The sequence below is a fragment of the Podarcis liolepis genome (assembly GCF_965112155.1).
Source record: "Podarcis liolepis genome assembly, chromosome: 1".
NCBI classification, from domain to species: domain Eukaryota; kingdom Metazoa; phylum Chordata; class Lepidosauria; order Squamata; family Lacertidae; genus Podarcis; species Podarcis liolepis.
In genome coordinates, this window is record NC_139554.1 from 13,407,668 (window position 1) to 13,550,001 (window position 142,334).

The 142,334-nt window shown below is 48.1% G+C and overlaps 2 protein-coding genes and 1 long non-coding RNA gene across 10 annotated transcripts; 2 read left to right on the top strand and 1 right to left on the bottom strand.

The window, feature by feature from the left end:
* The first annotated feature begins 11,315 nt into the window (after positions 1-11,315).
* Positions 11,316-26,605, top strand: LOC310685760 (uncharacterized protein). 5 transcript variants are annotated; one of them, XM_083458638.1, is made up of 5 exons: positions 11,316-11,616; positions 18,446-18,519; positions 22,600-22,673; positions 23,494-23,531; positions 26,279-26,605. In XM_083458638.1, the coding sequence occupies exons 1-5, from the start codon at positions 11,584-11,586 to the stop codon at positions 26,378-26,380; spliced, it is 321 nt and encodes a 106-aa protein (XP_083314764.1). In that variant the 5' UTR covers positions 11,316-11,583; the 3' UTR covers positions 26,381-26,605. The 5 variants fall into 5 exon arrangements, 1 of the variants encoding a protein (XP_083314764.1); XR_014515535.1 differs by lacking the exons at positions 11,316-11,616; positions 23,494-23,531; positions 26,279-26,605 and adding exons at positions 12,826-13,275; positions 13,521-13,594 and having other exon boundaries at positions 22,600-23,365; XR_014515536.1 differs by lacking the exons at positions 11,316-11,616; positions 18,446-18,519; positions 23,494-23,531; positions 26,279-26,605 and adding exons at positions 12,828-13,275; positions 13,521-13,594 and having other exon boundaries at positions 22,600-23,365.
* Positions 26,606-47,348: 20,743 nt separating this feature from the next.
* On the top strand, positions 47,349-104,721 carry LOC310685746 (uncharacterized protein). 4 transcript variants are annotated; one of them, XM_083458598.1, is made up of 4 exons: positions 47,349-48,221; positions 49,289-49,368; positions 49,957-50,030; positions 103,579-104,721. In XM_083458598.1, the coding sequence occupies exons 1-4, from the start codon at positions 48,012-48,014 to the stop codon at positions 103,584-103,586; spliced, it is 372 nt and encodes a 123-aa protein (XP_083314724.1). In that variant the 5' UTR covers positions 47,349-48,011; the 3' UTR covers positions 103,587-104,721. The 4 variants fall into 4 exon arrangements, 1 of the variants encoding a protein (XP_083314724.1); XR_014515527.1 differs by lacking the exon at positions 103,579-104,721 and having other exon boundaries at positions 49,961-50,150; XR_014515529.1 differs by lacking the exons at positions 47,349-48,221; positions 49,289-49,368; positions 49,957-50,030 and adding exons at positions 98,244-98,648; positions 98,700-101,703.
* Positions 57,058-68,230, bottom strand: LOC310685994. Its single transcript, XR_014515624.1, has 3 exons — positions 67,349-68,230; positions 60,456-60,585; positions 57,058-57,150 (listed from the first exon to the last, which is right to left on the bottom strand). It is a non-coding gene; the product is annotated as an uncharacterized lncRNA (long non-coding RNA).
* Positions 104,722-142,334: the final 37,613 nt, after the last annotated feature.

The following is a 142,334-nucleotide window of genomic DNA, read 5'->3' on the forward strand; positions in this document are numbered from 1 at the left end:
GTGTGATTGTTTGCTTGTGATTGGCTGTGGTGATCTTTGTTTTCGTGTGTGGGTGAGGTGGGTGGGTGTTTTGGATCAGGTTGATTTGTATGCTGTTGGTGGATTATTGTCATTGTCCTGTTGGGCTGTGTATGTGATAAAGGGGAGCCATACCGGGGTGAAGGCGTCTTCTTCTGTTTGTCCCCGTGTCAGTTTCAGTTTATTAGTTAATTTTTCTAGTAGGGCTGTTTCCCATACTATTTGGTACCATTGGTCCATGCTTACTCCTGACAGGTCTCTCCAGTGTCTGGTTATGGTGTTTCTGGCTGCTGAAAGTAGGTGGGTTATGAGTTCTTTGATCACCCAAAGAGTCTGTAGAAACTGGCAAGTCTTTCAGCGCCCCTGACTATTTGGCTGGACTGTTTGTGTTTCTGCGGCGGTACTGTTGTCTAGAGCCAGCCATCTTTTGTTAATAATGGCTATAATTCTCTCAACGCAGCGGGTACTTCTTTTTGGGGTTGTTTCATGTACCAGCCATTTAGTTAATGAAAAGAGATGGTTCTTTCCCTTCGAGCGTGTTAGGATCTGCGAGAGCAAATGTTAGATTATCAGTCTTCTGACCTGTGAATATATTACTCGGTTGCACCAGTGTCCCCTTACGTGCCTATAAATCACCAGCCAACTGAACTATAATCGGAGAGTACACCGCGGGTGTCCTTGATATTAATGCATCTGCTCTTCAGTAGCAGTAATTTATTCAAAGGACTTTCAAGTTTTTTAATGAGTATTTGTATGCGCAGGCTCCAGGTTGGGCATCAGATTGCCTTCTCTTTATTGGGAAGACTTGTCCAGTTTCGGAACGAAGGTCATTAAACATTCCAAGCACATCGGCCAAAGGATGCTTCTTATTTTTTTAAAGAAGGGATTTATGAGCCCTAATAGTGGAGGAACGTATGTGGAAAGAGCGACACACCTTGTGGTCTCCTTTGTATTGTCCCCCAGTGAGCCGTTGCAGCCGGAAAGCCTGCTGGCCTCAACAGCTGGTGAAGGGAGGGGCATGAAGGAACATATATCCTCACGTTTTCTTCTCCCCTCGTTGGTTAATAAAAGAACAACTTTGTTTTTCAGAACTCCTCTCTGGGCTGGTAGCAAACATCACTTGGAACACAGCCCCCCACGGGTTGTAAGAACACAGGAAGCTGCCTCATAAAAAGCCAGACCATTCTCCCTCTAGCTTGCTATTGTCTAAACCAGCCTTTCTCAACCTGTGAGTCCCCAGATGTTGTTGAACTACAACTCCCATCACCCCTAGCTAGCAAGGCCAGAGCTCAGGGATGATGGAAGTTGTAGTCCAACAACATCTGGGGAACCAAACCACTACTGGTCTACACCATTGTTTCCCAAACTTGGGCCTATAGCTGTTGTTGGACTACAACTCCCATCATCCCTAGCTAGCAGGGCCAGTGGTCAAGGATGGTGGGAACTGTAGTCCAAAAAATGTTTGGAGACCCATGTTTGGGAAGCACTGGTCTACACTGACTGGCAGTGACTCTCCAGGGTTTCCAGCAGAAGACATTCCCAACCCTTTCTGGAGATCTTGATGATTGAACCTGGAAATCACGGGAGTGGGGAGTGTCCTTGTGCTCAGGTTTTGCTTGCACAGACATCTGATTGGTCACTGCGAGAACAGGATGCAAAACTAGATGGGCTGATCCAGGAGGCACTTCTTATGCTCTTTCATTCACCTCTCCCCTCCCTGCTCCTTCTGGAGCTTAAATCTTAGGCTGTGTGTGTCATGGAATGACATGGCTATACTGCGTTTCAGGTGTCACTCCAATTTTGCCATGAAGGTCTTGAATCTAAATCTCCAAGACCGGTTTACAAACTACTACACATGTATCAGTCACCTTTTCAGAAAAAAGGTGTTTTCTTGCTTTGTAGCTTTTGCAGTCAGCATTCACCCATCTAGGGACCACAGACCAACAATAGCCAGGAGTGCTACTTATTTGTATGGTGGTCATGGGTGCTGTGTAGACTAGGCCTGGGCAATATATCAAGCTCTCAAGCTAGGGCAGTTTCACCCGGTGTCTCGCAGACAGAGGCCAATGTATCTTGTTTTTTCAACATCACAGTATATCACCAAACCGCAATGTTTGGCTGGTGATACACCACGATGTTGAAAAGCTGATATCACCCAGCCCTAGCATAGACTTGGTGATACACTCGTACCTTGGAAGTCGAACAGAATCCATTCTGGAAGTCCGTTCGACTTCCAAAATGTTCGGAAACCAAAGCGTGGCTTCTGCTTGGCTGCAGGAAGCTCCTGCAGCCAATTGGAAGCCACGGAAGCCCCGCCGGACATTCGGCTTCCAAAAATAGTTCACAAACCGGAACAGTCACTTCCAGGTTTGCAGCGTTCGGGAGCCAAAACGTTCGAGAACTAAGCAGTTTGACAACCAAGGTACAACTGTACTTCACAATGGGAAAGGCTTAACTGCTCCAAATTGCAAAGGTGGAAACCTTTCAGAACACTCAGAAGTCACAATCCCATTAATGAATCTTGGGAAACCCAAAATTGAGCTTCCAAACAACAAGCAATGATTGCTTGGGGATTAGTCAGATTGTTTGGGGCAGGTTATTAAAACTTGTTTCTTATTCTCCGAGATTACTCCATGAAACTATTAGGAACAGAGGCGTACAAGAGATCACATCTGCTCTTACCCTGAGTAGCTGGAATTATTGGCTTTTTTCTTCCCCCCTCTCTTTTCCAACACAAAAGTGGAAAAGAAACAGAACGAGTATTCCTTCATGTAATTTGCTAGCCAGTCACCATCTGCTCCCTTTGGCACCGGCTCCACGCTTGAAATCCCCTTTATAAATGTGCCCTCAACCAGGAAACTGATTCAGATGAGAACCAATTAGCATCCCCACCTCCAAAAGCGCATGCCAACGTATACACAAGTCCACATCCTCCATTTGCTTCTGTTTCAAAAATTTCTTGCGTTTTGGGAAATGCATGTGTGCTAGGGAACTAGTTTGAAACTTGTCACATCGTGGTCCCAAACTATGAGATGCCAAGGCCTCTGACTGGAATGAGAATTGTGGCCGGAATCCATGCAGGCACCCGTGGATGTTGCCCTCTGATCTCTTTCTACACACCCTTGACCCCTGTAATCGAGGACATCAAGGCGTTGGCTTCTTCGGTTCTTTGTCAACCACAGAACTGTTAACTACTCAACCAATTAAGTTTAAAGCTGTTTTGATAATTTCATTTCCCTTTTTTCGCCTGCCTGCAAAACATGGTGAGGCAGGAGAATTTTGTTGAAAATTTTGGGATAGGACATCTGTGCTTACCTTATTATTTTCATCATCATCATCATCATCACCACCACCTATACAACTCACCTTTACTCCAAGGAGTTCACAGTGGCATACGTGGTTCTCCCCTTCTTCATTTTATCTTCAACAACTACCCTGTAAGGTAGGTCAGACTGAGAGATAGTGGCTGGCACAAAGTCACCCATGGCAGAATGTGGATTAGAACCCTGGCCTACCAGGTCCTAGCCTAACAATCTTAACCATTACACCACCACTGGCTCTGTTAAGAGGCAGTTGTTTTTGCCTGGCTGGAAGATGCCCTTGAACTCTGATAGTGCATTTTGCTTTCCCGGAGAGAGGGGGTGCGGTGAGCACAGGTAAAAACTTTTTGTTGTTTAGTCGTTTCGTTCTGTCCAACTCTTCGTGACCCCATGGACCAGAGCACACCAGGCACGCCTGTCTTCCACTGCCTCCCACAGTTTGGTCAAACTCATGCTGGTAGCTTCGAGAACACTGTCCAACCATCTCATCTTCTGTCATCCCCTTCTCCTTGTGCCTCAATCTTTCCCAACATCAGGGTCTTTTCTCTTTTCATGAGGTGGCCAAAGTATTGGAGCCTCAGCTTCAGGATCTGTCCTCCCAGTGAGCACTCAGGGCTGATTTCCTTAAGAATGGATAGGTTTGATCTTCTTGCAGTCCATGGGACTCTCAAGAGTCTCCTCCAGCACCATAATTCAAAAGCATCAATTCTTTGGCAATCAGCCTTCTTTATGGTCCAGCTCTCACTTCCATACATCACTACTGGGAAAACCATAGCTTTAATCATATGGTAAAAACTAGCCTACTGTTAAACAAACAAACAAAAATGGGCATGGCTGGGCACATTACATCTTGCTGAGGTCAATAAATAAAGGGGGGGATGTGTCATGTGACAAAGACACATGAGAGCAGAAGCAGCAAAGCAGGCTGAGAAGTGCTGGGACTGCACAATCATTTGGGCCTACCTAAAGTTATTCAGGCCTAACTGCTAACTGTTGAGTCATTCTGACATGTGACGTAGTGGCCAGTTTCTCTTTTGTGCTCTCTGTAAGATTTCAGCAGAGTCTGTCTGTTTCAGCTATGAACAGAGTCAGTATGTAATCTCAGTCAAACTGTTTGGAACCATGTTGTTTATGAAGAAGTTTATTTTAACTCAGTAAAGCTTTTATTCTTTAAAACTCTGCATTATTAATTTACGCTGCGCGTCAGAGGGGTCTCAGTTTGAGCTTCGCTTCGGAACACAGAGAACCATTCAGATCCAAAGCAGGCAGGGAGTGATCATGCTCTACAAGCGCTTTGAAAGCTCACCAAACGTTGCGCATGCAGAGGCAAAGTCCGAGCATCATAAGATCAGGGAGTTGGAGGTCACCTCATCCAACCTTCTGCTCATGCTACTAATGTCACAGACCCCATAAATGCCTGGGGTGTCAACATACTGCCACATTCTGCACGTTATCATTGCAGTGAAGCCCTGGCTGAAATCTGAAACCACATTTCCCCCTCCAATGAAAAAGTATTGCAGGTGGAGCACTGGTTGCTGGGAGGTGTCTGTGCCTTGATTAACAACGTCTGGATGTCTCCCAATACCCAAATAAAAACTCAGGTAGATTGAAAACCCTTGTCCTGAATGCTTTGGATTACACTGCTTTGATCTGAAAGTGGGGTTTTTTTTGGTGTGTGGGGGGGATAGATTATGATGATATGATGACTCTGGGAGGAAAAGGACACAGGAAAGTCACATTTCTCTCATGTGCCACCTTGAGCGATTTCTGTTTGAAAGGCAGCTTATAAATACCACCCATGAATAAATGAATCAAGAATTCCCACTATTTTTCTCCTTCCTTCCTGGGCTCTTGGTGGGCTGAGCCCTTTGGAATTAATGGGGCTCACAGTTTATCTGACCTCATTATCCTTCTATTCTTTCCCCGACTCGCTTGGTCATTCTTTGATTTTGTCTGGGTAACATCTACTCTAGTAAATGAGATCTGCTGAATAGCCCATCCATTTGGGTTCTCTTGCGGGGTGGGGGGCTGGGGCGGCTCTCCCCATACGCAAATGTTTTCTCTGTTGCATTTGGCAGGGGAGAACAGTAACAGGCCCTTGATTTTGTTTATTTGTTTTTTTGTTCCAAGAGAGCCTTTTGTCATTCAGATTTATTAGCGTTTGCATGCAAGGAAGTAATGCACTTTGTCACATTCATTTATCTGACTAGGGCATCAGCTCTATCGCTGCTATTTGTTTGTGCAGGAAGGATTCTCCTGCTAGTGTCTGCTCCAATATCAAGTGGAGGTGGTCTCTAATAGACCTGTATTCATTCTTCTAGCACTCTGTTGCCTGGGGAGGCCCCGGACTCCCCAGCTCCCCAAAATAAATACACAAACACAAGAATATTAGGTTAATGGGATGAATAAAGTCACAACTTTATAGGTTGCAGATGTGAGCAGTTTGGCTTAGGCAATTGGGTGAACTGGAAGAAAAGGAGGCTGCCTCCCTGGCCATGCCACAATTTAAACCATGGATAGCCATGCCTCCAGACAGCCCAATTGGCTGGCCATGGGCATGACATGGCAAGGGATGCCTCTGACGTGGGTGGCTTTCCTCTGCCCACATCCAGGTCACTGTGGGGCCCCAGATTCCCTCCCGCAAAGCAGCCCTCCAAAAAGGGAGAGTTGACTTATCTCAAGGTGGTGAGAACATAAGAGGAGACCTGCTGGGTAAAACCAAAGACACATTTAGTCCAGCAATCTGTTCTCACTATGGCCAGTCAGATGCCTACAACCAGGACCTGAGTGCAATAGTGCTCTTCCTGCTTCTCTTTCCTTTAGCATCTGCTATCAAGAAGCATTCCAGTTCCAATAGTGGACAGCGAACGTAGCCATCATAAGCTTGTCTTGTATGAGAGCCAGTGTGGTGTAGTGGTTAAGAGCGGTAGTCACGTAATCTGGGAAACCGGGTTCGTGTCTCCGCTCCTCCACATGCAGCTGCTGGGTGACCTTGGGCCAGTCACACTTCTCTGAAGTCTCTCAGCCCCACTCACCTCACAGAGTGTTTGTTGTGGGGGAGGAAGGGAGGAAGGGAAAGGAGAATGTTAGCCGCTTTGAGACTCCTGAAGGGGAGTGAAAGGCGGGATATCAAATCCAAACTCTTCTTCTTCTTCTTCTTCTTCTTCTTCTTCTTCTTCTTCTTCTTCTTCTTCTTCTTCTTCTTGTATGAATTTCCCTAATCCTCTTTTAAAGCCATCCAAGGGCTGATCCACACTTCCTCTTGTCAATGGCAATTAGGGTTTTCTCCAGATTGACATTTGTTCCGATTTAGCACTAAAGAGCAGGTTTTCCCTGGGAATGGAGCAAGACAAGGGGAAAACCACTCAGCAGATAATCACTTGGAGTCATGCTTTCTAGGCACGGGACAAGTGTGGATGAGGCCCAGGTTTGTGGCCTCCACTACTTTGCATTAATTCTACAGTTAAACTATGTTCTATGTAAAGAAGTAGACTGGATGATCTGCCCTGAATCCTGTAAGTCTCTAATGCCACCTTGATAGGGACTAAAGGGCTTGGGGTTGGCGCTACTTGATGCTCATGAAAACAAACAATAATGAAACAGGGTAAGTAGACTCAGTTCAGCCCTAATCAAAGCACAATGAATCAAGTAAACACCAGTACCGGATATTATTCGGCTTTTTCAGGTAGATTATTTGGCAGAATATGTGATATTGTGCAGGTGCAGGATAGAGGAACATGGAAGGAGGCCAACTTGTGGCTGGTGGCACATCATTGGTGGAGAGCAGGAAAAGAGGTATGCTGGGAGTAGGCACAGCCTAAATTCCATGTCCCAGGCCCACCCCAGAACTGCTTCCATTCCATGCCACAATTGCTATGTTCTCTCTCCACTGCTGGCGGCAGTAGGACTTGATTCTCAGTTCCTGGGAATCAGAAGTGGGGAGATGTGGTTGCACTTGGGCCCTGCTTGTGGGCTTCCCGTGGGCATCTGGCTGGCCTCTGTGAGCACAGGATGCTGGACTAGACAGACCTATGGCCTGATCCTGCCAGGCTCTTCTTAGGTGCATAGCAGAGGGCCTTCTCGGTAGTGGCGCCCGCCCTGTGGAACGCCCTTCCAGCAGATGTCAAAGCGATAAACAACTACCTGACATTCAGAAGACATCTTAAGGCAGCCCTGTTCAGGGAAGTTTTTAACGTGTGATATTTTACTGTATTTTTGGTTTTTATGGAAGCCGTCCAGAGTGGCTGGGGAGGCCCAGCCAGATGGGCGGGGTATAAATAATAAATTATTATTATTATTATTATTATTATTATTATTATTATTAAGCAAGTGATTTGATACTGTGAGAGTAACAGAAGATGAGGTGCAGCGTTGCTGATTTCAGTAGCAAGCATTCACCTCCCAATGCCATCGAATTCCAGCCCATGTCTGAAGTCCTGGACACACCATTTGTTGGACATTAATACCACTGGAATCTAAAGAAACAGGGTTAGGATCAGGCTGGGAGTCATATCAAGCACTAGGATCTGTGCTAATTCTCCCTGAAGATGCATGAGCTTGTCAACACTCTTCCATTATGTAAAGTGTGATTATCCGGGCTGTATCTTTTGCTTTTACTTAGATGATTGCTTACAATATTCCAATTACCGCCAACTATGCAAGCCTATCACTCCATTCCCACAGTTGCATTAATGAATAATTTAAGCCACTCTTGCTTCATTTGCTTCAGAATTATTTTATGATGCAATTGAATGTTTTAATGATATTATGAAGGCTTTGTGATAATCCAAGTGGCCAGGCTCAGAAAGGGATAAGTAGGACTATTTTCGAGATTATAAAAAAGAAAAGAAAAGAAAAATTTAAAGGTCTCTCTTACAAACATAATGACACAGATGCTGTGTTGATGTGATTCAGCACATCTTGGCTAATTTATGCTGTCTGACATATCAGTGCCAACATCTCACGGCAAACCGTATCAATCAAAGTATGAAGAGGAGGCTGATTGGTACTTAGGAGGCCTGCCCTCGTTGCTGTTCACACTTTGTGAGGAGATGCAACAGGAGGAGGAGCAAACCTAACTACAAAAATGCTGCAATAGATGTAACGTCTGGAGAGCAGCCAGCTGATAAAGGCTACAGCAGTGACCAGTTCAAACCAGGGCTTGCCTCCTACTCCCCTAAAAAGCTCAGCTACTCATTCCACACCCTTACTGAGCATCCCCTAAGGAGGACGAGCAGATTTTATTTTATTTTATTTATTGTAAAGGGGCATTTAAACGTTGCTCTCCTTGCTGCTGTCTCTGCAGCCTTCCACTGTCAGCCTGCTCCTCCCACTGTTGGTTTTGGAGCCTGGGGAACTCCCTCTGCCTCTGCCTCCCTCCATTTAAACCATGCTCTCCTGGCTGCATGTTCCCCTGCCCCAACTTTCATGCACCCTCCTGAACACCAGTTGCTACTGGGAATCACAAACAGGTAAAACTCTGCTGAGGCTATTGTTCTCTGAGGTTCCCAGAAGAGGTATCTGGGTGGCTACTGTGAGGTTACAAAGATGGGCTTAGCAGCGGCCTGAAGATGCCATGGGGTGAGACAGAGCAGTCCTGGAGTCCAGAGTCCATAGGCCAGTCCTTGCCCAGGCTCTGGCTTCACAGAGGGATGTGGAATCCTGTGGAATTCTCTTGTTTCCCTGGCAACCAGATGCCTGCTTTGAACTGATTCTGAGATCAGTTGGCTCCTTCAGTTAACTGTCTTTGGTTCACCTGAAAGCCAGCAGGGCTGACTTCTGCCTCCCCTCAGAGGCGGACGTTGGTCTTTCCCATTTCAGCGGCACCCTGTGCAAGGCCAACATTCAACAGTGTCCCCCCCATCTCTCACCCTCCATTGTGCTCAATTGACTACGATGGCATTCCCCTCCTTTCTGCCCTCTTTGTGCAGAACTGCCTCTCACCTGCGGTTCCTGGGCATCCTGACTGTTCTCTTCCACCAGTGCATGTTCAAGAAGAAACACAGTAAGTCCACTTCCTTTGCTCAACCAGACCCAGACTAGAGTCCACCCATTGACTTTGATGCCCTGTGGCATCCCCTAGGCTCAGCACCCAGTGTGGAGGAACTGGGCACACTGCCCAAAATCTGCCTCAGCTCCGCAGTTGCACAATGTGGGGCTGTTTCAGTGGATTCCACAGAAGGTAAAGTCAGGTAAAGTCAGTTTATCAGTATCCTTCTTAAATTGTGGTACCAAGAATTGAACTGCCCTCCCAGGTAGACCTGGGAAGGTAGAACCGAATACTTAAAACACACAAACATGCACAAACAAAAACAACACACACACACACACACACACGTTAGCTCATTTTCCAGACCATGCTGAGATTGGCACTTTTGCCCTTTTCCTGACATTTCCCTCCTTTGTACCCTCTTTGTGCAGAACTGCCTCTCACCTGTGGTTCCTGGGCATCCTGACTGTTCTCTTCCACCAGTGCATGTTCAAGAAGAAACACAGTAAGTCCACTTCCTTTGCTCAACCAGAGTCCACCCAGACTAGAGTCCACCCATTGACTATGATGCCCTGTGGCATCCCCTAGGCTCAGCACCCAGTGTGGAGGAACTGGGCACACTGCCCAAAATCTGCCTCAGCTCCCCAGTTGCACAATGTGGGGCTGTTTCGGTCGAGCACTTCCACTTCCTTTGCTCAACCAGAGTCCACCCAGACCAGATCCCTCTTCTGTAGCCGGAACAGGCTGCTGCTTCCACATGGGTGGGTTGGGAGCAGGAGGCGGAATTCCCTCCCAAACCCCCCAGAGGGACCATTGGAGCAGAGCACCACAATAACCCTTGGCAGTTGGGTCAAGCCATAGGTGCCTCAGCTAGATCTGTGGCCTGCTGTCCCAGGAGCTCACAAGCAGCATGACAGGAGCCTCAGTACAGCTCTTCCCAGGTACAGGTCTGGTCCAGAGACATCTGCTGCCTTTGGTGTGTTTGTGTGAGGGAGAATGGAGGAGCTTGGACTGAAGCACAAGGAGGGTTCTTAAAGGACAACCCACAGAAAGGGATTCCCTCCTCTGTGGATAGCCTGCTTGCTCCTAAGGTCATCAGCTGCAGCAGAAACATCCTTTGGCTCCTGCCAGCACTAACTGCCTCCCATGCCACTTTTACATACCGTATTTTTCGCACCATAGGACACACTTTTTCCCTCCTAAAAAAGCAAGGGAAAAGGTGTGTGCGTCCTATGGAGCGAATGCAGGGGGGAGGCAGGCGGGAAAAGCCCCCAAGAGCTGCACACAACCTCTGTGCGCTCTTGCGGGCTTTTCCACAGGAGGGAGAAGGGACTGACTGGCCGCATCAGCCCCTTCTCCCACCTACCCGAAAAGCCAGGAGAAGCCGCGATCTCTTTAAAGGGGTTGCGCGGCATCCGTGAGATTTTGCGAGAGGTGAGGGAATCCCCCCACTCCCCAGGAAAGCCAGAAGAAGCCGTGCAGCCCTTTTAAAGTGCGCGCGGCTTCTGCCGGTTTTGCGGGAGGTGGGGGAATTCCCCCACTTCCCAGAAAAGCCAGGAGAAGCCGCGATCTCTTTAAAGCGGTTGTGCGGCTTCTGCGGGCTTTTGGGAGAGGTGAGGGAATCCCCCCACCTCCCAGTAAAGCCAGGAAAGCCCTGCGCAGCGTCTCCCGGAAGCGGGAGGCTGCACGGGGCTAAAGGGGAAGCCAAAACAGCGAGCGGGATCCATCCCGCCCCCTGCCTTGGCTTCTTCCATACCTGCGCGCAACCCCTCCGGCAAGGAGAGGCTGCACGGGGCTGGCTATGGATTCTTCAGCCCTGCGCAGCGTCTCCTGGCAAGGAGAGGCTGCACCCCCCTTAAAACTGGGTGTGCCCTATGGTCCAGTGCGCCCTATGGTGCGAAAAATACGGTACTTCAGAGTCTAGGGTGTGGAAACCAATTGGGAAATGACTCGAATTCATCTGGGAGAAATATCCAGCTCAATGTATTATTTTCCTGGGATGGTTCCGGATTTACAGAAGCCATCCCAGTTTCTCATTTGATACCAGAATGTCCTGCTTCTTCAGAGAAATTTGGGAGGGAATGTTGATACGTCCCTATTATTATCGGAGAAATGTTGGAGGAAGTGGAGGGAGGCTTCTCCTGGGATTTTCTTCTGGCCGGACCTCACCGGAACTCAGTTCGGGACCCTCTCAGAGAACGAGGGAGGTGTTCATGGCGAGTTCCGGCATCTTTTGTCCTAGAAGAATAGCACTGGATGTCTCTGTTTTCATCAGAGAAAAGTTGGAGGGTAAGTGAATGCAACCAAACACTGGTGAGGGCTCATCATTGAGCTTACCTGGTGGTAGTGAAAGCTGCATTGAAGGCATGCTTTGCTGCCGCCATTGCATCCCCATTGATTTTCTACTTCCATTTCAATCAGCGTTTAGGCCCAGTGTTGGCAAAGAAATTGCTTTCATCACCTTTCCTAACAACTCCCTGCATTCTTAAGAAACCACCATTCCCAGTATTCTTTCGGGGAAGCCATGACAGTTGAAAGCAGTCTGAGCAATGACCTTGATCCTTGATACTGGCCATTTTCATTTTGTGTTTGTGTGTGTTTGGATCCAGGTAGCTGGGATTAAAGTAATGTGGTCTTCTTCAACCTGGTGCCCTCCAGATGTTGTCAGACAACAAATCCCAGCAGCCAATATGCCCAAAGCTCTGGGGTAATAATGGCAGCCCACTGAATCAGGCCAGTGGCCCATCTATTCCAACTTCCTGTTTTTACAGTGGCCAAGCACATGCCCTAATGGGAAGCCCACAAGGAGGATCCCAGCACAATAGCTCTCCCCCCTCCTATGGTCTTCAGAAGCACTGTGGCCTCCAACTATGGAGGAACAACATAGTCATTGTGGGTAGTAGCCCTCCATAGCCTCCTCCTCCATGACGTTTTCTGATCCCTTTTCAAAGCCATCCAAGTTGTTGGCCATCACTGCCTCCTGAGGGAGAGAGTTTCACTGTTTACCATTGCACTGCCCAAAGAAGAACGTTCTTTTCTCTCTCTCGTGTATCTTCCAAAATTCAGCTTTAGGTGTCACGAAAATGGGAGAAAGACTTTTCTCTGTGCACTTTCTCCATGCTGTGCATCATTTTGCAAAGGTCTGTCATGTTGCCTCTTCCTCGCTTTTTCTTGCAACTAAAACGCTGCAACCTTCCCATCCCTTTGTTCATTCTGCTTGGCTTAACATCTGGAGAGCAGCAGGATGAAGAAGTTGACAGCAGGGATCTGTTAAGACAAGGGCTTGTCCCCCACTCCCCTAAAAAGCTCTGTTCCTCATTCCTCACCATTACTGAGCATCCTTGTAGTGGACGGGCAGGAGGTTTTATTTATTGTAAAAGGGCATTTAAACCACAATCTCCTTGCTGCTTGTTCCCTCCCTTTCATACACCCCTGCCCCAATTGTTGGTTTCCGAGCCTGTGGCTCAGTCTCCCTTCAAGGGGTGACAAGGGCCTGGGAGACAGAGCAGTCCTGGAGCCCAAAGTCCATAGGCCAGTCCTTGGCCAGACTCTGGCTTCACAGAGGGATGTGGAATCCTGTGGAATTCTCTTGTTTCCCTGGCAACCAGATGCCTGCTTTGAACTGATTCTGAGATCAGTTGGCAGCACAGACTCCTTCAGGGTACTGTCTTTGGTTCACCTGAAAGCCAGCAGGGAGGATTTCTGCCTCCCCTCAGAGGCGGACCTTGGTCTTTCCTGTTTCAGCGGCACCCTGTGCAAGGCCAACATTCAACAGTGTCCCTCCATCTCTCACCCTCCATTGTGCTCAATTGCCTACGATGCCCTGTGGCATCCCCTAGGCTCAGCATTTGGTGTGGAGGAACTGGGCACACTGCCCAAAATCTGCCTCAGCTCCCCAGTTGCTCAATGTGGGGCTGTTTCAGTGGATTCCACAGAAGGTAAAGTCAGGTAAAGTCAGTTTAGCAGTATCCTTCTTAAATTGTGGTACCAAGAATTGAACTGCCCTCCCAGGTAGACCTGGGAAGGTAGAACCGAATACTTAAAACACACAAGCATGCAGAAACAAAAACAACACACACACACACACACACACACACACACACACACACGTTAGCTCATTTTCCAGACCCTGCTGAGATTGGCACTTTTGCCCTTTTCCTGACATTCCCCTCCTTTGTACCCTCTTTGTGCAGAACTGCCTCTCACCTGTGGTTCCTGGGCATCCTGACTGTTCTCTTCCACCAGTGCATGTTCAAGAAGAAACACAGTAAGTCCACTTCCTTTGCTCAACCATAGTCCACCCAGACTAGAGTCCACCCATTGACTATAATGCCCTGTGGCATCCCCGAGGCTCAGCACCCAGTGTGGAGGAACTGGGCACACTGCCCAAAATCTGCCTCAGCTCCCCAGTTGCACAATGTGGGGCTGTTTCGGTTGAGCACTTCCACTTCCTTTGCTCAACCAGAGACCACCCAGACTAGATCCCTGTTCTGTAGCTGGAACAGGCTGCTGCTTCCACATGGGTGGGTTGGGAGCAGGAGGCGGAATTCCCTCCCAAACCCCCAGAGGGACAATTGGAGCAGAGCACCACAATAACCCTTGGCAGTTGGGTCAAGCCATAGGTGGCTCAGCTAGACCTGTGGCCTGCTGTCCCAAGAGTGCACAAGCAGCATGACAGGAGCCTCAGTACAGCTCTTCCCAGGTACAGGCCTGGTCCAGAGACATCTGCTGCCTTTGGTGTGTTTATGTGAGGGAGAATGGAAGAGCTTGGACTGAAGCACAAGGAGGGTTCTTAAAGGACAACCCACAGAAAGGGATTCCCTCCTCTGTGGATAGCCTGCTTGCTCCTAAGGTCATCAGCTGCAGCAGAAACATCCTTTGGCTCCTGCCAGCACTAACTGCCTCCCATGCCACTTTTACATACCGTATTTTTCGCACCATAGGACGCACTTTTTCCCTCCTAAAAAGCAAGGGAAAAGGTGTGTGAGTCCTATGGAGCGAATGCAGGGGGGAGGCAGGCGGGAAAGCCCCCAAGAGCCGCACACAAGCTCTGTGCGCTCTTGCGGGCTTTTCCACAGGAGGGAGAAGGGACTGACTGGCCGCATCAGTCCCTTCTCCCACCTACCAGAAAAGCCAGGAGAAGCCGCGATCTCTTTAAAGGGGTTGCGCGGCTTCTGCGGGCTTTTGGGAGAGGTGAGGGAATCCCCCCACCTCCCAGGAAAGCCAGGAAAGCCCTGCGCAGCGTCTCCCGGAAGCGGGAGGCTGCACGGGGCTAAAGGGGAAGCCAAAACAGCGAGCGGGATCCATCCCGCCCCCTGCCTTGGCTTGATCCATAGCTGTGCACAACCCCTCCGGCAAGGAGAGGCTGCACGGGGCTATGGATTCTTTAGCCCTGCGCAGCATCTCCTGGCAAGGAGAGGCTGCACGGGGCTAAAAGGGAAGCCAAAACAGCGAGCGGGATCCATCCCGCCCCCTGCCGTGGCTTGCTCCATAGCTGCGTGCAACCCCTCCAGCAGGGAGAGGTTGTACGCAGCCTGTACCCTGCTCTTTGGGGCTGGGGGGGAGATTTTTTTCCCTGATTTCCCCCCCTAAAAACTGGGTGCGCCCTATGGTTCAGTGCGCCCTATGGTGCGAAAAATACGGTACTTCAGAGTCTAGGGTGTGGAAACCAATTGGGAAATGACTTGAATTCATCTGGGAGAAATATCCAGCTCAATGTATTATTTTCCTGGGATGGTTCCGGATGGTTTACAGAAGCCATCCCAGTTTCTCATTTGATACCAGAATGTCCTGCTTCTTCATAGAAATTTGGGAGGGAATGTTGATACGTCCCTATTATTATCGGAGAAATGTTGGAGGGAGTGGAGGTAGGCTTCTCCTGGGATTTTCTTCTGGCCGGACCTCACCGGAACTCAGTTCGGGACCCTCTCAGAGAACGAGGGAGGTGTTCATGGTGAGTTCCGGAATCTTTTTCCTAGAAGAATAGCACTGGATGTCTCTGTTTTCATCAGAAAAAAGTTGGAGGGTAAGTGAATGCAACCAAACACTGGTGAGGGCTCATCATTGAGCTTACCTGGTGGTAGTGAAAGCTGCATTGAAGGCATGCTTTGCTGCCGCCATTGCATCCCCATTGATTTTCTAGTTCCATTTCAATCAGCGTTTGGGCCCATTGTTGGCAAAGAAACTGCTTTCATCACCTTTCCTAACAACTCCCTGCATTCTTAAGAAACCACCATTCCCAGTATTCTTTGGGGGAAGCCATGACAGTTGAAAGCAGTCTGAGCAATGACCTTGATCCTTGATACTGGCCATTTTCATTTTGTGTTTGTGTTTGTTTGGATCCAGGTAGCTGGGATTAAAGTAATGTGGTCTTCTTCAAACTGGTGCCCTCCAGATGTTGTCAGACAACAAATCCCAGCAGCCAGTATGCCCAAAGCTCTGGGGCAATAATGGCAGCCCACTGAATCAGGCCAGTGGACCATCCAATCCAACTTCCTGTTTTTACAATGGCCAAGCACATGCCCTAATGGGAAGGCCACAAGCAGGATCCCAGCACAATAGCTCTCCCCCCTCCTATGGTCTTCAAAAGCATTGTGGCCTCCAACTATGGAGGAACAACAAGTCCACTTCCTTTGCTGAACCAGAGTCCACCCAGACCAGACCCCGGTTCTGTAGCCGGAACAGGCTGCTGCTTCCACATGGGTGGGTTGGGAGCAGGAGGCGGGATTCCCTCCCAACCCCCCCAGAGGGACAATTGGAGCAGAGCACCACAATAACCCTTGGCAGTTGGGTCAAGCCATAGGTGGCTCAGCTAGACCTGTGGCCTGTTGTCCCAGGAGCTCACAAGCAGCATGACAGGAGCCTCAGTACAGCTCTTCCCAGGTACAGGCCTGGTCCAGAGACATCTGCTGCCTTTGGTGTGTTTGTGTGAGGGAGAATGGAGGAGCTTGGACTGAAGCACAAGGAGGGGTCTTAAAGGAGGGTTCTCTGTGGATGACCTGCTTCCTCCTAAGGTCATCAGCTGCAGCAGAAACATCCTTTGGCTCCTGCCAGCACTAACTGCCTCCCATGCCACATTTACATACTTCAGAGTATAGGGTGCGGAAACCAATTGAGAAATGACTTGAATGCCTCTGGGAGAAATATCCACCTCAAGGCATACGCTATTTTCCTGGGATGGTTACGGATTTACAGAAGCTGTATCGGTTTCTCATTTGATACCAGAATGTCCTGCTTATTCAGAGAAATTTGGGAGGGAATATTGATAGGGCCCTATTATCATCGGAGAAATGATGGAGGGAGGGGAGGGAGGCTTCTCCTGGGACTTTTATCTGGCCGGACCTCACCGGAACTCAGTTCCAGACCCTCTCAGAGGATGGGGGAGGTGTTCATGGTGAGTTCTGGCATCTTTTTTCCTACAGGAATAGCACTGGATGTCTCTGTTTAACAACAGGGTTTAACAACTCCCTGCATTCTAAACAAACCACCATTCCCAGTATTCTTTGGGGGAAGCCATGACAGTTGAAAGCAGTCTGAGCAATGACCTTGATCCTTGATACAGGCCATTTTCATTTTGTGTTTGCGTGTGTTTGGATCCATATAGGTGGGATTAAAGTAATCCTGTCTTCTTCAACCTGGTGCCCTCCAGATGTTGTCAGACAACAAATCCCAGCAGCCAGTATGCCCAAATCTCTGGGGTAATAATGGCAGCCCACTGAATCAGGCCAGTGGCCCATCTAATCCAACTTCCAGTTTTTACAGTGGCCAAGCACATGCCCTAATGGGAAGCCCACAAGGAGGATCCCAGCACAATAGCTCTCCCCCCTCCCATGGTCTTCAGAAGCATTGTGGCCTCCAACTATGGAGGAACAACATAGTCATTGTGGTTAGTAGCCCTCCATAGCCTCCTCCTCCATGAAGTTTTCTGATCCCTTTTCAAAGCCATCCAAGTTGTTGGCCATCACTGCCTCCTGAGGGAGAGAGTTTCACTGTTTACCATTGCACTGCCCAAAGAAGAACGTTCTTTTCTCTCTCGTGTATCTCCCAAAATTCAGTTTTGGTGTCACGAAAATGGGAGAAAGACTTTTCTCTGTGCACTTTCTCCATGTTGTGCATCATTTTGCAAAGGTCTGTCATGTTGCCTCTTCCTCGCTTTTTCTTGCAACTAAAGCGCTGCAACCTTCCCATCCCTTTGTTCATCCTGCTTGGCTAAACATCTGGAGAGCAGCAGGATGAAGAAGTTGACAGCAGGGATCTGTTAAGACAAGGGCTTGTCCCCCACTCCCCTAAAAAGCTCAGTTCCTCATTCCTCACCATTACTGAGCATCCTTGTAGTGGACGGGCAGGAGGTTTTATTTATTGTAAAAGGGCATTTAAACCACGATCTCCTTGCTGCTTGTTCCCATGTCCCTCCCTTTCATACTCCCCTGCCCCAATTGTTGGTTTCCGAGCCTGTGGCTCAGTCTCCCTTCAAGGGGTGACAAGGGCCTGGGAGACAGAGCAGTCCTGGAGCCCAGAGTCCATAGGCTAGTTCTTGGCCAGGCTCTGGCTCCACAGCGGGATGTGGAATCCTGTGGAATTCTGTTTCCCTGGCAACCAGATGCCTGCTTTGAACTGATTCTGAGATCAGTTGGCTCCTTCAGTTAACTGTCTTTGGTTCACCTGAAAGCCAGCAGGGAGGACTTCTGCCTCGCCTCACAGGCAGACCTTGGTCTTTCCCATTTCAGCGGCACCCTGTGCAAGGCCAACATTCAATAGTGTCCCCCATCTCTCGCCCTCCATTGTGCTCAATTCACTACGACGCCCTGCAGCATCCCCTAGGCTCAGCGCTCGGTGTGGAGGAACTGGGCACACTGCCCAAAATCCACCTCGGCTACCCAGTTGTAAAATGTGGGGCTGTTTTGGTGGGTTCTACAGATGGTAAAACCAGGTAAATTCAGTTCATCAGTATCCTTAAATTGTGGTACCAAGAATTGAACTGCCCTCCCAGGTAGACCTGAGAAGGCAGAACCCAATACTTAAAACACACACGCGCGTTAGCTCATTTTCCAGACTCTGCTGGGATTGGCACTTTTGCCCTTTTCCTGACATTCCCCTCCTTTCTCCCCTATTTGTGCAGAACTGCCTCTCACCTGCTGTTCCTGGGCGTCCTGACTGTTCTCTTCTATCAGTGCATTTTCATGAAGAATCACAGTAAGTCCACTTCCTTTGCTCAACCAGAGTCCACACAGACCAGGTCCCTGTTTTGTAGCTGGAACAGGCTGCTGCTTCCACATGGGTGTGTTGGAAGCAGGAGGCGAGATTCCCTCCCAAGCCCCCCAGAGGGACAATTGGAGCAGAACACCACAAGAGCCCTTGGCAGTTGGGTCAAGCCCAAGGTGGCTCAGTTAGACCTGTGGTCTGTTCTCCCAGGAGCTCACAAGCAGCATGACAGAAGTCCCAGTACAGCGCCGCCCAGGAAGAGGTCTTTTTCAAAGGCATTTGCTGCCTTTCGTTTGTGTGGGTGGGGGTAGGATGAAGGCACTTGGACTGAAGCACAAGGAGGGTTCTTAAAGGACAGCCCACAGAAAGGGATTCCCTCCTCTGTGGATGACCTGCTTGCTCCTGGGGTCATCAGCTGCAGCAGAAACATCCTTTGGCTCCTGCCAGCACTAACTGCCTCCCATGCTCAGGCATCTCACACAAATATGCCACCTTTACATACTTCAGAGTCTAGGGTGCAGAAACCAATTGGGAGGTGACTTAAATGCATACACTATTTTCCTGGGATGGTTCCAGATTTACAAAAGCTGTTCCGGTTTCTCATTTGATACTGGAATATCCTGCTTCTTCAGAGAAATTCTGGAGGGAATATTGATAGGTCCCTATTATAATTGGAGAGATGTTGGAGGGAATGGAGTGAGGCTTCCCCTGGGGCTTTTTTTCTGGCCGGAACTCACCGGAACTCATTTCTGGACCCTTTGCGAGAATGAGGGAGGTTTCATGCTGCATCCCAGCACCTCTTTTTTCTAGAAGAATACCACTGGATGTCTCTTTTTTCATCAGAGAAGGTAAGTGGAAGGTAAGTGAATGCAACCAAACACTGGTGAGGGCTCATCATTGAGCTGACCTGGTGGTAGTGAAGGCTGCATTGAAGGCATGCTTTGCTGCCTCCATTGAGTCCCCACAGCTGTCTTACAATAGCCCAAACCCCGTGTTTAAGCAAAATTGACCGGAATCATAAGACCTGGTATGACCCATCATAGGGCTTAATTGGTAGAACTTTCCAGATAATGAGCACTTGCCTCTCCCATCACCCGACTTTCATTAGTCTTAACCTTGAAGGCCTAAGAAGGGACACCTGTGCTCAGCTTCAGTATTCAAGAATCCCAGCAGTTTCTTATACAGGCTTAACAAATCAGGCCCCAAAGATCTATTTCCCCACACTGTGGGAGGCCAAACTTTGGCGTCTCCAAATGGATCTTCTCAGTTACGCACCTTCTCAATTTTGCGCCCCCTCAACTTGGCACCCTGTGCAGGGGATCTGCCCAACACCACCCTAAATCTGGTGCTGAGAAGGGGTGCACTTTGCTGTCCCCCCACCAGTAAGCCAAACATCTTAGGTCAAAGTGTTTAGTACGCCAACTCCTTTCATTGGTTTTGTGCTGGTCCCGTGGGTTACCCGAGAGGCAAGGTCCAAGTCTGGTCCATGGTCAAAGGTGCAACAAGGAGGCAGTCCGTAGAAGGTGAAGCTGGGTGCAGGGCAGGGAGTCAGGTGAAGTCAGGGACAGGCATGCAAGCAGGGAGCCAGGGCGGGTCAGGAGCTCAGGCAGGAAAGCAGGGCAGGGTTCAGGCAGGAACTAGCAACCAACAATGTTGCTTATGCAACTTAGGACTGGGGCTGGCCAGCTTTTATCTGCCCCGAGCCATAGGGTGGCCCCGATCCTCTGGTGACTCGCCTCTCCTGGCCTGGAGGCAAGCACTCCTCCTGCGGGAACTTAGTTCCCTCTGCCTCTCTGCCCTGAGCCTCTGCAGCTCATGAGAGGCTGGAGGGTTACTGGACCCAGAGGCAACCTCCTCTTCCCCTGACGGGGCTGGGAGAGGAGCACCTGCAGGCAATGGGTCCTCCATCACCTCAGGAGCCAGAGCAGACTCAGCTGGTGCCTGCACCTGAGGATCCAGCACAGGTGAGGACCCTTCAGGCTCATGCCCCAGCCTCATGCTTCTGGAGGCAGGGAATCCTGTGCAGGCTGGGATTCCACAGGTTCAGCATCCGAGTCTGAATCCCAGGCCATCACAGTTTTTCAGGGCAAGGAACAGAAAGGGGAGTGAGCGTGTTCTGGCTGTTCTCAAAGCGAGGGAATACCACTGCCTCTCTGTGGTGTGTAGCCAGGGTAGCTGACCTAACGCATTCAGATGCCCATTTCCCAATGTGGGAAAGCCTGTGAGGAGTTTCCTCTGCTGTCTAAGGAGACGCTTCTGCCCTGAGGAAGAATTTCCGCCATCTGAGAGATTAGTATTATGGAGAGGAAGTGGCGTGGGCAGTCAGGTGGGCTGGGCAGCGTCAGGGGCCAAGGCTGGTGGAATTTCCTGGTCCCTCCCCCAAGCAAGGTTTGGGTGAAAACAACAACAGGGTTTAACAACTCCCTGCATTCTAAACAAACCACCATTCCCAGTATTCTTTGGGGGAAGCCATGACAGTTGAAAGCAGTCTGAGCAATGACCTTGATCCTTGATACTGGCCATTTTCATTTTGTGTTTGTGTGTGTTTGGATCCAGGTAGCTGGGATTAAAGTAATCTGGTCTTCTTCAACCTGGTGCCCTCCAGATGTTGTCAGACAACAAATCCCAGCAGCCAGTATGCCCAAAGCTCTGGGGTAATAATGGCAGCCCACTGAATCAGGCCAGTGGCCCATCTAATCCAACTTCCAGTTTTTACAGTGGACAAGCACATGCCCTAATGGGAAGGCCACAAGCAGGATCCCAGCACAATAGCTCTCCCCCCTCCTATGGTCTTCAGAAGCATTGTGGTCTCCAACTATGGAGGAACAACATAGTCATTGTGGGTAGTAGCCCTCCATAGCCTCCTCCTCCATGAACCTTTCGGATCCCTTTTCAAAGCTATCCAAGTTGTTGGCCATCACTGCCTCCTGAGGGAGAGAGTTTCACTGTTTACCATTGCACTGCCCAAAGAAGAACGTTCTTTTCTCTCTCGTGTATCTTCCAAAATTTAGTTTTGGTGTCACGAAAATGGGAGAAAGACTTTTCTCTGTGCACTTTCTCCATGCTGTGCATCATTTTGCAAAGGTCTGTCATGTTGCCTCTTCCTCGCTTTTTCTTGCAACTAAAACGCTGCAACCTTCCCTTCCCTTTGTTCATCCTGCTTGGTGTAACATCTGGAGAGCAGCAGGATGAAGAAGTTGACAGCAGGGATCTGTTAAGACAAGGGCTTGTCCCCCACTCCCCTAAAAAGCTCAGTTCCTCATTCCTCACCATTACTGAGCATCCTTGTAGTGGACAGGCAGGAGGTTTTATTTATTGTAAAAGGGCATTTAAACCACGATCTCCTTGCTGCTTGTTCCCATGTCCCTTTCATACTCCCCTGCCCCAATTGTTGGTTTCCGAGCCTGTGGCTCAGTCTCCCTTCAAGGGGTGACAAGGGCCTGGGAGACAGAGCAGTCCTGGAGCCCAGAGTCCATTGGCCAGTCCTTGGCCAGGCTCTGGCTCCACAGCGGGATGTGGAATCCTGTGGAATTCTGTTTCCCTGGCAACCAGATGCCTGCTTTCAACTGATTCTGAGATCAGTTGGCTCCTTCAGTTAACTGTCTTTGGTTCACCTGAAAGCCAGCAGGGAGGACTTCTGCCTCCCCTCACAGGCAGACCTTGGTCTTTCCCATTTCAGCGGCACCCTGTGCAAGGCCAACATTCAATAGTGTCCCCCATCTCTCGCCCTCCATTGTGCTCAATTGACTACGACGGCCTGCAGCATCCCCTAGGCTCAGCGCTCGGTGTGGAGGAACTGGGCACACTGCCCAAAATCCACCTCGGCTACCCGGTTGTAGAATGTGGGGCTGTTTTCGTGGGTTCTACAGATGGTAAAACCAGGTAAATTCATTTCGTCAGTATCCTTAAATTGTGGTACCAAGAATTGAACTGCCCTCCCAGGTAGACCTGAGAAGGCAGAACCCAGTACTTAAAACACATGCGCGCATTAGCACATTTTCCAGACCCTGCTGAGATTGGCACTTTTGCCCTTTTCCTGACATTCCCCTCCTTTCTGCCCTCTTTGTGCAGAACTGCCTCTCACCTGCCGTTCCTGGGCGTCCTGACTGTTCTCTTCTATCAGTGCATTTTCAAGAAGAATCACAGTAAGTCCACTTCCTTTGCTCAACCAGAGTCCACACAGACCAGGTCCCTGTTTTGTAGCTGGAACAGGCTGCTGCTTCCACATGGGTGGGTTGGAAGCAGGAGGCGAGATTCCCTCCCAAGCCCCCCAGAGGGACAATTGGAGCAGAACACCACAAGAGCCCTTGGCAGTTGGGTCAAGCCCAAGGTGGCTCAGTTAGACCTGTGGTCTGTTCTCCCAGGAGCTCACAAGCAGCATGACAGAAGTCCCAGTACAGCGCCCCCGAGGAAGAGGTCTTTTTCAAAGGCATTTGCTGCCTTTGGTTTGTGTGGGTGGGGGGGAGGATGAAAGGACTTGGACTGAAGCACAAGGAGGGTTCTTAAAGGACAGCCCACAGAAAGGGATTCCCTCCTCTGTGGATGACCTGCTTGCTCCTGGGGTCATCAGCTGCAGCAGAAACATCCTTTGGCTCCTGCCAGCACTAACTGCCTCCCATGCTCAGGCATCTCACACAAATATGCCACCTTTACATACTTCAGAGTCTAGGGTGCAGAAACCAATTGGGAGGTGACTTAAATGCATACACTATTTTCCTGGGATGGTTCCAGATTTATAAAAGCTGTTCCGGTTTCTCATTTGATACTGGAATATCCTGCTTCTTCAGAGAAATTCTGGAGGGAATGTTGATAGGTCCCTATTATCATTGGAGAGATGTTGGAGGGAATGGAGGGAGGCTTCCCCTGGGGCTTTTTTTCTGGCCGGAACTCACTGGAACTCATTTCCGGACCCTTTCCGAGAATGAGGGAGGTTTCATGCTGCATCCCAGCACCTCTTTTTTCTAGAAGAATACCACTGGATGTCTCTTTTTTCATCAGAGAAGGTAAGTGGAAGGTAAGTGAATGCAACCAAACACTGGTGAGGGCTCATCATTGAGCTGACCTGGTGGTAGTGAAGGCTGCATTGAAGGCATGCTTTGCTGCCTCCATTAAGTCCCCACAGCTGTCTTACAATAGCCCAAACCCCGAGTTTAAGCAAAATTGACTGGAATCATAAGACCTGGTATGACCCATCATAGGGCTTAATTGGTAGAACTTTCCAGATAATGAGCACTTGCCTCTCCCATCACCCGACTTTCATTAGTCTTAACCTTGAAGGCCTAAGAAGGGACACCTGTGCTCAGCTTCAGTATTCAAGAATCCCAGCAGTTTCTTATACAGGCTTAACAAATCAGGCCCCAAAGATCTATTTCCCCACACTGTGGGAGGCCAAACTTTGGCGTCTCCAAATGGATCTTCTCAGTTACGCACCTTCTCAATTTTGCGCCCCCTCAACTTGGCACCCTGTGCAGGGGATCTGCCCAACACCACCCTAAATCTGGTGCTGAGAAGGGGTGCACTTTGCTGTCCCCCCACCAGTAAGCCAAACATCTTAGGTCAAAGTGTTTAGTACGCCAACTCCTTTCATTGGTTTTGTGCTGGTCCCGTGGGTTACCCGAGAGGCAAGGTCCAAGTCTGGTCCATGGTCAAAGGTGCAACAAGGAGGCAGTCTGTAGAAGGTGAAGCTGGGTGCAGGGCAGGGAGTCAGGTGAAGTCAGGGACAGGCATGCAAGCAGGGAGCCAGGGTGGGTCAGGAGCTCAGGCAGGAAAGCAGGACAGGGATCAGGCAGGAACTAGCAACCAACAATGTTGCTTATGCAACTTAGGACTGGGGCTGGCCAGCTTTTATCTGCCCCGAGCCATAGGGTGGCCCTGATCCTCTGGTGACTCGCCTCTCCTGGCCTGGAGGCAAGCACTCCTCCTGCGGGGAACTTAGTTCTCTCCGCCTCTCTGCCCTGAGCCTCTGCAGCTAATGAGAGGCTGGAGGGTTACCGGACCCAGAGGCAACCTCCTCTTCCCCTGACGGGGCTGAGAGTGGAGCACCTGCAGGCAATGGGTCCTCCATCACCTCAGGAGCCAGAGCAGACTCAGCTGGTGCGTGCACCTGAGGATCCAGCACAGGTGAGGACCCTTCAGGCTCATGCCCCAGCCTCATGCTTCTGGAGGCAGGGAATCCTGTGCAGGCTGGGATTCCACAGGTTCAGCATCCGAGTCTGAATCCCAGGCCATCACAGTTTTTCAGGGCAAGGAACAGAAAGGGGAGTGAGCGTGTTCTGGCTGTTCTCAAAGCGAGGGAATACCACTGCCTCTCTGTGGTGTGTAGCCAGGGTAGCTGACCTAACGCATTCAGATGGCCATTTCCCAATGTGGGAAAGCCTGTGAGGAGTTTCCTCTGCTGTCTAAGGAGACGCTTCTGCCCTGAGGAAGAATTTCCGCCATCTGAGAGATTAGTATTCCGGAGAGGAAGTGGCGTGGGCAGTCAGGTGGGCTGGGCAGCGTCAGGGGCCAAGGCTGGTGGAATTTCCTGGTCCCTCCCCCAAGCAAGGTTTGGGTGAGGCAGAGCCACTGTCTCATGGCAAAATGGGATGGGGCCTGGGACACACGCAGACTCCCCTGCTAGGCTGCCCACTGCCTGCCCAGCGGCGCTGCCTGGCTGCCAGGAGGGCCAAGGGGCGGGAGTACAGCTGGGAGCAGCTGCCACCCAGTGCACCCTCTTTCCTGCCCTGCCTGGGCTACAGTCAGGGAGCGCTGGCTGGACAGGGCACCCGTCGGAGGGTATCGGCAGCTGATTTTGCACCCCCCCACACACACCTGTGCCCCTGTGCGCACCACCCCCTAGCTACTGCCCTGCTCCCCATATGAACAGACCTGGACCCAGCAATCATCAACTGAGGCATGAGCCTCTTCCACAAAAGGACTGGAGGGTAGCAACATGTCCGTGGGCCTTTTTTATGGTAGCTGCACAATTGTGGGTGCTCTCCCCATGGCTCCAATGGGAGCTTACAGAAGAGACAGAGACAATGACGACTTCAAAAAAGACTGGGAATCTTTTATGCTATACTATATGTGAAGGAAGGACGCGGGTGGCACTGTGGGTTAAACCACAGAGCCTAGGACTTGCTGATCAGAAGGTCGGCGGTTCGAATCCCCGTGACGGGGTGAGCTCCCGTTGCTTGGTCCCTGCTCCTGCCAACCTAGCAGTTCAAAAGCACGTCAAAGTGCAAGTAGATAAATAGGTACCGCTCCGGCGGGAAGGTAAATGGCATTTCTGTGTGCTGCTCTGGTTTGCCAGAAGCGGCTTAGTCATGCTGGCCACATGACCCAGAAGCTGTATGCCAGCTCCCTCGGCCAATAAAGTGAGATGAGTGCCGCAACCCCAGTTGGCCATGACTGGACCTAATGGTCAGGGGTCCCCTTACCTTTATATGTGAAGAAATATTGTAAAGAAACAGACTCACTAGCAGGATTTGAGCAATCACAACTTAAAAAAATAAAGAAGATAAAGAATAAGGTTTTAAAATATTTAATAAGGACAAGGACTTTTAATGCAATGACATAAAATGTTAAAAAGAAGGTGATTAGATTAAAGACTATAGAGTTAGGATAAAGATTGTAAGCAGCAGTATTGTATTTATCAAAAACCAGAAAGGGGATGTTGAGGGAAGTCGGGGTGGGGGTGGATGGGGGAATGGGGATCTCAGAATTTGTTTGTGTATGATTTATGTTGAATACAAAATTTATAAATCCACAGGAATCAGATGTGGTACTACAGAAACCTGTTAAAAGGACAAGAAACTACAAGAAGGAAACACCTGTCGAGAAAGACTTGTGGTTTCAGTTGTCTCTCTACTAATGTACAGAGAACAGGAAACAAGTGAAGCAAATCCTACTCTAAATACAGGATGGCAAATATGATCTAACAGACATTACTGAAACCTGGTGGAATGAGACTCATGACTGGAATGTAGAAATTGAGGGGTAAGACCTGTACAGAAGCAATAGACCAAGCAGGAAGAGAGGAGGAGTTGCACTATATGTAAAGGATGTGTATACTTGTGAAGAAATCCATGACCTGAAGCCTGGAAGGTGTATTGAGAGTATATGGATGAAAACTGGAGGAGAGAAAACAGTGACTTTCCTGTGGATGTCTGCAAGAGACCACCAAGCCAAACTGGAGGCGTGGGTGATGCCTTCCTACAGCAGATCACCAAAGATTCTAAAAGGAGATACAGTGGTACCTTGGGTTACAGATGCTTCAGGCTACAGACACTTCAGGTTACAGACTCCACTAACCCAGAAATAGTACCTCGGGTTTAGAACTTTACTTCAGGATGAGAACAGAAATCGTGCGGCGGTGGTGCGGCGGCAGCGGGAGGCCCCATTAGCTGAAGAATGGTTTCAGGTTAAGAATGAACCTCTGGAACGAATTAAGTTCTTACCCCGAGGTACCACTGTATACAGTATAGTAGCCATGGGAGACTTCAACTAGAGCCTCACTGACAATTTCATTTCCCAGAAGCTGAAAGCAGCAGCAGCAAGGGAATCGTCTCTCTTGGACCTGGTCCTCACCAACACAGAGGAACTGATTGATGAGTTGGAAGCACCAAGAGACCTGGGAGGAAGCGATTGTGTGCTCCTGGGTTTCAAGGGAAAGCAGAGTGTAGTTGGGCATGCCCTCTAGACTTCAAGAAGGCTGATTTCAAAAAGTTTAAGGAACTACAGGGTGAGATTACGCAGTCAGAAATATTCAAAAAAGGGGAGTTTAAGATGGATGGGCATTCTCTAATGGCACAAATTTTGCTGGCACAAAGGCAGACTTTTCCAACAGGAAAGAAAGGTGGGAGGCTATAAAAAAAAATCAACAATAACCCAGGTGTGACTGCATAAGGAACTAACAGAAGAACTGAGATGTTAGAAGGGCACGTCTGAGAAATGGAAAAAAGAGGAAAGCCATCAGTTTCAGAGAGATTTGCAGACGGGCCAAAGCTCTGAATGAGGTCTGGCAAGCAAGACAGGCTAAAAAAAAAAAGAGTGGGTTTATTGTTCCATATTTGAAGCAAGAGGAAGAACAAGCAAGCAGTAGGTCTCCCATCTGGAGAAGATGGAGAAATGCTATTGGGGGACAGAGAAAAGGCAGAACTGCTCAAACCTACTTTGACTTCAACCAAAAAGAAAGCAGAAAGCAGAAAGCAGAGTGTCATCAGATATACACTGGACTTTAAGAAGGCTGATTTCAAAAAGCTGAAGGAACTATTGGATGAGATTTAATGGTCAGAAATACTCGAAGAGAAGGGTGTCCAAGGTGGATGGAAGTCTCTTAAAGGTAAAATGTTGAAGGCACAAATGCAGGCAATTGCAGGCAGAATGAAAAGTGGAAGGCCTCCAGAGAAACCCATGTGGCTGCATAGGGAAGGAGAAGAAGAAGTTTGGATTTGATATCCCACTTTATCACTGCCCTAAGGAGTCTCAAAGCGGCTAACATTCTCATTTCCCTTCCCCACAACAAACACTCTGTGAGGTGAGTGGGGCTGAGAGACTTCAGAGAAGTGTGACTAGCCCAAGGTCACCCAGCAGCTGCATGTGGAGGAGCGGAGACGCGAACCCGGTTCACCAGATTACGAGTCCACTGCTCTTAACCACTACACCACTAAACCACACTGTAAGAAGGTTACAGATGAGCTGAGATGTAAGAAGGGCATAAATGAGAAATGGAAGAAAGGGGAAATCGTGAAGGAAGAGGATACACAAGTAGCAACAGTTGCAGGGTGAAGGTCAGGCGTTCCAAAGCTCAGAGAGAGTTCATACTTGCAAGAAATGAAAAAAATAAAGCTTTCTTTGCCTATGTTCAAAGTAAGAGGAAGAACAAACAAGTAGAAGCTCATCTGCATGGAGAAGATGGAAAAAGCTGTTGGGTGACAGAAAGAAGACAGAACTATTCAACACCTACTTTGCCTCTGTCTTCACCCAAAAGGGAAGCAGTGCCCAACCCAGGAATAACAGATTAACTATGTAAATGCCATTTGCGAGGGCATTTTGAGGAGACCAAGACATATGAACAGCAAGGCAGCTCCTGCAATGCCCTGCAATGCCTGTGCCATAATGGTCTTCTTTCACACTACACTGCAGTAAGTGCAAGCTGGTTGCCTTGCTGGAAGAGAAGGTCCAGCAAGTTGAAGCCCGACTACTGAACAAGACGAGGAATATCTCGTTAGAAAAGAGTGAAGCCTCCTGCAACAGCAACTGAAGTGGAGTGCCCCAAGGGAGAAAGAAGATTACCCATTGCAGGAAACGAACCGCTGGAAGGAGGAGACGCACAAAAGGACAGTTTGGAGCTGTGGTGTGTCACTGAGCTGGCAGAGTTTGCAGAAGAATTGCTGGCACTGGCCAGAAGAGGAGGAGACGTTTGGTGGTAATAGGTGACTCCCTACTGAGAGGGACAGAGGCAGCAGTTGGTGAAGGTAACAGGGTGTCCCAGGGGGTATGCTGTCTTCCAGCTGCAAGGATACACAATGTGACAGAGAAGTGGCCAAGTATTATAGAGACCACTGACCACAATCCCTTCTATCTGAATCATCAGGGCACAAACAATACTGCCAGGCATGGCTTCCAACATACAGCAAGGGACTATCAGACACTGCACAGGAAGCTGAAGGGTCTTGGAGAACAGACAATTTGTTTCATCACTTTCCTGTTGAAGGGTTGTGGCCCAGGAAGAGAGTGGGAAATACTGGAAATAAAGCACTGGCTGCACAGGTGGAGATGTCTGAAGAGGTTTTGCTTCCTGGACCATAGTCTCTGCTTCCTTGAGGAAGAGATGGATTGCACCTCACAGCCATTGACAAAAAGGTCTTAGCAAAGAGGCTCAGTAACCTGATCAGCAGAGCTTTAAACTAAATCCTGAGGATGAGGGATACAACACTACAGACAAGGGGGCACCTGGTACTGGGGATAAGAGCTTCACTCATGCACAGGAATCAGATGTGGTACTACAGAAACGTGTTAAAAGGACAAGAAATTTCAAGAAGCAAACACCTGGAGAGAATGACATGTGGTTTCAGTTGTCTCTCTACTAATGTGCAGAGAAAAGGAAACAAGTGAAGCAAATACTACTCTAAATAGAGGATAGCAAATATGATCTAACAGACATTACTGAAACCTGGTGGAATGAGACTCATGACTGGAATGTAGAAATGGAGGGGTAAAACCTGTACAGAAGCAATAGACCAAGCAGGAAGAGAGGAGGAGTAGCACTATATGTGAAGAAATCCATGACCTGAAGCCTGGAAGGCGTATTGAGAGTATTTGGATGAAAACTGGAGGAGAGAGGGGAAAAACTGACTTTCCTGTGGGTGTCTGCTAAGGACCACCAAGCCAAACTTAACACCTGGGTGATGCCTTCCTACAGCCGATTACCAAAGATTATAAAAGGAGATATAGAGTAGCCATGGGTGACTTCAACTACCCCTATATCTGTTGGAATTCAAACTCTTCCAAGAATGTAAATTCCAATAGTGAGTGATGGTGGGCTGTTATTCCCCTGAGGTGCTTGCACCAGGAGAAAAGGAATAGCTCTTCCCATGAGAGGAGGAGGTTGCTCCCCCTATTAAGGAAGGGTGCTCTTCCCTCCATGAGAGGAGAAAAGGCTGCTCTTCCCGTGAGAGGATGAGGCTGCTCGACTCGGTTGAGAAGGAGGCAGCTCTCCCCGTGAGTGAAGGTGGGCTGTTATTCCCCTGAGGTGCTTGCACCAGGAGAAAAGGAATAGCTCTTCCCATGAGAGGAGGAAGTTGCTCCCCCTATTAAGGAAGGGGGCTCTTCCCTCCATGAGAGGAGAAAAGGCTGTCCTTCCCGTGAGTGGATGAGGCTGCTCTCATTCCCATGAGTTGATAGCACCAGAAGAAATGGAATACCGTATTTTTCGCTCCATAAGACGCAGCAGACCATAAGGCGCACCTAGTTTGGGGAGGAGGAAAACAAGAAAAAATTATTCTGAATCCCAGAAGCCAGAACTGCAAGAGGGATCTGGCTTCTGGGATACCGTGTGGCTTTTCTGGCTTCTCTGAAGCCCCTTCAGGGCAGCGAGATGAAGGCTCCCCCTGCCTGAAGAGGCTGCGCACGGCTAAGGCAGAAGCCAGGACAGGCACATCACTGAAGGGGCACTGCACACTTCCCCCTTGGGAAACTGTGCAGCTCCTCTTCAGCAAAGCTGCAGAGTCCCTTCTGTTCCTCCTCCGGCATCGCATGACAGGTGCGTCGCTGAAGGGGCACCGCGCAGTTCTTTCTCTCTGGGCAGGGCCTCTCCTTCACAGGAGAGACGCTGCGCAGAGAGGGAGAATGACGCAGCGCCCCTTCAGCGAAGCTGGAGAAGGAATACAAGGAGACCCTTCTATTCCTCCTCCGGCTTCCAGGACAGGTGCGTCGCCGCTAAGCCAGAGGAGGAACAGAAGGAGTCCCTTCTGTTCCTAATCTGGCTTTGCAGAACAGGCGCTGCACAGAGAGGTGGGAGCTGTGCAGCACCCCTTCAGCGAAGCAGGAGGAGGGACAGAAGGGGTTCCTCCTCCTGCTTCGCTGAAGGGGCACTGCGCAGCTCTACCTCTCTGCTCAGCACTATTCGTTCCGTAAGACGCACTCACATTTCCCCTTATTTTTTAGGAGGAAAAAAGTGCCTCTTATGGAGCGGAAAATACGGTAGCTCTTCCCATGAGAGGAGGAGGTTGCTCCCCCTATTAAGGAAGGGAGCTCTTGCCTCCATGAGAGGAGAAAAGGCTGCTCTTCCCGTTAGAGAATAAGGCTGCTCAACTCAGAAGAGAAAGAGGCAGCTCTCCCCGTGAGTGAAGGTGGGCTGTTATTCCCCTGAGGTGCTTGCACCAGGAGAAAAGGAATAGCTCTTCCCATGAGAGGAGGAGGTTGCTCCCCCTATTACGGAAGGGTGCTCCTCCCTCCATGAGAGGAGAAAAGGCTGCTCTTCCCGTGAGAGGATGAGGCTGCTCGTCTCGGAAGAGAAAGAGGCAGCTCTCCCCGTGAGTGAAGGTGGGCTGTTATTCCCCTGAGTTGCTTGCACCAGGAGAAAAGGAATAGCTCTTCCCATGAGAGGAGGAGGTTGCTCCCCCTATTAAGGAAGGGTGCTCTTCCCTCCATGAGAGGAGAAAAGGCTGCTCTTCCCGTGAGAGGATGAGGCTGCTCGACTCGGTTGAGAAGGAGACAGCTCTCCCCGTGAGTGAAGGTGGGCTGTTATTCCCCTGAGTTGCTAGCACCAGGAGAAAAGGAATAGCTCTTCCCATGAGAGGAGGAGGTTGCTCCCCCTATTAAGGAAGGGTGCTCCTCCCTCCATGAGAGGAGAAAAGGCTGCTCTTCCCATGAGAGGATGAGGCTGCTCGTCTCGGAAGAGAAGGAGGCAGCTCTCCCCGTGAGTGAAGGTGGGCTGTTATTCCCCTGAGGTGCTTGCACCAGGAGAAAAGGAATAGCTCTTCCCATGAGAGGAGGAAGTTGCTCCCCCTATTAAGGAAGGGGGCTCTTCCCTCCATGAGAGGAGAAAAGGCTGCTCTTCCCGTGAGAGGATGAGGCTGCTCGACTCGGTTGAGAAGGAGGCAGCTCTCCCCGTGAGTGAAGGTGGGCTGTTATTCCCCTGAGTTGCTTGCACCAGGAGAAAAGGAATAGCTCTTCCCATGAGAGGAGGAGGTTGCTCCCCCTATTAAGGAAGGGTGCTCTTCCCTCCATGAGAGGAGAAAAGGCTGCTCTTCCCATGAGAGGATGAGGCTGCTCGACTCGGTTGAGAAGGAGGCAGCTCTCCCCGTGAGTGAAGGTGGGCTGTTATTCCCCTGAGGTGCTTGCACCAGGAGAAAAGGAATAGCTCTTCCCATGAGAGGAGGAGGTTGCTCCCCCTATTAAGGAAGGGTGCTCTTCCCTCCATGAGAGGAGAAAAGGCTGCTCTTCCCGTGAGAGGATGAGGCTGCTCGACTCGGTTGAGAAGGAGGCAGCTCTCCCCGTGAGTGAAGGTGGGCTGTTATTCCCCTGAGGTGCTTGCACCAGGAGAAAAGGAATAGCTCTTCCCATGAGAGGAGGAAGTTGCTCCCCCTATTAAGGAAGGGGGCTCTTCCCTCCATGAGAGGAGAAAAGGCTGCCCTTCCCGTGAGTGGATGAGGCTGCTCTCATTCCCATGAGTTGATTGCACCAGAAGAAATGGAATACCGTATTTTTCGCTCCATAAGACGCAGTAGACCATAAGGCGCACCTAGTTTGGGGAGGAGGAAAACAAGAAAAAATTATTCTGAATCCCAAAAGCCAGAACTGCAAGAGGGATCTGGCTTCTGGGATACTGTGTGGCTTTTCTGGCTTCTCTGATAACCGCACCAAGCCCCTTCAGGGCAGCGAGATGAAGGCTCCCCCTGCCTGAAGAGGCTGCGCACGGCTAAGGCAGAAGCCAGGACAGGCACGTCGCTGAAGGGGCACTGCGCACTTCCCCCTTGGGAATTGTGCAGCTCCTCTTCAGCAAAGCTGGAGAAGTAACAGGAGTCCCTTCTGTTCCTCTTCCGGCTTTGCATGCCCGGTGCGTCATTGAAGGGGAGCTGCGCAGTTCTTTCTCTCTGTGCAGCGCCTCTCCTTCATAGGAGAGGCGCTGCGCAGAGAGGGAAAACTGTGCAGTGCCCCTTTAGTAAAGCTGGAGAAGGAACAGAAGGAGACCCTTCTGTTCCTCCTCCAGCTTCCAGAACCTGCGAAGCCGGAGGAGAAACAGGAGGAGTCTCTTCTGTTCCGCCTCCGGCTTCGCATGATAGGCGCATCGCTGAAGGGGTGCTGCGCATTTCTCTCTTTCTGCGCAGCGCCCCTACAGCGAAGCTGGAGAAGGAACAGAATGAGACCCTTCTGTTCCTCCTCCGGCATCGCATGACAGGTGCGTCACTGAAGGGGCACCGCGCAGTTCTTTCTCTCTGGGCAGGGCCTCTCCTTCACAGGAGAGACGCTGCGCAGAGAGGGAGAACGACGCAGCGCCCCTTCAGCGAAGCTGGAGAAGGAATACAAGGAGACCCTTCTGTTCCTCCTCTGGCTTCCAGGACAGGTGCGTCGCCGCTAAGCCAGAGGAGGAACAGAAGGAGTCCCTTCTGTTCCTAATCTGGCTTTGCAGAACAGGCGCTGCACAGAGAGGTGGGAGCTGTGCAGCACCCCTTCAGCGAAGCAGGAGGAGGGACAGAAGGGGTTCCTCCTCCTGCTTCGCTGAAGGGGCACTGCGCAGCTCTACCTCTCTGCTCAGCACCATTCATTCCGTAAGACGCACTCACATTTCCCCTTATTTTTTAGGAGGAAAAAAGTGCCTCTTATGGAGCGGAAAATACGGTAGCTCTTCCCATGAGAGGAGGAGGTTGCTCCCCCTATTAAGGAAGGGAGCTCTTGCCTCCATGAGAGGAGAAAAGGCTGCTCTTCCTGTTAGAGAATAAGGCTGCTCAACTCAGAAGAGAAAGAGGCAGCTCTCCCCGTGAGTGAAGGTGGGCTGTTATTCCCCTGAGGTGCTTGCACCAGGAGAAAAGGAATAGCTCTTCCCATGAGAGGAGGAGGTTGCTCCCCCTATTAAGGAAGGGTGCTCTTCCCTCCATGAGAGGAGAAAAGGCTGCTCTTCCCGTGAGAGGATGAGGCTGCTCGACTCGGTTGAGAAGGAGGCAGCTCTCCCCGTGAGTGAAGGTGGGCTGTTATTCCCCTGAGTTGCTTGCACCAGGAGAAAAGGAATAGCTCTTCCCATGAGAGGAGGAGGTTGCTCCCCCTATTAAGGAAGGGTGCTCTTCCCTCCATGAGAGGAGAAAAGGCTGCTCTTCCCGTGAGAGGATGAGGCTGCTCGACTCGGTTGAGAAGGAAGCAGCTCTCCCCGTGAGTGAAGGTGGGCTGTTATTCCCCTGAGTTGCTTGCACCAGGAGAAAAGGAATAGCTCTTCCCATGAGAGGAGGAGGTTGCTCCCCCTATTAAGGAAGGGTGCTCTTCCCTCCATGAGAGGAGAAAAGGCTGCTCTTCCCGTGAGTGGATGAGGCTGCTCGACTCGGTTGAGAAGGAGGCAGCTCTCCCCGTGAGAGAAGGTGGGCTGTTATTCCTCTGAGTTGCTAGCACCAGGAGAAAAGGAATAGCTCTTCCCATGAGAGGAGGAGGTTGCTCCCCCTATTAAGGAAGGGGGCTCTTCCCTCCATGAGAGGAGAAAAAGCTGCTCTTCCCGTGAGTGGATGAGGCTGCTCGACTCGGTTGAGAAGGAGGCAGCTCTCCCCGTGAGTGAAGGTGGGCTGTTATTCCCCTGAGTTGCTTGCACCAGGAGAAAAGGAATAGCTCTTCCCATGAGAGGAGGAGGTTGCTCCCCCTATTAAGGAAGGGTGCTCTTCCCTCCATGAGAGGAGAAAAGGCTGCTCTTCCCGTGAGAGGATGAGGCTGCTCTCATTCCCATGAGTTGATTGCACCAGAAGAAATGGAATACCGTATTTTTCGCTCCATAAGACGCAGCAGACCATAAGGCGCACCTAGTTTGGGGAGGAGGAAAACAAGAAAAAATTATTCTGAATCCCAAAAACCAGAACTGCAAGAGGGATCTGGCTTCTGGGATACCGTGTGGCTTTTCTGGCTTCTCTGATAACCGCACCAAGCCCCTTCAGGGCAGCGAGATGAAGGCTCCCCCTGCCTGAAGAGGCTGCGCACGGCTAAGGCAGAAGCCAGGACAGGCACGTCGCTGAAGGGGCACTGCGCACTTCCCCCTTGGGAATTGTGCAGCTCCTCTTCAGCAAAGCTGGAGAAGTAACAGGAGTCCCTTCTGTTCCTCTTCCGGCTTCGCATGACCGGTGCGTCATTGAAGGGGAGCTGCGCAGTTCTCTCTCTGTGCAGCGCCTCTCCTTCATAGGAGAGGCGCTGCGCAGAGAGGGAAAACTGTGCAGTGCCCCTTTAGTAAAGCTGGAGAAGGAACAGAAGGAGACCCTTCTGTTCCTCCTCCAGCTTCCAGAACCTGCGAAGCCGGAGGAGAAACAGGAGGAGTCTCTTCTGTTCCTCCTCCGGCTTCGCATGATAGGCGCATCGCTGAAGGGGTGCTGCGCATTTCTCTCTCTCTGCGCAGCGCCCCTACAGCGAAGCTGGAGAAGGAACAGAATGAGACCCTTCTGTTCCTCCTCCGGCATCGCATGACAGGTGCGTCGCTGAAGGGGCACCGCGCAGTTCTTTCTCTCTGGGCAGGGCCTCTCCTTCACAGGAGAGACGCTGCGCAGAGAGGGAGAACGACGCAGCGCCCCTTCAGCGAAGCTGGAGAAGGAATACAAGGAGACCCTTCTGTTCCTCCTCTGGCTTCCAGGACAGGTGCGTCGCCGCTAAGCAAGAGGAGGAACAGAAGGAGTCCCTTCTGTTCCTAATCTGGCTTTGCAGAAAAGGCGCTGCACAGAGAGGTGGGAGCTGTGCAGCACCCCTTCAGCGAAGCAGGAGGAGGGACAGAAGGGGTTCCTCCGCCTGCTTCGCTGAAGGGGCGCTGCGCAGCTCTACCTCTCTGCTCAGCACCATTTGTTCCGTAAGACGCACTCACATTTCCCATTATTTTTTAGGAGGAAAAAAGTGCCTCTTATGGAGCGGAAAATACGGTAGCTCTTCCCATGAGAGGAGGAGGTTGCTGTCCCTATTAAGGAAGGGAGCTCTTGCCTCCATGAGAGGAGAAAAGGCTGCTCTTCCTGTTAGAGGATGAGGCTGCTCAACTCAGAAGAGAAAGAGGCAGCTCTCCCCGTGAGTGAAGGTGGGCTGTTATTTCCCTGAGGTGCTTGCACCAGGAGAAAAGGAATAGCTCTTCCCATGAGAGGAGGAGGTTGCTCCCCCTATTAAGGAAGGGGGCTCCTCCCTCCATGAGAGGAGAAAAGGCTGCTCTTCCCGTGAGAGGATGAGGCTGCTCGACTCGGTTGAGAAGGAGGCAGCTCTCCCCGTGAGTGAAGGTGGGCTGTTATTCCCATGAGTTGCTTGTACCAGGAGAAAAGGAATGCCGTATTTTTCACTTCAAAGGACACACCAGACCATAAGGCGCACGTAGTTTTGGGAGGAGGAAAACAAGAAAAAATTATTCTGAATCCCAGAAGCCAGAAGAGCAAGAGGGATCTGGCTTCAGGGATACCGTGTGGCTGTTCTGGCTTCTGGGATGACCGCACCAAGCCTCTTCAGGGCAGCGGGATTAAGGTTCCCTCTGCCCGAAGAGGCTGCACACAGTTAAGGCAGAAGCCAGGACAGGCACATTGCTGAAGGGGCGCTGTGCAGTTCTCCCTCGGAAAACTGTGCAGCTACTCTTCAGCGAAGCTGGAGAAGGAACAGAAGGAGTCCCTGCTGTTCCTCTTCCGGCTTTGCATGACAGGTGTGTCGCTGAAGTGGCGATGCACAGTTTTCTCTCTGTGCAACGCCTCTCCTTCACAGAAGAGGTGCTGCACAGAGAGGGAGAGCTGTGCAGCGCCCCTTCAGCGAAGCTGGAAAAGGAACAGAAGGAGAACCTTCTTTTCCTCCTTCAGCTTCCAGGACGCCGCGAAGCCAGAGGAGGAACAGAAGTAGTCCCTTCTCTTCCTCCTCCGGCTTCACATGACAGGCACGTCCCTGAAGGGGTGCGGCGCAGTTCTCTCTCTCTGGGCAGCACCTCTCCTTCACAGGAGAGGCGCTGCGCAGAGAGGGAGTACTGCGCAGCAATCCTTCAGCGAAGCTGGATAAGGAACAGAAGGAAACCCTTCTCTTCCGCCTCCGGCTTCCAGGACAGGGGCGCCGCCGCGAAACCAGATGAGGAACAGAAGGAGTCCCTTCTGTTCCTCCTCCGGCTTCGCAGGACAGGCGCTGAACAGAGAGGGAGAGCTGCGCAGCGCCCCTTCAGCGAAGCTGGAAAAGGAACAGAAGGAGAACCTTCTTTTCCTCCTTCAGCTTCCAGGACGCCGCGAAGCCAGAGGAGGAACAGAAGTAGTCCCTTCTCTTCCTCCTCCGGCTTCACATGACAGGCACGTCCCTGAAGGGGTGCGGCGCAGTTCTCTCTCTCTGGGCAGCACCTCTCCTTCACAGGAGAGGCGCTGCGCAGAGAGGGAGTACTGCGCAGCAATCCTTCAGCGAAGCTGGATAAGGAACAGAAGGAAACCCTTCTCTTCCACCTCCGGCTTCCAGGACAGGGGCGCCGCCGCGAAACCAGATGAGGAACAGAAGGAGTCCCTTCTGTTCCTCCTCCGGCTTCGCAGGACAGGCGCTGAACAGAGAGGGAGAGCTGCGCAGCGCCCCTTCAGTGAAGCGGGAGGGGGAACAGAAGGGGCTCTGTTCCTCCTCCCGCTTCGCTGAAGGAGCACTGCGCAGCTCTACCTCTCTGCGCAGCGCCATTCGTTCCATAAGACACACTCACATTTCCCCTTATTTTTAAGGAGGAAAAAAGTGTGTCTTATGGAGCGAAAAATACGGCAGCTCTCCCCGTGAGTGAAGGTGGGATGTTATTCCCTTGAGTTGCTTTCCCCAGAAGAAAAGGAATAGCTCTTCCCATGAGAGGAGGAGGTTGCTCCCCCTATTAAGGAAGGGGGCTCTTCCCTCCATGAGAGGAGAAAAGGCTGCCCTTCCCGTGAGTGGATGAGGCTGCTCGTCTCGGAAGAGAAGGAGGCAGCTCTCCCCGTGAGTGAAGGTGGGCTGTTATTCCCATGAGTTGCTTGCAACAGGAGATAAGGAATAGCTCTTCCCATGAGAGGAGGAGGTTGCTCCCCCTATTAAGGAAGGGGGCTCTTCCCTCCATGAGAGGAGTAAAGGCTGCTCTTCCCGTGAGAGGATGAGGCTGCTCGACTCGGTTGAGAAGGAGGCAGCTCTCCCCATGAGAGAAGGTGGGCTGTTATTCCCATGAGTTGCTTGCAACAGGAGAAAGGGAATACCGTATTTTTCGCTCCATAAGACGCAGCAGACCATAAGGCGCACCTAGTTTTGGGAGGAGGAAAACAAGAAAAATTTATTCTGAATCCCAGAAGCCAGAAGAGCAAGAGGGATCTGGCTTCTGGGATACCGTGCGGCTGTTCTGGCTTCTGGGATAACCATGCCAAGCCCCTTCAGGGCAGCAAGATGAAGGCTCCCCCTGCCTGAAGAGGCTGTGCATGGCTAAGGCAGAACCCAGTACAGGCGCCTCGCTGAAGGGGCACTGCACACTTCTCTCTCTCCGCGCAGCGCTTCTCCTTCACAAGGGAGGCGCTGCGCAGAGACGGAGAACTGCGCAGCTCCCCTTCAGCGAAGCTGGAGAAGGAACAGAAGGAGTCACTTCTGTTCCTCCTCCAGCTTCGCATAACAGGTGCATCGCTGAAGGGACGCTGTGCAGTTCTCTCTCTCCGCACAGCAGCTCTCCTTCATGGGGGAGGCGCTGCGCAGAGAGGGAGAACTGTGCAGTGCCCCGTCAGTGAAGCCGGAGAAGGAACAGAAGGATACCCTTCTGTTTCTCCTCCGGCTTCTGGTACAGGTGCGTCACTGCAAAGCCAGATGAGGAACAGAAGGAGTCCCTTCTGTTCCTCCTCCAGCTTTGCAGGACAGGCGCTGCGCAGAGAAGGAGAGCTGCGCATCGCCCCTTCCGCGAAGCGGAAGGAGGAAGAAAAGGAGCTCCGTTCCTCCTCCCACTTCACTTAAGAGTGCTGCACAGCTCTACCTGTCTGCGCAGCGCCATTTGCTCCATAAGATGCCCTCACATTTCCCCTTATTTTTAGGAGGAAAAAAGTGCCTCTTATGGAGCGAAAAATACGGTGCCTCTTCCCATGAGAGGAGGAGGTTGCTCCCCCTATTAGGGAAGAGTGCTCTTGCCTTCATGGGAGGAGTAAAGGCTGCTCTTCCCATGAGAGGATGAGGCTGCTCATCTCGGAAGAGAAGGAGGCAGCTCTCCCCATGAGTGAAGGTGGGCTGTTATTCCCATGAGTTGCCAGCACCAGGAGAAAAGGAATAGCTCTTCCCATGAGAGGAGGAGGTTGCTCCCCCTATAAAGGAAGGGTGCTCTTCCCTCCATGAGAGGAGAAAAGGCTGCTCTTCCCGTGAGAGGATGAGGCTGCTCGACTCGGTTGAGAAGGAGGCAGCTCTCCCCGTGAGTGAAGGTGGGCTGTTATTCCCCTGAGTTGCTAGCACCAGGAGAAAAGGAATAGCTCTTCCCATGAGAGGAGGAGGTTGCTCCCCCTATTAAGGAAGGGTGCTCCTCCCTCCATGAGAGGAGAAAAGGCTGCTCTTCCCATGAGAGGATGAGGCTGCTCGTCTCGGAAGAGAAGGAGGCAGCCCTCCCCGTGAGTGAAGGTGGGCTGTTATTCCCATGAGTTGCTTGCACCAGGAGAAAAGGAATAGCTCTTCCCATGAGATTAGGAGGTTGCTCCCCCTATTAAGGAAGGGGGCTCTTCCCTCCATGAGAGGAGAAAAGGCTGCTCTTCCCATGAGAGGATGAGGCTGCTCGTCTCGGAAGAGAAGGAGGCAGCCCTCCCCGTGAGTGAAGGTGGGCTGTTATTCCCATGAGTTGCTTGCACCAGGAGAAAAGGAATAGCTCTTCCCATGAGATTAGGAGGTTGCTCCCCCTATTAAGGAAGGGGGCTCTTCCCTCCATGAGAGGAGAAAAGGCTGCTCTTCCCATGAGAGGATGAGGCTGCTCGTCTCGGAAGAGAAGGAGGCAGCCCTCCCCGTGAGTGAAGGTGGGCTGTTATTCCCCTGAGTTGCTTGCACCAGGAGAAAATGAATAGCTCTTCCCATGAGAGGAGGAGGTTGCTCCCCCTATTAAGGAAGGGGGCTCTACCGTCCATAAGAGGAGAAAAGGCTGCTCTCCCCGTGAGAGGAAGCTGACCGCCACACAAAGCACCGCCACCTGCCGCACCCCTGCCTCACACCATGTATCTAGGCCTCAGCTCTGGGCCCCAAGGAACCCAGAATGGCAATGATCAGCAGCTTTTCACCATTCAACCCAGCATCACGAGACTGGGAAACGTACGTCTCCAGTTTCACCTTCCTCCTAGAAGCCAAAAGGGGTCACCAACGACGCCAAGAAGAGGGTGATATTCTTCAGCGTCTGCGGAGACGAGACGTTCGAAATCGCACGGGCTCTCCTTGCACTTGAAGACTTCACTACTGTTTCTTACAAAACAATAATGGAACGGCTGAAGGGGCACTTCTCGCTGCAGCCCTCAGTGGTGGCTTGTCAAAATGCCCCTGGGGAAATCATAACTGGGTATGTGACCTACCTCCGCCAAGCCGCCCGGTTCTGCAACTTCTCAGAATTGGAGAACATGCTTCGTGACCGCCTCATTGTTGGTCTGAAAGATGAGAAGCTGCAACGATGCCTCTACACCAAGAAGGACCGAACGTTCCAGGTCGCTCTGGAGAAGGACTTGGCAACTGAAGCTGCCAAGAGGTTGACACAAAAGGCATGGGCGAACCTGCCGTCCCAACTGAGGGTCCACCACAAAGACCTCACCAACAACTCAGGATCCGACAAGGAGGTGCACTCATGCAGCGCACAGATCACAGCTGCCTCGACGAGAAGGAGGGAAGTGCGCAAGCTGCGGGGAGAGTCACGAGAGGAGAACCTGCCATTTCCGCAATGCAGAGTGTTGGCAGTGTGGAAAATCCGAACACATTGCCCGGGTGTGTCAGGCTTGGCCCACCCGATGCCAGACATCAGATGACCGATCCAAGAGCCCCAGGTCCTGGGGCTCAACGCACCAAGGCAACTCGATGGAGATCACAGACTGCCAGGTATATCAGTTGCCCCGCCCCAACATAGAAAAAAATTATGTAGTGGTACAGATAGAGGGGGCCCCATGCCGCATGGAGCTTGGCACGGGTTCAACTCTATCCATAATCTCAGCAAGGGCCTTAAGGAAACTGTGCCCTAGTAGGGGTCCCAAACTCAGGCTGGCCCCATTCATTCTCTGGGACTTCCAGAAATGTAAGGTCCCCACAATAGGGGTGGGGACCTTCAGGGTGCAATATCAAGGGTGGACGCTGCAACTGGACTTGCTTGTGATCAAGGGCCCCTACGTTAGCTTACTGGGATTGGCATGGTTTGGACCACTGGGGCTAGCCATCACGGGGGTGAACCGCACTAGCTTACAAGTGGATGTGGATGTCATATGCAAGGCATTTTTGGGGATTTTCGATGACCTGTCAGACTCAAGGCCCGCCGGATCCTGTTCGCCCTGAAACCCCGTATATATGAGGAATTGGACCGGCTCGTGGAGCAAGGAGTGCTGGATCCTGTGCCTAATGCCCCCTGGGAAACCCCGATCGTCACACCCGTCAAGCCTAATGGTTCGGTCCGCATCTGCGCAGACTACAAATGTACCATAAACAAGGCCCTCGCGGCCCACACATACCCAGTGCCTGTGGTCAGCCATGTCCTTGCCACCTGGCTGGGTCAAATTTTTTTGGCAAGCTGGACTTTGCCCAAGCCTATCAACAGTTGCCAGTGGATGAGGCCACAGCAGAGGTACAAACGATTGTGATGCATAGAGGAGCGTTCAAGGTAAAGCGGCTGCAATTCGGTGTCAGCATGGCACCAGGCATATTCCAGAGTCTAATGGACTCTCTCCTGGCACCCCCTTCTTCCATGATGTATTGATTGCCGGGCCTATGCCAGAGGAGTTTGAGGACTGCCTCTGCACCGTTCTGCACCGTTTCCAGATGGCGGGTCTCAAGGTGAAGCGGGAAAAGTGTCTACTGGGTGTGCCTCAGGTGGACTTTCTGAGATTTATGGTGGACGCAGAAGGGGTCAACATGACTGGGGTCAAGGTACACGGGCCATTTGTGATGCCCCAGAGCCCAAGGGCAAGACTCAACTTCAGGCCTTCTTGGGACTATTGAACTTCTACCATGCCTTCCTTCCCCATAAGGCGGCGGTAGCGGAGCCCCTACACAGACTCCTGGACAAGTGGGCTCCTTGGGCACTGCCAGGAGGCCGCAGTCCAGGCAGTCAAGGACTTGCTCGTCTCAAACTCAGTCTTGGCACACTTTGACAAGAGGCTGCCGGTGGTGCTAGCATGTGACGCCTCGCCCTACGGCATCGGCGCTGTCCTGGGACACCAACTCCCAGATGCAAGAGAGGTGCCGGTGGCATACTTTTCCCAGACACTCGCCGCAGCCGAGCGGAACTACTCGCAAATCAACAAGGAGGGCCTGGCAATCGTGAAGGGAGTAAAAAAATTCCATGATTTCTTGTACGGGTGGCCCTTTACCGTGATGACTGACCACAAGCCGTTGCTTGGTTTGTTTGCCGCTGAAAAGCAGACCCCCCCAAGTGCTGTCTCCTCGCATCCTCAGGTGGTCAATTTTCCTTGCCGGCTACCAGTATGCACTGATTCACTGCCCTGGGAAGGAGATGGGCCATGCAGACACCCTCAGCAGGCTATTACTACTTGCACTCGCGCAAGAGGTTATGATCCTGGAGCTGCTCCCCGACCGCCCCATTCAGGCACAAGAAGTTGCACACCATTCCAAGAAAGATAGGGTCATCTCTCTGGTCCTGGACTGGGTGTGGTGAGGATGGCCCAACAGCAGCCCTGGGCCAGAATTCGCAGGCTACACAACCCGTAAACATGAACTGTCGGGCCACAAAGGGTACCTGTTATGGGGAAGTCATTCCCCAGCCCCTCCGCAAAAGGGTCCTCACAGCCCTATATGAGACACATCCGGGGTAGTGAGAATGAAGGCCCTCGCCAGGCATTATGTGTGGTGGCTGGGGATTGACAGAGAGATACAGGCCTGGGTCAAACACTGCCAGGCCTGCCAAGAATCCCGCCCAGATCCCCCAAGGGCCCCATTCCAATCCTGGGAGCCCGCCCGAGCACCATGGTCATGCCTGCACGTGGACTTTGTTGGCCCCTTTCAGGGGAAAACATTCTTCATAGTGGTGGACTCCTACACCAAATTGCTGGAAGTCACACTAGTACCGTCCGCTTCTACGTCCGCAGCCATCCAGGTACTACGCAAGCTGTTTGCAACCCACAGACTCTGTGACACTCATCTCAGACAACGGAACCACATTTATGTCAGGAGAATTCCAGACCTTCACAGCGCAGAACACCATCCACCACGTCTGCTCTGCACCATTCCACCCTGCCACCAATGGCCAAGCAGAGTGCATGGTGTGAACCACCAAGGACACCCTCCGCTACATGACGCAAGGGGATTGGGCGTACTTGCCTTGCCACATTCCTTCTAGCACAGCACAGCACCCCCAGCTCAACGACTGGCCGGAACCCCGCTGAACTACTAATGGGCCGGCACCTCACAATCAGACTGGACCACCTTCACCCCGACAGAGCTCAGGATGAGGCAGTGGTGGGGGAAGGCAGAAACCCCCAGACCTTCATGGCCCAGCACCCAGTGTACGCAAAGAATTTTGGGGCAGGCCCTGCATGGGTACCCGCCACAGTCACCAGGGTCACGGGCCCCGTGTCGTACAAGGTGCTAATGGATGGGGGGCAATGCTGGCGCTGCCACTGCAACCAGCTATGGCAATGATTCCCGGGGGAAAACAAGGAGGAGGAGAGGTCAGAGGAGTCCCAGCGGAACAGTAGGGCAGTGAGGCCCGTAGAGCAGGAGGGGCCAGCAGGGGAGGCAGAATCAGTAAATACAGAGACGACCCGTGAGGCCAAAATGACGCCGAAACCAGAGCCACGGCTGAGTGAGCTGGTTGCGCCAGACCAAACGGCCCCATCACAGCCAGCATCCTCAGAACGAGCGAGAACCCAAACCCCTGACCAGAGAACACCTCAGGCCTCAACGCATACGTAGGCGGCCGGCGTACCTTGAGGACTATGAATGCAACCTCCCGGGCAGGACTGGAACTTAAAGGTGTTATGTACTGAGTTGAATAGGATTGAATTATGTTGAATAGTTGAATTATGTACTGATTTGAATAGGATCCAAAATACAGCAGTCTGGTTGGTCCTAGAACAATAGCATTCAGAATGCAGCAGTCTGATTGGTCTGCAGGAGCCACCCAATCCAGCTTCAGGTGGAAGTGAATCTGCAACCTGATTGGCCTACAGGAGAATCCCAGAATTAGCCAGTCACATGGGGCCCATTGTGTAAATAATGTATATAAAGCAAATGTTTTGGGGAAACTTTCTCGCTACTAGGAGCTGAATAAAGAGCATGAAATCCACACTTGACTCTATTTCAGGAGAAAAGGCTGCTCTTCCCATGAGAGGATGAGGCTGCTCAACTCAGAAGAGAAGGAGGCAGCTCTCCCCATGAGAGAAGGGTGGGCTGTTATTCCCATGAGTTGCTTGCACCAGGAGAAAAGGAATAGCTCTTCCCATGAGAGGAGGAGGTTGCTCCCCCTATTAAGGAAGGGGGCTCTTCCCTCCATGAGAGGAGAAAAGGCTGCTTTTAGTCAAAGTGTTGTTCGATATCTATTTCGCTTTTTGCTTTGAATATATAACTCCTATTCCTCTCAAAAGAGTCCCCCCCTACTCCCATCATTTTCAAATTTTCTTTCAAAAGCTTTTTCCGCGTCAATTCCTGGTCTCATTCCTGGTCTCCAAATATTCAATTATGTCCACTATATTCCTAACATTATCTTTAAATTGTCAACCAGGAATAAAACCTGCTTGATCTTTATGGATTAGCTCATTTAAGATACTTTTAAATCTATTGGTCAAAATATCAGCAAACAACTTGTAATTATTCTTCAGTGATGAAATCGGTCTATAATTCTTTACATTCAAGGAATCAGTATCCTTCTTGGGGATCAAAGTAATATATGCTTCTTTCCAGGTATTTGGAATTTTCCTTTATTCAGGATATTATTCATAACTTCCCACAATACTAGTGTCAGTTGTCCACTAAGAATCTTACAATATTTTGCCGAAATAACATCTGGTCCTGGGGCTTTCCCCAACTTCATACATTTTATTGCCATCTATATTTCCTCCACCGTTATTTTTTGATTCAACTGTTCACTTTTTCTCGTGGGATTTGCTATTATTTATATCTTTGTAAACATCTCTCTATTTTCTTTGTATCCTCCTTTTCCCCACACAAGTCTTTAAAATTTCTGAAAGATCTTTCTGATTTCTTTTGGAACCTCAATTACCATATCTGCTTCTCTTATTTTATTGATTGTATTTTGACTTTGATGTGGCTTTAATTGCCATGCTAATAATTTGCCAGTTTTATTTGCCGATTCAAAATTCTTTAGTCTCATTAATTTTATCTTCCACTCCACTTCTTGGTTCACCATCATGGAAAACTGAGTTTCCAACATCTTAATATTTTGTTTTATTGGTTCATCTTTAGGCTTTATTGTTAACAATCTCTCATTCTCCATGAGGTGGGTCAGAATTTTCTCTTTCTTTTTTCCTCTTTCTCTTTTTTGAGAACTATTCTTTTGTATCAGAAAGCCTCTCATTACTGCTTTACTTGCATCCAATACAATGTCAATGCCAGTTCGTTTATTTCAGTTCCACTTGAAATAATCTTCTATTGTCTCTTTTGCTTTTTCCACTATTTTTTAATCATCAAACAGACTTTCATTCTCCATCTAAAGGATGATTGTTCTTTTCCTTTTAACTCCATATATAACAAATTATGATCTGCTAATGGCCTTGGGAGAATCTCAGTTTTGGATACTCTTGGAATTTACTCCCTGGAAGTCCATATATAATCTGTTCTTCCCAAACTTTGATTTGGTTCAGCAAAGAATGTAAACTGTTTTGTTGTAGGGGTTTTAAGTCTCCAAACGTCAGTTAATCCAAGATTATCCACTAAATCAAAAAATGATTTTGGTAACTTGACTCGAACCAACGTAGATAAATATTAGTTCTTGGTAACCACGTGGTGATGCCATTTTAATTGTAAAGGGATTAACTCCTCCCTTTCTGTTGCAACATAGTAATTTGGCACAGAGTGTTTTTTTTAGTCCCCCTTTTTTTCTTTTAGAAGCTATATTTTGGCATTTTAATTTTTTGCTTTTGTGAATTTTGGATTTTTGGCACTTTTCCTGATTTTTATTTTCCAATCTCTCTCTCTCTCTCTTTCTCTCTGTGTGTGTGTGTGTGTGTGTGTGTGTGTGGAGAATCTCTCTCTTTCTGTGTGTGTGTGTGTGTGAGAGAGAGAGAGAGAGAGAGAGAGAGAGAGTGTGTGTGTGTGTGTGTGTGTGTGTGTGTGTGTGTGTAGAATCCAACTGAGGAAGAAAGCTTCAAATCACTTAAGCTAACTCAGAACAATTTTATGCATAGGAGGAGATGCCTACAGGCTGGATTTGATAAACTAGGCATTTTAGAATGTGTTAAGAAAGAAAAACTCAGTGATAATGATGCCTCAAAGATATGGGGAAAGCAAAATAAATCAGCAGTCTCTGTTATCTTCGATAATATCAGAGGTGCCCAGATGATTCAAACCAAACAAGGTGGACCAGCTACTCCAAAGCTTCAAAATTTGGAAAGCGCATTTGGATTTGCAAGAAAGCATCTCATCCCACATTTGTGAAATATTTATTTAGTTCGCGGCTTGAATCCAAGATTGTAACAGCCAGATGACAATGTTCCTAACCTTGGACAGAAAAGGTTTCCATGTATTGTTTGAGAACGGAAAGTGCCAGGTGACCAGAGATGGGGAACTGTATACAGAAGCAAGTCTACTTAATAGTGTATATGAGACTAATCTTTCATAACTCCAGTCTGCAGTGCTTTATCAGCCAGAATGATGAAGCAGACTTAGAACTTTGGCACAGAAAGTTTAACCACAGAGACATTAAAGGCATTTAAGAGTTGCAATGCAAGAAGTTCGCAAGAGGGATGAAGGTAACCCTTGGTGCATCAAGCTGAGAAGTGTTGAACTCCTTTTCCCCTCCGTGTACTCAGAAGAGAAGCACCTGAGTGCTTGATTCACTAAGGAAAAATAAGTACATTTTAATATCCTTGGTGATTTTCCAAGATACTGCATTGTGCATTTTCTCAAGGAGAAAAACAGAACCTTTGAGATGTTCAGAAAATACCTTGCCATGGCTCCACAGGAAACCCACAGCACTTATGGATGACAACAGTCATGAGTTTAGTTCATAAAATATGAGAACCCTCTTGGAAGAGGGAGGAATTGCACACATGAGGAGTGTTTGTCCCGCTCTACAAGAAGAACTCAGTTGCAGAGAGAAAGTTTAGGTCTCTTATGACGATGACCCAGTGCATGCTGAGTCGTACAGGCTTTCCCAAGCACAGGTGGGAAGATGCAGTAGCCAGCTACATTGAACTTTGGAACAGAAGAGAACCTAACTTGTCACACATACCTGTATTAGACAGCATCACTTATGTCTGTGTACCCAAGTAGGCCCAAGCTTGACTCCAGAGCAGAAAAAGAAATTATGGTAGAACTTTCTTCTGGGTTGCAGAGTTATGGACTTGAAAACAGGAAAAGTCAAGGTTTGATGAAGACAGTAAATCTGACAAGAGAGGAAACTTCTCAGCCGTCAGAGGGAGAAATATAAGACTTCGTGTACTTTCCTGAAGTAATACGTAGCGGTTCGGATCTGCCTTCTACTGTTCTGCCACCTACAAGAGATGATGAACAAGAAGAAAGAGATAACCAGTCTCCAAGTAGCAGTGCCATCCGACAAGATGGGATGGAGAATGATGATGAGAGGCTGCCACTTGAGGGTGATGAGAAAGCTGGTGCAGTTCCAGAACCAGATGCCAGATGCTTATGAAGACGCGGCAGAAGTGTTCCACTTCCACAACATTAAGGGTACATTAAGGACTACAAATCAACAGGTAGGTATGTCTTTATGTGTGTAAATAGTCCCATTTTTTCAGAGAAGCTGTAAACTACCGTATTTTTCTGTCTATAAGACGCCCCCATGTATAAGATGCCCCCCTATTTTGGGGGACTAAAAATTAAGAAAATGGGGGGAGATTGCCCTGTCTTTGGGAGGCAGTTAGCAAAAATCACTCACCCTCTGAAGCGCCACTTTCAATCGCACATGTCGCTAAAGCAGCCTATTGCCTGCCCGATCAGCAAAAGCAGCCGCAAGTCACTCCCAATTGACAGCAGCGCTAGCCAGTAAACAGCGGACATTGCCGCAGTCACCAATCACCCATTCAATCACCACTCACGCTCTCCTGCTTGCTGCAACAATCATCCCCCAAAAAGGCACTACCCATGTATAAGACGACCCCCCCCCCATTTTATAATTAAATTTTGGGTAAAAAAAGGTCGTCTTATACACAGAAAAGTACGGCAACTTGTGTAGTTTTATCTTCCACAGATTCTGACAATATAGCTGAGATTGAGGTCTTGTCAGGATGCTATTAGTGGCTCCTGGTAGGTTGCCCAGGAAAGTATAAAGACAAGGGAAAGTTTCTTAAATTCTTTTTTTATTTCATTTTTTTTAAAAAGATATTTTTTTTAATTTTTCATCCATTTTTATTAGGTTTTATATTTTAATACATCAATTTATCACATCATATAAAGAAGAAGAAGAAAATACAATTTCCCAAAAAAACCCTCCCCTCTATGACTTCCCTCAACTTCCTTTTCTCATTTGTTTTTACATAATGTCGTCTTCTGCATTTTTTACTATGCCTTACATTTTTAGTGTATTAGATTTATAATGTTGTTAAACTTTCCATGCTTTATACACCATCCTTATATATGCTATATTTATTCTATTAATTGTAAGTGTTTAATCGAAACCTGCTATTTAAAACCAAGGAACAGTTAAGTTACTGAAGCTGGGGAGGATTTTTGTGGGATTTTTTTTTTTGGGGGGGGGGTTAAGTAGATAAACAGTCATACAAAAGTGTTTCCCCACTTTTTTGTTGCTCCTGTTTTATTTCAGGAAGGTAATGGGCTACAAGTTAAAGCTGCCTGCTCCCCAAATGTTCCCTGGAGGGAGAGAGAGAGAGAGAATGCTGAAAGGTATGGGCTGCGAGTTAATGAAAGGACAGTCACTGGGGTTCCCCTTGAACATCACTCAAGTCACCCCAAGGTGCCACGGCACACTAGTTGAAAACCAATGTCTTATTTTATAAGTTGAGTTAGCTAATTCTATATATCATAGCTGTCAACGTTTCCTTTTTTTAAAGGGAAATTCCCTTATTCTGAATAGGATTCCTCGCAAGAAAAGGGAGAAGTTGACAGCTGTGCTATATATTCCACCAATCTCATCTGCCATTCCTCCTTAGTTGGTATTGTTCCCTCTTTCCATTTCTGAGCATATATCATTCAATCTGCAATACTTGTGTAGATAAATAAATTTCCCCGTTCTGGGTTTTGTTTTTTAAATTCTGCCTGATAGAGCACACACACATCCAGACATGCACATCATCAAGCTACTTTACTGTTTTCTTGCATTTTTCAAGCCCTCTGTTTAAAACCAAGGAACTGTTAAGTTAATGAAGCTGGGGAGGATTTTTGTGGGATTTTATCAGGGGAGGGGATTTTAAGTAGATAAAAACTCATACAAAAGTGTTTCCCCACTTTTTTGTTGCTCCTGTTTTATTTCAGGAAGATAATGGGCTACAAGTTAAAGCTGCCTGCTCCCCAAATGTTCCCCGGAGAGAGAGAGAGAATGCTGAAAGGTATGGGCTGCAAGTTAATGAAAGGACAGTCACTGGGGCTCCCCTGAACGTCCATCAAGTCAGCCCAGGGTGCCACAGTATACTGGTTGAAAACCAATGGCCTACTGGAAAATAAACAGATTTACCATTATGTGTGTAAAATAATTCAGGATGCACTTGTTGAGATGACTGCTACAGCAGAGATCAAACCTCCACTGAGAGACAGTTCGGAGAACCTTCAAGTTAATATGGGACAATGTTTTAAAAAAAGAAACAGATTTAATGGGATTTGCAGACCAGAAAAAGATTCTGATGGGCGATTTAACAGATGAAATGATGGAGTTTTAAAAAGTGCAAGAAGAAACATTAGATCAAATAGCTATACTTGAGATGTACCACAGAGAACTTATTCTGCGCATCAGAGGCATACCAGAAAAGCAAAACGAAGACGTAGAAGCCAAATTAATAAAAGAACTTGCATGTTGACGGGCTCCCCACAATACATTACAAGAAATTGGAAGAAGTCTTAGCACCAACCCTCCAAAAACTCATGAATGATAGAATACAAAAAGGGAAAATTCCACATACATGGGAAGAAGCAAACATTGTTTTAATCCACAAACAGGGGTCATCCAGAGAAATGGTCAGCAACTACTGACCAATTTCACTTCTAAATAACTATTACAAGATTTATACAGGTATTTAATGAATAGATTAAAACTGGTCTTAAAAGTAATAATTAACAAAGACCAGGCGGGGTTTCTCCTGGATCACCATATGAAAAACAATATGAGGGCAATAAGACCAGTGGTAACAGTTTGCCCTGGAGAAAATTAACCAATCTCAATTTTACCCGTAGACTGCCATCTGTCCAGATTTTCATTTGTTCTGAACTAATTTTAAGATGTATTTTAATTAATTGATTGCCTGTTTTTATGTTCTTTGTATACTGTGTTAGTTTTATGATGTTAGCCACCCTGAGCCCAGCTCCGGGGTACAAATAAATTTTATTATTACTACTACTACTACTATTATAGACCTGGTAGAATATCTAGACTGGAGACCTAACAAAAAAGCTGCCTTCATGTTGGTTGATGCTGAGAAGGCCTTCAATAATCTTCCTTGGAAATTCTTAAGAAAGGTGATAGACCTATCAGAAATGGGAGAATGCTTCACCCATGGAATAAAAGCCATCTATGAGAAGCAAAAAGCAAATTTAATAATCAATAATGAAAAGACAGAACACGTTTTGATTGAAAAAGGAACAAGAGAGGGCTGCCCCTTATCCCCTTTATTATGTATATTAACACTGGAAATACTAAATTCGGTAATCAGGAAAGAGGAAGAAATCAAAGGAATAACACTAGGAAGTCGGTATTTTAAGCTAAAAGCTTTTGCTGATGATTTGATACTAACATTAGAAGACCCATTAAAGAGCATTCCCAAAGCTTTAGAAAAAATAACAGAATTTAGTGAAGTTTCAGAGTTCAAACTCAATAAAGTAAAAACAAAATTAATGGTTAAGAATATGCAGAACCAAGAGAAAACAGAATTAGAGGGGGGAAAACAGGTTTAGAGATAGTTAAAGCAAAATATATGGGTATTGAAATTATGATGAAAATGTCAATTAATATGAAGACAATTATAGAAAGATTTAGAAAGAAATTAAAAAAGACCTTGAAATCTGGTCAAGATTGAAATTATCACTATGGGGAAGAATCTCTGTTAAAAATGAATATGCTTCCAAAGTTTCTCTTCCTATTTCAAATGATTCCAATAATAACAAAATATGATTGCTTCAAGGAATGGAGGAAATTTTTGACAGAATTTATCTGGCAAGGAAAAAAGCCCCACATCAAATATAAACTAATGACAGATAGGACAAAGAGAGGAGATTTCGCCCTTCCAAATCTAAAAATTTATTATGTAGCAGAGTGTATAATTTGGATTAAAGATAGGATTATGTTAAAATAAATTAGATATTTTGGATATAGAAAGTTTTGACAATAGATATGGATCTATCTCTGCCCCGAAGGAGACCAACCGCTCAGCCAGCCTGATGAATGGGCAGCATTGAGCCGGGCCCACGCGCAGGGGGATACTATCTGGCCGACAATAAAGTCCATAAAGGTTTTACAAATCATATACAGTGGTACCTCTGGTTACGAATTTGTTCCCTAAGTCCGTTCTTAACCGGAAACTGTTCTTAACCTGAGGTACCACTGTTGGCTAATGGGGCCTCCTGATGCCGCCACACAATTTCTGTTCTCATCCTGAGGTAAAGTTCTTAACCCGAGGTACTACTTCCGGGTTAACGGAGTCTGTAACCTGAGGTGTTTGTAACCCGAGGTACCACCGTAATCAGAGGTGTGCTGTATAAGGTTTAGACTGCTTATCAATCATTGTTACAACTGTACACACCACAATGGCTATCACCACTAGAGGCCTTTTCAGCTAAAAAAACTAAATATGACTGGAAATTTGGGAACATACAGTCAATTATTAAGGGAGGACTGGGGACAACCAAAGTTGAAAACATTTGTAGAAATAAGGCATTATATCACAGACTGGCTCCAATATCACCAATTAAGCAACATCTAACTTTGATAAAAAACGAGGATTTGGAAAAGAAGATTTGTTATTACAAAAAGTTTTATTAGGAAGTAATCAAAAATTATTATCAAGAGTATTATTATTGGAATGGAGTTTAGAGGATGAACAAGTAAAAGAAGTACAGATTAAATGGGCACAGGACATCGGGTATGTCATACAATTGGAGCAGTAGGAAAGGCTGTTAAAGAATGGAATGATATAAAATTTACTGCATGCTATACTATAGAAGAAAATATAATGAAAATGTTTTACAGATGGCATATGACCCCAGTAAAACTTTCCAAAATACAGAAATCAAACTCCAATTTATGCTGGAAATGCAAGGAGGCAGAGGGCACACTGATACATTTATGGTGTGGCTGCGGAAAAGTTTTTAAAAAGGGGGTTATAATTAATGAGGAAATAGAAAAGATGCTCAGAGTTATTTTAGAGGAAAAAAACAGAGGTATATCTACTGAGTATAATAAGTAAGGGACACAGGTGGCACTGTAGGTTAAACCACAGAGCCTAGGACTTGCCAATTCAGAAGGTCGGCGGTTCGAATCCCTGTGACAGGGTGAGTTCCCATTGCTCGGTCCCTGCTCCTGCCCACCTAGCAGTTCAAAAGCACGTCAAAGTGCAAGTAGAGAAATAGGTACTGCTCCAGCGGGAAGGTGCCGTATTTTTCGCACCATAGGACGCACTTTTTCCCGCCTAAAAAGCAAGGGAAAAGTTGTGTGCGTCCTATGGAGCAAATGCAGGGGGGAGGCAGGCGGGAAAAGCCCCCAAGAGCCGCACACAAGCTCCGTGCGCTCTTGCGGGCTTTTCCACAGGAGGGAGAAGGGACTGACTGGCCGCATCAGTCCCTTCTCCCACCTACCAGAAAAGCAAGGAGAAGCCGCGATCTCTTTAAAGGGGTTGCGCGGCTTCTGCAGGCTTTTGGGAGATGTGAGGGAATCCCCCCACCTCCCAGTAAAGCCAGGAAAGCCCTGCGCAGCGTCTCCTGGCAAGGAAAGGCTGCACGGGGCTAAAAGGGAAGCCAAAACAGCGAGCTGCATCCATCCCGCCCCCTGCCTTGGCTTGCTCCATAGCTGCGTGCAACCCCTCCAGCAGGGAGAGGTTGTGCGCAGCCTGTACGCTGCTCTTTGGGGCTGGGGGGGGGAAGATTTTTTTCCCTGATTCCCCCCCCTAAAAACTGGGTGTGCCCTATGGTCCAGTGCGCCCTATGGTACGAAAAATACGGTACTTCAGAGTCTAGGGTGTGGAAACCAATTGGGAATGGCTCGAATTCATCTGGGAGAAATATCCAGCTCAATGTATTATTTTCCTGGGATGGTTCCGGATTTACAGAAGCCATCCCAGTTTCTCATTTGATACCAGAATGTCCTGCTTCTTCAGAGAAATTTGGGAGGGAATGTTGATACGTCCCTATTATTATAGGAGAAATGTTGGAGGGAGTGGAGGGAGGCTTCTCCTGGGATTTTCTTCTTGCCGGACCTCAGTTCGGGACCCTCTCAGAGAACGAGGGAGGTGTTCATGGTGAGTTCCGGAATCTTTTTCCTAGAAAAATAGCACTGGATGTCTCTGTTTTCATCAGAGAAAAGTTGGAGGGTAAGTGAATGCAACCAAAGACTGGTGAGGGCTCATCATTGAGCTTACCTGGTGGTAGTGAAAGCTGCATTGAAGGCATGCTTTGCTGCCTCCATTGCATCCCCATTGATTTTCTAGTTCCATTTCAATCAGCGTTTAGGCCCAGTGTTGGCAAAGAAACTGCTTTCATCACCTTTCCTAACAACTCCCTGCATTCTTAACAAACCACCATTCCCAGTATTCTTTGGGGTAAGCCATGAGAGTTGAAAGCAGTCTGAGCAATGACCTTGATCCTTGATACTGGCCATTTTCATTTTGTGTTTGTGTTTGTTTGGATCCAGGTAGCTGGGATTAAAGTAACCTGGTCTTCTTCAACCTGGTGCCCTCCAGATGTTGTCAGACAACAAATCCCAGCAGCCAGAATGCCCAAAGCTCTGGGGTAATAATGGCAGCCCCCTGAATCAGGCCAGTGGCCCATCTAATCCAACTTCCAGTTTTTACAGTGGTCAAGCACATGCCCTAATGCGAAGTCCACAAGCAGGATCCCAGCACAATAGCTCTCCCCCCTCCTATGGTCCTCAAAAGCATTGTGGCCACCAACTATGGAGGAACAACAAGTCCACTTCCTTTGCTCAACCAGAGTCCACCCAGACTAGAGTCCACCCATTGACTTTGATGCCCTGTGGCATCCCCTAAGCTCAGCACCCAGTGTGGAGGAACTGGGCACACTGCCCAAAATCTGCCTCAGCTCCCCTGTTGCACAATGTGGGGCTGTTTCGGTTGAGCACTTCCACTTCCTTTGCTCAACCAGAGACCACCCAGACTAGATCCCTGTTCTGTAGCCGGAACAGGCTGCTGCTTCCACATGGGTGGGTTGGGAGCAGGAGGCGGGATTCCCTCCCAAACCCCCCAGAGGGACAATTGGAGCAGAGCACCACAATAACCCTTGGCAGTTGGGTCAAGCCATAGGTGGCTCAGCTAGACCTGTGGCCTGTTGTCCCAGGAGCTCACAAGCAGCATGACAAGAGTCTCAGTACAGCTCTTCACAGGTACAGGTCTGGTCCAGAGACATCTGCTGCCTTTGGTGTGTTTGTGTGAGGGAGAATGGAGGAGCTTGGACTGAAGCACAAGGAGGGTTCTTGAAGGACAACCCACAGAAAGGGATTCCCTCCTCTGTGGATAGCCTGCTTACTCCTAAGGTCATCAGCTGCAGCAGAAACATCCTTTGGCTCCTGCCAGCACTAACTGCCTCCAATGCCACCTTTACATACTTCAGAGTATAGGGTGCGGAAACCAATTGAGAAATGACTTGAATGCATCTGGGAGAAATATCCACCTCAAGGCATACACTATTTTCCTGGGATGGTTCCGGATTTACAGAAGCTGTATCGGTTTCTCATTTGATACCAGAATGTCCTGCTTATTCAGAGAAATTTGGGAGGGAATGTTGATAGGGCCCTATTATCATCGGAGAAATGTTGGAGGGAGTGGAGGGAGGCTTCTCCTGGGATTTTCTTCTGGTCGGACCTCACCGGAACTCAGTTCGGGACCCTCTCAGAGAAGGAGGGAGGTGTTCGTGGTGAGTTCCGGAATCTTTTTCCTAGAAGAATAGCACTGGATGTCTCTGTTTAACAACAGGGTTTAACAACTCCCTGCATTCTTAAGAAACCACCATTCCCAGTATACTTTGGGGGAAGCCATGACAGTTGAAAGCAGTCTGAGCAATGACATTGATACTTGATACAGGCCATTTTCATTTTGTGTTTGCGTGTGTTTGGATCCATCTAGGTGGGATTAAAGTAATCCTGTCTTCTTCAACCTGGTGCCCTCCAGATGTTGTCAGACAACAAATCCCAGCAGCCAGTATGCCCAAAGCTCTGGGGTAATAATGGCAGCCCACTGAATCAGGCCAGTGGCCCATCTAATCCAACTTCCAGTTTTTACAGTGGCCAAGCACATGCCCTAATGGGAAGGCCACAAGCAGGATCCCAGCACAATAGCTCTCCCCCCTCCCATGGTCTTCAGAAGCATTGTGGCCTCCAACTATGGAGGAACAACATAGTCATTGTGGTTAGTAGCCCTCCATAGCCTCCTCCTCCATGAAGTTTTCTGATCCCTTTTCAAAGCCATCCGAGTTGTTGGCCATCACTGCCTCCTGAGGGAGAGAGTTTCACTGTTTACCATTGCACTGCCCAAAGAAGAACGTTCTTTTCTCTCTCGTGTATCTCCCAAAATTCAGTTTTGGTGTCACGAAAATGGGAGAAAACTTTTCTCTGTGCACTTTCTCCATGTTGTGCATCATTTTGCAAAGGTCTGTCATGTTGCCTCTTCCTCGCTTTTTCTTGCAACTAAAGCGCTGCAACCTTCCCATCCCTTTGTTCATCCTGCTTGGCTAAACATCTGGAGAGCAGCAGGATGAAGAAGTTGACAGCAGGGATCTGTTAAGACAAGGGCTTGTCCCCCACTCCCCTAAAAAGCTCAGTTCCTCATTCCTCACCATTACTGAGCATCCTTGTAGTGGACGGGCAGGAGGTTTTATTTATTGTAAAAGGGCATTTAAACCACGATTTCCTTGCTGCTTGTTCCCATGTCCCTCCCTTTCATACTCCCCTGCCCCAATTGTTGGTTTCCGAGCCTGTGGCTCAGTCTCCCTTCAAGGGGTGACAAGGGCCTGGGAGACAGAGCAGTCCTGGAGCCCAGAGTCCATTGGCCAGTCCTTGGCCAGGCTCTAGCTCCACAGCGGGATGTGGAATCCTGTGGAATTCTGTTTCCCTGGCAACCAGATGCCTGCTTTGAACTGATTCTGAGATCAGTTGGCTCCTTCAGTTAACTGTCTTTGGTTCACCTGAAAGCCAGCAGGGAGGACTTCTGCCTCGCCTCACAGCCAGACCTTGGTCTTTCCCATTTCAGCGGCACCCTGTGCAAGGCCAACATTCAATAGTGTCCCCCATCTCTCGCCCTCCATTGTGCTCAATTCACTACGACGCCCTGCAGCATCCCCTAGGCTCAGCGCTCGGTGTGGAGGAACTGGGCACACTGCCCAAAATCCACCTCGGCTACCCAGTTGTAAAATGTGGGGCTGTTTTGGTGGGTTCTACAGATGGTAAAACCAGGTAAATTCAGTTCATCAGTATCCTTAAATTGTGGTACCAAGAATTGAACTGCCCTCCCAGGTAGACCTGAGAAGGCAGAACCCAATACTTAAAACACAAACGCGCGTTAGCTCATTTTCCAGACTCTGCTGGGATTGGCACTTTTGCCCTTTTCCTGACATTCCCCTCCTTTCTCCCCTCTTTGTGCAGAACTGCCTCTCACCTGCTGTTCCTGGGCGTCCTGACTGTTCTCTTCTATCAGTGCATTTTCATGAAGAATCACAGTAAGTCCACTTCCTTTGCTCAACCAGAGTCCACACAGACCAGGTCCCTGTTTTGTAGCTGGAACAGGCTGCTGCTTCCACATGGGTGGGTTGGAAGCAGGAGGCGAGATTCCCTCCCAAGCCCCCCAGAGGGACAATTGGAGCAGAACACCACAAGAGCCCTTGGCAGTTGGGTCAAGCCCAAGGTGGCTCAGTTAGACCTGTGGTCTGTTCTCCCGGGAGCTCACAAGCAGCATGACAGAAGTCCCAGTACTGCGCCCCCGAGGAAGAGGTCTTTTTCAAAGGCATTTGCTGCCTTTGGTTTGTGTGGGTGGGGGGGAGGATGAAAGGACTTGGACTGAAGCACAAGGAGGGTTCTTAAAGGACAGCCCACAGAAAGGGATTCCCTCCTCTGTGGATGACCTGCTTGCTCCTGGGGTCATCAGCTGCAGCAGAAACATCCTTTGGCTCCTGCCAGCACTAACTGCCTCCCATGCTCAGGCATCTCACACAAATATGCCACCTTTACATACTTCAGAGTCTAGGGTGCAGAAACCAATTGGGAGGTGACTTAAATGCATACACTATTTTCCTGGGATGGTTCCAGATTTACAAAAGCCGTTCCGGTTTCTCATTTGATACCGGAATGTCCTGCTTCTTCAGAGAAATTCTGGAGGGAATGTTGATAGGTCCCTATTATCATTGGAGAGATGTTGGAGGGAATGGAGGGAGGCTTCCCCTGGGCCTTTTTTCTGGCCGGAACCCACCGGAACTCATTTCCGGACACTTTCAGAGAACGAGGGAGGTTTCATGCTGCATCCCAGCACCTCTTTTTTCTAGAAGAATACCACTGGATGTCTCTTTTTTCATCAGAGAAGGTAAGTGGAAGGTAAGTGAATGCAACCAAACACTGGTGAGGGCTCATCATTGAGCTGACCTGGTGGTAGTGAAGGCTGCATTGAAGGCATGCTTTGCTGCCTCCATTGAGTCCCCACAGCTGTCTTACAATAGCCCAAACCCCGAGTTTAAGCAAAATTGACCGGAATCATAAGACCTGGTATGACCCGTCATAGGGCTTAATTGGTAGAACTTTCCAGATAATGAGCACTTGCCTCTCCCATCACCCGACTTTCATTAGTCTTAACCTTGAAGGCCTAAGAAGGGACACCTGTGCTCAGCTTCAGTATTCAAGAATCCCAGCAGTTTCTTATACAGGCTTAACAAATCAGGCCCCAAAGATCTATTTCCCCACACTGTGGGAGGCCAAACTTTGGCGTCCCCAAATGGATCTTCTCAGTTACGCACCTTCTCAATTTTGCACCCCCTCAACTTGGCACCCTGTGCAGGGGATCTGCCCAACACCACCCTAAATCTGGTGCTGAGAAGGGGTGCACTTTGCTGTCCCCCCACCAGTAAGCCAAACATCTTAGGTCAAAGTGTTCAGTACGCCAACTCCTTTCATTGGTTTTGTGCTGGTCCCGTGGGTTACCCGAGAGGCAAGGTCCAAGTCTGGTCCATGGTCAAAGGTGCAACAAGGAGGCAGTCTGTAGAAGGTGAAGCTGGGTGCAGGGCAGGGAGTCAGGTGAAGTCAGGGACAGGCATGCAAGCAGGGAGCCAGGGCGGGTCAGGAGCTCAGGCAGGAAAGCAGGACAGGGTTCAGGCAGGAACTAGCAACCAACAATGTTGCTTAGGCAACTTAGGACTGGGGCTGGCCAGCTTTTATCTGCCCCGAGCCATAGGGTGGCCCCGATCCTCTGGTGACTCGCCTCTCCTGGCCTGGAGGCGAGCACTCCTCCTGCGGGGAACTTAGTTCTCTCCGCCTCTCTGCCCTGAGCCTCTGCAGCTAATGAGAGGCTGGAGGGTTACCGGACCCAGAGGCAACCTCAGCTTCCCCTGACGGGGCTGGGAGAGGAGCACCTGCAGGCAATGGGTCCTCCATCACCTCAGGAGCCAGAGGAGACGTAGCTGGTGCCTGCACCTGAGGATCCAGCACAGGTGAGGACCCTTCAGGCTCATGCCCCAGCCTCATGCTTCTGGAGGCAGGGAATCCTGTGCAGGCTGGGATCCCACAGGTTCAGCATCCGAGTCTGAATCCCAGGCCATCACAGTTTTTCAGGGCAAGGAACAGAAAGGGGAGTGAGCGTGTTCTGGCTGTTCTCAAAGCGAGGGAATACCACTGCCTCTCTGTGGTGTGTAGCCAGGGTAGCTGACCTAACACATTCAGATGGCCATTTCCCAACGTGGGAAAGCCTGTGAGGAGTTTCCTCTGCTGTCTAAGGAGACGCTTCTGCCCTGAGGAAGAATTTCCGCCATCTGAGAGATTAGTATTACGGAGAGGAAGTGGCGTGGGCAGTCAGGTGGGCTGGGCAGCGTCAGGGGCCAAGGCTGGTGGAATTTCCTGGTCCCTCCCCCAAGCAAGGTTTGGGTGAAAACAACAACAGGGTTTAACAACTCCCTGCATTCTAAACAAACCACCATTCCCAGTATTCTTTGGGGGAAGCCATGACAGTTGAAAGCAGTCTGAGCAATGACCTTGATCCTTGATACTGGCCATTTTCATTTTGTGTTTGTGTGTGTTTGGATCCAGGTAGCTGGGATTAAAGTAATCTGGTCTTCTTCAACCTGGTGCCCTCCAGATGTTGTCAGACAACAAATCCCAGCAGCCAGTATGCCCAAAGTTCTGGGGTAATAATGGCAGCCCACTGAATCAGGCCAGTGGCCCATCCAATCCAACTTCCAGTTTTTACAGTGGCCAAGCACATGCCCTAATGGGAAGCCCACAAGCAGGATCCCAGCACAATAGCTCTCCCCCCTCCTGTGGTCTTCAAAAGCATTGTGGCCTCCAACTATGGAGGAACAACAAGTCCACTTCCTTTGCTCAACCAGAGTCCACCCAGACTAGAGTCCACCCATTGACTTTGATGCCCTGTGGCATCCCCTAGGCTCAGCACCCAGTGTGGAGGAACTGGGCACACTGCCCAAAATCTGCCTCAGCTCCCCAGTTGCACAATGTAGGACTGTTTCGGTTGAGCACTTCCACTTCCTTTGCTCAACCAGAGACCACCCAGACCAGATCCCTATTCTGTAGCCGGAACAGGCTGCTGCTTCCACATGGGTGGGTTGGGAGCAGGAGGCGGGATTCCCTCCCAAACCCCCCAGAGGGACAATTGGAGCAGAGCACCACAATAACCCTTGGCAGTTGGGTCAAGCCATAGGTGGCTCAGCTAGACCTGTGGCCTGTTGTCCCAGGAGCTCACAAGCAGCATGACAGGAGCCTCAGTACAGCTCTTCCCAGGTACAGGTCTGGTCCAGAGACATCTGCTGCCTTTGGTGTGTTTGTGTGAGGGAGAATGGAGGAGTTTGGACTGAAGCACAAGGAGGGTTCTTAAAGGACAACCCACAGAAAGGGATTCCCTCCTCTGTGGATAGCCTGCTTGCTCCTAAGGTCATCAGCTGCAGCAGAAACATCCTTTGGCTCCTGCCAGCACTAACTGCCTCCCATGCCACTTTTACATACTTCAGAGTATAGAGTGCGGAAACCAATTGAGAAATGACTTGAATGCCTCTGGGAGAAATATCCACCTCAAGGCATACGCTATTTTCCTGGGATGGTTCTGGATTTACAGAAGCTGTATCGGTTTCTCATTTGATACCAGAATATCCTGCTTATTCAGAGAAATTTGGGAGGGAATGTTAATAGGGCCCTATTATCATTGGAGAAATGATGGAGGGAGGGGAGGGAGGCTTCTCCTGGGACTTTTATCTGGCCGGACCTCACCGGAACTCAGTTCCAGACCCTCTCAGAGAACGGGGGAGGTGTTCATGGTGACTTCCGGCATCTTTTTTCCTAGAAGAATAGCACTGGATGTCTCTGTTTAACAACAGGGTTTAACAACTCCCTGCATTCTTAACAAACCACCATTCCCAGTATTCTTTGGGGGAAGCCATGACAGTTGAAAGCAGTCTGAGCAATGACATTGATCCTTGATACTGGCCATTTTCATTTTGTGTTTGTGTGTGTTTGGATCCAGGTAGCTGGGATTAAAGTAATCCGGTCTTCTTCAACCTGGTGCCCTCCAGATGTTGTCAGACAACAAATCCCAGCAGCCAGTATGCCCAAAGTTCTGGGGTAATAATGGCAGCCCACTGAATCAGGCCAGTGGCCCATCTAATCCAACTTCCAGTTTTTACAGTGGCCAAGCACATGCCCTAATGGGAAGCCCACAAGCAGGATCCCAGCACAATAGCTCTCCCCCCTCCAAGGGTCTTCAGAAGCATTGTGGCCTCCAACTATGGAGGAACAACATAGTCATTGTGGGTAGTAGCCCCCCATAGCCTCCTCCTCCATGAAGTTTTCTGATCCCTTTTCAAAGCCATCCAAGTTGTTGGCCATCACTGCCTCCCGAGGGAGAGAGTTTCACTGTTTACCATTGCACTGCCCAAAGAAGAACATTATTTTCTCTCTCGTGTATCTTCCAAAATTCAGTTTTAGGTGTCACGAAAATGGGAGAAAGACTTTTCTCTGTGCACCTTCTCCATGCTGTGCATCATTTTGCAAAGGTCTGTCATGTTGCCTCTTCCTCGCTTTTTCTTGCAACTAAAACGCTGCAACCTTCCCATCCCTTTGTTCATTCTGCTTGGCGTAACATCTGGAGAGCAGCAGGATGAAGAAGTTGACAGCAGGGATCCGTTAAGACAAGGGCTTGTCCCCCACTCCCCTAAAAAGCCCAGTTCCTCATTCCTCACCATTACTGAGCATCCTTGTAGTGGATGGGCAGGAGGTTTTATTTATTGTAAAAGGGCATTTAAACCACAATCTCCTTGCTGCTTGTTCCCATGTCCCTCCCTTTCATACTCCCCTGCCCCAATTGTTGGTTTCCAAGCCTGTGGCTCAGTCTCCCTTCAAGGGGTGACAAGGGCCTGGGAGACAGAGCAGTCCTGGAGCCCAGAGTCCATTGGCCAGTTTGTGGCCAGGCTCTGGCACCACAGCGGGATGTGGAATCCTGTGGAATTTTGTTTCCCTGGCAACCAGATGCCTGCTTTGAACTGATTCTGAGGTCAGTTGGCTCCTTCAGTTAACTGTCTTTGGTTCACCTGAAAGCCAGCAGGGAGGACTTCTGCCTCGCCTCACAGCCAGACCTTGGTCTTTCCCATTTCAGCGGCACCCTGTGCAAGGCCAACATTCAATAGTGTCCCCCATCTCTCGCCCTCCATTGTGCTCAATTCACTACAACGCCCTGCAGCATCCCCTAGGCTCAGCGCTCGGTGTGGAGGAACTGGGCACACTGCCCAAAATCCACCTCGGCTGCCCGGTTGTACAATGTGGGGCTGTTTTGGTGGGTTCTACAGATGGTAAAACCAGGTAAATTCAGTTTATCAGTATCCTTAAATTGTAGTACCAAGAATTGAACTGCCCTCCCAGGTAGACCTGAGAAGGCAGAACCCAATACTTAAAACACACATGTGCGTTAGCTCATTTTCCAGACTCTGCTGGGATTGGCACTTTTGCCCTTTTCCTGACATTCCCCTCCTTTCTCCCCTCTTTGTGCAGAACTGCCTCTCACCTGCCGTTCCTGGGCGTCCTGACTGTTCTCTTCTATCAGTGCATTTTCATGAAGAATCACAGTAAGTCCACTTCCTTTGCACAACCAGAGTCCACACAGACCAGGTCCCTGTTTTGTAGCTGGAACAGGCTGCTGCTTCCACATGGGTGGGTTGGAAGCAGGAGGCGAGATTCCCTCCCAAGCCCCCCAGAGGGACAATTGGAGCAGAACACCACAAGAGCCCTTGGCAGTTGGGTCAAGCCCAAGGTGGCTCAGTTAGACCTGTGGTCTGTTCTCCCAGGAACTCACAAGCAGCATGACAGAAGTCCCAGTACAGCGCCCCCCTAGGAAGAGGCCTTTTTCAAAGGCATTTGCTGCCTTTGGTTTGTGTGGGTGGGGGTGAGGATGAAAGGACTTGGACTGAAGCACAAGGAGGGTTCTTAAAGGACAGCCCACAGAAAGGGATTCCCTCCTCTGTGGATGACCTGCTAGCTCCTGGGGTCATCAGCTGCAGCAGAAACATCCTTTGGCTCCTGCCAGCACTAACTGCCTCCCATGCTCAGGCATCTCACACAAATATGCCACCTTTACATACTTCAGAGTCTAGGGTGCAGAAACCAATTGGGAGGTGACTTAAATGCATACACTATTTTCCTGGGATGGTTCCAGATTTACAAAAGCCGTTCCGGTTTCTCATTTGATACTGGAATATCCTGCTTCTTCAGAGAAATTCTGGAGGGAATGTTGATAGGTCCCTATTACCATTGGAGAGATGTTGGAGGGAATGGAGGGAGGCTTCCCCTGGGCCTTTTTTCTGGCCGGAACTCACCGGAACTCATTTCCGGACCCTTTCCGAGAACGAGGGAGGTTTCATGCTGCATCCCAGCACCTCTTTTTTCTAGAAGAATACCACTGGATGTCTCTTTTTTCATCAGAGAAGGTAAGTGGAAGGTAAGTGAATGCAACCAAACACTGGTGAGGGCTCATCATTGAGCTGACCTGGTGGTAGTGAAGGCTGCATTGAAGGCATGCTTTGCTGCCTCCATTGAGTCCCCACAGCTGTCTTACAATAGCCCAAACCCCGAGTTTAAGCAAAATTGACCGGAATCATAAGACCTGGTATGACCAATCATAGGGCTTAATTGGTAGAACTTTCCAGATAATGAGCACTTGCCTCTCCCATCACCCGACTTTCATTAGTCTTAACCTTGAAGGCCTAAGAAGGGACACCTGTGCTCAGCTTCAGTATTCAAGAATCCCAGCAGTTTCTTATACAGGCTTAACAAATCAGGCCCCAAAGATCTATTTCCCCACACTGTGGGAGGCCAAACTTTGGCGTCTCCAAATGGATCTTCTCAGTTACGCACCTTCTCAATTTTGCGCCCCCTCAACTTGGCACCCTGTGCAGGGGATCTGCCCAACACCACCCTAAATCTGGTGCTGAGAAGGGGTGCACTTTGCTGTCCCCCCACCAGTAAGCCAAACATCTTAGGTCAAAGTGTTTAGTACGCCAACTCCTTTCATTGGTTTTGTGCTGGTCCCGTGGGTTACCCGAGAGGCAAGGTCCAAGTCTGGTCCATGGTCAAAGGTGCAACAAGGAGGCAGTCCGTAGAAGGTGAAGCTGGGTGCAGGGCAGGGAGTCAGGTGAAGTCAGGGACAGGCATGCAAGCAGGGAGCCAGGGCGGGTCAGGAGCTCAGGCAGGAAAGCAGGACAGGGTTCAGGCAGGAACTAGCAACCAACAATGTTGCTTAGGCAACTTAGGACTGGGGCTGGCCAGCTTTTATCTGCCCCGAGCCATAGGGTGGCCCCGATCCTCTGGTGACTCGCCTCTCCTGGCCTGGAGGCGAGCACTCCTCCTGCGGGAACTTAGTTCCCTCTGCCTCTCTGCCCTGAGCCTCTGCAGCTCATGAGAGGCTGGAGGGGGTTACTGGACCCAGAGGCAACCTCCTCTTCCCCTGACGGGGCTGGGAGAGGAGCACCTGCAGGCAATGGGTCCTCCATCACCTCAGGAGCCAGAGCAGACTCAGCTGGTGCCTGCACCTGAGGATCCAGCACAGGTGAGGACCCTTCAGGCTCATGCCCCAGCCTCATGCTTCTGGAGGCAGGGAATCCTGTGCAGGCTGGGATCCCACAGGTTCAGCATCCGAGTCTGAATCCCAGGCCATCACAGTTTTTCAGGGCAAGGAACAGAAAGGGGAGTGAGCGTGTTCTGGCTGTTCTCAAAGCGAGGGAATACCACTGCCTCTCTGTGGTGTGTAGCCAGGGTAGCTGACCTAACGCATTCAGATGCCCATTTCCCAATGTGGGAAAGCCTGTGAGGAGTTTCCTCTGCTGTCTAAGGAGACGCTTCTGCCCTGAGGAAGAATTTCCGCCATCTGAGAGATTAGTATTATGGAGAGGAAGTGGCGTGGGCAGTCAGGTGGGCTGGGCAGCGTCAGGGGCCAAGGCTGGTGGAATTTCCTGGTCCCTCCCCCAAGCAAGGTTTGGGTGAAAACAACAACAGGGTTTAACAACTCCCTGCATTCTAAACAAACCACCATTCCCAGTATTCTTTGGGGGAAGCCATGAGAGTTGAAAGCAGTCTGAGCAATGACATTGATCCTTGATACTGGCCATTTTCATTTTGTGTTTGTGTGTGTTTGGATCCAGGTAGCTGGGATTAAAGTAATCTGGTCTTCTTCAACCTGGTGCCCTCCAGATGTTGTCAGACAACAAATCCCAGAAGCCAGTATGCCCAAAGTTCTGGGGTAATAATGGCAGCCCACTGAATCAGGCCAGTGGCCCATCCAATCCAACTTCCAGTTTTTACAGTGGCCAAGCACATGCCCTAATGGGAAGGCCACAAGGAGGATCCCAGCACAATAGTTCTCCCCCCTCCTATGGTCTTCAGAAGCATTGTGGCCTCCAACTATGGAGGAACAACATAGTCATTGTGGGTAGTAGCCCTCCATAGCCTCCTCCTCCATGAAGTTTTCTGATCCCTTTTCAAAGTCATCCGAGTTGTTGGGCATCACTGCCCCCTGAGGGAGAGAGTTTCACTGTTTACCATTGCACTGCCCAAAGAAGAACGTTATTTTCTCTCTCTCGTTTATCTTCCAAAATTCAGCTTTAGGTGTCATGAAAATGGGAGAAAGACTTTTCTCTGTGCACTTTCTCCATGCTGTGCATCATTTTGCAAAGGTCTGTCATGTTGCCTCTTCCTCGCTTTTTCTTGCAACTAAAACGCTGCAACCTTCCCATCCCTTTGTTCATTCTGCTTGGCTTAACATCTGGAGAGCAGCAGGATGAATAAGTTGACAGCAGGGATCTGTTAAGACAAGGGCTTGTCCCCCACTCCCCTAAAAAGCTCAGTTCCTCATTCCTCACCATTACTGAGCATCCTTGTAGTGGACGGGCAGGAGGTTTTATTTACTGTAAAAGGGCATTTAAACCACAATCTCCTTGCTGCTTGTTCCCATGTCCCTCCCTTTCATACTCCCCTGCCCCAATTGTTGGTTTCCAAGCCTGTGGCTCAGTCTCCCTTCAAGGGGTGACAAGGGCCTGGGAGACAGAGCAGTCCTGGAGCCCAGAGTCCATAGGCCAGTCCTTGGCCAGGCTCTGGCTCCACAGCGGGATGTGGAATCCTGTGGAATTCTGTTTCCCTGGCAACCAGATGCCTGCTTTGAACTGATTCTGAGATCAGTTGGCTCCTTCAGTTAACTGTCTTTGGTTCACCTGAAAGCCAGCAGGGAGGACTTCTGCCTCCCCTCACAGGCAGACCTTGGTCTTTCCCATTTCAGCGGCACCCTGTGCAAGGCCAACATTCAATAGTGTCCCCCATCTCTCGCCCTCCATTGTGCTCAATTCACTACGACGCCCTGCAGCATCCCCTAGGCTCAGCGCTCGGTGTGGAGGAACTGGGGACATTGCCCAAAATCCACCTCGGCTACCCGGTTGTACAATGTGGGGCTGTTTTGGTGGGTTCTACAGATGGTAAAACCAGGTAAATTCAGTTCATCAGTATCCTTCTTAAATTGTGGTACCAAGAATTGAACTGCCCTCCCAGGTAGACCTGAGAAGGCAGAACCCAATACTTAAAACACACACGCGCGTTAGCTCATTTTCCAGACTCTGCTGGGATTGGCACTTTTGCCCTTTTCCTGACATTCCCCTCCTTTCTCCCCTCTTTGCGCAGAACTGCCTCTCACCTGCCGTTCCTGGGCATCCTGACTGTTCTCTTCTATCACTGCATTTTCATGAAGAATCACAGTAAGTCCACTTCCTTTGCTCAACCAGAGTCCACACAGACCAGGTCCCTGTTTTGTAGCTGGAACAGGCTGCTGCTTCCACATGGGTGGGTTGGAAGCAGGAGGCGAGATTCCCTCCCAAGCCCCCCAGAGGGACAATTGGAGCAGAACACCACAAGAGCCCTTGGCAGTTGGGTCAAGCCCAAGGTGGCTCAGTTAGACCTGTGGTCTGTTCTCCCAGGAGCTCACAAGCAGCATGACAGAAGTCCCAGTACAGCGCCCCCCAGGAAGAGGTCTTTTTCAAAGGCATTTGCTGCCTTTGGTTTGTGTGGGTGGGGGGGAGGATGAAGGGACTTGGACTGAAGCACAAGGAGGGTTCTTAAAGGACAGCCCACAGAAAGGGATTCCCTCCTCTGTGGATGACCTGCTTACTCCTTGGGTCATCAGCTGCAGCAGAAACATCCTTTGGCTCCTGCCAGCACTAACTGCCTCCCATGCTCAGGCATCTCACACAAATATGCAACCTTTACATACTTCAGAGTCTAGGGTGCAGAAACCAATTGGGAGGTGACTTAAATTCATACACTATTTTCCTGGGATGGTTCCAGATTTACAAAAGCCATTCCGGTTTCTCATTTGATACCGGAATGTCCTGCTTCTTCAGAGAAATTTGGGAGGGAATGTTGATAGGGCCCTATTATCATTGGAGAGATGTTGGAGGGAGGGGAGGGAGGCTTCCCCTGGGCCTTTTTTCTGGCCGGAACCCACCGGAACTCATTTCCGGACCCTTTCAGAGAACGAGGGAGGTTTCATGCTGCATCCCAGCACCTCTTTTTTCTAGAAGAATACCACTGGATGTCTCTTTTTTCATCAGAGAAGGTAAGTGGAAGGTAAGTGAATGCAACCAAACACTGGTGAGGGCTCATCATTGAGCTGACCTGGTGGTAGTGAAGGCTGCATTGAAGGCATGCTTTGCTGCCTCCATTGAGTCCCCACAGCTGTCTTACCCCGAGTTTAAGCAAAATTGACCGGAATCATAAGACCTGGTATGGCCCATCATAGGGCTTAATTGGTAGAACTTTCCAGATAATGAGCACTTGCCTCTCCCATCACCCGACTATCATTAGTCTTAACCTTGAAGGCCTAAGAAGGGACACCTGTGCTCAGCTTCAGTATTCAAGAATCCCAGCAGTTTCTTATACAGGCTTAACAAATCAGGCCCCAAAGATCTATTTCCCCACACTGTGGGAGGCCAAACTTTGGCGTCTCCAAATGGATCTTCTCAGTTACGCACCTTCTCAATTTTGCGCCCCCTCAACTTGGCACCCTGTGCAGGGGATCTGCCCAACACCACCCTAAATCTGGTGCTGAGAAGGGGTGCACTTTGCTGTCCCCCCACCAGTAAGCCAAACATCTTAGGTCAAAGTGTTTAGTACGCCAACTCCTTTCATTGGTTTTGTGCTGGTCCCGTGGGTTACCTGAGAGGCAAGGTCCAAGTCTGGTCCATGGTCAAAGGTGCAACAAGTCTTTCTCCCATTTTCGTGACAACAGGCCACTGGCCTGATTCAGTGGGCTGCCATTATTACCCCAGAGCTTTGGGCATTCTGGCTGCTGGGATTTGTTGTCTGACAACATCTGGAGTGCAATGGTAAACAGTGAAACTCTCTCCCTCAGGAGGCAGTGATGGCCAACAACTTGGATGGCTTTGAAAAGGGATCAGAAAACTTCATGGAGGAGGAGGCTATGGAGGGCTACTACCCACAATGACTATGTTGTTCCTCCATAGTTGGAGGCCACAATGCTTCTGAAGACCATAGGAGGGGGGAGAGCTATTGTGCTGGGATCCTGCTTGTGGCCTTCCCATTAGGGCATGTGCTTGGCCACTGTAAAAACTGGAAGTTGGATTAGATGGGCCACTGGCCTGATTCAGTGGGCTGCCATTTTCAAAGCCATCCAAGTTGTTGGCCATCACTGCCTCCTGAGGGAGAGAGTTTCACTGTTTACCATTGCACTCCCCAAAGAAGAACGTTCTTTTCTCTCTCGTGTATCTTCCAAAATTCAGTTTTGGTGTCACAAAAATGAGAGAAAGACTTTTCTCTGTGCACCTTCTCCATGCTGTGCATCATTTTGCAAAGGTCTGTCATGTTGCCTCTGTTGGGAAACTGCCAGGGAGATAGTGTCCATCATGAGCCCCCAAGCCGGAGTTCTGGACGATCCATCGGCCTCCCGTAGACAGGCAGATCCAGCAGTTAGCGACACGAAGCCCCTGGAAATTCCTAGCCACATTCCAGGGCTGGGTGTACACTGTTTATCAGCAGAAACACAGCCAAAAGCTTGCACCGCAGAAGAGCATAATTTACAGACTTTATTTAGCGTTTAACAGAACAAAAGAAAACACGTCCATTCTGTCAGCGTGTCTGAGCCGACTGAAAACGAAAGGAATATCAGAACGAAAACATCCTGTGATCAGGACATGCGCAGACTCTGTTGCTTACAAAGCCTGCTCCCTTTAAGGTGGAACGGAAATATCCTAACATCCTCCCCCTTTCCGTGTAACCTGTTGTACCTGTGGTTCACCCAATTGCAACCTTTGTACATAAACCTTAAGTTGTTCTTTGTTAACAACCTTAGACAACAGATCAGCAGGAATTTCATTTCCTGCCATGTAGGACACCTGAATCAGTCCTTTCTGGATACACTCTCTTGCACGATGTAACTTAATCTGCAAGTACTTGGTTCTCTGCTTGCAACTCTCGGAGTTCAGCAAAGCCAAACACGATCTATTGTCTTGATACACTTGTATAGGACATTTTACAGACACCCTGATGTCCTTAAACAGTTGCATCAACCATTCACAATCCATGAGTGAAAATGACAGAGCATTGAGTTCTGCTTCACAGGAACTTAGGCTCACTGTTGTCTGCTTCTTGCACAACCAGTCAAACAGGCAGTGGTTGTACATGTAGCATACTCCAGAAGTGCTTGTACCATCCGTGGTGTCACTTCCAAAACTTGCATCAGCAAAGATTTCAAGACCTCCAGTCTTCTGACTGGTGAACCTCAGCCTGTAGTGCATAGTCCCTTTCAAATAGCGGGCTTCAGAGCTTTCCAATCCTGAACCGTAGGATTGTTGGCATGTCTGCTAAGCAGATTACAGCTTACAGCTATGTCAGGTCTTGAACATCTGGCAATGAAATTCAGCTTGCCTAGAATGCATCTGTATAGCGTTGTGTCAGAAAACGCTTCAGCAGTACTGTCTACCTGGTAACCTGTCACCATCGGTGTGTCTGCTGGGTTTGCATCAACCAAATTCAACCTGGTTAACACATCAGCAATTTTCTGTGTTTGGTGTACCAGAAAATTACCTGCTTGGTCCTTCTCCACCTGCAGAGAAAGATAGTTGGATACCTCACCAAGATCCTTCATGTCAAAGTGCTCCTTCAGCTGAGCTAGGGTGCTTTGGTAAAAAGCCTGATTCTTCCAAAACATCAGAAGATCATCAACAAAACATAAACAATACAGTTTGTTTTGCCCCTCCTCCTTGACAAACACACATGGATCAGCTTTGCCCTGGTGGAAACCTAGAGAAAGCAATGTCTCAGTGAGTTTTGTGTTCCAACACCTGGCACTCTGCTTGAGACCATATAAGGATTTCCGCAGTTTACAGACCATTCCCTTCTGTATCTCCATCCCATCAGGTGGAAGCATGAACAGCTGTTCATTCAAAATCCCGTACAAAAAAGCTGTATTAATGTCGTGGTGGGAAACATGCAGTTTCTCCTCCGCAGCGACCTTGAGCATCAGCCGAATGCTCTCATATTTGACTGTGGGAGAGTAGGTCTCGTGGTAATCCTGTCCTGGTACCTGTGAAAAACCTCTGGCAACTAATCTGGCTTTGTGTCTGACTACCTTGCCATTCTGGTCTGTCTTGGCCTTGAAGACCCATTTGCTGCCAACCAGTCTCATTCCTGGGACTACCGGTACCAATTCCCAAGTTTGGTTCCTGTTCAAGGAATCAACTTCAGCCTTCATGGCATTAAGCCAAGGCTCAGCATCTTTAGAGGTTAACTCCTGAACCTCTTTGAAGCTTGAAGGTTCCCATACCTTCTCTGAGCTACTAAGAACAGCAGTTGCTGTCTTAGCAAACTCATCAGCATACCTCTTTGGAGGTCTGCCCTTGGTCGCCCTTTCAGATCTGCGTACTAGACGCAAGTCTTCTGGACTCATCTCCTCTTTCTTAGGAGAAAAGTGACCAATGGTGAACAGTGGTTCTTCCAGTTCATTGTCAGACGCATCAGATGGTCTGACTGAGGCTTTTGCGCTCTGGTAGTCTGCTGTGTCGTCACTGTCACTGACACCAGCAGCAGCAGCAGCGCCGCCCACTGAACTGGAATCCGAACTCTGATCATCATCATCATCATCATCCTCATCATCATCCTCATCCTCATCCTCATCAGCAGCAGCTTTCTCATCTTTAGCTGCTTGCTTGACATCACCTTCATCCTCCTCTGGGTAACTCTGGAAAATTCCCACATTTTCCCCCCACTTAGGATTGTACTCAACACTCCTTGTGAACTTAATGGACTTAGAGTCAGTCATCCATACCCTGTATGCACCTTTTTCGTACCCCATGAACAAACCATGTGCCCCACGCTTCCCAAGCTTGTTGGTTTGTTGTGTGCGTACCCACATGTCCGAACCAAAGATTCTCATGTGTTTGGTGTTGGGTTTCTTGCCAAACATCTTCTCATAGGGGGTACAACCAATGGGTGATGACAATCTGCGATTATAACTGTAAACCAGATTCCCCAAAGCTTCCCCCCAAAACTTATCAGGGAGATTGGCATCATGCAACAAGGTCTTGATTCCTTGCAGCAATGTTTGATTTGCTCTCTCCGCAAGCCCATTCATCCATGGCGATCTGGGCGTTGACATGTCATGCTGGATTCCCTTCTCAGTCAGGAAAGCTTCAAACTGCTGAGAAGTGAACTCCCCGCCCCGATCAGTAAAAAAAACAAGAAATACGTTTACCGTGCACATTTTCCAACCAAGCACAGAATTCCTTAAACTTCGGAAACGCTTGCGATTTCTGTTCGAGCAAATACACATGAATGTACCTAGAAAAGGAATCAATCAGAATCATGAAGTACCTTGCTCCTCCTATAGAGGGCGCAAGTGGCCCAACCAGGTCCGCATGCACTAGCTGGTAGGGTTTGGAAGCCTGCCTGCTAGACTCCTTGCCTTTTGGAGCAACCTTCACCTTGTTCTCTGCACAAGATACACATTTCATGTGAAATTTACAAGGTTTGATGTTCAAACCTTCAACCACCTCTGGCATCTTTGCCAGTGCCTTCCAAGAGAGGTGACCAAATCTTCGATGCGCATCATGAATGCAACCTGCATGAAGAACTTTGTTAGTTTGTGCAACACAACAAGAATCAGCATTAGATACAACAACAGTGTCATCATAAGTTATATGGAACAAACCATCCATAAACTTTGCATGCAAATAGTCCTCTTTGCCTTTACTGATGACACAGACGCTCCTCTTGAAGGAAATCTGAAAACCACGCCCAGTAAGCTGTGGGACACTCAACAAGTTGCTCGTCGCTCCTGGAACAAAAAGTACATTACTGATGGTAGTGTGCAGACTTGCAAGTTTCACAGTCCCTTCTCCTGCAATTTGCAACGTCCTTCCATCAGCCAGGTGGATCTCACCTTCCTGAGGCTTGAAGGAGATAAAGAGATGCCTGTCCTTGGAGATGTGGCGCGTGCAGCCTGAATCCACAACAAAGTCGCCTTTGGCTGTTGGAGCAGTCTTTACAGCAAGCAAACCCTTGTTTTGCACTGGTGTGGGCTTTTGCAGCTTGCCCCCCTGCTGCTCCTGGCCAGCAGACGTGCCTTTAGCCTTTGGTGAAGCTGTGCCAGCAAGCAAAACCTTGCTTTCCACTGGCGTGGGCTTTTGCAGCTTGCCCCCCTGCTTCTGGCCATCTGCAGACGTGCCTTTAGCCTTTGGTGAAGCTGTGCCAGTAAACAACGCTTTGTTTTTCCCTGGCGCCGCGGGCTCTTCACCCTCCCTCTGCTCCTGGCCATCTGTAGACATCTGTTTACCTTTGCCTTTCCGGCCTCTGCAAAGGCGATGACCTTGGTTCTCACGAGAACCAGAGCTCTCAGCTGCCGACTCCTTGGCCCCCCCTGGAGGCTGGAATGCTGCCTGGGATGACGTGACGGTCAGCTCCCCCTGCAGCTTGCAACCGGTGCCCTCAGCATCCCTGCACTCAATCACATTCTGGGAAACAGCTAGGACCTCCGATGCAGTCAAACTCTGGGCTGGGATTTTTGCTTTGTGAGCTTTTTTTAAAGCAGACCACATTGCACGTGCAGTGGTGTTGCCAGCCAGCGTCTTAATTTCCTCAAGAGATACGGATAGGACTATTATGTCAATCGCCCTCGAATCAGCTGATCTCCATTTCTCTGTCAGAGGAACTGGGGGGGCTTCACAAACAACATGCCACACCCCAAACTGACGCAGTAAACTCTCACACCAGTTTGCCCAGGGTTCATAATTCTGCCCATCCAACTTAGGACACGGAGCAGTTTCTGAGGTGTGTAAGAGATCCATCTCAGCCTTTTACTTGAGCCGCGAGTCTATTTTAACTTGAAAGACTCCTTATCTTGGCAGCCATTAATCACGAAGCCTTTTTGGCTCAGCTCCCAGGCCAATTAAGCCTTGCCGGAGATCAAAGAGGTAAAACAGAAAAGCCAAATGCCTCCCTCATTTCTTTCGCTTTTCCCACCATACCTCTTAAACGCAGTCTGTTGCAGCTTTACTCTCCTGTAGGTGCCGTGAATCTGGGCCCGAAACCTTGTTGTTGGGAAACTGCCAGGGAGATAGTGTCCATCATGAGCCCCCAAGCCGGAGTTCTGGACGATCCATCGGCCTCCCGTAGACAGGCAGATCCAGCAGTTAGCGACACGAAGCCCCTGGAAATTCCTAGCCACATTCCAGGGCTGGGTGTACACTGTTTATCAGCAGAAACACAGCCAAAAGCTTGCACCGCAGAAGAGCATAATTTACAGACTTTATTTAGCGTTTAACAGAACAAAAGAAAACACGTCCATTCTGTCAGCGTGTCTGAGCCGACTGAAAACGAAAGGAATATCAGAACGAAAACATCCTGTGATCAGGACATGCGCAGACTCTGTTGCTTACAAAGCCTGCTCCCTTTAAGGTGGAACGGAAATATCCTAACAGCCTCTTCCTCACTTTTTCTTGCAACTAAAACGCTGCAACCTTCCCATCCCTTTGTTCATCCTGCTTGGCTTAACATCTGGAGAGCAGCAGGATGAAGAAGTTTACAGCAGGGATCTGTTAAGACAAGGGCTTGTCCCCCACTCCCCTAAAAAGCTCAGTTCCTCATTCCTCACCATTACTGAGCATCCTTGTAGTGGACAGGCAGGAGGTTTTATTTATTGTAAAGGGGCATTTAAACCACAATCTCCTTGCTGCTTGTTCCCTTGTCCCTCCCTTTCATACTCCCCTGCCCCAATTGTTGGTTTCCGAGCCTGTGGCTCAGTCTCCCTTCAAGGGGTGACAAGGGCCTGGGAGACAGAGCAGTCCTGGAGCCCAGAGTCCATTGGCCAGTCCTTGGCCAGGCTCTAGCTCCACAGCGGGATGTGGAATCCTGTGGAATTCTGTTTCCCTGGCAACCAGATGCCTGCTTTGAACTGATTCTGAGATCAGTTGGCTCCTTCAGTTAACTGTCTTTGGTTCACCTGAAAGCCAGCAGGGAGGACTTCTGCCTCGCCTCACAGCCAGACCTTGGTCTTTCCCATTTCAGCGGCACCCTGTGCAAGGCCAACATTCAATAGTGTCCCCCATCTCTCGCCCTCCATTGTGCTCAATTCACTACGACGCCCTGCAGCATCCCCTAGGCTCAGCGCTCGGTGTGGAGGAACTGGGCACACTGCCCAAAATCCACCTCGGCTACCCGGTTGTACAATGTGGGGCTCTTTTGGTGGGTTCTACAGATGGTAAAACCAGGTAAATTCAGTTCATCAGTATCCTTAAATTGTGGTACCAAGAATTGAACTGCCCTCCCAGGTAGACCTGAGAAGGCAGAACCCAATACTTAAAACACACATGTGCGTTAGCTCATTTTCCAGACTCTGCTGGGATTGGCACTTTTGCCCTTTTCCTGACATTCCCCTCCTTTCTCCCCTCTTTGTGCAGAACTGCCTCTCACCTGCCGTTCCTGGGCGTCCTGACTGTTCTCTTCTATCAGTGCATTTTCATGAAGAATCACAGTAAGTCCACTTCCTTTGCACAACCAGAGTCCACACAGACCAGGTCCCTGTTTTGTAGCTGGAACAGGCTGCTGCTTCCACATGGGTGGGTTGGAAGCAGGAGGCGAGATTCCCTCCCAAGCCCCCCAGAGGGACAATTGGAGCAGAACACCACAAGAGCCCTTGGCAGTTGGGTCAAGCCCAAGGTGGCTCAGTTAGACCTGTGGTCTGTTCTCCCAGGAGCTCACAAGCAGCATGACAGAAGTCCCAGTACAGCGCCCCCCAGGAAGAGCTTTTTTTCAAAGGCATTTGCTGCCTTTGGTTTGTGTGGGTGGGGGAAGGATGAAGGGACTTGGACTGAAGCACAAGGAGGGTTCTTAAAGGACAGCCCACAGAAAAGGATTCCCTCCTCTGTGGATGACCTGCTTGCTCCTGGGGTCATCAGCTGCAGCAGAAACATCCTTTGGCTCCTGCCAGCACTAACTGCCTCCCATGCTCAGGCATCTCACACAAATATGCCACCTTTACATACTTCAGAGTCTAGGGTGCAGAAACCAATTGGGAGGTGACTTAAATGCATACACTATTTTCTTGGGATGGTTCCAGATTTACAAAAGCCGTTCCGGTTTCTCATTTGATACTGGAATATCCTGCTTCTTCAGAGAAATTCTGGAGGGAATGTTGATAGGTCCCTATTATCATTGGAGAGATGTTGGAGGGAATGGAGGGAGGCTTCCCCTGGGGCTTTTTTTCTGGCCGGAACTCACCGGAACTCATTTCCGGACCCTTTCCGAGAACGAGGGAGGTTTCATGCTGCATCCCAGCACCTATTTTTTCTAGAAGAATACCACTGGATGTCTCTTTTTTCATCAGAGAAGGTAAGTGGGAGGTAAGTGAATGCAACCAAACACTGGTGAGGGCTCATCATTGAGCTGACCTGGTGGTAGTGAAGGCTGCATTGAAGGCATGCTTTGCTGCCTCCATTGAGTCCCCACAGCTGTCTTACAACAGCCCAAACCCCGAGTTTAAGCAAAATTGACCGGAATCATAAGACCTGGTATGACCCATCATAGGGCTTAATTGGTAGAACTTTCCAGATAATGAGCACTTGCCTCTCCCATCACCCGACTTTCATTAGTCTTAACCTTGAAGGCCTAAGAAGGGACACCTGTGCTCAGCTTCAGTATTCAAGAATCCCAGCAGTTTCTTATACAGGCTTAACAAATCAGGCCCCAAAGATCTATTTCCCCACACTGTGGGAGGCCAAACTTTGGCGTCTCCAAATGGATCTTCTCAGTTACGCACCTTCTCAATTTTGCGCCCCCTCAACTTGGCACCCTGTGCAGGGGATCTGCCCAACACCACCCTAAATCTGGTGCTGAGAAGGGGTGCACTTTGCTGTCCCCCCACCAGTAAGCCAAACATCTTAGGTCAAAGTGTTTAGTACGCCAACTCCTTTCATTGGTTTTGTGCTGGTCCCGTGGGTTACCCGAGAGGCAAGGTCCAAGTCTGGTCCATGGTCAAAGGTGCAACAAGGAGGCAGTCCGTAGAAGGTGAAGCTGGGTGCAGGGCAGGGAGTCAGGTGAAGTCAGGGACAGGCATGCAAGCAGGGAGCCAGGGCGGGTCAGGAGCTCAGGCAGGAAAGCAGGACAGGGTTCAGGCAGGAACTAGCAACCAACAATGTTGCTTACGCAACTTAGGACTGGGGCTGGCCAGCTTTTATCTGCCCCGAGCCATAGGGTGGCCCCGATCCTCTGGTGACTCGCCTCTCCTGGCCTGGAGGCAAGCACTCCTCCTGCGGGGAACTTAGTTCTCTCTGCCTCTCTGCCCTGAGCCTCTGCAGCTAATGAGAGGCTGGAGGGTTACCGGACCCAGAGGCAACCTCAGCTTCCCCTGACGGGGCTGAGAGTGGAGCACCTGCAGGCAATGGGTCCTCCATCACCTCAGGAGCCAGAGCAGACTTAGCTGGTGCCTGCACCTGAGGATCCAGCACAGGTGAGGACCCTTCAGGCTCATGCCCCAGCCTCATGCTTCTGGAGGCAGGGAATCCTGTGCAGGCTGGGATCCCACAGGTTCAGCATCCGAGTCTGAATCCCAGGCCATCACAGTTTTTCAGGGCAAGGAACAGAAAGGGGAGTGAGCGTGTTCTGGCTGTTCTCAAAGCGAGGGAATACCACTGCCTCTCTGTGGTGTGTAGCCAGGGTAGCTGACCTAACACATTCAGATGGCCATTTCCCAACGTGGGAAAGCCTGTGAGGAGTTTCCTCTGCTGTCTAAGGAGACGCTTCTGCCCCGAGGAAGAATTTCCGCCATCTGAGAGATTAGTATTACGGAGAGGAAGTGGCGTGGGCATTCAGGTGGGCTGGGCAGCGTCAGGGGCCAAGGCTGGTGGAATTTCCTGGTCCCTCCCCCAAGCAAGGTTTGGGTGAGGCAGAGCCACTGCCTCATGGCAAAATGGGATGGGGCCTGGGACACATGCAGACTCCCCTGCTAGGCTGCCCACTGCCAGCCCAGCGGCGCTGCCTGGCTGCCAGGAGGGCCAAGGGGCGGGAGTACAGCTGGGAGCAGCTGCCACCCAGTGCACCCTCTTTCCTGCCCTGCCTGGGCTACAGTCAGGGAGCGCTGGCTGGACAGGGCACCCGTCGGAGGGTATCGGCAGCTGATTTTGCACCCCCCCACACACACCTGTGCCCCTGTGCGCACCACCTCACCACCCCCTAGCTACTTCCCTTCTCCCCATATGAACAGACCTGGACCCAGCAATCATCAACTGAGGCATGAGCCTCTTCCACAAAAGGACTGGAGGGTAGCAACATGTCCGTGGGTCTTTTTTATGGTAGCTGCACAATTGTGGGTGCTCTCCCCATGGCTCCAATGGGAGCTTACAGAAGAGACAGAGACAATGACGACTTCAAAAAAGACTGGGAATCTTTTATGCTATACTATATGTGAAGGAAGGACGCGGGTGGCACTGTGGGTTAAACCACAGAGCCTAGGACTTGCCGATCAGAAGGTCGGCGGTTCGAATCCCCGCGACGGGGTGAGCTCCCGTTGCTTGGTCCCTGCTCCTGCCAACCTAGCAGTTCAAAAGCACGTCAAAGTGCAAGTAGATAAATAGGTACCGCTCCGGCAGGAAGGTAAATGGCATTTCTGTGTGCTGCTCTGGTTTGCCAGAAGCGGCTTAGTCATGCTGGCCACATGACCCAGAAGCTGTATGCCAGCTCCCTCGGCCAATAAAGTGAGATGAGTGCCGCAACCCCAGAGTTGGCCATGACTGGACCTAATGGTCAGGGGTCCCCTTACCTTTATATGTGAAGAAATATTGTAAAGAAACAGACTCACTAGCAGGATTTGAGCAATCACAACTAAAAAAAAAAAAGAAGATAAAGAATAAGGTTTTAAAATATTTAATAAGGACAAGGACTTTTAATGCAATGACATAAAATGTTAAAAAGAAGGTGATTAGATTAAATACTATAGAGTTAGGATAAAGATTGTAAGCAGCAGTATTGTATTTATCAAAAACAGAAAGGGGATGTTGAGGGAAGTCGGGGTGGGGGTGGATGGGGGAATGGGGATCTCAGAATTTGTTTGTGTATGATTTATGTTGAATACAAAATTTATAAATCCACAGGAATCAGATGTGGTACTACAGAAACCTGTTAAAAGGACAAGAAAATACAAGAAGGAAACACCTGTCGAGAAAGACTTGTGGTTTCAGTTGTCTCTCTACTAATGTACAGAGAACAGGAAACAAGTGAAGCAAATCCTACTCTAAATACAGGATGGCAAATATGATCTAACAGACATTACTGAAACCTGGTGGAATGAGACTCATGACTGGAATGTAGAAATGGAGGGGTAAGACCTGTACAGAAGCAATAGAACAAGCAGGAAGAGAGGAGGAGTTGCACTATATGTAAAGGATGTGTATACTTGTGAAGAAATCCATGACCTGAAGCCTGGAAGGTGTATTGAGAGTATATGGATGAAAACTGGAGGAGAGAAAACAGTGACTTTCCTGTGGATGTCTGCAAGAGACCACCAAGCCAAACTGGAGGCGTGGGTGATGCCTTCCTACAGCAGATCACCAAAGATTCTAAAAGGAGATACAGTGGTACCTTGGGTTACAGATGCTTCAGGCTACAGACACTTCAGGTTACAGACTCCACTAACCCAGAAATAGTACCTCGAGTTTAGAACTTTACTTCAGGATGAGAACAGAAATCGTGCGGCGGTGGTGCGGCGGCAGCGGGAGGCCCCATTAGCTGAAGAATGGTTTCCGGTTAAGAATGAACCTCTGGAACGAATTAAGTTCTTACCCCAAGGTACCACTGTATACAGTATAGTAGCCATGGGAGACTTCAACTAGAGCCTCACTGACAATTTCATTTCCCAGAAGCTGAAAGCAGCAGCAGCAGCAAGGGAATCGTCTCTCTTGGACCTGGTCCTCACCAACACAGAGGAACTGATTGATGAGTTGGAAGCACCAAGAGACTTGGGAGGAAGCGATTGTGTGCTCCTGGGTTTCAAGGGAAAGCAGAGTGTAGTTGGGCATGCCCTCTAGACTTCAAGAAGGCTGATTTCAAAAAGTTTAAGGAACTACAGGGTGAGATTACGCAGTCAGAAATATTCAAAAAAGGGGAGTTTAAGATGGATGGGCATTCTTTAATGGCACAAATTTTGCTGGCACAAAGGCAGACTTTTCCAACAGGAAAGAAAGGTGGGAGGCTATAAAAAAAATCAACAATAACCCAGGTGTGACTGCATAAGGAACTAACAGAAGAACTGAGATGTTAGAAGGGCACGTCTGAGAAATGGAAAAAAGAGGAAAGCCATCAGTTTCAGGGAGATTTGCAGACGGGCCAAAGCTCTGAATGAGGTCTGGCAAGCAAGACAGGCTAAAAAAAAATGAGTGGGTTTATTGTTCCATATTTGAAGCAAGAGGAAGAACAAGCAAGCAGTAGGTCTCCCATCTGGAGAAGATGGAGAAATGCTATTGGGGGACAGAGAAAAGGCAGAACTGCTCAAACCTACTTTGACTTCAACCAAAAAGAAAGCAGAAAGCAGAAAGCAGAGTGTCATCAGATATACACTGGACTTTAAGAAGGCTGATTTCAAAAAGCTGAAGGAACTATTGGATGAGATTTAATGGTCAGAACTACTCAAAGAGAAGGGTGTCCAAGGTGGATGGAAGTCTCTTAAAGGTAAAATGTTGAAGGCACAAATGCAGGCAATTACAGGCAGAATGAAAAGTGGCAGGCCTCCAGAGAAACCCATGTGGCTGCATAGGCAAGGAGAAGAAGAAGTTTGGATTTGATATCCCACTTTATCACTGCCCTAAGGAGTCTCAAAGCGGCTAACATTCTCCTTTCCCTTCCCCACAACAAACACTCTGTGAGGTGAGTGAGGCTGAGAGACTTCAGAGAAGTGCGACTAGCCCAAGGTCACCCAGCAGCTGCATGTGGAGGAGCGGAGACGCGAACCCGGTTCACCAGATTACGAGTCCACTGCTCTTAACCACTACACCACTAAACCATACTGTAAGTAGGTTACAGATGAGCTGAGATGTAAGAAGGGCATAAATGAGAAATGGAAGAAAGGGGAAATCGTGAAGGAAGAGGATACACGAGTAGCAACAGTTGCAGGGAGAAGGTCAGGCGTTCCAAAGCTCAGAGAGAGTTCATACTTGCAAGAAATGAAAAAAATAAAGCTTTCTTTGCCTATGTTCAAAGTAAGAGGAAAAACAAACAAGTAGAAGCTCATCTGCATGGAGAAGATGGAAAAAGCTGTTGGGTGACAGAAAGAAGACAGAACTATTCAACACCTACTTTGCCTCTGTCTTCACCCAAAAGGGAAGCAGTGCCCAACCCAGGAATAACAGATTAACTATGTAAATGCCATTTGCGAGGGCATTTTGAGGAGACCAAGACATATGAACAGCAAGGCAGCTCCTGCAATGCCCTGCAATGCCTGTGCCATAATGGTCTTCTTTCCTGAGAATGTGTCACACTACACTGCAGTAAGTGCAAGCTGGTTGCCTTGCTGGAAGAGAAGGTCCAGCAAGTTGAAGCCCGACTACTGAACAAGACGAGGAATATCTCGTTAGAAAAGAGTGAAGCCTCCTGCAACAGCAACTGAAGTGGAGTGCCCCAAGGGAGAAAGAAGATTACCCATTGCAGGAAACGAACCGCTGGAAGGAGGAGACGCACAGAAGGACAGTTTGGAGCTGTGGTGTGTCACTGAGCTGGCAGAGTTTGCAGAAGAATTGCTGGCACTGGCCAGAAGAGGAGGAGATGTTTGGTGGTAATAGGTGACTCCCTACTGAGAGGGACAGAGGCAGCAGTTGGTGAAGGTAACAGGGTGTCCCAGGGGGTATGCTGTCTTCCAGCTGCAAGGATTCACAATGTGACAGAGAAGTGGCCAAGTATTATAGAGACCACTGACCACAATCCCTTCTATCTGAATCATCAGGGCACAAACAATACTGCCAGGCATGGCTTCCAACATACAGCAAGGGACTATCAGACACTGCACAGGAAGCTGAAGGGTCTTGGAGAACAGACAATTTGTTTCATCACTTTCCTGTTGAAGGGTTGTGGCCCAGGAAGAGAGTGGGAAATACTGGAAATACAGCACTGGATGCACAGGTGGAGATGTCTGAAGAGGTTTTGCTTCCTGGACCATAGTCTCTGCTTCCTTGAGGAAGAGATGGATTGCACCTCACAGCCATTGACAAAAAGGTCTTAGCAAAGAGGCTCAGTAACCTGATCAGCAGAGCTTTAAACTAAATCCTGAGGATGAGGGATACAACACTACAGACAAGAGGGGGGCACCTGGTACTGGGGATAAGAGCTTCACTCATGCACAGGAATCAGATGTGGTACTACAGAAACCTGTTAAAAGGACAAGAAATTTCAAGAAGCAAACACCTGGAGAGAATGACATGTGGTTTCAGTTGTCTCTCTACTAATGTGCAGAGAAAAGGAAACAAGTGAAGCAAATACTACTCTAAATAGAGGATAGCAAATATGATCTAACAGACATTACTGAAACCTGGTGGAATGAGACTCATGACTGGAATGTAGAAATGGAAAGGTAAAACCTGTACAGAAGCAATAGACCAAGCAGGAAGAGAGGAGGAGTAGCACTATATGTGAAGAAATCCATGACCTGAAGCCTGGAAGGCGTATTGAGAGTATTTGGATGAAAACTGGAGGAGAGAGGGGAAAAACTGACTTTCCTGTGGGTGTCTGCTAAGGACCACCAAGCCAAACTTAACACCTGGGTGATGCCTTCCTACAGCAGATTACCAAAGATTACAAAAGGAGATATAGAATAGCCATGGGTGACTTCAACTACCCCTATATCTGTTGGAATTCAAACTCTTCCAAGAATGTAAAGTCCAATAGTGAGTGATGGTGGGCTATTATTCCCATGAGCTGCTTGCACCAGGAGAAAAGGAATAGCTCTTCCCATGAGAGGAGGAGGTTGCTCCCCCTATTAAGGAAGGGTGCTCTTCCCTCCATGAGAGGAGAAAAGGCTGCTCTTCCCATGAGAGGATGAGGCTGCTCGTCTCGGAAGAGAAGGAGGCAGCTCTCCCCGTGAGAGAAGGTGGGCTGTTATTCCCCTGAGTTGCCAGCACCAGGAGAAAAGGAATAGCTCTTCCCATGAGAGGAGGAGGTTGCTCCCCCTATTAAGGAAGGGGGCTCTTCCCTCCATGAGAGGAGAAAAGGCTGCTCTTCCCATGAGAGGATGAGGCTGCTCGTCTCGGAAGAGAAGGAGGCAGCTCTCCCCGTGAGAGAAGGTGGGCTGTTATTCCCTTGAGTTGCTTGCACCAGGAGAAAAGGAATAGCTCTTCCCATGAGAGGAGGAGGTTGCTCCCCCTATTAAGGAAGGGGGCTCTTCCCTCCATGACAGGAGAAAAGGCTGCTCTTCCCATGAGAGGATGAGGCTGCTCGTCTCGGAAGAGAAGGAGGCAGCTCTCCCCGTGAGAGAAGGTGGGCTGTTATTCCCATGAGTTGCCAGCACCAGGAGAAAAAGAATAGCTCTTCCCATGAGAGGAGGAGGTTGCTCCCCCTATTAAGGAAGGGGGCTCTTCTCTCCATGAGAGGAGAAAAGGCTGCTCTTCCCGTGAGTGGATGAGGCTGCTCTCATTCCCATGAGTTGATTGCACCAGAAGAAAAGGAATACCGTATTTTTCGCTCCATAAGATGCAGCAGACCATAAGGCGCACCTAGTTTGGGGAGGAGGAAAACAAGAAAAAATTATTCTGAATCCCAGAAGCCAGAACTGCAAGAGGGATCTGGCTTCTGGGATACCGTGTGGCTTTTCTGGCTTCTCTGATAACCGCACCAAGCCCCTTCAGGGCAGCGAGATGAAGGCTCACCCTGCCTGAAGAGGCTGCGCACGGCTAAGGCAGAAGCCAGGACAGGCACGTCACTGAAGGGGCACTGCGCACTTCCCCCTTGGGAATTGTGCAGCTCCTCTTCAGCAAAGCTGGAGAAGTAACAGGAGTCCCTTCTGTTCCTCTTCCGGCTTCGCATGACCGGTGCGTCATTGAAGGGGAGCTGCGCAGTTTTCTCTCTGTGCAGCGCCTCTCCGTCATAGGAGAGGCGCTGCGCAGAGAGGGAAAACTGTGCAGTGCCCCTTTAGTAAAGCTGGAGAAGGAACAGAAGGAGACCCTTCTGTTCCTCCTCCAGCTTCCAGAACCTGCGAAGCCGGAGGAGAAACAGGAGGAGTCTCTTCTGTTCCTCCTCCGGCTTCGCATGATAGGCGCATCCTTGAAGGGGTGCTGCGCATTTCTCTGTGTGCAGCGCCCCTACAGCGAAGCTGGAGAAGGAACAGAATGAGACCCTTCTGTTCCTCCTCCGGCATCGCATGACAGGTGCGTCGCTGAAGGGGCACCGCGCAGTTCTTTCTCTCTGGGCAGGGCCTCTCCTTCGCAGGAGGGACGCTGCGCAGAGAGGGAGAACGACGCAGCGCCCCTTCAGTGAAGCTGGAGAAGGAATACAAGGAGACCCTTCTATTCCTCCTCCGGCTTCCAGGACAGGTGCGTCGCCGCTAAGCCAGAGGAGGAACAGAAGGAGTCCCTTCTGTTCCTAATCTGGCTTTGCAGGACAGGCGCTGCACAGAGAGGTGGGAGCTGTGCAGCACCCCTTCAGCGAAGCGGGAGGAGGGACAGAAGGGGTTCCTCCGCCTGCTTCGCTGAAGGGGCGCTGCGCAGCTCTACCTCTCTGCTCAGCACCATTTGTTCCGTAAGACGCACTCACATTTCCTCTTATTTTTTAGGAGGAAAAAAGTGCCTCTTATGGAGCGGAAAATACGGTAGCTCTTCCCATGAGAGGAGGAGGTTGCTGTCCCTATTAAGGAAGGGAGCTCTTGCCTCCATGTGAGGAGAAAAGGCTGCTCTTCCTGTTAGAGGATGAGGCTGCTCAACTCAGAAGAGAAAGAGGCAGCTCTCCCCGTGAGTGAAGGTGGGCTGTTATTCCCCTGAGTTGCTTGCACCAGGAGAAAAGGAATAGCTCTTCCCATGAGAGGAGGAGGTTGCTCCCCCTATTAAGGAAGGGGGCTCTTCCCTCCATGAGAGGAGAAAAGGCTGCTCTTCCCGTGAGAGGATGAGGCTGCTCGACTCGGAAGAGAAGGAGGCAGCTCTCCCCGTGAGTGAAGGTGGGCTGTTATTCCCCTGAGTTGCCAGCACCAGGAGAAAAGGAATAGCTCTTCCCATGAGAGGAGGAGGTTGCTCCCCCTATTAAGGAAGGGGGCTCTTCCCTCCATGAGAGGAGAAAAGGCTGCTCTTCCCGTGAGAGGATGAGGCTGCTCGACTCGGAAGAGAAGGAGGCAGCTCTCCCCGTGAGAGAAGGTGGGCTGTTATTCCCCTGAGGTGCTTGCACCAGGAGAAAAGGAATAGCTCTTCCCATGAGAGGAGGAGGTTGCTCCCCCTATTAAGGAAGGGGGCTCTTCCCTCCATGAGAGGAGAAAAGGCTGCTCTTCCCATGAGAGGATGAGGCTGCTCGACTCGGTTGAGAAGGAGGCAGGTCTCCCCGTGAGAGAAGGTGGGCTGTTATTCCCCTGAGTTGCTTGCACCAGGAGAAAAGGAATAGCTCTTCCCATGAGAGGAGGAAGTTGCTCCCCCTATTAAGGAAGGGGGCTCTTCCCTCCATGAGAGGAGAAAAGGCTGCTCTTCCCATGAGAGGATGAGGCTGCTCGTCTCGGAAGAGAAGGAGGCAGCTCTCCCCGTGAGAGAAGGTGGGCTGTTATTCCCTTGAGTTGCTTGCACCAGGAGAAAAGGAATAGCTCTTCCCATGAGAGGAGGAGGTTGCTCCCCCTATTAAGGAAGGGGGCTCTTCCCTCCATGAGAGGAGAAAAGGCTGCCCTTCCCGTGAGTGGATGACGCTGCTCTCATTCCCATGAGTTGATTGCACCAGAAGAAATGGAATACCGTATTTTTCGCTCCATAAGACGCAGTAGACCATAAGGCGCACCTAGTTTGGGGAGGAGGAAAACAAGAAAAAATTATTCTGAATCCCAAAAGCCAGAACTGCAAGAGGGATCTGGCTTCTGGGATACCGTGTGGCTTTTCTGGCTTCTCTGATAACCGCACCAAGCCCCTTCAGGGCAGCGAGATGAAGGCTCCCCCTGCCTGAAGAGGCTGCGCACGGCTAAGGCAGAAGCCAGGACAGGCACGTCGCTGAAGGGGCACTGCGCACTTCCCCCTTGGGAAACTGTGCAGCTCCTCTTCAGCAAAGCTGGAGAAGTAACAGGAGTCCCTTCTGTTCCTCTTCCGGCTTCGCATGCCCGGTGCGTCATTGAAGGGGAGCTGCGCAGTTCTTTCTCTCTGTGCAGCGCCTCTCCTTCATAGGAGAGGCGCTGCGCAGAGAGGGAAAACTGTGCAGTGCCCCTTTAGTAAAGCTGGAGAAGGAACAGAAGGAGACCCTTCTGTTCCTCCTCCAGCTTCCAGAACCTGTGAAGCCGGAGGAGAAACAGGAGGAGTCTCTTCTGTTCCGCCTCCGGCTTCGCATGATAGGCGCATCGCTGAAGGGGTGCTGCGCATTTCTCTCTTTCTGCGCAGCGCCCCTACAGCGAAGCTGGAGAAGGAACAGAATGAGACCCTTCTGTTCCTCCTCCGGCATCGCATGACAGGTGCGTCACTGAAGGGGCACCGCGCAGTTCTTTCTCTCTGGGCAGGGCCTCTCCTTCACAGGAGAGACGCTGCGCAGAGAGGGAGAACGACGCAGCGCCCCTTCAGCGAAGCTGGAGAAGGAATACAAGGAGACCCTTCTGTTCCTCCTCTGGCTTCCAGGACAGGTGCGTCGCCGCTAAGCCAGAGGAGGAACAGAAGGAGTCCCTTCTGTTCCTAATCTGGCTTTGCAGAACAGGCGCTGCACAGAGAGGTGGGAGCTGTGCAGCACCCCTTCAGCGAAGCAGGAGGAGGGACAGAAGGGGTTCCTCCTCCTGCTTCACTGAAGGGGCACTGCGCAGCTCTACCTCTCTGCTCAGCACCATTCGTTCCGTAAGACGCACTCACATTTCCCCTTATTTTTTAGGAGGAAAAAAGTGCCTCTTATGGAGCGGAAAATACGGTAGCTCTTCCCATGAGAGGAGGAGGTTGCTCCCCCTATTAAGGAAGGGAGCTCTTGCCTCCATGAGAGGAGAAAAGGCTGCTCTTCCTGTTAGAGGATGAGGCTGCTCAACTCAGAAGAGAAAGAGGCAGCTCTCCCCGTGAGTGAAGGTGGGCTGTTATTCCCCTGAGGTGCTTGCACCAGGAGAAAAGGAATAGCTCTTCCCATGAGAGGAGGAAGTTGCTCCCCCTATTAAGGAAGGGGGCTCTTCCCTCCATGACAGGAGAAAAGGCTGCTCTTCCCATGAGAGGATGAGGCTGCTCGTCTCGGAAGAGAAGGAGGCAGCTCTCCCCGTGAGTGAAGGTGGGCTGTTATTCCCCTGAGTTGCCAGCACCAGGAGAAAAGGAATAGCTCTTCCCATGAGAGGAGGAGGTTGCTCCCCCTATTAAGGAAGGGTGCTCTTCCCTCCATGAGAGGAGAAAAGGCTGCTCTTCCCGTGAGAGGATGAGGCTGCTCGACTCGGTTGAGAAGGAGGCAGCTCTCCCCGTGAGTGAAGGTGGGCTGTTATTCCCCTGAGTTGCTTGCACCAGGAGAAAAGGAATAGCTCTTCCCATGAGAGGAGGAGGTTGCTCCCCCTATTAAGGAAGGGGGCACTTCCCTCCATGAGGAGAGAAAAGGCTGCTCTTCCCGTGAGAGGATGAGGCTGCTCGACTCGGTTGAGAAGGAGGCAGCTCTCCCCGTGAGTGAAGGTGGGCTGTTATTCCCCTGAGTTGCTTGCACCAGGAGAAAAGGAATAGCTCTTCCCATGAGAGGAGGAGGTTGCTCCCCCTATTAAGGAAGGGGGCTCTTCTCTCCATGAGAGGAGAAAAGGCTGCTCTTCCCGTGAGAGGATGAGGCTGCTCTCATTCCCATGAGTTGATTGCACCAGAAGAAATGGAATACCGTATTTTTCGCTCCATAAGACGCAGTAGACCATAAGGCGCACCTAGTTTGGGGAGGAGGAAAACAAGAAAAAATTATTCTGAATCCCAAAAGCCAGAACTGCAAGAGGGATCTGGCTTCTGGGATACCGTGTGGCTTTTCTGGCTTCTCTGATAACCGCACCAAGCCCCTTCAGGGCAGCGAGATGAAGGCTCCCCCTGCCTGAAGAGGCTGCGCACGGCTAAGGCAGAAGCCAGGACAGGCACGTCACTGAAGGGGCACTGCGCACTTCCCCCTTGGGAATTGTGCAGCTCCTCTTCAGCAAAGCTGGAGAAGTAACAGGAGTCCCTTCTGTTCCTCTTCCGGCTTCGCATGACCGGTGCGTCATTGAAGGGGAGCTGCGCAGTTTTCTCTCTGTGCAGCACCTCTCCTTCATAGGAGAGGCGCTGCGCAGAGAGGGAAAACTGTGCAGTGCCCCTTTAGTAAAGCTGGAGAAGGAACAGAAGGAGACCCTTCTGTTCCTCCTCCATCTTCCAGAACCTGCGAAGCCGGAGGAGAAACAGGAGGAGTCTCTTCTGTTCCTCCTCCGGCTTCGCATGATAGGCGCATCCTTGAAGGGGTGCTGCGCATTTCTCTCTCTCTGCGCAGCGCCCCTACAGCGAAGCTGGAGAAGGAACAGAATGAGACCCTTCTGTTCCTCCTCCGGCATCGCATGACAGGTGCGTCGCTGAAGGGGCACCGCGCAGTTCTTTCTCTCTGGGCAGGGCCTCTCCTTCACAGGAGAGACGCTGCGCAGAGAGGGAGAACGACGCAACGCCACTTCAGCGAAGCTGGAGAAGGAATACAAGGAGACCCTTCTATTCCTCCTCCGGCTTCCAGGACAGGTGCGTCGCCGCTAAGCCAGAGGAGGAACAGAAGGAGTCCCTTCTGTTCCTAATCTGGCTTTGCAGAACAGGCGCTGCACAGAGAGGTGGGAGCTGTGCAGCACCCCTTCAGCGAAGCAGGAGGAGGGACAGAAGGGGTTCCTCCGCCTGCTTCGCTGAAGGGGCGCTGCGCAGCTCTACCTCTCTGCTCAGCACCATTTGTTCCGTAAGACGCACTCACATTTCCCATTATTTTTTAGGAGGAAAAAAGTGCCTCTTATGGAGCGGAAAATACGGTAGCTCTTCCCATGAGAGGAGGAGGTTGCTGTCCCTATTAAGGAAGGGAGCTCTTGCCTCCATGAGAGGAGAAAAGGCTGCTCTTCCTGTTAGAGGATGAGGCTGCTCAACTCAGAAGAGAAAGAGACAGCTCTCCCCGTGAGTGAAGGTGGGCTGTTATTCCCCTGAGGTGCTTGCACCAGGAGAAAAGGAATAGCTCTTCCCATGAGAGGAGGAGGTTGCTCCCCCTATTAAGGAAGGGTGCTCTTCCCTCCATGAGAGGAGAAAAGGCTGCTCTTCCCGTGAGAGGATGAGGCTGCTCGACTCGGTTGAGAAGGAGGCAGCTCTCCCCGTGAGTGAAGGTGGGCTGTTATTCCCCTGAGTTGCTTGCACCAGGAGAAAAGGAATAGCTCTTCCCATGAGAGGAGGAGGTTGCTCCCCCTATTAAGGAAGGGGGCTCCTCCCTCCATGAGAGGAGAAAAGGCTGCTCTTCCCATGAGAGGATGAGGCTGCTCGACTCGGTTGAGAAGGAGGCAGCTCTCCCCGTGAGTGAAGGTGGGCTGTTATTTCCATGAGTTGCTTGTACCAGGAGAAAAGGAATGCCGTATTTTTCACTTCAAAGGACACACCAGACCATAAGGCGCAGGTAGTTTTGGGAGGAGGAAAACAAGAAAAAATTATTCTGAATCCCAGAAGCCAGAAGAGCAAGAGGGATCTGGCTTCAGGGATACCGTGTGGCTGTTCTGGCTTCTGGGATGACCGCACCAAGCCTCTTCAGGGCAGCGGGATGAAGGTTCCCTCTGCCCGAAGAGGCTGCGCACAGTTAAGGCAGAAGCCAGGACAGGCACATTGCTGAAGGGGCGCTGTGCAGTTCTCCCTCGGAAAACTGTGCAGCTACTCTTCAGCGAAGCTGGAGAAGGAACAGAAGGAGTCCCTGCTGTTCCTCTTCCGGCTTTGCATGACAGGTGTGTCGCTGAAGTGGCGATGCACAGTTTTCTCTCTGTGCAACGCCTCTCCTTCACAGAAGAGGTGCTGCACAGAGAGGGAGAACTGCGCAGCGCCCCTTCAGCGAAGCTGGAAAAGGAACAGAAGGAGAACCTTCTTTTCCTCCTTCAGCTTCCAGGACGCCGCGAAGCCAGAGGAGGAACAGAAGTAGTCCCTTCTCTTCCTCCTCCGGCTTCACATGACAGGCACGTCCCTGAAGGGGTGCGGCGCAGTTCTCTCTCTCTGGGCAGCGCCTCTCCTTCACAGGAGAGGCGCTGCGCAGAGAGGGAGTACTGCGCAGCAATCCTTCAGCGATGCTGGATAAGGAATAGAAGGAAACCCTTCTCTTCCGCCTCCGGCTTCCAGGACAGGGGCGCCGCTGCGAAACCAGATAAGGAACAGAAGTTGTCCCTTCTGTTCCTCCTCCGGCTTCGCAATACAGGCGCTTAACAGAGAGGGAGAGCTGCGCAGCGCCCCTTCAGCGAAGCTCGAAAAGGAACAGAAGGAGAACCTTCTTTTCCTCCTTCAGCTTCCAGGACGCCACAAAGCCAGAGGAGGAACAGAAGTAGTCCCTTCTCTTCCTCCTCCGGCTTCACATGACAGGCACGTCCTGAAGGGGTGCGGCGCAGTTCTCTCTCTCTGGGTAGCGCCTCTCCTTCACAGGAGAGGCGCTGCCCAGAGAGGGAGTACTGCGCAGCAATCCTTCAGCGAAGCTGGATAAGGAACAGAAGGAAACCCTTCTCTTCCGCCTCCGGCTTCCAGGACAGGGGCGCCGCCGCGAAACCAGATGAGGAACAGAAGGAGTCCCTTCTGTTCCTCCTCCGGCTTCGCAGGACAGGCGCTGAACAGAGAGGGAGAGCTGCGCAGCGCCCCTTCAGTGAAGCGGGAGGGGGAACAGAAGGGGCTCCGTTCCTCCTCCCGCTTCGCTGAAGGAGCACTGCGCAGCTCTACCTCTCTGCGCAGCGCCATTCGTTCCATAAGACGCACTCACATTTCCCCTTATTTTTAAGGAGGAAAAAAGTGTGTCTTATGGAGCGAAAAATACGGCAGCTCTCCCTGTGAGTGAAGGTGGGATGTTATTCCCTTGAGTTGCTTTCCCCAGGAGAAAAGGAATAGCTCTTCCCATGAGAGGAGGAGGTTGCTCCCCCTATTAAGGAAGGGGGCTCTTCCCTCCATGAGAGGAGAAAAGGCTGCCCTTCCCGTGAGAGGATGAGGCTGCTCGACTCGGTTGAGAAGGAGGCAGCTCTCCCCGTGAGTGAAGGTGGGCTGTTATTCCCCTGAGTTGCTAGCACCAGGAGAAAAGGAATAGCTCTTCCCATGAGAGGAGGAGGTTGCTCCCCCTATTAAGGAAGGGTGCTCTTCCCTCCATGAGAGGAGAAAAGGCTGCTCTTCCCGTGAGTGGATGAGGCTGCTCGACTCGGTTGAGAAGGAGGCAGCTCTCCCCGTGAGTGAAGGTGGGCTGTTATTCCCCTGAGTTGCTTGCACCAGGAGAAAGGGAATACCGTATTTTTCGCTCCATAAGACGCAGCAGACCATAAGGCGCACCTAGTTTTGGGAGGAGGAAAACAAGAAAAAATCTGAATCCCAGAAGCCAGAAGAGCAAGAGGGATCTGGCTTCTGGGATACCGTGCGGCTGTTCTGGCTTCTGGGATAACCATGCCAAGCCCCTTCAGGGCAGCAAGATGAAGGCTCCCCCTGCCTGAAGAGGCTGTGCATGGCTAAGGCAGAACCCAGTACAGGCGCCTCGCTGAAGGGGCACTGCGCACTTCTCTCTCTCCGCGCAGCGCCTCTCCTTCACAAGGGAGGCGCTGCGCAGAGACGGAGAACTGCGCAGCTCCCCTTCAGCGAAGCTGGAGAAGGAACAGGAGTCACTTCTGTTCCTCCTCCAGCTTCGCATAACAGGTGCATCGCTGAAGGGACGCTGTGCAGTTCTCTCTCTCCGCACAGCAGCTCTCCTTCATAGGGGAGGCGCTGCGCAGAGAGGGAGAACTGCGCAGTGCCCCGTCAGTGAAGCCGGAGAAGGAACAGAAGGATACCCTTCTGTTTCTCCTCCGGCTTCCGGTACAGGTGCGTCGCCGCAAAGCCAGATGAGGAACAGAAGGAGTCCCTTCTGTTCCTCCTCCAGCTTTGCAGGACAGGCGCTGCGCAGAGAAGGAGAGCTGCACAGCACCCCTTCAGCGAAGCGGAAGGAGGAAGAAAAGGAGCTCCGTTCCTCCTCCCACTTCACTTAAGAGTGCTGCACAGCTCTACCTGTCTGCGCAGCGCCATTTGCTCCATAAGATGCCCTCACATTTCCCCTATTTTTTAGGAGGAAAAAAGTGCCTCTTATGGAGCGAAAAATACGGTGCCTCTTCCCATGAGAGGAGGAGGTTGCTCCCCCTATTAGGGAAGGGTGCTCTTCCCTTCATGGGAGGAGTAAAGGCTGCTCTTCCCGTGAGTGGAAGAGATGGAGGCAGCTCTCCCCATGAGTGAAGATGGGCTGTTATTCCCATGAGTTGCTTGCACCAGGAGAAAAGGAATAGCTCTTCCCATGAGAGGAGGAGGTTGCTCCCCCTATTAAGGAAGGGGGCTCTTCCCTCCATGAGAGGAGAAAAGGCTGCTCTTCCCATGAGAGGATGAAGCTGCTCGTCTCGGAAGAGAAGGAGGCAGCTCTCCCCGTGAGTGAAGGTGGGCTGTTATTCCCCTGAGTTGCTTGCACCAGGAGAAAAGGAATAGCTCTTCCCATGAGAGGAGGAGGTTGCTCCCCCTATTAAGGAAGGGGGCTCTTCCCTCCATGAGAGGAGAAAAGGCTGCTCTTCCCATGAGAGGATGAGGCTGCTCGTCTCGGAAGAGAAGGAGGCAGCTCTCCCCGTGAGTGAAGGTGGGCTGTTATTCCCATGAGTTGCCAGCACCAGGAGAAAAGGATTAGCTCTTCCCATGAGAGGAGGAGGTTGCTCCCCCTATTAAGGAAGGGGGCTCTTCCGTCCATAAGAGGAGAAAAGGCTGCTCTCCCCGTGAGAGGAAGCTGACCGCCACACAAAGCACCGCCACCTGCCGCACCCCTGCCTCACACCGTGTATCTAGGCCTCAGCTCTGGGCCCCAAGGAACCCAGAATGGCAATGATCAGCAGCTTTTCACCATTCAACCCAGCATCACGAGACTGGGAAACGTACGTCTCCAGTTTCACCTTCCTCCTAGAAGCCAAACGGGGTCACCAACGACGCCAAGAAGAGGGTGATATTCTTCAGCGTCTGCGGAGACGAGACGTTCAAAATCGCACGGGCTCTCCTTGCACTTGAAGACTTCACTACTGTTCCTTACAAAACAATAATGGAACGGCTGAAGGGGCACTTCTCGCTGCAGCCCTCAGTGGTGGCTTGTCAAAATGCCCCTGGGGAAACCATAACTGGGTATGTGACCTACCTCCGCCAAGCCGCCTGGTTCTGCAACTTCTCAGAATTGGAGAACATGCTTCGTGACCGCCTCATTGTTGGTCTGAAAGATGAGAAGCTGCAACGATGCCTCTACACCAAGAAGGACCGAACGTTCCAGGTCGCTCTGGAGAAGGACTTGGCAACTGAAGCTGCCAAGAGTTTGACACAAGAGGCATGGGCGAACCTGCCGTCCCAACTGAGGGTCCACCACAAAGACCTCACCGACAACTCAGGATCCGACAAGGAGGTGCACTCATGCAGCGCACAGACCACAGCTGCCTCGACGAGAAGGAGGGAAGTGCGCAAGCTGCGGGGAGAGTCACGAGAGGAGAACCTGCCATTTCCGCAATGCAGAGTGTTGGCAGTGTGGAAAATCCGAACACATTGCCCGGGTGTGTCAGGCTTGGCCCACCCGATGCCAGACATCAGATGACTGATCCAAGAGCCCCAGGTCCTGGGGCTCAACGCACCAAGGCAACTCGATGGAGATCACAGACTGCCAGGTATATCAGTTGCCCCACCCCAACATAGAAAAAAATTATGTAGTGGTACAGATAGAGGGGGGCCCATGCCGCATGGAGCTTGGCACGGGTTCAACTCTATCCATAATCTCGGCAAGGGCCTTAAGGAAACTGTGCCCTAGTAGGGGTCCCAAACTCAGGCTGGCCCCATTCACTCTCTGGGACTTCCAGAAATGTAAGGTCCCCACAATAGGGGTGGGGACCTTCAGGGTGCAATATCAAGGGTGGACGCTGCAACTGGACTTGCTTGTGATCAAGGGCCCCTACGTTAGCTTACTGGGATTGGCATGGTTTGGACCACTGGGGCTAGCCATCACGGGGGTGAACCGCACTAGCTTACAAGTGGATGTGGATGTCATATGCAAGGCATTTTGGGGGATTTTCGATGACCTGTCAGACTCAAGGCCCGCCGGATCCTGTTCGCCCTGAAACCCCGTATATATGAGGAACTGGACCGGCTCGTGGAGCAAGGAGTGCTGGATCCTGTGCCTAATGCCCCCTGGGAAACCCCGATCGTCACACCCGTCAAGCCTAATGGTTCGGTCCGCATCTGCGCAGACTACAAATGTACCATAAACAAGGCCCTCGCGGCCCACACATACCCAGTGCCTGTGGTCAGCCATGTCCTTGCCACCCTGGCTGGGTCAAATTTTTTTGGCAAGCTGGACTTTGCCCAAGCCTATCAACAGTTGCCAGTGGATGAGGCCACAGCAGAGGCACAGACGATTGTGATGCATAGAGGAGCGTTCAAGGTAAAGCGGCTGCAATTCGGTGTCAGCATGGCACCAGGCATATTCCAGAGTCTAATGGACTCTCTCCTGGCACCCCCTTCTTCCATGATGTATTGATTGCCGGGCCTATGCCAGAGGAGTTTGAGGACTGCCTCTGCACCGTTCTGCACCGTTTCCAGATGGCGGGTCTCAAGGTGAAGCGGGAAAAGTGTCTACTGGGTGTGCCTCAGGTGGACTTTCTGAGATTTATGGTGGACGCAGAAGGGGTCAACCTGACTGGGGTCAAGGTACGGGCCATTTGTGACGCCCCAGAGCCCAAGGGCAAGACTCAACTTCAGGCCTTCTTGGGACTATTGAACTTTTACCATGCCTTCCTTCCCCATAAGGCGGCGGTAGCGGAGCCCCTACACAGACTCCTGGACAAGTGGGCTCCTTGGGCACTGCCAGGAGGCCGCAGTCCAGGCAGTCAAGGACTTGCTCGTCTCAAACTCAGTCTTGGCACACTTTGACAAGAGGCTGCCGGTGGTGCTAGCATGTGACGCCTCGCCCTACGGCATCGGCGCTGTCCTGGGACACCAACTCCCAGATGCAAGAGAGGTGCCGGTGGAATACTTTTCCCAGACACTCGCCGCAGCCGAGCGGAACTACTCGCAAATCAACAAGGAGGGTCTGGCAATCGTGAAGGGAGTAAAAAAAATTCCATGATTTCTTGTATGGGTGGCCCTTTACCGTGATGACTGACCACAAGCCGTTGCTTGGTTTGTTTGCCGCTGAAAAGCAGACCCCCCCAAGTGCTGTCTCCTCGCATCCTCAGGTGGTCAATTTTCCTTGCCGGCTACCAGTATGCACTGATTCACTGCCCTGGGAAGGAGATGGGCCATGCGGACACCCTCAGCAGGCTATTACTACTTGCACTCGCGCAAGAGGTTATGATCCTGGAGCTGCTCCCCGACCGCCCCATTCAGGCACAAGAAGTTGCACACCATTCCAAGAAAGATAGGGTCATCTCTCTGGTCCTGGACTGGATGTGGTGAGGATGGCCCAACAGCAGCCCTGGGCCAGAATTCGCAGGCTACACAACCCGTAAACATGAACTGTCGGGCCACAAAGGGTACCTGTTATGGGGAAGTCATTCCCCAGCCCCTCCGCAAAAGGGTTCTTACAGCCCTATATGAGACACATCCGGGGTAGTGAGAATGAAGGCCCTCGCCAGGCATTATGTGTGGTGGCTGGGGATTGACAGAGAGATACAGGCCTGGGTCAAACACTGCCAGGCCTGCCAAGAATCCCGCCCAGATCCCCCAAGGGCCCCATTCCAATCCTGGGAGCCCGCCCGAGCACCATGGTCATGCCTGCACGTGGACTTTGTTGGCCCCTTTCAGGGGAAAACATTCTTCATAGTGGTGGACTCCTACACCAAATTGCTGGAAGTCACACTAGTACCGTCCACTTCTACGTCCGCAGCCATCCAGGTACTACGCAGGCTGTTTGCAACCCACAGACTCCGTGACACTCATCTCAGACAACGGAACCACATTTATGTCAGGAGAATTCCAGACCTTCACAGCGCAGAACACCATCCACCATGTCTGCTCTGCACCATTCCACCCTGCCACCAATGGCCAAGCAGAGTGCATGGTGTGAACCACCAAGGACACCCTCCGCTACATGACGCAAGGGAATTGGGCGTACTGCCTTGCCACATTCCTTCTAGCACAGCACAGCACCCCCAGCTCAACGACTGGCCGGAACCCCACTGAACTACTAATGGGCCGGCACCTCACAATCAGACTGGACCACCTTCACCCCGACAGAGCTCAGGATGAGGCAGTGGTGGGGGAAGGCAGGAACCCCCGGACCTTCATGGCCCAGCACCCAGTGTACGCAAAGAATTTTGGGGCAGGCCCTGCATGGGTACCCGCCACAGTCACCAGGGTCACGGGCCCCGTGTCGTACAAGGTGCTAACGGATGGGGGGCAATGCTGGCGCTGCCACTGCAACCAGCTATGGCGATGATTCCCGGGGGAAAACAAGGAGGAGGACAGGTCAGAGGAGTCCCAACGGAACAGTAGGGCAGTGAGGCCTGTAGAGCAGGAGGGGCCAGCAGGGGAGGCAGAATCAGTAAATACAGAGACGACCCGTGAGGCCAAAATGGCGCCGAAACCAGAGCCACGACTGAGTGAGCTGGTTGCGCCAGACCAAACGGCCCCATCACAGCCAGCATCCTCAGAACGAGCGAGAACCCAAACCCCTGACCAGAGAACACCCAGGCCTCAACGCATACGTAGGCGGCCGGCGTACCTTGAGGACTATGAATGCAACCTCCCGGGCAGGACTGGAACTTAAAGGTGTTATGTACTGAGTTGAATAGGATTGAATTATGTTGAATAGTTGAATTATGTACTGAGTTGAATAGGATCCAAAATACAGCAGTCTGGTTGGTCCTAGAACAATAGCATTCAGAATGCAGCAGTCTGATTGGTCTGCAGGAGCCACCCAATCCAGCTTCAGGTGGAAGTGAATCTGCAACCTGATTGGCCTACAGGAGAATCCCAGAATTAGCCAGTCACATGGGGCCCATTGTGTAAATAAAGTATATAAAGCAAAAGTTTTGGGGAAACTTTCTCGCTACTAGGAGCTGAATAAAGAGCATGAAATCCACACTCGACTCTGAGTATATTTCAGGAGAAAAGGCTGCTCTTCCCATGAGAGGATGAGGCTGCTCAACTCAGAAGAGAAGGAGGCAGCTCTCCCCATGAGAGAAGGGTGGGCTGTTATTCCCATGAGTTGCTTGCACCAGGAGAAAAAGAATAGCTCTTCCCATGAGAGGAGGAGGTTGCTCCCCCTATTAAGGAAGGGGGCTCTTCCCTCCATGAGAGGAGAAAAGGCTGCTCTTCCCGTGAGTGGATGAGGCTGCTCGTCTCAGAAGAGAAGGAGGCAGCTCTCCCCATGAGTGAAGGTGGGCTGTTATTCCCATGAGTTGCTAGCACCAGGAGAAAAGGAATAGCTCTTCCCATGAGAGGAGGAGGTTGCTCCCCCTATTAAGGAAGGGAGCTCTTGCCTCCATGAGAGGAGAAAAGGCTGCTCTTCCTGTTAGAGGATGAGGCTGCTCAACTCAGAAGAGAAAGAGACAGCTCTCCCCGTGAGTGAAGGTGGGCTGTTATTCCCATGAGGTGCTTGCACCAGGAGAAAAGGAATAGCTCTTCCCATGAGAGGAGGAGGTTGCTCCCCCTATTAAGGAAGGGAGCTCTTGCCTCCATGAGAGGAGAAAAGGCTGCTCTTCCTGTTAGAGGATGAGGCTGCTCAACTCAGAAGAGAAAGAGACAGCTCTCCCCGTGAGTGAAGGTGGGCTGTTATTCCCATGAGCTGCTTGCACCAGGAGAAAAGGAATAGCTCTTCCCATGAGAGGAGGAAGTTGCTCCCCCTATTAAGGAAGGGGGCTCTTCCCTCCATGAGAGGAGAAAAGGCTGCTTTTAGTCAAAGTGTTGTTCGATATCTATTTCGCTTTTTGCTTTGAATATATAACTCCTATTCCTCTCAAAAGAGTCCCCCCTACTCCCATCATTTTCAAATTTTCTTTCAAAAGCTTTTTACGCGTCAATTCCTGGTCTCATTCCTGGTCTCCAAATATTCAATTATGTCCACTATACTTTCAATTGTCAACCAGGAATAAAACCTGCTTGATCTTTATGGATTAGCTCATTTAAGATACTTTTTAATCTATTGGTCAAAATATCAGCAAACAACTTGTAATTATTCTTCAGTAATGAAATCGGTCTATAATTCTTTACATTCAAGGAATCAGTATCCTTCTTGGAGATCAAAGTAATATATGCTTCTTTCCAGGTATTTGGAATTTTCCTTTATTCAGGATATTATTCATAACTTCCCACAATACTAGTGTCAGTTGTCCACTAAGAATCTTACAATATTTTGCCGAAATAACATCTGGTCCTGGGGCTTTCCCCAACTTCATACATTTTATTGCCATTTATATTTCCTCCACCGTTATTTTTCGATTCAACTGTTCACTTTTTTCTCGTGGGATTTGCTATTATTTATATCTTTGTAAACATCTCTCTATTTTATTTGTATCCTCCTTTTCCCCACACAAGTCTTTAAAATTTCTGAAAGATCTTTCTGATTTCTTTTGGAACCTCATTTACCATATCTGCTTCTCTTATTTTATTGATTGTATTTTGACTTTGATGTGGCTTTAATTGCCATGCTAATAATTTGCCAGTTTTATTTGCCGATTCAAAATTCTTTAGTCTCATTAATTTTATCTTCCACTCCACTTCTTGGTTCACCATCATGGAAAACTGAGTTTCCAACATCTTAATATTTTGTTTTATTGGTTCATCTTTAGGCTTTATTGTTAACAATCTCTCATTCTCCGTGAGGTGGGTCAGAATTTCCTCTTTCTTTTTTCCTCTTTCTCTTTTTTGAAAACTATTCTTTTGTATCAGAAAGCCTCTCATTACTGCTTTACTTGCATCCAATACAATGTCAATGCCAGTTCGTTTATTTCAGTTCCACTTGAAATAATCTTCTATTGCCTCTTTTGCTTTTTCCACTATTTTTTAATCATCAAACAGACTTTCATTCTCCATCTAAAGGATGATTGTTCTTTTCCTTTTAACTCCATATATAACAAATTATGATCTGCTAATGGCCTTGGGAGAATCTCAGTTTTGGATACTCTTGGAATTTACTCCCTGGAGGGCCATATATAATCTGTTCTTCCCAAACTTTGATTTGGTTCAGCAAAGAATGTAAACTGTTTTGTTGTAGGGGTTTTAAGTCTCCAAACATCAGTTAATCCAAGATTGTCCACTAAATCAAAAAATGATTTTGGTAACTTGACTCGAACCAACGTAGATAAATATTATTTCTTGGTAACCACGTGGTGATGCCATTTTAATTGTAAAGGGATTAACTCCTCCCTTTCTGTTGCAACATAGTAATTTGGCACAGAGTGTTTTTTTTAGTCCCCCCTTTTTTTCTTTTAGAAGCTATATTTTGGCATTTTAATTTTTTGCTTTTGTGAATTTTGGATTTTTGGCACTTTTCCTGATTTTTATTTTCCAATCTCTCTCTCTCTCTCTCTCTCTGTGTGTGTGTGTGTGTGTGTGTGGAGAATCTCTCTCTTTCTGTGTGTGTGTGTGTGTGTGTGCGCGCGCGCGCGTGTGTGTGTGTAGAATCCAACTGAGGAAGAAAGCTTCAAATCACTTAAGCTAACTCAGAACAATTTTATGCATAGGAGGAGATGCCTACAGGCTGGATTTGATAAACTAGGCATTTTAGAATGTGTTAAGAAAGAAAAACTCAGTGATAATGATGCCTCAAAGATATGGGGAAAGCAAAATAAATCAGCAGTCTCTGTTATCTTCGATAATATCAGAGGTGCCCAGATGATTCAAACCAAACAAGGTGGACCAGCTACTCCAAAGCTTCAAAATTTGGAAAGCGCATTTGGATTTGCAAGAAAGCATCTCATCCCATTTTTGTGAAATATTTATTTAGTTCGCGGCTTGAATCCAAGATTGTAACAGCCAGATGACAATGTTCCTAACCTTGGACAGAAAAGGTTTCCATGTATTGTTTGAGAACGGAAAGTGCCAGGTGACAAGAGATGGGGAACTGTATACAGAAGCAAGTCTACTTAATAGTGTATATGAGACTAATCTTTCATAACTCCAGTCTGCAGTGCTTTATCAGCCAGAATGATGAAGCAGACTTAGAACTTTGGCACAGAAAGTTTGACCACAGAGACATTAAAGGCATTTAAGAGTTGCAATGCAAGAAGTTCGCAAGAGGGATGAAGGTAACCCTTGGTGCATCAAGCTGAGAAGTGTTGAACTCCTTTTTTTCCTCCGTGTACTCAGAAGAGAAGCACCTGAGTGCTTGATACAGTCTATGCTGATGTGTGTGGTTCCCTTAATGTTCCCTCACTAAGGAAAAATAAGTACATTTTAATATCCTTGGTGATTTTCCAAGATACTGCAACGTGCATTTTCTCAAGGAGAAAAACAGAACCTTTGAGATGTTCAGAAAATACCTTGCCATGGCTCCACAGGAAACCCACAGCACTTATGGATGACAACAGTCATGAGTTTTGTTCATAAAATATGAGAACCCTCTTGGAAGAGGGAGGAATTGCACACATGAGGAGTGTTTGTCCTGCTCTACAAGAAGAACTCAGTTGCAGAGAGAAAGTTTAGGTCTCTTATGACGATGACCCAGTGCATGCTGAGTCGTACAGGCTTTCCCAAGCACAGGTGGGAAGATGCAGTAGCCAGCTACATTGAACTTTGGAACAGAAGAGAACATAACTTGTCACACATACCTGTTTTAGACAGCATCACTTATGTCTGTGTACCCAAGTAGGCCCAAGCTTGACTCCAGAGCAGAAAAAGAAATTATGGTAGAACTTTCTTCTGGGTTGCAGAGTTATGGACTTGAAAACAGGAAAAGTCAAGGTTTGATGAAGACAGTAAATCTGACAAGAGAGGAAACTTCTCAGCAGTCAGAGGGAGAAACATAAGACTTTGTGTACTTTCCTGAAGTAATACGTAGCGGTTCAGATCTGCCTTCTACTGTTCTGCCACCTACAAGAGATGATGAACAAGAAGAAAGAGATAACCAGTCTCCAAGTAGCAGTGCCATCCGACAAGATGTGATGGAGAATGATGATGAGAGGCTGCCACTTGAGGGTGATGAGAAAGCTGGTGCAGTTCCAGAACCAGATGCCAGATGCTTATGAAGACGCGACAGAAGTGTTCCACTTCCACAACATTAAGGGTACATTAAGGACTACAAATCAACAGGTAGGTATGTCTTTATGTGTGTAAATAGTCCCATTTTTTCAGAGAAGCTGTAAACTACCGTATTTTTCTGTCTATAAGACGCCCCCATGTATAAGATGCCCCCCTATTTTGGGGGACTAAAAATTAAGAAAATGGGGGGAGATTGCCCAGAGTTGTCTTTGGGAGGCAGTTAGCAAAAATCACTCACCCTCTGAAGCACCACTTTCAATCGCACATGTCGCTAAAGCAGCCTATCGCCTGCCCGATCAGCAAAAGCAGCCGCAAGTCACTCCCAATTGACAGCAGCGCTAGCCAATAAACAGCAGACATTGCCGCAGTCACCAATCACCCATTCAATCACCACTCACGCTCTCCTGCTTGCTGCAACAACCATCGCACATCCCAAAAAAGGCACTACCCATGTATAAGATGACCCCCCCCCATTTTATAATTAAATTTTGGGTAAAAAAAGGTCGTCTTGTACACAGAAAAGTACGGCAACTTGTGTAGTTTTATCTTCCACAGATTCTGACAATATAGCTGAGATTGAGGTCTTGTCAGGATGCTATTAGTGGCTCCTGGCTGGTTGCCCAGAAAAGTATAAAGACAAGGGAAAGTTTCTTAAATTCCTTTTTTATTTCATTTTTTTAATTTTTTTTATTTTTCATCCATTTTTATTAGGTTTTATATTTTAATACACCAATTTATCACATCATATAAAGAAGAAGAAAAAAATACAATTTCCCAAAAAAACCCTCCCCTCTATGACTTCCCTCAACTTCCTTTTCTCGTTTGTTTTTACATAATGTCATCTTCTGCATTTTTTACTATGCCTTACATTTTTAGTGTATTAGATTTATAATGTTGTTAAACTTTCCATGCTTTATACACCATCCTTATATATGCTATATTTATTCTATTAATTGTAAGTGTTTAATCGAAACCTGCTATTTAAAACCAAGGAACAGTTAAGTTACTGAAGCTGGGGAGGATTTTTGTGGGATTTTTTTGGGGGGGATTTTAAGTAGATAAACAGTCATGCAAAAGTGTTTCCCCACTTTTTTGTTGCTCCTGTTTTATTTCAGGAAGGTAATGGGCTACAAGTTAAAGCTGCCTGCTCCCCAAATGTTCCCTGGAGGGAGAGAGAGAGAGAGAAAATGCTGAAAGGTATGGGCTGCGAGTTAATGAAAGGACAGTCACTGGGGTTCCCCTTGAACATCACTCAAGTCACCCCAGGGTGCCATGGCACACTAGTTGAAAACCAATGTCTTATTTTATAAGTTGAGTTAGCTAAAGGAGTGTGGTGGAGTCTCCTTCCTTGGAGGTCTTTAAGCAGAGGCTTGACAACCATATGTCAGGAGTGCTCTGATGGTGTTTCCTGCTTGGCAGGTGGTTGGACTCGATGGCCCTTGTGGTCTCTTCCAACTCTATGATTCTATATATCATAGCTGTCAACGTTTCCTTTTTTAAAAGGGAAATTCCCTTATTCTGAATAGGATTCCTAGCAAAAAAAGGGAGAAGTTGACAGCTGTGCTATATAGTCCACCAATCTCATCTGCCATTCCTCCTTTGTTGGTATTGTTCCCTCTTTCCATTTCTGAGCATATATCATTCAATCTGCAATACTTGTGTAGATAAATAAATTTCCCCGTTCTGGGTTTTGTTTTTTAAATTCCGCCTGATAGAGCACACACACACATCCAGACACGCACATCATCAAGCTACTTTACTGTTTTCTTGCATTTTTCAAGCCCTCTGTTTAAAACCAAGGAACTGTTAAGTTAATGAAGCTGGGGAGGATTTTTGTGGGATTTTTTCAGGGGAGGGGATTTTAAGTAGATAAAAACTCAAACAAAAGTGTTTCCCCACTTTTTTGTTGCTCCTGTTTTATTTCAGGAAGATAATGGGCTACAAGTTAAAGCTGCCTGCTCCCCAAATGTTCCCTGGAGGGAGAGAGAGAGAGAGAATGCTGAAAGGTATGGGCTGCGAGTTAATGAAAGGACAGTCACTGGGGCTTCCCTGAACATCCATCAAGTCAGCCCAGGGTGCCACAGCATACTGGTTGAAAACCAATGGCCTACTGGAAAATAAACAGATTTGCCTGAAGTTATTGCAGAGTGAGAAGTTCCACACAAGAACCAGCAAATCAAAGTACCACTATGTGTGTAAAATAATTCAGGATGCACTTGTTGAGATGACTGCTACAGCAGAGATCAAACCTCCACTGAGAGACAGTTCAGAGAACCTTCACGTTAATATGGGACAATGTTTTAAAAAAAGAAAAAAAGAAACAGATTTAATGGAATTTGCAGACCAGAAAAAGATTCTGATGGGCGATTTAACAGATGAAATGATGGAGTTTTAAAAAGTGCAAGAAGAAACATTAGATCAAATAGCTATACTTGAGATGTACCACAGAGAACTTATTCTGCGCATCAGAGGCATACCAGAAAAGCAAAACGAAGACGTAGAAGCCAAATTAATAAAAGAACTTGCATGTTGACGGGCTCCCCATAATACATTGCAAGAAATTGGAAGAAGTCTTAGCACCAACACTCCAAAAACTCATGAATGATAGAATACAAAAAGGGAAAATTCCACATACATGGGAAGAAGCAAACATTGTTTTAATCCACAAACAGGGGTCATCCAGAGAAATGGTCAGCAACTACCGACCAATTTCACTTCTAAATAACTATTACAAGATTTATACAGGTATTTAATGAATAGATTAAAATTGGTCTTAAAAGTAATAATTAACAAAGACCAGGCGGGGTTTCTCCTGGATCACCATATGAAAAACAATATGAGGGCAATAAGACCAGTGGTAACAGTTGGCCCTGGAGAAAATTAACCACTCTCAATTTTACCCGTAGACTGCCATCTGTCCAGATTTTCATTTGTTCTGAACTAATTTTAAGATGTATTTTAATTAATTGATTGCCTGTTTTTATGTTCTTTGTATACTGTGTTAGTTTTATGATGTTAGCCACCCTGAGCCCGGCTCCGGGGTACAAATAAATTTTATTATTACTACTACTACTACTACTATAGACCTGGTAGAATATCTAGACTGGAGACCTAACAAAAAAGCTGCCTTCATGTTGGTTGATGCTGAGAAGGCCTTCAATAATCTTCCTTGGAAATTCTTAAGAAAGGTGATAGACCTACCAGAAATGGGAGAATGCTTCACCCATGAAATAAAAGCCATCTATGAGAAGCAAAAAGCAAATTTAATAATCAATAATGAAAAGACAGAACACATTTTGATTGAAAAAGGAACAAGAGAGGGCTGCCCCTTATCCCCTTTATTATGTATATTAACACTGGAAATACTAAATTCGGTAATCAGGAAAGAGGAAGAAATCAAAGGAATAACACTAGGAAGTCGGTATTTTAAGCTAAAAGCTTTTGCTGATGATTTGATACTAACATTAGAAGACCCATTAAAGAGCATTCCCAAAGCTTTAGAAAAAATAACAGAATTTAGTGAAGTTTCAGAGTTCAAACTCAATAAAGTAAAAACAAAATTAATGGTTAAGAATATGCAGAACCAAGAGAAAACAGAATTAGAGGGGGGGAAACAGGTTTAGAGATAGTTAAAGCAAAATATATGGGCATTGAAATTACGATGAAAAATGTCAATTAATATGAAGACAATTATAGAAAGATTTAGAAAGAAATTTAAAAAGACCTTGAAATCTGGTCAAGATTGAAATTATCACTATGGGGAAGAATCTCTGTTAAAAATGAATATGCTTCCAAAGTTTCTCTTCCTATTTCAAATTATTCCAATAATAACAAAATATGATTGCTTCAAGGAATGGAGGAAATTTTTGACAGAATTTATCTGGCAAGGAAAAAAGCCCCACATCAAATATAAACTAATGTTGTAGCACCCTGCTTGTGGTTAACGCTTAGCTGGAATGAAATATTCAACGCAGCAATAGAGAATTTAAAATAATTATTTATTTGTCAGACAAATAAATGAGAGGCACAGTGGTATATGGTTACCAAGCTCTGGCCTGGCTCCTGCCATTATGGCCAGCCCTTATATTCCCTTAATCCAGCCCCCTTTGCTCCTCCTTGGGCTGCCTCTGTCCAATCAGCCTGGTTGGATTTCCTATTGGCTGATTGCTATAACCAATCACAATAGATACACCCATTTCCTTCTGTCCTTATAAGGAACACAAACAGCTATATATTGTTACATCTATAAATGACAAATAAGTAGTAATATATCTTACATGTGTCTCAACAAGGAATCTTAATTACCAGCTCACCTCTTGCCCTCCCTGCCCTATTGCCTTCTAAAACAAATGGTTAATCTTAAATTTTTATCTTAAACATATGTCAAGGATCTTGAGTTTCACATCAACATTGAAAGATATCCTTCATTTGAAGGTTTCTAAACAAATCTCTGACAGCTAATATATCAGGGCAGCATTTGATGGCGTCTTCTTGTCTGGCAAGAGGCTGGGCTCAATGGCCCCTGTGGTAATTACCAGCTCTAGGACTCTATGATTCTAAGAATCTAACATCTAAATTTGTTACTTTCTGCATAGTTATATCTATGCCAATACACTTAATACACAACACAAGTAGCCTCTTAAAAGGAATAAGGTCTTTGTAAAGTAGAGAGAGAAAGAAAAAAAGAACTCAGTTTAAAACAGTTTCAGAAAGAAACCTCTTTAGTTTACATCTTCCCCCCCTTCTCCCTCCTTTCCAGCCTTAAAATAAAATAGGAAGAAGCTTCTTTTTCCCCAGCCAAGCCAGTTGCCTTTTCTCTCAGTTTAAGGAAGAAACAGCTTTAAAAAGACTTCCCAGCTAGATGCTTTTTCTCCCATTTACCTCTGGCCTTAGAAAATACAGCTCAAGGTTTTAAGAGAGGCCCATGGTATCATTTTACTGGGAGGCACATTGGCATTTTACTATTTACTCATTCCTAATCATGTTTATCTCTGCCTTTGTTATCTTCTATAACATGTAGGGTCAATGTCATTACTCAGTCTGTAATTTCAGCTTTTACGACTTTGAGAATTGTTTTCTGCTATCAATCAAGTGGGGGCCCCTTGTCTTAGGAGAATGGCCAAGGTTTTCTCTGCCTGGCATGAAACGATTGAAAATCTACTTTTGAAAATCTAAGCCCTCTTTAATATACAAGTCCTGATCAAACATTAATAAAATGCAGGCTTATGCCTGATGCCTCATTCCCCCCTTTCAAGCTCAAGGACTTTCGTCCCAAGTGTCCTTGATAGCTTGACCTTCATCATATTCCTGAGGTAAAGCTCTGTATAGGGCCATGATATGAGGTAGAGTTTCATTTGAAACCATCTTGCTAATTGTACTTCTAAAACATGAAATGATACATGGCATCATACATAAAACCATTACCACTACTGTCAAGAAAAACAAGCAAGACAATAGTATCCCTTTGAGTCCTGTGACATTAGGTAACCAATTGGTGAGCCATCCCATATCCCATCCTTCCCATGTTTGTACTGGGACATGTGCTATATTCTCCATCTTTGTGGCCAACACACGGATTGCCTCACCATTATCTGAAATGTTAAAGCAACAGGCATTCCCTGTCAAGTTCAAGACTCCACATAGGCCTCCCTGCTTGGCAAGTACATAATCCATTCCCATTTTCAGCTGCAAAATGGCGGCTCTACTTTCATCCAATTGTTGTGCAATAAGTCTCAAACTCCGGGCCGTTGCATTGGTTACAAGTTCCACTACTGCTTGCAATCGAATTATTCTGTTTAGATTATAAATAGGATCCCGTGCCCCTTGTATGAGCTCACCAGGATTCCAGGAGGCAGGATCATAATAGGCTATAATGCGCTCTGGTGGCCAATCATCAGTACCGCTCCAACTTTGGGTACTTCCTCCTGCTATATGAGAAATATCGGCGTTTCTTCGTATACGCTTGGGCAAATTAGTAGGCATAATCCACATTGGTGGTAATACCCATCCCAGGAAACAAGTCCCACTCCATTTGGAGGGGAGTTTCTTGTATGCCCATTCTCCACATATCCACCACAACCATCGTGTCTGAGGTCTTTGGTACGTGGAGTACAGAAGGCGAAATAGCAAAAGAGGTAGAGAGTTCACAGTGCAGTATGTTAGATTGCCTTTTTCTGTCACAGTTATGTTCCATACCACTTTCCATGCATGAATAAAAGGAGGTGCACAGGGCAAGGCATCCCGAGTTCGATAGGTAGTATCGTGTGCCCAGGTATTCTTAATATTATCCCAAGTATAGTGACAATGAGAAGAGCCTATCATGGTAGAATCAGCTGCATCTGATGATTTATGTACACAGAATTCCCCTTGTACAGGTATAACTCGTAATGGTTTAGTTGAGTTCCATCCGGGGAAATTCTGTACTTCTGTTTGGTGTGGTATTTCGCTTACCATACCAATGGCATCTAATGGTATCGGTAATAAGGGCATACCTCCCTCTGAATCATCTGGCCCAAGAGAGCAAACAAGGCAATTGGTCCTATTTGCAACATTGGCTACCATTTCAGCTAAACCTACCCACATATTGTGGTCATGGTGGAATCCATATTTAGTCAATTTGGCCAGATTCAAGGACCCTTCCCCTTCCCAAGGGATCAGGATTAATAATAGAATCATGTTGATGTCTAGCATATGCATTCCTTCCACAAAAGATTACCTTATAGTGATAGCAAATAAATATTAGTCCCAATATAATTCCCCCAGTGACAGGAATGGGGAACCACCAAGACCAAAACATATATCCCGAGGATCCCCAATGAGTAATATCTCTGATAATTGTTCCACAAGGGGGTGGGCAGTCAATTAATTGTATAAGAGAATCTTTCCTTTCACAATCGCTGGTTCAGATGCTCCTCAAGCTTCAGGCGTGCGCAGGTCAGCCAGCTTCCAGGTTGTGGCTGCAGCAGGCCGGTCGTCTAATGTTGCCCGTGACCTAGCCCGTTCCCGGTAGGGCTAGATACAGGGGTTTTTGGAGAGAGTCAGTTTAAGAGGATTAGAGGGGTCACCTTTGCACGTCCAACTGCCTTCGGACTTCTTCAAACGGGAGTGATGAATCCAGGGGGTCACCTCAGCTACCTTCACCGCTGTTGGAGTAGAGAGCAAGACGGTGTAAGGTCCACGCCACTTAGGTGCAAGTGGATCACGTTTCCACTCTTTCACCCATACGCTATCGCCAGCCTGGAACTGATGAATTGGCTCGGCAATGCTGCACGGCGTGCGCTCGAGGACCCACCTGTTAAGAGAAACAAAAACACGGGAGAGAGATTGCACTTGTCCCTGTGTCACATGGTCTCCTATTTGTTTAAGATCAGCTGGAATATCCTGAACAAAGGAGGGCGGTCTCCCATACAGGAGCTCAAAAGGTGACAACTTAAGTCTTTTTGTGGGTGCACACCGAACACGAAACAGTGTTATGGGTAACACATCTACCCATCCCAATCCCGTTTCCTGGGTTAATTTTGCCAATTGGGTTTTCAGAGTCCGATTCATTCTTTCAGTTTTCCCTGAACTCTGAGGCCTATAGGCTGCATGCAGTCTCCATTTCACTTGTAGGACTCGACATACTTCTTGTACTACTTGATCAATGAACGCTGGCCCATTGTCACTTCCAATGCATCTAGGTAATCCAAACCTCGGGATCAATTCAGTGAGGAGTCTCTTAGTTACCTCTCGTGCCTTTTCAGTTCGGGTGGGAAAAGCTTCAACCCATCCGGTAAGAGTATCTACAAACACAAGGAGATACTTGAATCCCTTAGAAGGGACCAACTCTGTGAAGTCCACAATTAGGCTTTCCATGGGGACATATCCCACATGTTGGATTCCAGGAGGTTGTACCGGTCCCTGCCTGGAATTGTTTTTAGCACAAAGAACACATTTCTGTGAAATGCAAGTTGCTAATTGTGATAGGTTAATAATATACAACTTCCGACTGAGACTCTCTCTGGTTGCAGTACCGCCAAGGTGAGTAGATTCATGATAATTTCTTACAATTGTGCCTGCTAGATGATGAGGTACATAAATCCTATTGTCTGGCAGGATCATCCAACCGTCCTTCACAACTGCTCCTTCCTGTTCAGCCCACTTCCTCTCTTCTGGGGTATAGTGAGGTTTAACTTCTTCTGGAGCTACCTCTGGTATGAGGGCTGCTATAAATCCTCCCACAGGCTTTTGGGCTGCCTCTCGGGCTGCTTTGTCAGCAGCATGATTTCCTCTGGTTATTGGATCCCTTCCTCGTCCATGACCTTTGCAGTGCATTACAGCAATCTGTTCTGGAGCCCATACTGCTTCTAACAGGATTTCTACTTCAGGTCCATATTTCAAGGCCTTCCCGTGGGCTCCTATTAGACCTCTTTCTTTCCATAGAGCACCATGTGCATGCAGGGTTAAGAAGGCATATTTAGAATCAGTATAGATGTTTGCCTTACATCCGGCTGCCAATTGCAGAGCTCTAGTTAAACCTATAAGTTCAGCTTTTTGTGCCGAGGTGCCAGCAGGCAAAGCTTCAGCTTCCACTACTTCCTCATTGGTGACCACAGCATATCCTGCTCGTCTGGCACCTTCATGCAGGTAGCTGCTACCATCAGTATAATATACAACATCTGGATTTTTCAATGGTTCATCTTTCAGATCGGGTCTACTGGAATAAACTTCATCCATTATTTGGAGACAATCATGTGATTCTTCATCATCTACCTCTGGTAGGGGCAGCAAAGTCGCTGGATTGAGCATATTCACTACTCGTAGATGAATCCTGGGATTTTCACACAATAGGCCTTGGTACCTAGCCATCCTTGGGTTCGTTAGCCAATAACTACCCTTATATTCCATGAGTGTCAGAACAGCATGAGGTACATTCACATACATCGTCTGGCCGAAGGTAAATTTATCAGCTTCTTTGACAAGGCTTGCAGTGGCCGCTACTGCCCTTAGGCATGGAGGCCATCCTTTTGCTACTGAGTCCAATTGTTTTGACAAATAAGCTACTGGACGGTTCCAACTTCCTAATCTCTGGGTCAGGACTGCCGCTGCAATCCCATTCTGTTCATGTACATACAGCTGAAAGGGTTTTTCCGAATTAGGCAGTCCAAGGGCTGGGGCCTCCATAAGTCGTTGTTTGATAACTAAAAAGGCTTGTTGCTGCTCAGGTCCCCATACAAATGGGTCCTTTTCTGCACCTCGAGTGCTTTCATGTAAGGGTTTGGCCAGACTGCTGAAATCAGGTATCCATAGTCTACAAAACCCTGCTGTTCCCAGGAATCCTCTGAGTTGTTTCCTTGTGGTAGGTTCCTTGATAAGGCAAATAGCTTCTTTCCTCTCTGGCCTCAATGCTCGTTGTTGGTGTGAGATGTCAAAGCCCAAATATTTGACCTTTTCTAAACATAACTGTGCCTTTTTCTGGGAAACTCGGTAGCCAGCTTGCCAGAGCAAGTGGAGCAGTTCCTCTGTACCTTCTTTACAGGTATCAAAATCCTTTGCTGCTAGTATAAGGTCATCTACATATTGCAGAACCACCTTTTCTCCAGGTATTGAGGGGTAACTTGTTAGATCCTTCGCCAAGGCAGTGCCAAATAAAGTTGGGGAATTTTTGAATCCCTGGGGCAATCTCGTCCAAGTTAGCTGGCCTTTTGTTCCTGTTAAAGGGTCTTCCCACTGGAAGGCAAATATAGGTTGGCTCTGTGGTGCCAGCCGGCAACAGAAGAATGCATCTTTCAAGTCCAATACAGTAAAAAATGTTGCTTCTGGTGGGATCAAACTCAGCAGGGTGTATGGGTTTGGTACATTTGGGTGCAAGGTCTCGATAGCCTGGTTTACGAGCCTCAAGTCCTGCACTGGCCTGTATTCATCTGTCCCAGGTTTTCGAACAGGCAAAAGGGGTGTGTTCCATTCTGATTGGCAGGGCTTAAGCAGACCATATTTTAATAGGCGGTCCAAATGTTTCTGGATGCCCTCTGCTGCTCGCCGGGGTAAAGGATATTGCTTTACAGATACAGGGGTAGCCATAGGTTTTAAGGTTACTACAATTGGAGCTATATTCTTAGCCATTCCTGGGGGGCTATTTTCGGCCCATACTCCTGGTGGCACCTGTAGAGTTCGGAGGAGCTTGTTTAACTCTGTATCCAATGTGGGTTGGACTTGCAGGGCTGACATTAGGCGCCATGATTGTTCCTTAGGTACTGAGAGGGAAATTATTCCTGCTGCCTTTGATGGCAATTTCATTTCTGGACCTCGAGGAGTGAAGGTGATTTGGGCCTGCAATTTGGACAGCATATCTCTACCTAAGAGAGGTATTGGACACTCAGGTATATACAAAAACTGATGGGTTAAACGATGTCCCCCAATCTGGCATTCCAAAGGTTGGAGGAAAGACCTCTTAGCTGACTGACCAGTGGCACTTTTAATGACTACACTTTTGGATGCCTTTTTCTGCAATAGTTCTGGGAGTACTGAGTATTCAGCCCCAGTATCAATCATAAAGTCTATTAAATGGCTTCCTAATTGAATCGTGACCGTGGGCTCCTGGAAGCCTAACTTTATGGAGTCCGGTCTTTCCTAGTCTTGGGTAAAATCCTCCTCTGCCAGTCCAATGACATTGTCCCTACTCCGTCCTTGTCCAGGTCTCTGATATCTTCCATCTCGGATCATTCCCCGTCCCCGTCCCTGGTTTCTTGGGCCGGAGCCTGGGCCTGGGCCTGGGCCTGGGCGTACTTCTTCCAACCTCAGGGGTTCAGGACACTCCCGCTTCCAATGACCCTCCTTCTTGCAATTTGCACATTGATTCCTTCCCAGTGGTGGATTCCTTCCCCGCCCTCTTCCTCCATTTAAGGGGCGGTAGTCTTGCTTCACTGCTGTGGCTAGCATTACCATCTTTTCCTTCTGCCACTTCTTCTTCTCTTGTTTCTCAGCCTCATCCCTATTCCGATAAACTCGGCGTGCAATGGCCATAATTTGGCTCATCAGCATCCCTTCCCATCCTTCTGATTTCTGAATTTTCTTACGAATGTCAGAAGCGCACTGGGCCACAAATGTAGCAGTAATCATTCTGCTGTTTTCAGGGGCTTCAGGGTCAAAAGGAGTCCATATACGATAGGCTTCTTGCAGCCTCTCTAAAAAGTCTCCTGGACTCTCATTTGGTTTCTGTTCTACTTCTGAGACTTTAGACATATTAGTGGGCTTCTGGCATGCCCTGCGGATACCTTGCACAAGCGTCTGGCGGTAGGTGGTAAGCCTGGCCAGGTGAATTACATTGTTTGGATCCCAATTAGGATCTTCCAAGGGAAAGTTGTCTTGGAGATGACGGTCAATATTAAAAATATTTCCCACTCTGGCCTGCTCACGCAAATATATCTGTGCCTTTTCAATTATGTCTCTCCTTTCCTCAGTGGTGAACAGAGTATTCAGGAGCTGGCGGCAATCTGTCCAAGTAGGACTATGAGTATTTATTATTGAAGTCACCAAGTCCATCATAGCCTGAGGTTTTTCTGCGAAAGATGGGGTGTGTGTTTTCCAATTCATCAGATCTGTAGTCGTGAATGGAATGTACTGGAGGGTCGACGTTCGAGGTGGCCTTGGTCCAGGTAGCCCGTTAACCAGCACAGGCTCCTCAAGTGCATCAAATACTCTTCTGAGAGGGGCTACTACGTGATCTTTCTCTTCGCTTTGCTCTAGGGGCCTTAAATCATAGGGGATGGTATTTGTCCCAAGGCGTTCTTTTAGCAGCTTTATACGCCTAGCTGTATTGCTTGCTGACCGATTAAGGTCTCCCTGTAACTTCTGTAATAATTCTCTAGGACTTGGATGTACAGGAGTTTGGGGTAGGCAATCAGTTGTTTCACTAAAAGAGACTGTAGATGGAGTTCTACTGGGACTCACAGATGGAATAACCACTTCTGCTTGGGCTTTATTATAGGCCTCCAATGCCTCCTGAAGATATTTATCATAATCTATCAAGGAATCAAGTTCTGTGACTCCAGCCCCATTATTCATTCCACTTTCTTGCCTTGGGGTTACAACTGGTGGAGTGTTTGGATTAGGCTCCCTTCGATGTGGAGCATAGGGTGGAGGTGGAAGCAGCTCTTCCTCTGGTCCCTCAAAAATGGGTTTGAGTTTATTTGGCAAGATTCCTTTTCTAGCTTCGGCTTTTACAGCCAATAATTTGCATCGTTGGACTTTGCATTCCCTTATCCATGGAGGATTTTTATTTAATGTGCTCAGCCAGGAATCTATATATGAAAATTGTTCTGGGCACCCTCCAATTTCTTTGGCGATGTTAGACCAAAGTTTGCTTACTAAATTTATATCAAAAGTTCCTTGAGATGGCCATTCAGTATTTTGCTTCGGCCACTCTAATTCACATAACGTTCTCAGGCGCTCTGGCGTCATTTTGACTCCATATGCCCCTGAGAAGGCTTTCTTAAAATTATTTAACATACATTCAAGAGGTGTATTTTCCCCTTTTGAACCCCCAACTCCCATTGTATGGCCCTGTGAAGTATCCACTCAGTCACTCACACACACGCTTCGTGGGGTTTCTTGCCCAGATGGAGTCGCCTCACTGGGAACCGAAGTACTACCCACTCCACACTCAGGTCAGCTACAGATTGCTCTGTACTTTCTCACACATACAATGCGCTGGATACTTCACCACACACTACCTCCCAACTTCCCCTTTTCCCCCACCAGACCACCATCTGATATACCCAACCACCTAGCGTACTCAGTTCCCACTTACTGAGACGCAGAAGTTTGATCAAGACTTCTCTTCCTCCCAATTAATTGGAGGGCCAAAAATCCCTTTGTGCACTTACCCCTGGTTGGTTCCGTTTCCCCCCGGTCCGTCGCCGCCAGTGAGCAGGGTATCAGACAGACGAGACTTCTGCGTTCCCCCTGGAAAAATTTACCAGTGCGCGCTTGGGTAAGCAGTTTAGAGATCCTCTCTCTTGTACCCTGCTCAGTAGAGCGAAGGGGCTGCGTTCCAGCAGACCACTTATCCGAGTCACAGGGCACCATAAAATGTAGCACCCTGCTTGTGGTTAACGCTTAGCTGGAATGAAATATTCAACGCAGCAATAGAGAATTTAAAATAATTATTTATTTGTCAGACAAATAAATGAGAGGCACAGTGGTATATGGTTACCAAGCTCTGGCCTGGCTCCTGCCATTATGGCCAGCCCTTATATTCCCTTAATCCAGCCCCCTTTGCTCCTCCTTGGGCTGCCTCTGTCCAATCAGCCTGGTTGGATTTCCTATTGGCTGATTGCTATAACCAATCACAATAGATACACCCATTTCCTTCTGTCCTTATAAGGAACACAAACAGCTATATATTGTTACATCTATAAATGACAAATAAGTAGTAATATATCTTACATGTGTCTCAACAAGGAATCTTAATTACCAGCTCACCTCTTGCCCTCCCTGCCCTATTGCCTTCTAAAACAAATGGTTAATCTTAAATTTTTATCTTAAACATATGTCAAGGATCTTGAGTTTCACATCAACATTGAAAGATATCCTTCATTTGAAGGTTTCTAAACAAATCTCTGACAGCTAATATATCAGGGCAGCATTTGATGGCGTCTTCTTGTCTGGCAAGAGGCTGGGCTCAATGGCCCCTGTGGTAATTACCAGCTCTAGGACTCTATGATTCTAAGAATCTAACATCTAAATTTGTTACTTTCTGCATAGTTATATCTATGCCAATACACTTAATACACAACACAAGTAGCCTCTTAAAAGGAATAAGGTCTTTGTAAAGTAGAGAGAGAAAGAAAAAAAGAACTCAGTTTAAAACAGTTTCAGAAAGAAACCTCTTTAGTTTACATCTTCCCCCCCTTCTCCCTCCTTTCCAGCCTTAAAATAAAATAGGAAGAAGCTTCTTTTTCCCCAGCCAAGCCAGTTGCCTTTTCTCTCAGTTTAAGGAAGAAACAGCTTTAAAAAGACTTCCCAGCTAGATGCTTTTTCTCCCATTTACCTCTGGCCTTAGAAAATACAGCTCAAGGTTTTAAGAGAGGCCCATGGTATCATTTTACTGGGAGGCACATTGGCATTTTACTATTTACTCATTCCTAATCATGTTTATCTCTGCCTTTGTTATCTTCTATAACATGTAGGGTCAATGTCATTACTCAGTCTGTAATTTCAGCTTTTACGACTTTGAGAATTGTTTTCTGCTATCAATCAAGTGGGGGCCCCTTGTCTTAGGAGAATGGCCAAGGTTTTCTCTGCCTGGCATGAAACGATTGAAAATCTACTTTTGAAAATCTAAGCCCTCTTTAATATACAAGTCCTGATCAAACATTAATAAAATGCAGGCTTATGCCTGATGCCTCAATGTCAGATAGGATGCTCAGATTTATTTTAGAGGGGAAAACCAGAGGTATATCTACTGAGTATAATAGGTAAGGGACGCAGGTGGCACTGTGGGTTAAACCACAGAGCCTAGGACTTGCCGATTCAGAAGGTCGGCGGTTCGAATCCCCGCGACGGGGTGAGTTCCCGTTGCTCGGTCCCTGCTCCTGCCCACCTAGCAGTTCGAAAGCACGTCAAAGTGGCAAGTAGAGAAATAGGTACTGCTCCAGCGGGAAGGTAAATGGCGTTTCTGTGCGCTGCTCTGGTTCGCCAGAAGCTGCTTAGTCATGCTGGCCACATGACCCGGCTCCCTCGGCCAACAAAGCGAGATGAGCGCCGCAACCCCAGAGTCGGTCACAACTGAACCTAATGGTCAGGGGTCCCTTTACCTTTTATAATAGGTAAAGAAATACCACAAGACAGGAAAACATTATTTTTATGCGCAACTGCTACAGCAAGGTTATTTCTGGTGAAAAATTGGAAAGGGAAACATATACCCACAAAGGAGGAACTTTCCCTATAACATTATACCAATGAAGAGAAAAGGGTGGCTAATTTTCCAAATCAAAGGCCAAGGTGGGTTCAGAAGTGGCCGTGCCTTGATTGTGGGTTATGAAGTTTATTCAAGTTGAACTCAAGGAATGTGTTTTGTGTCTCTAATGATCTGTGTAACATGCTGCAACCGAAATACCTTGAAATTTTGGTTTGGAGCTCGCAGACCACCCCTGTCACACCATTGGAAGAATGTGTTAATACTTCTCCTGTGTCTTTTCCCAGGTGAAATAAAGTTATATCACATATGTTAAGATGACCTTAACAGATTGGCGAACTGGGCCAAAACTAATAAAGTAAATTACAATACGGGCAAATGTAAGGTTCTACACCAGCTACACAAATATAAGATGGGGGACACCTGGCTTCCCAAGTAGTACATGTTAAAAGGATCTAGAAGTCTTAGTAGACCACAAGCTTAACACAAGTCAACAATGTGCTGCAGCCGCAGCAACAACAACAGAAAGCTAATGCTATTCTAAGCTGCATCAACAAACGTTTAGTCTCCTCATCAAGGGAAATAATAGTACCACTTTGTGGGTTTAACCACAGAGCCTAGGACTTGCCGATCAGAAGGTCGGCGGTTCGAATACCCACGACAGGGTGAGCTCCTGTTGCTCGGTCCCTGCTCCTGTCAACCTAGCAGTTCAAAACCACATCAAAGTGCAAGTAGATAAATAGGTACTACTCCGGTGGGAAGGTAAAAGGCGTTTCCATGTGCTGCTCTGGTTCGCCAGAAGCTGCTTAGTCCTGCTGGCCACATGACCCAGAAGCTGTACACCGGCTCCCTCCGCCAATAAAGCGAGATGAGCACCGCAACCCCAGAGTCAGTCACAACTGGACCTAATGGTCAAGGGTCCCTTTACCTTTATTCTGCTTTGGTCAGACCACACCTGGAGTCATGTGTCCAGTTTGGGGCACCACAAGTTAAGAAAAATAACAACAAGCTGGACTGTGTGCAGAGGACGGCAGCCAAGATGATCAAGGATCTGGAAACCAAGGATTTAAAGGAATAGTTGAGGCAGTTGGGCCTGGAAAATAGGAGACTGGGATGAGATATGATAGCTATCTTCAAATATCTCAAGGGCTGTCACATGGAAGATGGAGCAAGCTTGTTTTTCTTCTGCTCTGGAGGGTTGGACCTGAAACAATGTCTTCAAGTTACAAGAAAGGAGATCCTGACTAAACATCAGGAATAACTTTCTGATAGCAAGAGCCTTTTGACAGCAGGATAGTGGCATGTCTACAAGTTAATATGTCCTGCAGCACTTGTGAGAAGGACATATTTATATGATCTGATGCTTGTCCCTTTGAAATATATAGCAGTGGCAATGGGAGAAAGGAAGCGTTCACTGCTTCCATAAATTTAGCAAGGCATCACTTGGGGGTACTGATCCTGTTGCAACCATCAAGAGTCCTCTGTTTGCACTGTTGAAATGACAGCACAGTATCAGGCAGAGGGAAAAGGTGTTTGAGATCCTTATCGGCTGTAAACCTCTGCTGTTCCATGAATCCACAATGAGCCGACATTAGTTTTGTAGCAGTAAAGGGCCTGTGCCATTAAGAGTGCAACTGTTTTAATACTCTTTGTGGCTTGTGGGTCAGTTTGGGGATATAACTATAAATGGAAGTTTGCTTAGCTGCACACTATAAATCTCAAAGAGCAGTGCTGGCCGATGAGCTGTGCTATTGTCTTTTACTGCATACATCAGGAGAGGGATTACAGTAAGTAATTTGTTTTGGAAGACTGGTGCCTCTAATGGGCCATGCCTGATAGTGTTGAAAGGTTGTGATTAGGTACAATCCACCGAGGTGGTCTTTCAGTACGCAACTCCAGATTGGGGTGGGGGAGGGAAAAATGGACTTTTGTTGCTTTTATTACACACACACACACACACACACACACACACACACACACACACGCGCGCGTCATCTTCTTTACAGCATCATCTGTTTAGGTTTCTTCCAAAGCCAGGAGCAAAATGCTATAAAAGGCTATTTGCCCAAATCTTAACACACACACACACACACTTCCACTGCCTCCCCTCCTCCTGAACAGAACTGAACATCCCTAATCTATTGCACAATTCATTCAGAAATGAAGAAATCCTGTAAATGGGAGCAAATCTGCAAACCTCTAGTAAGTCAGCAGGAGGCCTGCATGTCTCTGACATGATAAGTGCATGCAATTCACCTGGGCCGTCTCTGAGTTCTTAGAGGAGACCTGCAACTGGAATAGATTCTTCTCTATTATAAGGTTGGGCTTGCTTCCTCCCCCCACCCCCACCCCTTCGCTGTTGCCTACTCCGAACATGGGCATGCTTACTGGAGATCAAAGGCTTCTCAGTGCAAACATTGATGTTCTGTCAAAGATGCATAGGGGACCCCCTTATTATGAGCCAGGAAGTTGTGGTTGAGCAGGACTTCCCTTGAACCTAGGAGGATCTCAAGGAGGCCTCTTGCCTGACTTCACAGCATGGATGGAGGCATTAAGCAGCATTAGCCAGTCCAGATCGAAGGAGGGCACACCTTTCCGTTCTTATGTCTGTCATTAATCTTCGCAATGTTTGAGTACCAAGAGAACCAAATTGGACAGCAGACCTTTCTCATCTCATTGATTTTTGAAAACCGAGCTCCAACAAGAAAAAAAAATATGGTATGTTTTACTCTGCTCTTAAGTACCTTCACAGCTAAGAATGTTGTCTTTATTTACCTGGTGGATCTGCAAATCAGTTTTACTCAACAAATGTAAATGTCCTAGGAAAACACTAGCTGACTATGGGCTGCATGCAACTGCTAAAATTACTGGACTTAAATTAGTCTTGCCTCCTAATTTAAGTGAGTCTACTCTGAGTAAGGCTGGCATTAGATGCAACTATGATTGAATAGCCATTCCAATAGGCTATCAGCTCACCGATCGTTCTAGTAGGATTTCAGCTCACGGATCGTTTCAGTAGGATTTCAGCTGTAATGAGGTTCCCTACCCTGGTACCAACAATATTCAGACAGTGCTCAGCAGCTTTGTATATTGACTCAGCAGATAGTTAAGTGAACCACGAAACCAACATGGTATCGCTTTGTACTCTAGACCTCTCCTGCTCGATAGCCTAAAATGTCTCTTTGATGAGAACCACAATCCATAAAGGAGAAGAGTTCTTACCATGTATTTATTCAATATTCACACAGAGAGACAAAAGAATGCAGTCTCTCTTAGATAGTGGCGTTGCTCCCAGTGAGTCCCACCCCCTCTCCTATTCTATGCAGCGGCAGAGGAAGCCACTTGGGTGACATCACCTCCTCCCTGGGGATCACTGCCCTTTTGAAGAAGAAGAAAACAACACTCTTTTTTTCAATGGTACCGTTTTTGCTGTAGAAAAATGAAATCCATGAATTACAACACAGCTCTGGCTGTTTATCCTGATATTCTTGACAAGAGGTATCTGCAACAAAATGTTGCAGCGTGGACAGCTACACCCTTCAGGGTTCCCTCCACCCATGTCATTTCTAATTATTCCTCTATACTATTCCCTTTCCCCCATTTTTCTTCTCAACAATCAGCTGTCATTCCCTGTCTGTCAAGTGAGCTCAAAACTCATGACACTTTTTGCAGCTTTCCCCCATTTTGATCCCCTGCCCCAGCAAAGGTGTTTTATTTTGCTTTGTTTTTTAATACTTGGACTTCCCCTGAGCCTCCTAATACCTTCCTTTTGCACAGGGCTGGTGCTGTTTCAGCTGCACAAGAATCCACGCTTGGAGAACGAGCCTACTATCAAGCACGTAGCGCAGGTGTTATTTTGGCAAACCGTAGTTCATGTCTCTCCTAATGCCGGAGGTAATCTTCCCTTGTTGAGCTTCATAAGACACTGGGGCCTTTCTCAATTTCAGCCTCCATTGGTCAATGCCCGTGGTGCTGCGTGTTCCAGAGACACCTGTAAACTCCACAGTACATGACTGCACACCTGGAGCTCGGGCTGCATAATAATGATTATCTGTGTTGGCAAGATAGAGACCTGATCCTCTGGGCTACCAATTTTCTCGCCAACTGTTTCGATGCAAAGGATATTTCATGTGGAATCAGGCCCACACACTCAAAGGCCTCCGTAAGACACCCGCTCAGCATCTCTCACATTTTTCCAGATGTACGTACTGCTATTGTCCCACAGCTTTCTTATTAGAAATTCTGCACTAATCTTCAGCTGAGCCGCAATAACCCGTCATGGAAGGTGAATCCCTTTAATCCTTCCTTCCCCATGAAAAACTGTGAACCCCTGCCCTTCGAGGAGATGGAACCAGAGTGCTGCAACTTCAGATTGCGGAGCAAATATCCAAAGCAGCCACTTTAAGCAGTTTTCCTGGTTGCATTGATACAGCGAATTGCTCCAGGGCAATGTTTTTGCCATTTCCTTTCTACGCTTGACAAATTTTAATGCTTATGTTGCTGGGGTGGGTGTCTGTACGGTGTCGTTAAACCCTTACCGTTGCGGCCTTGTTTGAAGGCCGCTTTGTTAGGTCTAGTTAGCTTTCAGTACATTGAGCTAATAGCAGGATGTGGCCGAGTTCAGAGTTTGGGAGGGAGAGGCTGCGGTGGTGGGACTAAGGCAGACTGTCTACTGGGAAGGGCAAAAGAAAACTATAAGTAATGGGGGGATGGATTATTATGGTGAGGAGGCGAGCCCTGGCACATGAGGGCGACTTTTACCAAGAGTACCCAGCTGCCATCTTGGTACTTCGGTGAGTGGGGAAGCCATATCTCAGGCTCAGCACAAGGGTCAACAAGACTGGGTAGCTCTTAATGGCCCAAGTCCTAAGAAAGGTCCATGGCCAATTCTGCTGCCAATTCCAAATGCCTCTGCAGCAGAAGGGGGGGGGCTGTATTTTAATATTTTGTTGGAAGCTGCCCAGAGTGGCTGGGGAAACCCAACCAGATGCGCAGGGTATAAATAATAAATTATTATTATTATTGTAGTTATTGTTATTATTATTATCTCTAAAGATTCCTGCATTGCAGGGGGTTGGACTAGATGACCCTTCTGACTCTACAAATTTTATGATTTTATACTCTTTATGATTTTCTTTTTTATCCAATCTGTTTCTAAGTCTCTGTTCTCTCTACACTTTGTTCTGTGTTTAAGTTCCAAGCTGCTCTGTACAAAATGAAGTTCCATGTTCCCCATTCACTATCATGGGCCCCCTGAAAACAGCTGTAACTCCCCTCCTTTGGCCAAAGTGGATACACATCCACTCTTGATTAAGCCATCCATTCTCGATTAAGTCTGCCAAACAGCAGAGAAATAGGTCCAGGGCCTTTTGTGGAGGAACATCCCTCCATAATCCATATGAGGCCAACCAAAATTCCAAAATCCATATTTGTTTCATGAGATGAGTAGGGTTGGCCCTAATCAGTGCCTGGATGGGAAATCACCTGGGAATTGTGACTGTTCTGCTCTGAGTACCATGATGGAAGAAAGCCTGAAGAGAAATGTGCATTATTATTGTTATTATTGCTTAGACCTCATTTATACCCCCACCTGAAGTGGTATTTTGGAAAGGGGTGTTGTGAACACTTGTGTGCTCTCAGTCTAATGGCTTCCACTGTAGGTGTGAAGGAAATATGGGGACATTCATGCTTCTCCAGCCTGCATATGAATGGGCTGCTTTAGGTGAGACTTAATAACAGCTGAAGGCTACCAGTAGGTAATACAAGTAATTTGTATTCCATCTCTGGACTTCCAGCTTTCATATCAGGGTTGAAGATCCCAGTCCACTCCAAAAGGCTATCATTAATCTTAATTCAGCCTTCATCTACCTTAATACATATCTCATGTCCTCCCCCCTTGCTCTTAAACTGAGTTCAATCTTCCTGGCTCAAGATGAATTCATCAGCCTCCTACAGCAGCAGGGACTATTAAGGAATATTTCAGTCTTTGGAGATCAATTGACTTGGATTTTTTCTCCTCCACAGGCTTCTTGGTTTTGAACACACAGAGCTGCCTTTGGTCCACTTGGCCTAGCACTGCTTACTCTGAACGGCAGCAGGTCTCCAAGGTTTTTAACTGGAGATGCCGCTGGGAATTGAATCTGGATCTCTTGCCACAGAGCAATGGGTGACGAAGGGGGATAATTCGGTTCACATTTCAAGGCAAGCTAATCCGGTTTGCATTCTGAAACAGTTTGTGAACCGAAACACAGGCATCCTCCAGAATCTGCATTTCCCCAGATTTTGCAGTGCAGTCCGTCAGCCAATGGGTGTGTTCAGAAATTCATGGACTACGGTAATGTGTGCAGAAAAATGTTAGTGAAAATGCCATTGAAAATGCAAACGCAGAAGAAGTTTATTTATTGCATGTGTAACGGTGCCAGTTCCACAGATTGAAGCAGTCAAGGGCTTTATATACTAATAGTAACAGCTTGAACTCAGCCCTGTACCTGTAGCAGATTGGCAACCTGTCCAGAGCTCTGAGCTGTTATATGGGGAGTGAACTAGATGACCCTCATGGTCCCTTCCAACTCTGCAATTCTATGATTCTGTGTTGGCAAGGTCTCACCCTTCTGGGCTCCCAGGGACAAGGCTGAATCCAGAAGTACCCCAGGCTGTGAACCAGCCCCTTCATTTTAACCCAGAGGTCAGCAAACGTTTCAGCAGGGGGCTGGTCCACTGTCCCTCAGAACTTGTAGGGGGCCAACTATATTTTTGGGGAAAATAAAATAACGAATTCATTTGCCCCACAAATAATCCAGAGATGCATTTAAAATAAGAGCATATATTCTACACACGTAAAAACACCATGCAGGCCCCACAAATTACCCAGAGATGCGTTTTAAATAAAAGGACGCATTCTACTCATGTAAAAACATGCTGATTCCCGGACCATCTGCGGGCCAGATTGAGAAAGCGATTGGGCCGGATCCGGCCCTCGGGGCCTTAGTTTTAACTTACCTAGCATGTACTTCCTGAAGCAGGACTCAGACTGAGGTGCAACAAGCCTTCAAAATTTGCACATCCCTGAGCTTGCCAATGGATTCTCCAGCCAATGCAAGAATGCGTCTATCTGGGGAAAGCACACGCTGAAAAGTGCACTGTAATGAAAGCCACACACCTTTTAAGGAGGGGGAAATTGTTTGCAAAGATGTGTTCATTAAGAAAAATTGTGTGCAAAAATATGGGGAAGGGTTTTGCATCAGAGAGATATGGAGAAAAATCTAGATAGACCATTTTGTGCACCCCTGCTTCCAAGCCTGAACTTGAGCTTCCAGGAGCCTCTGCCTGGCCACCGTAAACAAGAGAATGCAGATCGGCTCCTCCGTGTCATTTCAGCAAGGCAATTCCGATGCGTCCCACATCACCATTGCGTCCAACGCCAGCCATTGCCCCCGCTGCAATATGTCTCCCTCCCATGTCGGCGAAACACAATTGTTTGAGAAGAGACAATCCCTCTCTGCAGAGGCTATGCCACATCCTCATTCATCACCCTCAAGTGATCGCAACCAAATTACTCTTTGCCAGTGCCACTCATTTTTCAGCCCTCTCGCTAATTCTCCAAGGCTCGTTAAAATGCTCCGAGCAAAGGTGCCCTTCTGATCTTTCCAAACATTCTCTAAATGGTTTGAATTTATTCATTGGACTACTCTCATCCCGGGTCATTTCTCCCCCTCTCCATCTCTCCCTTTCTCTTCCCGACCACCCTAAACCCCCGTCTGTGTCTCATTGACTTTTAAATTTTCATTAAAGCTGCAGCATCTCCTTTTGTCTGAAGCCAAGTATGCCGGGGGTGGGGGTGGGGGGAGTTGCTGCTTGGAGAAATGGAAAGAAGCAACAGGGGGAAGCACACACTTTACGCAGCAATCGAAGCCCAAACAAAAGACTTCAGCCTATGTACAAGTGGTATTATGTAGGGATTCAGCTGAGATCTGAACACAGATTTACACGAACCCACACTCCCTCTCACAATTGTTCTTCCACCTAGCAGCCAGATGAGTGGGGAAGGCTAACTCATTCATTCTATGGCACAGAGCAGCTTCTTTGGTGATGCTGATCATGGTACTTAACTAGTCAGTCAGAAACATTGCCTAAACAAAGCTTGCTCTCATACCTTCTACCCCAACAGATAAAGCAGCCCAATAACTGTCTATAAACAGCTACTCAGAAACAAATACAGTGGAACCTCGGGTTACAGATGCTTCAGGTTACAGACTCCGCTAACCCAGAAATAGTACCTCAGGTTAAGAACTTTGCTTCAGGATGAGAACAGAAATCACTTGGCAGCAGCGGGAGGCCCCATTAGCTGAAGTGGTGCTTCAGGTTAAGAACAGTTTCAGGTTAAGAACGGACCTCCAGAACGAATTAAGTTCTTAACCCGAGGTACCACTGTACCCACATTCTACTTTCCTGGTGTAGATAATACTGAACTAGATGGACCAGTGATCAGTCTTGATGTAAGGCAGCTTCCAGTGTTCGGTGATAGAGAACATGCTTTGCATCAAGGGTCGGGAAGCTTGTGGTTCTCTAGATGTTGTTGGACTCAAGTTCTCATCAGCCCCTAGCATGTTTTTCTAAATTCAGATGGTCTCCATCTCTTGAATCCTTCACAAAAAGGCTCTTCACTTTTAACAGAAGGTCATAGCTGAACGAAAAGCTATACATATATATCAAGACTGAAATAGAGAGGGAACAGAAGAGGGGATCTTTGCTAATGTAGTGTACTGAAGCTCTCATTTGAGAGAGGCTGATTCATTTAAGATTCAAAGCCTTCTTACATCTCTGTCTCCTGTATATTGGATTTCAGAGCTGAGGAGAGCTAGAGGAGGAAATGGACGGGTGTTGTAAGTCAATAAAGGTTAGAGCAAATGCCTGGCTGATTGAGAGGCTTAAACAGCACCAACCAAAGTCATTCTGAAAACAATGCACCTTGAACAAACTCCAATTAAACAAAAACTTCCAGAGCTTCGGATAAAGGATGTTTCCATTACCTCCTCTTAAGTGACAATATATTGCAGTTCTTCAGGTTTTAGTTATTTTTTCCCATAAAATGTATTCACTGCTCAATTATGGGGGAAGGGGGACCTCAAAGTTGAAACCCCCAAAAGAAAACCCAATAAAATTATCACTTTTTTAAAAAAACACGGCAATACAGTGGTACCTCGGGTTAAGTACTTAATTCATTCCGGAGGTCCGTTCTTAACCCGAAACTGTTCTTAACCTGAAGCACCACTTTAGCTAATGAGGCCTCCCGCTGCCACTGCGCCGCTGGAGCCCAATTTCTATTCTTATCCTGAAGCAAAGTTCTTAACCTGAAGCACTATTTCTGGGTTAGTGGAGTGTGTAACCTGAAGCGTATGTAACCCGAGGTACCACTGTAATTTAAAACAAAGTTAAAACAACAATAGACTGGAACAAATTAAAGCTCACATTAGCTTTCCAAACACCTGGGTAGACTTGATTTTAGCAGGTCTAAAAATAATGCATTGAAGGCGCTTGATTGATATCAATAGGCAGGGAGTTCCGAAGTGCAGGTGCTGCCACACTAAACAAGTTCTTACAAAAGCAGAACGGATATTATGAGGCACCTGTAATAGTGCCAATTCTACTGATGAAAGCGGTTGGGTGGGCACATATGGAGTAAGACAATCTCGTAGATAAACTGGCCCCAAGTTGTTAAAGGCTTTATATACTAATAGTAACACCTTGAACTTAGCAAATTGGCAACCGTGCAAATCTCTGCACTGGATTTTGCACGTATGACTTGAGCATATAGGACCATTGGTCAGTGTAGCTCGGCAGTGATTCTTCAAAGATATTCCCATAGCTACCAAGAGATGCCAGAGGTTAAACTTGGGACATTCTGCAAGTAAATGTATGGATGACTACTAGCCATGATGACTGAGTTTTTTGTTTTTGACAAAATAATAATCATACATAAACAAGAATAAAAATGTGCACCCCACCACCGAGACCATTCCATTGTAACTATCCAACCTCCCAAATTTTCAACACCTTTTGCAATGGTTTGACCCCTTTTCATTTTAACAGTACAAATTCTACAAACAGCCTCCATATCCCTTCAAAATCATTTCTCCTGCATATTCCTCGTCTTACCTCAACGGAACATGTTAGTTTATCATTAATAGCTATATCCCACACCTTTTTATACCATTCTTCCATTTTACATTGTGCCTGCCCCTTCCACTTCCTAGCTATCATAATTTGTGCAGCTGTCAATAAATTTGTGAGCAAGTCCTTCATAGCATGTGAACCTTCCACCACCATGTGAACCTTCCACCCACTTTCAGTCAATTTTAACCCAGTGATTTGTGTTATCTCCTTTGCCAGAAAAAATTGTACATATTTACACCTCCACCACATGTGAACATAATTCCCGGTTTCCTGGCATCCCCTCCAACATAACACCAAACATCCCTTGTTTATTTGATTTAATCTGTCTAGTGTTAAATACCATCTCCAAACTTATTTATAATAATTTTCTGTAAGTGATGGAAGTCAATGAAATTTTATTATTATTTTCATATTGAGATTTGTAGAATAAACTTGGAAGAAATTCTTCCAACTTTTCTTCTTCTTCTTTTCTCTTTATTTTTTCTTCTTTTTTCTTTTTTTCTTTTTTTCTCTTTTGTTCCTTTTTATATATGTGTGTACTTATTTGAAATATATATGTATGTATTTGCAATATTTTGCTTATATTTTGTAACAATTATGTTAAATAAATTTAAAAAATATTTTTAAAATATATATTATAATTTTCTTTTATTCCTACAGACATTTTCAACGTATGGTTCTCCCCTATTTCCCCCCAGCTTTGACTATCTATATGCCCTGCTGTCTCCTTTCCCCACACCTCTTTTAATTGATCTTCTTGATTCTCTATTTCTGCTAATATTTTATAAAATGACTGAGTTCTGTTGCTTCCGAATTCCAGCTGCTAAGAAACACGTGGGTAGAGTGCTGTGGAGCTCAGGTCCTACTTCTCGGCGTCCCATAGGCTTCTGGTTGGCCACTGTGAGAAAAAGATGCTTGGTTAGATGGGTCCTTGGGTCCTAACTCAGCAGCCAGGCTCTTTGTCAACAGAAGAGGTACAGCTCACTGGCAGGCAGGACGGAAAAGAGAGAAAGGTTGTTTTTGTTGCTGAAGTGGAAAATTTCCACTGTTATAAACGAGGAGGAGTTTTACGCAGATCCAATTACAGTAAAACTCTTATTAAGCAGCCGCATTCCTGAACAAACGGTACTCACTTGGAAACAATATGATAATTAAACCATTGACATTTTGAAGCCACTAAGTCAGAGAGAACTTTAAAAATTCCAATTTTGAGTTTGCACGACTCTAATGCGCTACTTAATTGAGGTGTACTCAACTAGCAAAGATCGGGTTATGGGTGGGGGAGAAAGAGAAGGATAGCCTTTTTGCATCTTCTCTTGCGGTGAAGCAGTCAAGACCTCTAGCTGAAAAGTATTTACAATATGTAAACCTGCTTTCCTTCCATTATTCTCTGCTAACAGTGCTTCCACAGCTCATTATTTCCAACATGAAATAGCACTTAATGAATCCTGAATGATGGCGGAATGACTGCGGAAGAGCTTATGACATTGCCTACAAATTCCCTAATGAATCCTTTCTGATTGCCGTCACCACTTTGAAATTCAAATGAATTCTTATCGATTGCTGGGCGACAAGCACGTTTCTTTCTAAACAGTCATGCAGACAATGCATTCATCACCTTTGCTGAAGGATCAACATTTGCACCTGCAATTCTCCACCCTTATTCCTGGGCAGAGAAACTCCTGGTGCTAGGTGCTGCATATTCACAGGAAGGGGGTGGTATTTTCCCCAAAGACCAGTGGGACTCACAAAAAAGAACATTCTCGGGGGGGGGGGGGAATATCACTGAAATTTCAGCCCTGGCTTCATAGAATAGGGTCCTGCTTTGCAGAGGGCATCCATCAGTTTGAAAGGATGTCAGGGAACTGCTTTCTACCTGAAGATAAAAAAACTCCATAAATAAATCCTGGGTCCCTAAAATCGCTTGTCAACAGTGATCAACAAGACAACAAACTCAGCAGGCAACCCAGTTGGCCAGCCACCATCTCCTCATTACGGTGAGATTGCTGCATTTCAATTTCAATTGCAATAATAATTTCTAAATTTATGTTTATACGTATATATTAGCAGATGCAAAATTTATAAAATTCCTCTTTTGCACTGGTGCATTTCTTCTTAAGTGAGGCATAGTTGGCCACTGTGCTACCTATGAGGGAACCCATGAAATACTAAAGGGGCAGAACAAAGAAATGCTGCCCCTATGACACACTACTTTCTGAAGTGCCCCTGATGTTGTAGACCATGTTGCCTGTTGAGTCATACATACCCTCCAACACTTTGATGGCAAAATCCGGGACGCCATCTTCCTGTTTTTTATCACAAAAGCACAGCAGTCATTTGGGTTGCCGTAACTTTGTGCCATGGTCCCGCCCCCCAAAAAGAAGAGGATTGGTTTTTTAACAGGCACGATGCCCCAAAACACATGTTTTGGTGAACTGCGCAAGATTGTGACCCCCAAAAGCACTTTCTTCAGGGGGGAAATGCTGCCATTCTCTCACAATAAAAAATGGGATGTCCCGGCTTTTCCAGGACACTTCCAGGGTATGGTCACATTGAAAACAACTAGTCCAGGATTTGGTTCGCTTAGTGGCCAACCAGATGCCTGCAGGAAGCCCACAAGCAGGTAAAAGGTAAAGTTAAAGGACCTCTGGATGGTTAAGTCCAGTCAAAGGCGACTATGGGATTGCGGTGCTCATCTCGCTTCAGGCCGAGGGAGCTGGCAGTTGTCCACAGACAGCTTTCTGGTTTAGAAGACATTTAATTCTGTTGGTAGCCGCCCAGAGTGGCTGGGAAAACCCAGCCAGATGGGTGAGGTATTATTATTATTAATAATAAATAATAATAATAATAATAATAATGTAGAAATAATATTATTTTTATTATACTTTATTATTAATATTAGGACAGCAAGACTAAACCACTTCTGGTGCAACAGAACACCGCGATGAGTGCCAGAGCACATGGAAACGCCGTTTACCTTCCCGTCACAGCAGTACCTATTTATCTGCTTGCACTGGTGTGCTTTTGAGCTGCTAGGTTGGCAGGAGCTGGGAAAGAGCAACGGGAGCTCACCCCATTGCGGGGATTCGAACCGCCAACCTTCTGATCAGCAAGCCCAAGAGGCCACCCACTGTTCTCGCCAGTTGTAATTCCCTCCAAGTGGTATTCAGAGGCCTACTGCGTCTGACAGTGGAGGTAGAGCTGTTGTGGTGATGGCTTAAGGGGACACATAGGACCTCCGGGTTGATAGTTTGCAAACCTAAGCCCACTATAAAGAGTCAGAGTGGGCCATGACACACACCTCAAACCCCTTGTCAAGTGCTGAAATGGTTATATATTTGACCTTTCTAATGCACTGCTATGATTGCTCAATCCTCAGTAGACTAAGTGGAATACAGTAGTCCCATTGATGTGGTGGGCCTTTAAACATGATGTAGATATTCATGTGCATGATTTTCCCTTTTCCCTTTTGCTAAATTAGCCTGGGAAGCCAATTCATTTCCTGAGGTGAGAAATATATTGAAATGCTAATGGACCCTAGCAGGTTGCTTTCTGTCCTTTGGGGGAAGATACATAGGAGGGGATTTCTTAATGGTTCGTTCCCCAATCCCTTTCAGGAGATCAAAAAAAAAGGAGCTTTGATATGAACAAATAAACTTTGATAAGGCCCTTTCACCTCCACTGCTAATTGAGAAGAAATGCCCTGCTTTGCGGGCCACAGGGCCTAAATTCAAAATTTAGAGGGACTTCTTATAAATTTAAAGGTATATAATAAAATGATAATTGAAAAGGGAGGCTTTCGGCCGCCTCGCTGCAGGATGAATGGGTTTGATCTTCACAACTAGGCAAAGAAATGAAGGTCGTCAAGGTATAAATAAAATGGAAAGATACAACAATAACTGAAATATCAAAATAAAAAAATTCCTTCCAGTAGCACCTTAAAGACCAACTAAGTTAGTTCTTGGTATGAGCTTTCGTGTGCATGCACACTTCTTCAGATACACTGAAACAGAAGTTGCCAGATCCTTCTATATAGTGAGAAGGTGGGGAGGGGTATTACTCAGAAGGGTGGTGGGAATGGGTGATTGGCAGATAGCTGAGATGAGCCTGTTGACGACTCTTAACGACTGCAATAGGTCTTACAGGAAAAGGCAAGGGGTGAGAAGGTGAGAGATGGCTTAGTCATGTATAATGAGATAAGAATCCAATGTCTTTGTTCAGACCAGGTCTCAGTGTATCTGAAGAAGTGTGCATGCACACGAAAGCTCATACCAAGAACTAACTTAGTTGGTCTTTAAGGTGCTACTGGAAGGAATTTTTTTATTTTGACTATGGCAGACCAACACGGCTACCTATCTGTAACTGAAATATCAAAGAGAGCAAAGCATCATGATTATATTCAGTGGTCAGGGTATTTGTTCAACGTAAAGACGGTAAACCTTCCTTAGTCAGAATTTAAACGTGGGGCCCCAGGACACTCTATCTGTCCCCTGCAGCTCTCCCCAAGCCAGACCTGGGTCACATTGACACCATACAATGAAAGCTTTGTGATACCACTTTAAACATTCCTAACTTCCCCAGAGAAATTCTGGGAACTGCAGTTTGTTAAGGGCAGGGGCGCCAAGTATAGGTGGCTCTGGGTGCCTGAGCACCCACCCAAAATTGTTGTGGGTGGTTGGCACCCAACACCACAGGGCCCCCATGCAACGTTCAAGGTCTCACAAGGCCTCAGACAGCATCAAAGAGGCACCAGAGATGCTTTCTAAGGCCTTCTGAGACCTCAGCACCACTGGAAGTCTGGTTCTGAGGCTGGGGGGCGTGTATGATGTCATAATGTCACATTATTATGTGACATCACACACACACTGGGCACCCATAATGTGGGGCCCAAGTTGGCTGCCCTGGTTAAGGGTGCTGAGAGTTGTTACAAGATCCCTGTTCCTCTCAAAGAGCTACAATTTCCAGAACGGTTTAACAATCAATCCCTCTTCACAGGCAACTTTGGAATGTGTTGTAGGGGAAATGAGGGGGGGGAGGGCTCCTAACAACTCTCAGCACCATTAACAAACTACAGCTCCCGGAATTCTTTTGGGGAAGCCATAACTTTTTAAAGTGGCATTGTAGCACTTTACAGTAATACTTTCATGAACGTCCACCTCGTCTAACATCCATTTTGGTGAACGTCCACGGCAAATCCAGAAGTACCGGAACGGATTACTTCCGGGTTTGCCACTCGCACATGTGCAGAAGCGCTAAATCACACTTTGCACATGCGCAGAAGCGCAAATGGTTCCACATGTGCACAGACGCGGCGCTTTGCCCTGCGTCATAGACCAGTCCCAGCCTACATACAATATCAAGGAAGTCATAAAACACGATTGGGATACATTGGAATTTGCAGTTAGGTTTAACAGGGACAATACAGATATAGCAACAGTTAAAAAATATATAAATTAAAACTTAGACACTAACATATAACCTAAAACTATCATTTAAGGCCTTAAGGCCTTAAGAGCCAGTGTGGTGTAGTGGTTAAGAGCGGTAGTCTCATAATCTGGGAAACCGGGTTCGCATCTCTGCTCCTCCACATGCAGCTGCTGGGTGACCTTGGGCCAGTCACACTTCTGTGAAGTCTCTCAGCCCCACTCACCCCACAGAGTGTTTGTTGTGGGGGAGGAAGGGAAAGGAGAATATTAGCCACTTTGAGACTCCTGAAGGGGAGTGAAAGGCGGGATATCAAATCCAAACTCTTCTTCTTCTTCTTCTTCTTCTTCTTCTTCTTCTTCTTCTTCTTCTTCTTAATCATTATGATAGCACAGCTTGTTTGCCCTGCGTCCTTTTCGGCTAGCGGCCGGGGCTCCAGAACGAATCCTGGCTGCAAAACAAGGTACAACTGTAGATGTATGTTATGAACATGGCCCTGGTCTTTCCATGTCACAACCCTCACTGGTCCTTCTCACCCAGTGTTTTTTGGGGAGTGGGAAAGGGGGTTGCTGGCCAGAATGTGTCCTTGAACTCTGACCATACCTTTTACTTGTGTGGATTGAGGATACAGAGGGATCTGTGACTGAGTACAGAAACAAGCCTATTATACGGAGTTAAAATCTGGATTCACTGCTGCACCCCTCTGGCCCCAACCACCACTGACCTGTGGCTTTTGGAAAGTTGTTTAGTAGGGAATGAGGCCCTCAGTGGGGACATTGGTTCCTGGGCAGGAGTTGATCACAGTGTGGATTTGCCAAGCGTGCCTTCTTCTTAGCACGTTTCTCCCTTGTGTTCTGAGTTCAAGTGTCTTCAAAGTCCATGACACCTTTGGTAAAGGCTGTTCTCCAACTGGAGCACTCACAGGCCAGTGTTTCCCAGTTGTCAGTGTTTATACTACATTTTTTTTAGATTTGCCTTGAGACAGTCTTTAAGCCTCTTTTGTTGTGCAGAGGTTGTGCAGAGTTGTTAAGGCAGCAGAGAGCATTGTTGGCTGCCCACTCTCCACCTTAGAGCAGATTTATGCCACAAGGTGCCATAGGAAGGCACTGGACATAGTAAAAGATCCATCGCATCCTGGTCACTGTCTCTTCGAGCTCCTGCCGTCGGGACGGAGATACAGGACGATGAAGACAAGAACAAGCCGTCTTAAGAACAGCTTCTTCCCCAGAGCGATCTCAGCCCTGAATGGGAAGCCTGGACTTTGAAAATCATCTAATCTTCCTTGCTGTTTTATACTGTATTGTTTTAATTAGTGTTTTTATAGTTGATTTGATTTTGTGTGGAGTGCCCTACCTGGGTGGATGGAGCAGCCAAGTAATTTCGTTGTCCCCGAGAGGGGGCAATGACAATAAAGATATTATTATTATTATTATTATTATTATTATTATTATTATTATTAACCACCTGCATTACGCTTTCCATTTTTAAGTTTGGAATAGAGTACAGTGGTACCTCAGGTTAAGTACTTAATTCGTTCCGGAGGTCCGTTCTTAACCTGAAACTGTTCTTAACCTGAAGCACAACTTTAGCTAATGGAGCCTCCTGCTGCTGCCGCGCTGCCGGAGCACAATTTCTGTTCTCATCCTGAAGCAAAGTTCTTAACCTGAAGCACTATTTCTGGGTTAGCGGAGTCTGTAACCTGAAGTATATGTAACTTGAAGCGTATGTAACCTGAGGTACCACTGTAGTTGCTTTGGAATATGATCATCAGGCATCCGCACAACATGACCAGTCCAACGAAGTTGATGTTGAAAAATCATTGCTCCAACACTGGTGATCTTTGCTTCATCCAGTACACTGGTATTAGTTTGCCTGTCTTCCCAAGTGATGTGTAAGATTTTTCGGAGACACCGTTGATGGAATCTTTTGAGGAGTTGGAGATGGCGTTTGTGCACCTAGTGGGCACCACTTTGGCTACCGCTTCTCCAGTTGCATAATAAACAGCGTCCTGCTGCCATGTTTGAATTAGAAAGGATGGAAATCCAACCATTTTAGAGGCCCATAAGTTACCACCGAACAGCCGTTTTCTCCTCCAGACTAATTATTCCCCATTAGCATCGTAGGAGAGCATTCTTGTCAAGCAGACAAATCTGGCAGTCACCCTGCATGTCTCCTGATACTATTTCACACACATGTGCGCACACACGCATAGGTACACATACTAATTATTAGTAAAGGTTGAGAAATTCAGGGTGGGTCAAATAGAAATGTCACTGCGAAAGGCCACGTAATCCATCAGCAAACTGCTCCCATGCCAGATTCACAATCCAGCTGCCACCCAGCTGCCAAGATGGTGTTCAGCATCGGCCCATCAAAATGGGCAGCGCAGGGAAGTCTCCTACCTGGAGGAGAGCAGTGCCAGGCGAGAGGCAGGTCCTCCCAGGCCAATTCCAGACGTTGGCTTTGGAGCAGTGCAGCTGCCAGACACTCCCTGCGAGGGAATAGGACTTCTCCGGGTAGGTGAAGGAAACAGGCAAAGCGAATGGACAGAGAATAGGCAATGACAGTAACAGATGAGCATGAATATTGTCAGCATATGTGTGTATGCACCAAGGCAGCTACTAATTGACTAGTTAGGTCTTTAAAAGCATAATTACTGAATTCATCCAGACAAGCCTCCTCTGCATATACTAATGCTACTATAGTCAACAAAGACATTTGCTGGAACCAAAATATTGCAATAATGAGGGATGCAAACTGACCGAGCTTGTGAGATGCCAAATTTCTTGATTTTCTTTTTTTATACATATTTTTTTGGTCAGATATTTTCATACTGTACATGAGTACATAAGGGCATACATCGCAAAACTGGAAAGCTAATACACGCACTTAAATACTGGAGGGGAAGTACCCCAATATACAGCAAATGCATTCCAAATCATCATAGTTCTTTTGCACCAATCGATCAAGAAACATTGCTCCTATTGATGTGTCACGCAGTCCCTTCTTAAGAATGGATTTCAGTACCGTGGCAGAAGAGGAGCATGAACAAACCTATAGGTGGTGCTGCATTTTTGCAAATGATGTGATTGCATTTGTTAAAAAGGGATGGGATCCAGAGAGTCCATTTGTGCTGGCTGATTAATGCCAGCGATTCCTCCCTCCATTCCTACGTCTTATTCCATTTTAGAAGGTCCCTTGACCCACAAGAACAGTTGGGGGGGGGGAGAAGAGAAGAAAGCACAGTTGTTCAAGAAGAGCACTTCTTGTGGTTCTCTGTACATTGGCCAATGCTGATGTCCCAAGTGAGCTGAAAGGAGTTCACATTCAAATAACGGAATCATAAGAAAAAGAAAAGCCATCTATGTACCGCTTGCAAGGAATTAATCATTCAGAGAAGCGGCATCTAATCTCTGGAACTTCCTGTCTCCATGTTAGCCGGGTGCTTTTACTGTATTATTTCCAGTGCCTAATAAATAAATTGTATAGGTCGGGCTAAACAGACACGTAATTTTATCTATGCTGATTTTATCTATATTTTGGTCATTTCTACATCTACTTGCTTCTGAAGGCTGATTCTATCGGATTATTTGGAATGCATATTTTATATTGTTTTATGTAATCTTGGTAAAGAAATAAACACCCAAAGGGTGACAAGACCCATGACAAGTGATTGAGCGCTAACCCACCACCAGCATAACTTCCAGTCCAGCCATATCGTTCAGGCTTTTTCAAAGGCCTTTCTCAACTAATGAGCTTCGCACATTCGCTAGCAGCATAGCCAAAGATATTGAGGGAGAGTGTTCCATATAGTTCTAGGGGTGACTGCTGAGAAAGCTGCTAGTCATGATGGCTAAGTTCTTCCCCTACTGTCAAAGGCAGTTGTTGGCACCCATCTGCCTGGAGAGACAATGGACTACACCTCTGGGGTTGAAGTGAAACCACTGCATTAGCAAGGACCAAAGGAAAGCAGAGCAAAACATTTGGCACCAGCTGGGCTGCAGGAGTTTCTGGAAGGAGACGTATAAGGCACCATCCAACCATCTTAGGGCCCCCACTCCAGATTTGTATAGGATTTACTCCTTAGCAGAAGATGCACCACAATGAGGAAGTCAGTGGCAAAAGAATTGTAGGAGAAGAGGAATGAGTATGAGGAGCAGGGAAAGATGAACATGAAAATTCATTTATTTCTCCATCCTAATACACATATTTTTCAATGTAATCTTGCTGCTGGTTCTTCTGGGGTTGTTGTTTTTTAATAGAAAGGCAACACATAAATGCATATTTATATGGAGGAACTGATTAGACTGGAAAGGCCTTTGGCCCATAGCTGTCAACGTTCCCCTTTTTTTAAAAGGGAAATTTCCTTATTCCAAATAGGATTCCTCGCAAGAAAAGGGGAAAGTTGACAGCTATGCTTTGGCCTCATCCAGGAGGCTCTTCTTATGTTCTTATGACGGAAGCTTTTATTGTTGCCATTTTCATTTGTGCATGCCACTTTGGATGTTTTTAAATGGAAAAGTGGTATGCCGATGTTAGAAATAAACAGATGGTTTCCTAGCAGCTGGGGCAGCCCTAAATTAACATTAAATCGCTGCTGCAACTGCATCCTTCAGTCCACTTGCGAGGTGAAAGTGTTGCTCTTGGAAGTGGTTGAAAGTAGGGAAGCCTGCCCATTTGGGCCAGTTCCATTATTTTCAGAAGCCAAATAGTTTGTGCAGAGCGCGTGGCTCAGTTTCCATCCATAGAAATCTTATCTTCTGCTTCATTCATGGGGGGGAGAGTCATTTGCAAGGATGTTGTTCTTTCTGAGGCCAAGGGCAAATCACTGAACCTGTCTGGCATGTGGACTGCAGTATCTGGACCCTAGTGGCATAGAGGAACTGATCAGATAAAAGCCAGAATTTACAAAATGAAATAATGAAATCTGCAGGCCAAATTTTTCCTGCCAGTGAATTTCCACAACGGATGAAGCAGTCACTCCTGGATGTTTGTTAAGTTTTAAAAGCCCTAGCCAGGAAAAGAAAAACTCACAGATATGGCTGAATTTTCTGGTTTGTGGAGATTATGAACTCTGACAAAGAATTGCAGCATATCCTCTAAGGGCAGTGCTCCTGCCCAGAGTTCTAGCCAGCCACTCTCAGTTGTTGGTTGTTCAGCTGACACTCAGTACGATCACTGAACATGTTTACTCCTCATCAGAGAGAGGTTTACAAAAATAAGAGGAGGGATAGTATTTCTGCAAACCTGAAGGTTCTCCCAAGCATCCCCCAACTTGGATTGCTTTACAAGATGATTAGACAAATTCACGGAGGATAAAGCTATGAGTGACTCCTAGACACGATGGCTAGGCTCTGCCTCCATAGCCATACCTCTGTAAACATGTTGCTGGGCACTGCAGGAGAGAAGGCGGCTGTGGGACTCAGGTTTCCCATAGGCATCTGGTTGGACTGACTAGACAGGCCATTGGTCCAATTCAGCAGGGCTCTTCTAACATTGTTATGTACATGTGTTAAGGTTGGAAGCTGCCTTATACTGAGCTGGCCCATCAGCAATGTCTACATGGACTGGCAGTGACTCCACAGGATTTTAGACACGGTTGTCTCTCAACCCAGGCTATAGTGGGAGCAGGAGAGCTGGAGATGCCAATATATTTCACATCTGGCAATCAATGCACTCCTTGGGTTTCAGATAGTACATGAGTAAAGGTAAAGGGACCCCTGACCATTAGGTCCAGTCATGGATGACTCTGGGGTTGCGGCGCTCATCTCGCTTTATTGGCCGGTGTACAGCTTCTGGGTCATGTGGCCAGCATGACTAAGCTGCTTCTGGCACACCAGAGCAGCACACAGAAACGCCGTTTACCTTCCTGCTGGAGCGATACCTATTTATCTATTTGCACTTCGTGCTTTCAAACTGCTAGGTTGGCAGGAGCAGGGACCGAGCAACGGGAGCTCACCCCGTCACAGGGATTTGAATCGCCAAACTTCTGATCGGTAAGCCCTAGGCTCTGTGGTTTAACCCACAGCACCACCTGCGTCCCAGTACATGAGTAGACAAGTCTAAAAAGCCCAAGACACAAATTTTCATAGCCTTCTAGTGGCTATGGTGGCTCATTTACCAGATGTAAGGAAGGTTAGCAGCCAGGTCCCTGGGAAGAGTTGCTGCCAACTGAACAAAGCAGTCAGAAACAGAGAGGGTTAACTGCCATGCAAGATGAACACTGGCTAGTGCCAACTCCCCCACCCATTGGAATGCCGGCTGATAAGGGAATGGCAGAGAGCAAGCTAGAACACAGTCAAAGCTTGCCAGAAGCAGAAACAGGAGGGAAAGAGTTAAGAGACAGCCTCTCAGAGAATGGGCAAGAGGAGAGAGCTGACCCACTCAGTCCAAGGTCTCGACGAATGGGAGGGCTGCAAGATAGGAAGCAAAGCAAGAGACGTATGAAGCAAAAGTTCAGTTGCTTCTGATCTCGCAGGAAGCAGTCTTCAGAAGGGTCATCTTGATTGATGTTAGCAGAGGCTGTGTTAAAGCTGTTTGGGGTTATCTGTTTGTTTTGACAAGAAATCATCCTTTTTAATTAACTACGCTCACTGTTTTATCAAGCCGGGGACTGGACATCCTGACATCAATTCTGACCAAACTAAACCTCCACATATATTTTGCTCTAGGAGGCTTAGTTTGGTCAGAATCAAGTACAGTGGTGCCTCGCAAGACGAAATTAATTCGTTCCGCAAGTTTTTTCTTCTTGCGAGTTTTTCGTCTTGCGATGCACGGTTTCCCATAGGAATGCATTGAAAATCAATTAATGCGTTCCTAGGGAAACCGACTTCAGACCAGGTCCGGGGACAGTCTGTCCCCCGACCTCTTCTGAAGGCTGGGGGGGGGACAAGGGCTTTTATTCCCACCCCCAGCATTTTAAAAAACCCCGGGACAGCGGAGGGCTTCTCCGCTGTCCGGGGCGATCTTAAAATGCTGGCGGGCGGCATTTTAAAATCGCCCCGGGACAGCGGAGGACTTCTCCGCTGTCGGGGCGATTTAAAAGCCCCTGGGAAGGCAGGCAGGGGGGACAAAGACTTTTGCCCCCCGCCAGCCTTCAGAAGAGGTCCTGGACCTCTTCTGAAGGCTGGCGGGGGCGAAAGTCTTTGCTCCCCCCGTCTGCCTTCAAAAGCTGTCCGGCCCAGGCTTCGCGGACCTTTCCGCCAGCAGCGGCAGCGCTGCCGCTGCTGGCGGAGACTTGCCGGCATGCCGAAGCCTGGGCGCGCGCTGACATCAGCGCGCCCAGGCTTCGCGGATCTCTCCTGCCTTCAAAAGCCATCCGGGATAGCGGGAAGCGCTTCCCTGCTATCCCGGACTGCTTTTAAAATGCTGGCGCTGGGGAGCAAAGCCTTTCGGCCCCCGCCAGCCTTCCTGGACCTCTTCTGAAGGCCGGAGGGGGGGGAAGGCTTTGCTCCCCACCGCTAGCATTTAAAAGAGGTCCCCGGAGATTTCCCTATGGGCTTTCGTCTTGCGAAGCAAGCCCATAGGGAAATTCGTTTTGCGAAGCGCCTCCAAAACGGAAAACCCTTTCGTCTAGCGGGTTTTCCGTCTTGCGGGGTACCACTGTACAGTCATACCCCATGTTACGTTTGCTTCATGTTACGTTCTTTCAGGTTATGTCCCGTGGCGACCCGGAAGTACTGGAAAGGGTTACTTCCAGGTTTCGCTGCTTGTGCATGTGCAGAAGCGCAAAATGACATCATGTGCATGCGCAGAAGCAGCAAATCGCAATCCGCACATGCGCAGATGCGCCGCTGCGGGTTGTGCTCTTTTCATCTTGCGAATGGGCCTCCGGAACGGATCCCGTTCATAACCAGAGGTACCACTGTATACACTTCCAGAGTTAACGCTAAATAAATTTTGGCAAAGTCGCTAGAGGGCCGTGAAAATTTGTTTCCCAGGCTTATTAGACTTGCCTACCCATGTACTTACACATGACCCAGAAGCTTTACACTGGCTCCCTCGGCCAACAAAGCGAGATGAGCGCTGCAACCCCAGAGTTAGGAACGACTGGACCTAATGGTCAGGGGTCCCTTTACCTTTACCCATGTACTATCTGAAACCAAAGGGGCGCATAGGTTGCCAGTTGTGATTTTTTTCCCCCAGCTCTCCTACCCCACTACTGGGATTGAACCAGGGGTCTTCAGCATGCAAAGCAGTTGCTCTGCCACTGGGTTACAGCCATTCCTCAAACACTTCCATCAGCCTCTGACAGTATAGCCAGTGATCAAGGATGATGGGAGTTGCAGCCCAACAACATTTGACCACCCAATGAGACTTCCTTCAATGTAGACAGCTATAGGACTGCAATGTGAATTGATTCCTTTCCTTCCATCTCTCTGTCCCCTTTCCCCTTTTGTATCATGTCCATTAGCCATTACTTTAAGTTGCAAACCATCTTGCATGCTTTGGCAAAAAGGAAGTGCAGCAGTATAGCGAACAAACAAACAGATAAACAATTTTTCAAAAATATGAATGCTTGGGGGGGGGGAGTCATATATGCAAATGTTGTTGTGGATTTTTTCATTTTAAAAAAATCATATAGTTTGAGCCTTCAGTTTTTCACTATAATCAACAAAGAAAAGCCTGAAGCAACAAAATGCACTGGGTGCTGTTTATTGTTTTTCTGGGACTTACCATGAAGATTATTGTGGGCAGTCATGGAGTATATTTGGTAACGAAAGAACTGTCTTATCTTGCTGTAAACAAATAGGAAGAGATACCCATTACTGCCTCCTTCTGTGAGTGACTTTACAGAGGAATTCTTCTTGTCAGTCATCAGTGCCTTTGGCTACGGTGAGCAAATGCTACAACCAGCTACAACCAGCTGTGCAAATAATAATAATAACAATAATACACGCTTTGGGTATTTGATAAGAAGAGTTCAGCTCAGTCTGTAGAAAATCTAAGGATCATAAGGAAAACTCTTCTGTCCTGCTGTTCCTGCACGCTCAAGGCAGCTGACTGCACGATTGAAAAAACAATCCTTTACATTAAAGGTCTGTTTTAAAGTGCAAGATTTAAATTGCACCAGCAATCACACACAAAAAAAAGCTACCGGACAATGAAGCTCTATTAATCACCCCTCCAAGTGCTTTTAAGAACTGACAAACTTTATACACAGGCACCTAAAATTGAGAAGGCGGGTCCCATATTACAGGGGCAAGCACAGAGAAGGATAAGTTTTTGACAGATTGGGGGTAATGGACTTCAGGCAGCCCCCATCAGCCCATGTATTTGGGCCTTGAGACTCTCCTGAGGCCACACCTTCTCTCCCAAGGCCACACCCATCAGCAGTCCTGCTCTGCTTGCTTCTTGAGTGCTATGGCCTGACTGGAATCCCATGGAGACTGTTCCATTTAGCCCTCAGCCGGCCTCCACCTGCCTGCTTGCCTTACTTACAGCCAGCCCAAGGGGTGGCCCTGATTGACAGTTTCCTCTTCCTTAGTCTCGGTCTTGCCTTTGCAGAACTGAGCAGGAAGGAGGATGGTGACTCCACCTACTGCCGTAGTCCTAGTTTGTAGCAGCTGCCAGTGCCTCCCTATGTTGAGGCCTCTTGATTGAGGGTGAAGAGATAGGGTGTGTGTGTGTGGGTGTAGACCTTTGATTTTTCTGCAGCAGAAACACATCCTACTTTAGAGAGGTTAGAGTCCAAGCCTTTGCTCCAATCGCTTCTGTCTCTGGCCTTGCCCACCACTGGCATACTGCCCTGAAAAATTGCCCACAAAGGAATCTGACCCTTGGTTTGAAAATGTATCACCACCTCAGTGATAGATGTTTTAATTTCTTGATTTTTTTTTAAAAAAGAAAAGAAACTGAGGATGGGTCCTTGAAGGCGACTTCACCAGTTGGACAGGGCCTAGAGCAGGAGAGGTTGTCCCCAGGAGAGATGTCACTAATTGGATCAGCTTCTCTTGATGTTGGAGCACACAGGTTTTTGAGTGATCCCCTTTCAAGCGGTCGGTTGTGGCTGACTATAAACAATTAATTCCTAAAGGCTAACACTGGTCAATTTATAGAGTTGTCCTCACCTTGGGTGATTCTCACTTGGTTAGCCAATAATGTGGCTTGTTGGAAACTTCCACCCCTCGTGTGTTTTTCCAATATGTCACATCTTCACACTATCTTATTGGACCAAATGTATGACTAA

What these genes read in the sequence shown, in the direction of transcription:
- LOC310685760 (XM_083458638.1), top strand. Translation starts at nt 11,584, where the DNA reads ATGTCTCTGTTTTCATCAGAGAAAAGTTGGAGG. An exon ending in CATTTTCATGAAGAATCACA is followed by an intron (nt 18,520 to 22,599) that starts GTAAGTCCACTT and finishes CTCTTTGTGCAG; the next exon opens with AACTGCCTCTCACCTGCCGT. An exon ending in CATTTTCAAGAAGAATCACA is followed by an intron (nt 22,674 to 23,493) that starts GTAAGTCCACTT and finishes TCTTTTTTCTAG; the next exon opens with AAGAATACCACTGGATGTCT.
- LOC310685746 (XM_083458598.1), top strand. Translation starts at nt 48,012, where the DNA reads ATGATGAACAAGAAGAAAGAGATAACCAGTCTCCAAGTAGCAGTGCCA. An exon ending in TAAGGACTACAAATCAACAG is followed by an intron (nt 48,222 to 49,288) that starts GTAGGTATGTCT and finishes GTTTTATTTCAG; the next exon opens with GAAGGTAATGGGCTACAAGT. An exon ending in GAGAGAGAGAATGCTGAAAG is followed by an intron (nt 49,369 to 49,956) that starts GTATGGGCTGCG and finishes GTTTTATTTCAG; the next exon opens with GAAGATAATGGGCTACAAGT.